This window comes from Leptodactylus fuscus, chromosome 3 (genome assembly GCF_031893055.1).
Source record: "Leptodactylus fuscus isolate aLepFus1 chromosome 3, aLepFus1.hap2, whole genome shotgun sequence".
In the NCBI taxonomy this organism is placed as follows: domain Eukaryota; kingdom Metazoa; phylum Chordata; class Amphibia; order Anura; family Leptodactylidae; genus Leptodactylus; species Leptodactylus fuscus.
The window spans coordinates 21,396,659-21,540,837 of NC_134267.1; the positions used below are offsets into that span (position 1 = coordinate 21,396,659).

The 144,179-nt window shown below is 42.4% G+C and overlaps 3 protein-coding genes and 1 pseudogene across 4 annotated transcripts in view; 2 read left to right on the forward strand and 2 right to left on the reverse strand.

Moving 5' to 3' along the window:
* Window positions 1–27,953: 27,953 nt before the first annotated feature.
* LIN9 (lin-9 DREAM MuvB core complex component) lies at window positions 27,954–51,853 on the reverse strand. 2 transcript variants are annotated; one of them, XM_075267192.1, is made up of 15 exons: window positions 51,639–51,853; window positions 46,151–46,183; window positions 44,274–44,362; window positions 43,448–43,552; window positions 41,556–41,689; window positions 41,231–41,356; window positions 39,387–39,544; window positions 38,896–39,029; window positions 38,004–38,123; window positions 37,674–37,775; window positions 37,183–37,263; window positions 36,726–36,851; window positions 35,570–35,749; window positions 35,385–35,482; window positions 27,954–29,910 (listed from the first exon to the last, which is right to left on the reverse strand). In XM_075267192.1, the coding sequence occupies exons 1-15, from the start codon at window positions 51,733–51,735 to the stop codon at window positions 29,805–29,807; spliced, it is 1,689 nt and encodes a 562-aa protein (XP_075123293.1). In that variant the 5' UTR covers window positions 51,736–51,853; the 3' UTR covers window positions 27,954–29,804. The 2 variants fall into 2 exon arrangements, with proteins under 2 accessions (XP_075123293.1, XP_075123294.1); XM_075267193.1 differs by lacking the exon at window positions 43,448–43,552.
* A 2,920-nt stretch (window positions 51,854–54,773) lies between these two features.
* Window positions 54,774–72,117, reverse strand: PARP1 (poly(ADP-ribose) polymerase 1). Its single transcript, XM_075267194.1, has 23 exons — window positions 71,902–72,117; window positions 69,665–69,827; window positions 69,335–69,450; window positions 68,003–68,220; window positions 63,667–63,763; window positions 63,239–63,355; window positions 62,934–63,110; window positions 61,839–61,974; window positions 61,601–61,741; window positions 61,179–61,406; window positions 60,780–60,848; window positions 60,429–60,561; window positions 60,141–60,336; window positions 59,890–60,018; window positions 59,240–59,323; window positions 58,993–59,115; window positions 58,781–58,909; window positions 58,395–58,493; window positions 56,998–57,150; window positions 56,725–56,852; window positions 56,464–56,525; window positions 56,072–56,186; window positions 54,774–55,521 (listed from the first exon to the last, which is right to left on the reverse strand). Exons 1-23 carry the CDS (start codon window positions 72,019–72,021, stop codon window positions 55,437–55,439), a joined length of 3,018 nt encoding a protein of 1,005 aa, XP_075123295.1. The 5' UTR covers window positions 72,022–72,117; the 3' UTR covers window positions 54,774–55,436.
* On the forward strand, window positions 65,965–66,900 carry LOC142196877 (adenosine receptor A1 pseudogene; annotated as a pseudogene).
* Window positions 72,118–143,008: 70,891 nt separating the features above from the next.
* Window positions 143,009–144,179, forward strand: part of STUM (stum, mechanosensory transduction mediator homolog) — a 34,038-nt gene continuing 32,867 nt past the window's right edge. Inside the window, exon 1 of the mRNA XM_075266505.1 lies at window positions 143,009–143,320. Within this exon, the coding sequence (XP_075122606.1) occupies window positions 143,158–143,320 (163 nt within the window). The 5' untranslated portion in view covers window positions 143,009–143,157. The remainder of the gene's footprint in view (window positions 143,321–144,179) is intronic.

Here is a 144,179-nt window from a genome sequence, read left to right on the forward strand (position 1 = left end):
GGCGGGAGATTATGAGGGCCTGGACAAGCATCTTGGTAGTTTCCTGGGTGAGGAAGGGGCGAATTCGGTGGATGTTCTTGAGCTGGAGGCGGCAGGAGGTGTTGAGGGCTTGAATATGTAGCTTGAAGGATAGGTCAGAGTCCAGGGTTACCCCAAGGCATCGGGCCTGTGGGACAGGGGTATTCATGCAGAGGAACAATTACAATGTTCTGGAATGGCCATCCCAGTCCCCAGACCTGAATATCACTGAACATCTGTGGGATGATTTGAAGCGGGCTGTCCATGCTCGGCCACCATCAAACTGAACTGAACTTGAATTGTTTTGTAAAGAGGAATGGTCCAAAATCCCTTCATCCAGGATCCAGGAACTGATTAAAAGCTACAGGAAGCGACTAGAGGCAAAAGGAGGATCTACTAAATATTAATGTCACTTTTCTGTTGAGGTGCCCAGACTTTTGCACCGGTCAAATTTTGGTTTAATGCATATTGCACTTTTTCTGTTAGTACAATAAACCTCATTTCAATCCTGAAATATTAGTGTGTCCATCAGTTATATGATATATACCAACATGAAATGGCTGCTGCAAACACCAAAATATTTAGAACTAAAAATGATTAAGATTAACAGGGGGGCACAAACTTTTTCATAGGACTGTATATGCAACAGAGGCTGACCAGGCAAACCATAGTCAGAATTCCACACCCAATAGTTAAATTATCTAATATTTCTGCTAATGCCGCTACATATATGTTGAACAAAGTCGCCAGCACATATCCTACAGGTTAGTGTGGCCTTCAGTATTAACCTGTATGCTAGGGATTAACAATCTACAGTCCTGAGTAGATATAGGGATTTTTATGTTTTTATGTCACTGGGTAGAATTTCACATTGAGTGTGTCTGGGATCTCCAGGTATATGTATCTATACACACACAAGTGGGTGGCAAGCACTTACCGTATTTTTCGGACTATAAGACGCACTTTTTTCCCCCCAAATTTCGGAGGAAAATGAGGGTGCGTCTTATAGTCTGAATGTGGGGGGAGGAGCGGATTTACAGCATGGCCGCGCTACTGCCACCGCTGGTTTTCTTCAGCGGCAGGAGCGTGACAATCTGCAGGCCCCGGCAGCTAAGACACTCCCCGGCATCCGCCGGTCTATTACAGCAGATGCCGGGGACTGTCTTAGCTGCCGGGGCCTGCAGATTGCCACGCTCCTGCCGCTGAAGAAAACCAGCGGTGGCAGTAGCGCGGCCATGCTGCAAATCCACTCCTCCTCTGCAGGTCCCGGCAGTCAGCCCCGGGGCCGGTCCCCACCGGCCCCATACCTTTAGTGATGCAGGCCGGCTCCTGCACGGCGAGGCCGCAGGAGCCGACCTGTTCCAATGACAGCTGGGAGCCTAATGAAGGCTCCCAGGCCTGTCATAGATATATATTACTATCGCGGCTGGTCTATGACACTCCGCGATAGTAATGTATAGAATCTCCCATAGACGGCAATACACTTGTATTGCCGTCTATGGGACTTGCAATCAAATGATTGCAGGTTCAAGCCCCCTAGGCGGGGGATAATAAAATAGTAAAAAAAAAAAAAAAAAAAAAAAAAACACTTAAAAAAATATAATAAAAAATAAAATAAATAAAAGTTCACCTCCTTTCCCTAGAATACATATAAAAGTATAACATTACTGTGAAACATACACATTAGGTATCCCTGTGTCTGAAAATGCCCGGTCTACTAATATTTTTATGTACAGTGAACGTCAAAATCAAAAGTGCTAAACCGCCAGGTTTTTCTCTCTGTTTTGCCTCTGAATTAAATAAAAGGTGATCTAAGCAATAAACATTTCCCAAAATGGTATATCTAAAAAGTACAGCTGGCCCCACAAAAAAAACGCCCTATACATCCCCATACAGCTGCAGGGTCACCTGTCAATGTGGTCTTGCAGCTGTTCCAAAACTACAACTCCCATATATTAAATATTTTACCATTTTTTGCCTGAAAATTTTTTTTCCCTATTTTTCTCCTCTAAAACCTGGGTGCGTCTTATAGTCCGAAAAATACGGTAGTTGCTATTTTACTATATATGAAATAAAAGTTATGTTTTTAATTGGACCCACGGGTAATATAGTGTATGCTTTATATATTTCTCATGCCTCTTGTAGCCATTCTTGGCTTTGGCTCAAAAAACCGCAACAAAATCTGCAACAAAAAAACGCTGGGTTTCAGCAACGTGGGGCCTCAGCCTAAAGGGAAATAAGTTATTGTTGAAAATCATTTTTTTTTTTATATTAAACATATATATATATATATATATATATATATATATATATATATATGTGGCTGTTTACGTGAAAAGGGCCCAGATCGTCGATACTAATTATAGAGAAAATAGTCCAAAACATATTTGGGTAAAAAAATCACAATTTTGTTTTATGCAAAAATTTTATTTAAAAATATGTCAATTGTGCTTTCAATAAAATTTTTTTGCTGTTTCGGACAATGTTACACCATAACCGTTACAATGATACCAAGAACTCCATATCGACAATGTGGGCCCTTTTCACATAAACAGCCACATATATTTTAAATCAATTATGTTGTTTTTAATTTTGCATGTTATTATTTGTATTTTAACCCCTTCTCGACATGCGCCGTAATAGTACGGCGCATGTCGGGTCTGTAACTATGGCGACCGCCCGGGAGCCGGGCGGCCGCCATAGCCGCTGGGTGTCTACTGCTTTAAGCAGTAGACAACCGGCTCTAATGCCTCCGATCGGTCCCCGGACCGATCGGAGGCATTAACCCCTCCGGCGCCGCGGTCAAAGGCGCCGGAGGCGCCATTTTCCCGGCGGCACATGGGCGCCGCCATTTTGTCCGGGATCGCCAGCTCCTGGAGCATGCTCCAGGGCTGACGTCATGTTGCCATGACAGCCGGGAGCCTGTACAAGGCTCCCAGGCTTGTCTGCAAATTCTCTCTTTTGCAGGCTGGTCTATGCAGCCTGCAAAAGAGAGGATGATTTTTTGCAATGCATTGCAATGCATTAGCATTGTAATGCATTGCATTAGTGATCAGACCCCCTGGGGTTCAACACCCCTAGGGGGTCTAATAAATGCAAAAAAAAAAATTTTTAAAAAAACAGTAAAAAAAAATATAAAAAAATATAAAAAGTATTAAAAGTTCAAATCACCCCCCTTTCGCTAGAACTCATATAAAAGTAGTTAAAAACTGTGAAACATATACATGTTAGGTATCCCCGCGTCCGAAATCGCCCGCTCTACAAATCTATAAAAATATTTTTCCTGTTCGGTAAACGCCGTAGCGGGAAAAATAGTCAAAAGTGCCAAACTGCCGTTTTTTCACTGTTTTGATTCTGATAAAAATTTGAATAAAAAGTGATCAAAGCAATAACATTTCCCGAAAATGGTAGAACTAAAAAGTACACCCGGCCCCGCAAAAAAAGACGCCCTATGCATCCCAATACACTTACATATAAAAAAAAGTTACAGGCGTCGGAATATGGCGACTTTTAGAAAAAAAAATTTTTAACAGTTTTTTTAAGGGGTCAAAATGTAAATAAAACCATATAAATTTGGTATCCCTGGAACCGTACCGAAACACAGAATACAGGGGACATGTCATTTTGGTTGCACAGTGAACGCCGTAAAACCAAAGCCCGTAAGAAAGTCGCAGAAATGCATTTTTTCTTCAAATCCACCCCATTCTGAATTTTTTTCCTGCTTCCCAGTACATTATATAGAATAATTAATGGTGGCATCATGAAGAAAAATTTGTCCCGCAAAAATTAAGACCTCATATGGCTCTGGGAGTGGAGAAATAAAAAAGTTATGGTGTTTAGAAGGAGGGGAGTCAAAAACGAAAAACGAAATTCAAAAAATGCCATCGGCGGGAAGGGGTTAAAATATCCTTAAAATTCTGCAATTCCAACTCTTGCCACTACGCCTAATATAGTTTATGACTTGATAAAAAGGGTAATTTTCTGACAACCCATTCCCTTTAAATAACAATACCCCAGTAAGGACCGGAGATCGAGATGCTCTATATACATACACTCACCGGCCACTTTATTAGATACACCTGTCCAACTGCTCGTTAACACTTAATTTCTAATCAGCCAATCACATGGCGGCAACTCAGTGCATTTAGGCATGTAGACATGGTCAAGACAATCTCCTGTAGTTCAAACCGAGCATCAGTATGGGGAAGAAAGGTGATTTGAGTGCCTTTGAACGTGGCATGGTTGTTGGTGCCAGAAGGGCTGGTCTGAGTATTTCAGAAACTGCTGATCTACTGGGATTTTCACGCACAACCATCTCTAGGGTTTACAGAGAATGGTCCGAAAAAGAAAAAACATCCAGTGAGCGGCAGTTCTGTGGGCGGAAATGCGTTGTTGATGCCAGAGGTCAGAGGAGAATGGCCAGACTGGTTCGAGCTGATAGAAAGGCAACAGTGACTCAAATAGCCACCCGTTACAACCAAGGTAGCCAGAAGAGCATCTCTGAACGCCGCACAGTACGTCCAACTTTGAGGCAGATGGGCTACAGCAGCAGAAGACCACACCGGGTGCCACTCCTTTCAGCTAAGAACAGGAAACTGAGGCTACAATTTGCACAAGCTCATCGAAATTGGACAATTGAAGATTGGAAGAACGTTGCCTGGTCTGATGAGTCTCGATTTCTGCTGCGACATTCGGATGGTAGGGTCAGAATTTGGCGTCAACAACATGAAAGCATGGATCCATCCTGCCTTGTATCAACGGTTCAGGCTGGTGGTGGTGGTGTCATGGTGTGGGGAATATTTTCTTGGCACTCTTTGGGCCCCTTGGTACCAATTGAGCATCGTTGCAACGCCAAAGCCTACCTGAGTATTGTTGCTGACCATGTCCATCCCTTTATGACCACAATGTACCCAACATCTGATGGCTACTTTCAGCAGGATAATGCAATGCCATGTCATAAAGCTGGAATCATCTCAGACTGGTTTCTTGAACATGACAATGAGTTCACTGTACTCCAATGGCCTCCACAGTCACCAGATCTCAATCCAATAGAGGAGCATCTTTGGGATGTGGTGGAACGGGAGATTCGCATCATGGATGTGCAGCCGACAAATCTGCGGCAACTGTGTGATGCCATCATGTCAATATGGACCAAAATCTCTGAGGAATGCTTCCAGCACCTTGTTGAATCTATGCCACGAAGAATTGAGGCAGTTCTGAAGGTAAAAGGGGGTCCAACCCGTTACTAGCATGGTGTACCTAATAAAGTGGCCGGTGAGTGTACATTACATATTTTTTTTCCTATCAGTATGTCTTTGTAGAATGGGAGGAAATCCACAAAAACCCAGGGAGAACATACAAACTCCTTGCAGATGTTGTTCCTGGCAGGATACAAACCCAGGACTCCAGTGCTGCAAGGCTGCAGTGCTAACCAGTGAGCCTCCATGTTGCCCCAGGGCTTAGCTTTTATGTCATGTTTTTGCCTTTTTTATTTATTTATTTACACTGTATGCCCCTCCTACATGGGGGTCATAACAGACCTTGGGGGACATTTTAAGATTAATTTTGCCTTGCTGATTTCTCCTGTAACTGAGGTTGATACGTTAGTCTAGTCTACAGGACGGAGGCATCATGGCAGCTTCCATAGCTGTATACCTATATACCACAGCCCTACAAATTGGTTAGATATCTCCAGCAGGAAAAAAACCAAATTCTTCCTACAACAATCAAAAATACCCCATTGTGCTGGCCTAATGGCTCTCCTCCCCTCTTCTAATGACATTTAGATAATCCATTTGCTCCCCAGAGATTTTGTGTGGATGATAAATATTGCCTTTGTGTCTTATCTACCATGGTACTAGTGTTAAGGAACCTTCAAAAATGTGTAGACACCCCATGGCCCTTAATGACTCTGATTGAATTACCACCTCCTTTGATTATCTTTGGTAATGTAATAGACCTGTCTACAACCTCCTGGCCCTATTAGCCCTACTAAAAGATATGTGGACCCCTATAGGGTCATGATGGGATTCAAGCCTGTGAATCCACAAATCCACCACTGCTTTCGCTTGGACCAGCCAACTCTGGTTTTGGACATAGGATTCATTTTGTCATTTGTATTACGGTAGTCTTCTCTAGTTTTTCTGCATGTTGAACACCAAGTAGACATTGACCCACAGGGTGAGAGATTACCCGGCCTCAGAAGCCTTTGTTGCCATCCAGAGCTGGGCAGAGACTTGTCTATGGTTGGCAATATCCACAAGATACTCTACCAGTGGTAATGAGCGAACAGTAAAATATTCAATGTTCGTTATTCGTTTCGTATAGCCGCTCAATATTCGACTATTCAAACCCCATTATAGTCTATGGGAGAAAATGCTTCGTTTCAGGGGATCCCACAATTCGACTCAGGAGGGTCACCAAGTCCACTATGACACCTCGAGAAATGATGCCAACACCCTGTAATGCAACTGGAACAGCAGGGGAAGCATGTCTGGGGGCATCTAACACACCAAAGTCACTGTTTTACCCCACTATCACAGCCTAACAACTACACACTTCCCACACTCAAAAATCTATTGGAAAATACCTTTAAAATACAGTGCTTTTGGCCCTTGGAGTGAGTAGAGCCTTTAAAAAGCAGTGTTTTTGGCCCTTGGAGTGAGTAGAGCCTTTAAAATACAGTGTTTTTGGCCCTTGGCGTGAGTACAGCCTTTAAAACGCAGTGTTTTTGGCCCTTGGAGTGAGTAGAGCCTTTAAAAAGCAGTGTTTTTGGCCCTTGGCATGAGTAGAGCCTTTAAAAAGCAGTGTTTTTGGCCCTTGGAGTGACTAGAGCCTTTAAAATACAGTGCTTTTGGCCCTTGGGGTGACTAGAGCCATGCAGAAACAGTGTGTTATTTTTTGGCCCTTGGGGTCACTAGAGCCATGTAGCAGCAGTGTTTTATTTTTTTGGCCCTTGGGGTGACCCCTAAAAAATTAGATTTCAGCCCCTTGGGGGTGAGCCCTAACAAATTATCTTGCAGGCCCTTGGGCTGAAGCCCTAAAAATTGAGTTGCAAGCCCCTGGGGGGGGGTGGTATACTGGAATTTTTTTTTTTTAATAAAAAAAACTAATTTTTTTTTTTTATCACATTCAGGAGTAGGTGCTGGGGTTGGAGGAGGAGGAGGAGGAGTATGAGGAGGAAGAGTAAATTGGGTGCTGGCAGCTTCTCTCCAGTACCTGAACTCTGGAGTGGATACCCAGCTGGATAGCCACGTCCTCGCCCATGTCCCCTGCTGCTGCTGGCAGCCCCTCTCCAGTACCAGGACTGTGGTGTGGATATACAGCTGGGTATCCACATCCTAGTCCACGTTCCCTGCTCATACTGACGAAGGACATTGCTGGCAGCCCCTCTACAGTGGGGCACGTATGCCGGCTCCCATTCAAGTCAATGGGAGCTGCTTTTTACACGCTCATTCTGAATGTGTTTTTACGATCAGAATGAGCGCAGCGTTACATCGTGTGAAGGCTCCCTAAGATAATTGGCCAATGCTTTGAACCTCTCAGAGGCGCTTAAAAAAATCTATTTTTTTCCACACTTCCATTTTACCACTTCAAAGGGCTGTAAATGGGGCCCTTGGATAGAAATCCGCAAATCTATTGAGGCACGTAATATCTGCTCATCTCTGGCACCTGCCAGGAAACATGGTGGCGAGTCCTGTAGAATCTACGAGACCAAATCTGCATATTCGGTGTGACTTACACGTACGTGTGACAAGAAGGGGCCACATAGTAAATGTTTTTGGGTTTAAAGTAGATCAAAAAGATGTAAATTGACTCTGTCGCTTCTCTGCAAAGACAAACATAAGCTCAGCCTCTGAATAGGAAGCATGAGGAAGTGAAGGCCGAAATCTGTCAAGACATACAGTGTTGGCCAAAAGTATTGGCACCCCTGCAGTTCTGTCAGATAACACTCAGTGTCTTCCAGAAAATGATTACAAGCACAAACTCTTTGGTAATATCTTCATTTATTTTGCTTGCAATGAAAAAACACAAAAGAGAATGAAAAAAAGTCAAATCATTGATCATTTTACACATAACTCCAAAACTGGTGCGGACAGAAGTATTGGCGCCCTCAGCCTAATACTTGGTAGCACAACCTTTAGACACAATAACTGCGCACAACCACTTCCGGTAACCAGCAATGAGTTTCTTACAAGGCTCTGCTGGAATCTTAGACCATTCTTCTTTGGCAAACTGCTCCAGGTCCCCCCTGAGATGTGAAGGGGGCCTTCTCCAAACTGCCACCAAGAGATCTCTCCCCCTCCCCCACAGGTGTTCTATGGGATTCAGGGCTGGACTCATTGCTGCCACTTTACAAGTCTCCAGGGCTTTCTCTCACCACCATTTTCTAGTGCTGACCTGAAGTGTGTTTTGGGTCATTGTCCTGCTGGAAGACCCCTGACCTCTGAGGGAGACCCCGCTTTCTCACACTGGGCCCTACATGATGCTGCACAATGTGTTGGTTGTCTTCAGACTTCATAATGCCATGCAGACGGTCAAGCAGTCCAGTGCCAGAGGCAGCAAAGCAACCCCAAAACATCAGGGACCCTCCGCCATGTCTGACTGTAGGGACTGTGTTCTTTTCTTTGAAGGCCTCTTTTTTCCTGCAAACTCTTTGTTGATGCCTTTTCCTACTTTTGTCTCATCTGACCAGAGAACATTCTTCCAAAACGTTTTTGGCTTTCTCAGGTAAGTTTTGGCAAACTCCAGCCTGGCTTTTTTATGTCTCTGGGTAAGAAGTGGGGTCTTCCATGGTCTCCTACCATACAGTCCCTTCTCATTCAGACGCTGACGCTGGATAGTACGGGGTGACACTGTTGTACCCTCGGACTGCAGGGCGGCTTGAACTTGTTTGGATGTTAGTCGAGGTTCTTTATCCACCATCCGCACAATCTTGCGTTGAAATCTCTCGTCAATTTTTCTTTTCCGTCCACATCTAGGGAGGTTAGCCACAGTGCCATGGGCTTTACACTTCTTGATGACACTGCGCACGGTAGACACAGGAACATTCAGGTCTTTGGAGATGGACTTGTAGCCTTGAGATTGCTCATGCTTCCTCACAATTTTGCATCTCAAGTCCTCAGACAGTTCTTTGGTCTTCTTTCTTTTCTTCATGCTCAATGTGGTCACACAAGGACACAGGACAGAGGTTGAGTCAACTTTAATCCATTTCAACTGGCTACAAGTGTGATTTAGTTATTGCCACTACCTGTTAGGTGCCTCAGGTAAGTAACAAGTGCTGTTAATTACACAAATTAGAGAAGCATCACATGATTTTTCCAACAGTGCCAATACTTTTGTCCACCCCTTTTTTTATGTTTGGTGTGGAATTATATCCAATTTGGCTTTTTGACAATTCTTTTTGTGGTTTTCCATTGAAGACAAATTAAATGAAGATAATAATACCAAAGAGTTTGGGATTGCAATCATTTTCTGGAAGAACATGAGTATTATCTGACAGAATTGCAGGAGTGCCAATACTTTTGGCCAACACTGTAGGTGTGGAGATCTTCACACCAGGGAATGGTCTACCTGTGTTGTCTAATGACAATCTGAACACATCTTACGATCAAGGATCAGATCTCTCCATCATTTGTGGTTGGACCATAAGTTTAGAACTCTCAGTACAGTACTACCTTGTGGTCCTTAAAGGATACGTTCATTTTTGTAATATTTTGTCACAATACATCTACTATGTTAAGACTCCTCAACCTTTTTTCATATTTTCTGTAATTTTTCCAAAATTTTGAACTTTTTTATACCCCTATCAACATTGCCATAGGGGGGGCTATTCTGTTAGTTGGCACCGTTTTGGGGTACATATAATGTTTTAATTTACGTTTTTTTTTGGCGTACAAGTTTTTAATCACTTTTTATTGCTTTTTTTTGGGGGGGGGGAGGTGGAGTGACCAAAATACAATAATTTCAACATTGTGTTTTTTTTTTTTTTTTTTTTTTGTTGTCATCACATTCAACTTTGTACAGAACAAAGTATTCAATGAGAATATTTCATTCATTCAGATCTAGGAGGTGTCATTGGAGGGTTCCATTTATTTTTTTGGGCAGTGTATATACTTGTACAGACTTGGGTGAGGGCTGTTATGTCTCCTTGTGTACTTGTTTAGTTACTCCTGCTGGGCAGTCTTAAGTGACTCCAGGCTGGTTGGGGTCCATCTTGTATAAGAGGCCTCTTGTGTAGATGATGTGTCACCCCAGGGGGCATTAATACTGAGACAATAGAGATGAGGAAAGTTGTGTGTTTATTACAGGCACTAATGACAATGACACTTTGTACAAAACACACTGCATGCAGGCACTTGTTTGAGTACAGGTGTATCCTATATCTATCTATCTATCTATCTATCTATCTATCTATCTATCTATCTATCTATCTTATATCTATCTACAGTGTTGGCCAAAAGTATTGGCACCCCTGCAATTCTGTCAGATAATACTCATTTTATTCCAGAAAATGATTGCAATCAGAAATTCTTTGGTATTATTATCTTCATTTAATTTGTCTTCAATGGAAAACCACAAAAAGAATTGTCAAAAAGCCAAATTGGATATAATTCCACACCAAACATAAAAAAAGGGTGGACAAAAGTATTGGCACTGTTGGAAAAATCATGTGATGCTTCTCTAATTTGTGTAATTAACAGCACCTGTTACTTACCTGAGGCACCTAACAGGTGGTGGCAATAACTAAATCACACTTGCAGCCAGTTGAAATGGATTAAAGTTGACTCATCCTCTGCCCTGTGTCCTTGTGTGTACCACATTGAGCATAAAGAAAAGAAAGAAGACCAAAGAACTGTCTGAGGACTTGAGAAGCAAAATTGTGAGGAAGCATGAGCAATCTCAAGGCTACAAGTCCATCTCCAAAGACCTGAATGTTCCTGTGTCTACCGTACGCAGTGTCATCAAGAAGTGTAAAGCCCATGGCACTGTGGCTAACCTCCCTAGATGTGGACGGAAAAGAAAAATTGACGAGAGATTTCAACGCAAGATTGTGCGGATGGTGGATAAAGAACTTCGAAGTTCAAGCTGCCCTGCAGTCCGAGGGTACAACAGTAGCAAAAAAGTCAATGGTACCGCACACTCTAAAATTATATGTGGTGCTAGCGAAAAAAGGTCCTTCGACCCAAATATACTAGTGAAAATAGATTTTGCTGCACACACTGTTTTGTGATCAAAGGAATATAGAGATTTATTTTACAATATAGTTAACGCCTTTTGACACAATGCAAAATATTGGCATAGAAAGACAGGCTAGATCAATTGGATATGACGTTTCGGCATCTTGCCTTGACACTTATACTGATCCTGCTACCACACTAAATCGCGTCTGATGAAGGTCTAAGGACCGAAGCGTCATATCGAATTGATCTAGCCTGTCTTTCTATGCCAATATTTTGCATTGTGTCAAAAGGCGTTAACTATATTGTAAAATAAATCTCTATATTCCTTTGATCACAAAACAGTGTGTGCAGCAAAATCTATTTTCACGAGGGTACAACAGTGTCACCCCGTACTATCCAGCGTCAGCGTCTGAATGAGAAGGGACTGTATGGTAGGAGACCCAGGAAGACCCCACTTCTTACCCAGAGACATAAAAAAGCCAGGCTGGAGTTTGCCAAAACTTACCTGAGAAAGCCAAAAACGTTTTGGAAGAATGTTCTCTGGTCAGATGAGACAAAAGTAGGAAAAGGCCTCAACATAGAGTTTACAGGAAAAAAAGAGGCCTTCAAAGAAAAGAAGACGCCCCCTACAGTCAGACATGGCGGAGGGTCCCTGATGTTTTGGGGTTGCTTTGCTGCCTCTGGCACTGGACGGCTTGACCGTGTGCATGGCATTATGAAGTCTGAAGACGACCAACACATTGTGCAGCATAATGTAGGGCCCAGTGTGAGAAAGCTGGGTCTCCCTCAGAGGTCATGGGTCTTCCAGCAGGACAATGACCCAAAACACACTTCAGGTCAGCACTAGAAAATGGTGGTGAGAGAAAGCCCTGGAGACTTGTAAAGTGGCAGCAATGAGTCCAGCCCTGAATCCCATAGAACACCTGTGGGGGAGGGGGAGAGATCTCTTGATGGCAGTTTGGAGAAGGCCCCCTTCACATCTCAGGGGGACCTGGAGCAGTTTGCCAAAGAAGAAGGGTCTAAGATTCCAGCAGAGCCTTGTAAGAAACTCATTGCTGGTTACCGGAAGCGGTTGTGCGCAGTTATTGTGTCTAAAGGTTGTGCTACCAAGTATTAGGCTGAGGGGGCCAATACTTCTGTCCGGCCCATTTTTGGAGTTTTGTGTAAAATGAGCAATGATTTGACTTTTTTTCATTCTCTTTTGGCCAACACTGTATCTATCTCCTATCTATCTATCTATCTATCTATCTATCTATCTATCTATCTATCTATCTATCTTTTGAAGTCCATGCAATCAAACTTTTCCGCTCACTTTCCTTACCTGTAGCCATGATCTACCGTTCACCTGGCTCACCCTCCCAATTTTCACTTTCTCTTGGCTCTTGGCTTCCCCTCTTTTTATCCAGTGTCATTCCTACTCTCATCATGAGTGACTTTAACATCCCTATTGACACCCCTCTCTGCCCCGCTGCCTCACAGTTTCTCTCACTAACCACTTCTTTTGGTCTCTCACAATGTTCCTCTTCCACCACACATGTAGATGGCAACACGATTGATCTTGTCTTCCATCGACTCCTCACAGTTTCCAGATTTCCTAACTCTACTCTGTCGCTCTCTGAACATAACCTTCTCTCTCTCCATATCAGTGTTTTCTCCAATTCACAGGATACACCTACCCATCATACTATCGACTCGCCTCTAACCTCCCCTTCATCTCCAAAATCTTGGAACGCCTGGTCTATTCTCGTTTAATCCGCTATCTCTCTGCTAACTCTCTGCTTGACCCCTTACAATCTGGCTTCCGCGCTCTGCACTCTACTGAAACGGCTCTCACAAAAGTCTCCAATGATCTCCTAATGGCTAAATCCAATGGCGACTTCTCTCTTCTTATTCTTCTGGACCTCTCTGCAGCTTTTGACACTGTTGACCATCATCTCCTCCTCACTATGCTCCGCTCAGTCGGCCTCATGGACACTGCGCTCTCCTGGTTCTCCTCTTATCTCTCAGACCGCACCTTCAGTGTATCATTCGTGGGCTCTGTTTCTTCCCCTCTTTCCCTTGCTGTTGGGGTTCCTCAGGGCTCGGTCCTAGGCCCCTTGCTCTTCTCTCTCTACACAGCCCCCATTGGACAAACCATTGCCAGATTTGGCTTCAGGTACCATCTTTATGCTGATGACACGCAATTATACACATCTTCCCGTGACATCACCCCTGCACTCATACAGAACACCGGTGACTGTCTCTCTGCTGTCTCTAATATCATGTCCTCACTCTATCTGAAACTAAATCTCTCCAAGACTGAACTACTACTGTTTCCACCATCTAATAGATCTGTCCCTGATATATCCATTGCAGTCTCAGGCTTTACTATAACTCCTAGGCAGCATGCCTGCTGCCTCGGGGTTGTGTTTACTCATACCTTTCCTTCCCCCTCAAATCCAATCGCTCACACATTCATGTCACCTCCACCTCAAAAACATCTCCAGAATACACCCTTTCCTCACTAGAGGTACACTAAAGACACTTATTGTCTCTCTGATTCATTCTCACCTTGACTATTGTAACTCCTTACTAATTGGTCTTCCCCTCACTAAACTCTCCCCTCTACAATCTATTCTGAATGCAGCGGCCAGGCTCATCTATCAGGCTAGAAGCTACAGCGCTGCCTCTGGTCTGTGCCAGTCACTACACTGGCTGCCTATTCATTCTAGAATAAAGTTATCACCCTCCTCCACAAGGCTCTCCATAATGCCGCACCTCCATACATTTCCTCTTATCTCTGTCTACCGCCCAACCCGTGCTCTCCATTCACTCAATGACCTGAGACTTACATCTTCTAATATCAGCTCGTATACAAGACTTCTCCTGAGCTGCACCACTTCTCTGGAATGCTCTACCCCAGACAATCAGATTAACTCCCAATTTCTACAGCTTCCACTGCAAACTAAAGACACATCTTTCCAGACAGGCCTATCACAATTCCTAATGTAAACCCTTCCGTTCCACAATTAGAATCTCTAAATGAACCCTCCTCTGTTCCTGCTCTCACATGACCCCACACGATGTATATTCTATATGTCCAGGCACAATCTGCATGTTAAAGGACACGACTGGTGACGGCTCATACAATTTTATGTTTGTGTAATGAGAGTCACCTCTATTACAATATTGTCTGACCTCTGTATAAGCAATGCCGCCCCTTCTATCTCTTGTGTCACCCCCTCTACCTCATAGATTGTAAGCTCTTGTGAGCAGGTTCCTCAGTCCCATTGAAGCCTACAATTTGTACAGTGCTGCAGAATATGTTGGTGCTATATAAATAAAATGTATGATCAATATCTATCTCCTATCTATCTATCTATCTATCTATCTATCTATCTATCTATCTATCTATCTATCTATCTATCTATCTATCTATCTATCTCATATCTCATATCTCTATCTATCTATCTATCTATCTATCTATCTATCTATCTATCTATCTATCTATCTATCTATCTATCTATCTATCTATCTATCTATCTATCCATCCATCATCACACATCTCCTTCCTGTCCTGAAATGTAACAATGTAACAGATTTTTTTGGAAAACATTTATTTTTTTATGAGTTATCATAGAAAATATTTTGCCAGTTTTAACAACTAACCTCATTTTTTCTCTCTTCATTAATCTATGTGACACACAGATAGGAGATAGATAAGTAGATATATCTATAGGGTGCATTATATGTTTCTATCGTATTTGAATTAAAAAAAAAAAAAAGGAAACTCTCTATTCTTAGTGATAATTTGCTGTCCATGACGTGCTGAGCTTCTACCTGTACAAGAGTTGACAAGATGTGACAGGAGGTGACAAGAGGTGTGTAGTGTGTAGTGCTGGAGCTTTCATCTTCAGAGGAGGAAGGAAAACACCTTGTAATGTAAATCTCCATCCCAGTTGCATTTCACAGCAGCTGAGGAGCAACTATCAGAGCAAGTGCCAAATGTATGAACCACTGTAAATGGGTCAATGACCAAACTTTCACCCATGTTGTGGTGTGATCCTACATAGACGTGTAACACTAGATATGGATGGATGGATAGATGGATGGATAGATGGATAGATAGATAGGAGATAGATAGATAGATAGGAGATAGATAGATAGATAGATAGATAGATAGATAGATAGATAGATAGATAGATAGATAGTGATACTGAAGACTTGTGTCCTTTGTCACTTGTCACTGTGTATTCTTGGTCTCAGCCCATCCTGGATTCTCACACAGGCCATTAGTGACCACACTTTCCATTGTCCCACAATACACCTCTCACCTGGATGTCCATTGATGTGCAGTAACATGGTGTGAACAAAGAGCTCACTAAGTGTCACAAATAGACTCTCAGTCCCTTCCTGTTTCCTGCAACAACTGTCTGTATAGAACAGGAAAAGAACGGGCAGGAAAAAAAATTGCAAACTTTTGTGAACTGGAGAATTTGGAATAGCTGAGATGTCTGTGGTAGTCTGGGATACACCCCTTAAGTATCCGGCAACCCCAAACAGCTATTTACCATCTTCAACTCCCTTCTCCATCCTCCTGTGCCCCCCCTGACATCACTTATCTCATCTGATGACTTTATTTATATAGCATCATTAATTCCATGGTGCTGTACATTATTGTATTAATTCCATGCTGCTGTACATTATTGTATTAATTCCATGCTGCTGTACATTATTGTATTAATTCCATGCTGCTGTACATTATTATATCAATTCCATGGTGCTGTAAATTATTATATTCATTCCATGGAGCTGTACATTATTGTATTTATTCCATGGTGCTGTACATTATTATATCAATTCCATGGTGCTGTAAATTATTATATTAATTCCATGGTGCTGTACATTATTATATTAATTCCATGGTGCTGTACATTATTATATCAATTCCATGGTGCTGTACATTATTATATTCATTCCATGGAGCTGTACATTATTATATCAATTCCATGGTGCTGTAAATTATTATATTCATTCCATGGAGCTGTACATTATTGTATTTATTCCATGGTGCTGTACATTATTATATCAATTCCATGGTGCTGTAAATTATTATATTAATTCCATGGTGTTGTACATTATTATATTCATTCCATGGTGCTGTACATTATTGTATTAATTCCATGGTGCTGTACATTATTATATCAATTCCATGGTGCTGTACATTATTGTATTAATTCCATGGTGCTGTACATTATTATATTAATTCCATGGTGCTGTACATTATTGTATTAATTCCATGGTGCTGTACATTATTGTATTAATTTCATGGTGCTGTACATTATTATATTAATTCCATGGTGCTGTACATTATTGTATTAATTCCATGGTGCTGTACATTATTGTATTAATTTCATGGTGCTGTACATTATTATATTAATTCCATGGTGCTGTACATTATTGTATTAATTCCATGGTGCTGTACATTTTTGTATTAATTCCATGGTGATGTACATTATTGTATTAATTCCATGGTGCTGTACATTATTGTATTAATGCCATGGTGCTGTACATTTTTGTATTAATTCCATGGTGCTGTACATTATTGTATTAATTCCATGGTGATGTACATTATTGTATTAATGCCATGGTGCTGTACATTATTGTATTAATGCCATGGTGCTGTACATTTTTGTATTAATTCCATGGTTCTGTACATTATTATATTAATTCCATGGTGCTGTACATTATTATAATAATTCCATGGTGCTGTACATTATTATATTTATTCCATGGTGCTGTACATTTTTGTATTAATTCCATGGTGCTGTACATTTGAGGGTTTACATACGGTACACAAAATATACAAATATAGTACTAACAATGACCAACCTGCACAGTGGGGTAGAGGGCCCTGCCCGCAAGGACTTACAGTCTATGAACCCAACTGCTCAGTGCTCTTCATCTTTAACCTGTTTCTCTACCGTAACTGATGAAAAGCTCTCCATCCTAATTTCTAAATCCCACCTCACCTTCTGCGCACTTGACCCGATCCAGTCATATCTCATCCCCAAACTCACTGAAGTCATTACTCCGGCCCTAACCCATGCCTTCAACCTATCCCTAACCAATGGATTCTTCCCTTCAGCCTTCAAACACGCCACCGTCACTCCTATACTTAAGAAACCGTCGCTTGACCCGTCCTCTCCGACCAACTATCGTCCCATCTCACTGCCCCCGTACGCCTCAAAACTGCTTGAGCAGCATGTCGATTCCGGACTATCCTATTGTCTCTCGTGCAACTTACTCTTTCATTGTCAGGCTTCAGACCCCTCAAAAACTGTCCTAACCAAAGTCACTAATGACCTAACCGCCAAAGCCAAGCGCCATTACTCTGTCCTCCTCCTCCTCCTCTCTGCCTTTGACACAGTTGACCATTCCCTCTTGTTACAAACGCTCTCATCCCTTGACATCTTAGACCTGGCCCTTTCCTCGATCTCCTCATACCTCACCGACCGCACATTCAGCGTCTTCCACTCGCACGCCACCTCCTCACCTCGCCCTCTTTCTGTAGGTTTCCCCCAAGGCTCCGTCCTAGGACCCCTCCTGTTCTGCATCTACACCCTTGGCCTGGGCCGACTCATAGAATCTCATGGTTTTCATTTCCATTGCTATGCTGGTGTCACTCAAATATACATCCCTGGACCAGACATTACCTCTCTGTTGGCAAGAGTACCAGAGTGTCTAGTGGTCGTAGCCTCCTTTCTCTCCTGCTGCTTTCTCAAACTCAACATGGAGAAAACAGAGTTCATCATCTTTGCCCCACCTCGTACGGCCCCTCTACTTGACCCATCTAAAAAAGTTAATGGAACCACACCTACCCTTTCCCATGGGTCTGCTGCCTTGGGATAACCCTGGACTCCGACCAGAAAGTGCAGATGTCCATCTCTAGCCGCTGGCCTTCCTCTATCCTTAAAGTTGCACATACAAACCCTCAACACTTCCTGCCGCCTCCAACTGAAGAACTTCCATCGAATCTGCTCCTTCCTCACCCCAGAAACTGCCAAGATGCTCGTCCAGGCCCTCATAATCTCCCGCTTAGACTACTGTAACACCATGGACTCCCAGTGAACACTCTCGGCCCCCCTCCAGTCCACCTTAAACTTTGCTCTCGCTTAATACACCTCTCCCCCTGTTCTTCATCGGCTGCTCCCCTCTGCCAGTCCCTTTAGTAAGAACAGCGAGACTATGGAGCACTCTGCCCCAGGAAGTGGTGATGGTGGATTCATTAAAGGGATCCTATCATTCAACCACGTTTTTTTTTTATCATTAACACGTTGGAATAGCCTTAAGAAAGGCTATTCTTCTCCTAACTTTCATTGTCTTCTCTGTGCCGCCGTTTGCCTAAAATCCCGATTTTTGTCGGTATGTAAATGAGTTCTCTCACAGCACTGGGGGAGGGCCCCAGAGTTCAAACAGCACTGGAGATGTCCCCAATACTGCCAGAGAACTCTCCAGCGCCGCCTCCATGTTCTTCTGGAACGAGGTCTTCACCGCGTCTTCTTCCGGCAGTGGCTTCTAACTTCTAGGCCTCGGGCCTAGGGCAAAGCCGACTGCGCATACCTGCTGGCCACGAGAAAATGGCCGCTTACAAAACTATGTAAGCAGCCATTTTTCTTGTGGCCGCGAGCATGCGCAGTTGGCTTTGCCCTAGGCCTAGAAGTTAGAAGCCACTGCCAGAAAAAGACGCGGTGAAGACCTCGTTCCAGAAGAAGAGGAGGCGGCGCTGAAGAGTTCTCTGGAAGCATTGGGGACGCCCCCAGTGCTGTTTGAGCTCTGGGGCCCTCCCCCAGTGCTGTGAGAGAACTCATTTACATACCGACAAAAAACGGGATTTTAGGTGAATGGCAGCGCGGAGAAGACAACGAAAGGTAGGAGAAGAAAAGACTTTCTTAAGGCTATTCTGACGTGTTAATGATAAAAAAAAAAAGTGATTGAATGATAGGATCCCTTTAAACAAGTTCTAAGAGGGCCTGGTGCCTTTCTTGAAGAGAAAAATATAACAGGTTATGGACTCTAGATTTCAAGGACATGTTGATCCAGGGTTTTTATACTGACTGCCAAATTGGAGTCAGTTTCCCCTGCAATTGGCATGAGCCTCATGCCTTTTTTTTTTTTTTTTGCCTTCAACACTGTAGGGGATTGTAGGGTTAAAGGTCGGACTTCATGGACTGATGTCTTTATCCAATCTCATCTATGTAACTGGCTACCCATTTCCCAGCAAATAGAGTTCAAGTAACTAACATTAGCATACAAAGCCATCCACAACCTGGCCCCTCCATATATCTCCGACCTAATCTCCCACTGCCCACACGTAACCTCAGATGCTCCAATGACCTCCTACTCAGCTCTGCTCTCATCCGCTCCTCACACAACCGTCTCCAAGATTTCTCCTGTGCATCCCCCATACTCTGGAACTCCTTACCAAGACACATAAGACAATCACAGGCTTCAAGAAGACTCATCTATTCAGGAAGTCCTACAACCCCCAATAACACTACTGTCACCACATTACCATCTGAACAGTCTCTACACTCACTTTCTATCTCTATCCCTCCCCCTTATAGACTGTAAGCCTTGCGGGCAGGGCCCTCCATCCCAGTGTACCAGTCGGTCATTGTTAGTATTATATCTGTTTGTACATTTTGTGTACTGTAGGTAAACTCTCAAATGTAAAGCACCAGGGAATTAATATAATAATGTACAGCACATGGAATTAATATAATAATGTCCAGCACATGGAATTAATATAATAATGTACAGCACTATGGAATTAATATAATAATGTACAGCACATGGAATTAATATAATAATGTACAGCAGTATGGAATTAATATAATAATGTACAGCACCATGGAATTAATATAATAATGTACAGCACCATGGAATTAATATAATAATGTACAGCACATGGAATTAATATAATAATGTACAGCACATGGAATTAATATAATAATGTCCAGCACATGGAATTAATATAATAATGTACAGCAACATGGAATTACTATAATAATGTACAGCACATGGAATTAATATAATAATGTACAGCACCAGGGAATTAATATAATAATGTACAGCACTATGGAATTAATATAATAATGTACAGCACATGGAATTAATATAATAATGTACAGCACCATGGAATTAATATAATAATGTACAGCACATGGAATTAATATAATAATGTACAGTACATGGAATTAATATAATAATGTCCAGCACATGGAATTAATATAATAATGTACAGCAACATGGAATTACTATAATAATGTACAGCACATGGAATTAATATAATAATGTACAGCACTATGGAATTAATATAATAATGTACAGCACATGGAATTAATATAATAATGTACAGCACCATGGAATTAATATAATAATGTACAGCACCATGGAATTAATATAATAATGTACAGCACATGGAATTAATACAATAATGTACAGCACCAGGGAATTAATATAATAATGTACAGCACCATGGAATTAATATAATAATGTACAGCACATGGAATTAATGGTGCTATATAAATAAACAATAATAATATTAATAATAATAAGTGTTGGCCATCTTGTCCTGATTCATTTCTATACAGTGGTTAAAGCTTTTCTCCTGATACAGAGCTCCAAATTCTCTGCATGGGAACAGAGTTACATGATAAACCCCCACCTACCTGCATAAAGGGGCGCTCCGGGACTTACCGTATAGTCCAATCAACTCTCTTCATCTAATATATTACAGAAGGTCTCAGCCTTCCACATGACTTGGACATGGACATCATAGATTACAGGTGACGATTCTCTCTCACACCTGCGGCCTGCGCTATGATGAGATCCTCAGGAGGAGGTCACAGGAAGCTTCTAGATATTATTTACTCAGGTGGTGACTGTAACGCATGGCCCTGGTGTGGAGGTGAAACGCCGCACCAAATGTGTTAGAATCAATTCACAGAAACTTCTGGAGTCCGGCAGATTCTTTATTACATGAGTGCAGCCTGCAGAGATGTTACCTGCTGTGACTATCTAATATCTGAGTAGATGTATCTAATCTCATGTCTATGTATCTAATATCTCTGTCTCCCTCTGTATGCAGTGAGCGCCCCCTAGTGGTGGGTGTATTCTGTCCCAGAGTCATACATTGTCAGTCTGTGAATGGATTTTGCTGTACACGGACACTTCTATGATGGTTGTAGATATTTCCATCTATAATATAATGTCTCCGATCTGTCCTCTAGTACTGGTGACTTTCCCGGTGTTCACACTAGTAAGGGCGGGTTCACATCTGTGGCTCTGTCCTAGGACCCCTCCTGTTCTCCATCTACACCCTCGGCCTGGGCCAACTCATAGAATCTCATGGTTTTCATTACCACTGCTATGCCGATGACACCCAAATCTACATCTCTGGACCAGACATTACCTCCCTGCTGACCAGAATTCCAGATTGCTTAGCGGCCGTAACCTCTTTCCTCTCCTCCCACTTTCTCAAACTCAACACAGAGAAAACAGAGTCCATCATCTTTGCCCCACTCCATGTGGCCCCTCTACCTGACCCATCTATTACAGTTAAAGGAACCCCACCTACCCCTGTCCCATGGGTCCACTGCCTTGGGATAACCTTGGACTCTGACCTATCCTTCAAGTCGCACATACAAATCCTCAACACTTCCTTCCACCTCCAACTGAAGAACATCCACCGAATCCGCTCCTTCCTCACCCCTGAAACTACCAAGATGCTCGTCCATGTCCTCATAATCTCCCGCCTAGACTACTGCAACACCCTTCTGCATGGACTCCCAGCTAACACCCTCGCCCCCCTCCAGTCCACCCTAAACTGCGCTGCTCGCTTAATCCACCTCACCCCCCGATCTTCACCGGCTGCTCCCCTCTGCCAGTCCCTCCACTGGTTACCCATAGCCCAGCGAATTGAGTTCAAGCTACTAACGCTAACATACAAAGCCATCCACACCCTGTCCCCTACATATATCTCTGACCTAATCTCTCGCTACCGGCCCACACGTAACCTCAGATCCTCCAATGACCTCCTACTCCGCTCTGCTCTCATCCGCTCCTCACACAACCGTCTCCAAGATTTCTCCCGTGCATCCCCCATACTGTGGAATGCCTTACCAAGACACATAAGACTGACCCCCACAATCACAGGCTTCAAGAAGGCCCTGAAGACTCATCTATTCAGGAAGGCCTACAACCCCCAATAACACTATCACCGCACCGCCATCTGTACAGTCTCCCCCTCTCCTTCTGTCTCTACCCCCCTTCCCTCATAGATTGTAAGCCCTCGTGGGCAGGGCCCTCTACCCCAATGTCATTGTTAGTATTATATATGTTTGTATATTTTGTGTACTGTATGCAAACCCTCAAATGTATAACACCATGGAATTAATATAATCATGTACAGCACCATGGAATGAATATAATAATGTAAAGCACATGGATATAATGGTGCTATATAAATAAACAATAATAATATTATTGATAAGTGTCCTGATTCATTTCTATACAGTGGTTAAAGCTTAATTTCTCCTGATACAGAGCTCCAAATCCTCTGCATGGGAATAGAGTTACATGATAAACCTCCACCTACCTGCATAAAGGAGTGCTCCGAGACTTACCGTATAGTCCAATCAATATCATTCTAGAGATTATAACATGAACTTTCTTCATATAATATAGTTTTCGACCTTCTATCTGACTTCCAGGACAGGTAACCAAAATTTAAAGGGGAACTCCACTTTTTGTAAATATAGTTGAAATTCAGATACGTGCAAATGTAGATTTTTTTATTTTCATTTTTTTTTTCATTTTTTCATTCTGTGCCTTGAAAAATCCATAACTTATCACATTTTCTTTTCCAAGAGCTGTTTCAGGGCTTATTTTTTTCAGGACAAATTGCACTTCATATCGGTATTGCAGAATATTCTGTACATTGTACTGAGAAGTTGGGAAAAAATTCAGAATGGGGTAGAATTTTGTTTTTATGGCATTCACACCAATGTCAAACTTATATGGTTGCTGTTATCTTTTAACACCTTTAACCCCTTCTCGACATCCGCTGTAACAGTAAGGCAGACGTCGTGTATAGATACTGTGTCTGTGAATAGAGCTTTGTAGGGCGTCCTTTTTGGGGGGCCCAAGATGTAGTTTTTATTTATACCTTTTTAGGGACTGTCCAATGTTTCATCACTTTATTCAAATTTTTTTGGGAGGCTAAAGGAAACGATAAATCGGCCATTTAGATTTTTGTTATCGCTGTGGTGTTCACTACATATAAATAATTAGATATTTTTATATTTTGGGCATTTTCGGACACAGGGTTACCTCATATGTTAATGATTACTTTTTTTTCTAGGGGGCACTTTGAAATTTTATATATTTTTAAAAATATTTTTAAAATCTTTTTTTTTTTTTTTTTTTTAAGCCTCCCCATATGGGGCTTGAACCTGCGATCATTAGATTGCCTGTGTCATAGACTACTGCTGTATTGCAGTCTTTGGTAAAATTCCTGTATGACTATTGAAGCCCTTAGAATGCTCCATTTGTCATAGTAATTGGACTGTTTCACCAAGCAGGAGCCACGCCAGTATGGGATCGGTTCGGACGGGAGAAACAGGCTACGAATGAAGGGTTAATGTTGTGATCAGATGTCTCTGCTGGTTCTGCATAAAATAGTGGAGACCTGGTGGTGATGGCGCCTGCTGACCTTCTGAGCGGGCGCCATTACTAGAGACCTGCCATTCACCGTACTGTTTACCTGTATCACTCGCAGTACCACTTTTCACCACTTTACCGTTCATAGATGAAAATGAAACAGCGCCACCATCTATGAGAATGTGATACAAATTGGCTTTGCCCCCCCCCCCCCTCTATTTTCCCCTGAGATAAAAGAACCATTACATAATAAGATGACTATGCTGGAATGAGTTTGGTTGGTCGCCAATCAAAATGTCCCCTACCATAGGCCGCCATATTGGACCACTCCCTTAGGCCACCACCAGCTTGTCCATTAAAGATGGCCGTCGTGGGGATTATTCATCGGGTATTCTTGACGTGGTGTGAGGATTGGACAACTCTTCCTGTCGGAGGTTCCCATCAGAACAGGTCGGGTCAGTGAAACGTTGCATGGACAGTGTCATGGCGGTGACCAGGAACAGCAACCAGAGTAACAATCCATATGGGGTGTAATGAGGAGTCAATGTTACCACCGGCCTAATGGCCTCTCAGGTCTCTTGATCAAAGGGGAGGTGGGGGTACAAAGTGCTGAAAGGTGTGAACAAACACCTAACGGACTAACCGGTCTGTGTGTACATAGAAGGCCTGAAATGACCAAGAGGGCACTAGAGAGGATTCTGTTCCTTAAAGGGTCCTCGTCTGAATATCAGATAATGTTCTATGCAGTCCTCACTATATACAGATAATAGTCTATACAGTCCTCACTATATACAGATAATGTTCTACAGTCCTCACTATATACAGATCATACACATGACGTATAACCATTGCTCAGTGGTCGCACGTCGCCCCCTCCTGGACATCATAGATTACAGGTGACGATTCTCTCTCACACCTGCGGCCTGCGCTATGATGAGATCCTCAGGAGGAGGTCACAGGAAGCTTCTAGATATTATTTACACAGGTGGTGACTGTAACGCATGGCCCTGGTGTGGAGATGAAACGCCGCACCAAATGTGTCAGAATCAATTCACAGAAACCTCTGGAGTCCGGCAGATTCTTTATTACATGAGTGCAGCCTGCAGAGATGTTACCTGCTGTGAATATCTAATATCTGAGTAGATGTATCTAATATTATATCTATCATGTCTATGTATCTAATATCTGTCTCCGTCTGTATGCAGTGAGCGCCCCCTAGTGGTGCGTGTATTCTGTAATAGAGTCATACATTGTCAGTCTGTGAATGGATTTTGCTGTACACAGACACTTCTATGATGGTTGTAGATATTTCCATCTTGTATATAATGACTCCAATCTGTCCTCTAGTACTGGTGACTTTCCCAGTGTTCACACTAGTAATAGTGATCCTATATCTGCAGTGTATGACACCACCAGGAACTATAGTGGCCACGGGGAGGGGGCTCCGGAGTCCACAGAAGGTAAAGGCTGCCACAAATGCCATTAGTAGCCGTCGGCCATCTTATATAGGTGATGGACTTTATAGCAGCCGCACTTGTAGGATCTGCCTACCGTGTCCGCTGAGGGTTGTAGTCTTCGGTTACATCATGTGGTGACTTCTCTCTTCTTATTCTTCTGGACCTCTCTGCAGCTTTTGACACTGTTGACCATCATCTCCTCCTCACTATGCTCCGCTCAGTCGGCCTCAATGACACTGCGCTCTCCTGGTTCTCCTCTTATCTCTCAGACCTCACCTTCAGTGTATCATTTGCAGGCTCTGTTTCTTCCCCTCTTTCCCTTGCTGTTGGGGTTCCTCAGGGCTCGGTCCTCGGCCCCCTGCTCTTTTCTCTCTACACAGCCCCCATTGGACAAACCATTGCCAGATTTGGCTTCAGGTACCATCTTTATGCTGATGACACCCAATTATACACATCTTCCCGTGACATCACCCCTGCACTCATACAGAACACCAGTGACTGTCTCTCTGCTGTCTCTAATATCATGTCCTCGCTCTATCTGAAACTAAATCTCTCTAAGACTGAACTACTACTGTTTCCACCATCTAACAGATCTGTCCCTGATATATCCATTGCAGTCTCAGGCCTTACTATAACTCCTAGGCAGCAGGCCCGCTGCCTCGGGGTCATGTTTGACGCAGACCTTTCCTTCACCCCTCATATTGAATCACTCACACGTTCATGTCACCTCCACCTCAAAAACATCTCCAGAATACGCCCTCTCCTTACCAGAGACACACTAAAGACACTTATTGTCTCTCTGATTCATTCTCGCCTTGACTACTGTAACTCCTTACTAATCCGTCTTCCCCTCACTAAACTCTCCCCTCTACAATCTATTCTGAATGCAGCGGCCAGGCTCATCTATCAGGCTAGACGCTACAGCGATGCTTCTGGTCTGTGCCGGTCACTACACTGGCTGCCTATTCAATATAGAATAAAATATAAAGTTATCCCCCTCCCCCACAAGGCTTTCCATAATGCCGCACCTCCCTACATTTCCTCCCTCATCTCTGTCCACCGCCCAACCCGTGCTCTCCGCTCACTCAATGACCTAACACTTACATCCTCTATTATCAGAACCTCCCACGCTCGTATACAAGACTTCTCCCGAGCTGCACCACTTCTCTGGAATGCTCTACCCTGGGCAATCAGATTAACTCCCAATTTCTAGTTTCAAACTCCAACCAAAGGCGCATCTTATCAGACAGGCCTATCACAATTTCTAACGTAAACCCTTCTGTACTGTAATTAGAATCCCCCAAATCTAACCCTCCTCTGTCCCCGCTCCCACATTTCCCCACATGATATGATGTCATCTCAGGCTAACTTTATAGGTCCAAGCGCCATCCACATGTTACAGGACACGACTAGTGATGGCTCATACAGTTTTATGTTTGTGTAATGACAGTCACCTCTATTACAAAATTGTCTGACCCCTGTATAAGCAATGCCGCCCCTGCTTCCTCTTGTGTCACCCCCTCTACCTCATAGATTGTAAGCTCTTGCGAGCAGAGCCCTCAGTCCCATTGTGTGAAATGACTTTCTTTTTATGTATCTGTCTGTATTTGAATCCTACAAATTGTACAGCGCTGCGGAATATGTTGGCACTATATAAATAAAAATTATTTTTATTATTAATATGTGGACAGACAGGTATGTAGTTGTTGGGGAAAGGGGGCGGGGTGTCACCTGGGGAGGAGCTTGCTTTGGAGTGTCATAGGAAGAAGGCAAGGGGATCAATCAGGGTAATGCCCCCTACCATAGGAACATGACAAAGAGGAGTGTGATGTGCTGAAGAAACAAATCTAATCCATGGAGACTGCACCAAGCAACTTACTGGACCTGCTGCTGCTATCTTGTTACCAGATACCACCAGCAGAGGTCAGGTCTCAATGGGACAGAATGGGAGAAAAACAGATACAAAGGATTCTGCTCCACCTACTGGAACAATGCAGAACTGCACGCAAAGTCATAGCACAGCTCTGGAGTATAATACAGGATAAGTAATGTAATGTATGTACACAGTGACTGCACCAGCAGAATAGTGAGCGCAGCTCTGGAGTATAATACAGGATAAGTAATGTAATGTATGTACACAGTGACTGTACCAGCAGAATAGTGAGCGCAGCTCTGGAGTATAATACAGGATAAGTAATGTAATGTATGTACACAGTGACTGCACCAGCAGAATAGTGAGCGCAGCTCTGGAGTATAATACAGGATGTAACTCAGGATCAGTAATGTAATGTATGTACACAGTGACTGCACCAGCAGAATAGTGAGCGCAGCTCTGGAGTATATATCCCTGAACCTGAGTTATATCCTGTGAATACACAGTGACTACTTTTCACGTCCATTATTTCTACGTATAAAAAGCACACCCTGGAAACAATCGCACACCGCGCAGTGTGTACTGTGTCTCTCTAACCATACACTGCTTTATTAAAATAAAAAACCTCTCGTAACAAGTCCACACATACACATGACATGTCCGCCCTCAGGTAGTGACCGTGCAGTAAATAAAATGACATACAACGTACACCAGAACTCTTAGAATATTTTTCTTTTTAAACTATACAAGCTCCACAGGGCGAGGACCCCGGGGCGTCTCTGCTCTGTACAATACCATAAAATACTTCATTATCTGTGGGCTCTAAAATATCGGGGAACATTTACCTACGTCTAACGCTTAAAACAAACGTGAAATGTTTTACCATCGTCCAACTCCTGAAAACACCTCAATACCCAAGTCTGTACACAATAAACATCTGGGGGGGAGGGGAAACGCTCTGCAGGGGCTCCCCAATGGCCGCACCCAGTAACATGGTGTGACCACTGCTGTGACATGGCCGGGGTCTTAGCTGTAAATATGGACTAGAATCTATGAAGGAACTCCGTAGATTGTAGATCTTAAAGGGGCTCTCCACACTATGCTTAATAAGACATGGATTCAGGTGACTAACTGATCTATCTGCAGGGCTGGGGGATATGTTAGGTTGTGGTGACAATCCCTTTAATATCCTGGCTGCCTATGGCCACCACTAGGGGGAGCTTACTGCATACAGATATAGACAGCTCTCCGCAGTCTTCGGTAAATTACACAGCGCCCCCTAGTGGGACCAGAAGCTCAGTGATGATCCAAGTCTGAGGTGGACATTAAAGTATAAGGAAATTTTCAACAAACAGATCTGAAGTTTTGACCAGGGAGGGTCCGGGTGCCGAGACCCCCACGTCTGCTAACACAATAGGGAAGAGGCTGCCATGAAGAAATGGTTTGGTTCCCCCCTCTTTGGAGTGGTGTAAGGGGTTTCCAGGCTTATGAATCGGGTGCACCCTCTTCACAACAAACCAAGCACAGCGCCACACGTTGTATAGTGGCTGTACTTGGTACTGCAGCACAGCCCCTCGTACTTAAATGGGACTGAGCTGTAAAGAGGTCACATGACTGATGAATGTGAAATCACCCAGTCACGGGGGTTGCAGGTGTTAGACCCCCGCTGATCGAGTCTAAGGATAGGTCATCTATTGATAAAGCCTGGAAAACCTTTTTAATAGAAAGGGTACAAATCTGTACCCCACTTACTGCCAAAGAGGCACAGCACTCAATCGACCTTTCATTTTAGCAATCGGTGAGGTCTCAGAAGCCCGGCCCCTGACCAAACCTCCTGACACTTCAAGCTTTGCATTCCAAAAACTTCTGCAACTTTTTATATATTTCACATTTCAACTTCTCACCAAGTCAAGATCCCTACTTGCTGTCAGTGAATGAGAAGACTAGTGCAGCTGACAATGGACCGCCATCACTGGAGAGAACACAGGACGCCCTCATCTGTCAGAAGGAGTACGTCCGCACGGCCCTTTATTTGCCCCCCGGAGCAGCAAGCAGAGATCTTGAAATTGTTAGGAAGTGAAATCTGAACTTTTCATGGTGTGAGGATTAGGCTCTAAGTACATCGGAAGTGGAAAACCCCTTTAAGTGAACGAAATAAGAACAAAAATAAAAGGGTAAAAACAAGATCCTTGGAGTGTGCGCCGCCCTTGTGGCAGGATTCTGGATTTCTTGTGCGTTTCCTTCATGGAGAATCAGTCCTTAAAGCTACACAGCCGCCAAAATATCCGAGAGACTGAAGCCGGAGAATACGGGCAAGAGGTTGGCGGGCTGTCTGCAGGGATCGGTGAGCGTTCCGTTTTTTTGTTTGTGTCTTGGCGATACCATCAGCTACCCCGCGCAGTCGCGTATCCATAGGACAAAGTAAATAAAATAGGTGAGGTCCGTAATGCTGGTTCACTTTCTCTTTTTTTTTGTAATTTTCTTTTTTTTTTTCTTTTAATACAAACAAAAGTTTCTTATCCGCAAATTATAGACAAGTCTGGCCGGAAGGAAAACGGGGGCGGATTATCAGTCCCTGTTTGTGTTATTGGCGGAGAAGGCGTGGAGGTTTCCCATCTGACTCAGTCCGCTCTGAATGTGCGCCACGTGGATCTCAACGTTGTTCTGAAAACAGCTGCAAGGGGAGACAAACACAGTGATGTAAGCGTCCGCAACGGCTCCATTCACTGACAGCAAGCACTGAGCTCATACATGGGAGAAAGCGAGGAAACAAAGAGTGTTAGCAAGTGGCAGGAAAATCAAAAGCCTCAGCCTGAATGTCACATGGGCGGAGTCACTGGATAAATCTGTGGGGTGAGAGAAACTTACCGAATTATCTACAAGGTTAGGAGACCAAACAAAGCATAAGGACTACACCAGCAGTATAGTGAGCGCAGCTCTGGAGTATAATACAGGATAAGTAATGTAATGTATGTACACAGTGACTGTACCAGCAGAATAGTGAGCACAGCTCTGGAGTATAATACAGGATAAGTAATGTAATGTATGTACACAGTGACTGTACCAGCAGAATAGTGAGCGCAGCTCTGGAGTATAATACAGGATAAGTAATGTAATGTATGTACACAGTGACTGTACCAGCAGAATAGTGAGCGCAGCTCTGGCGTATAATACAGGATAAGTAATGTATGTGCACAGTGACTGTACCAGCAGAATAGTGAGCGCAGCTCTGGAGTATAATACAGGATAAGTAATGTAATGTATGTACACAGTGACTGCACCAGCAGAATAGTGAGCGCAGCTCTGGAGTATAATACAGGATGTAACTCAGGATCAGTACAGGATAAGTAATGTAATGTATGTACACAGTGACTGCACCAGCAGAATAGTGAGTGCAGCTCTGGAGTATAATACAGGATAAGTAATGTAATGTACGTACACAGTGACTGCACCAGCAGAATAGTGAGCGCAGCTCTGGAGTATAATACAGGATAAGTAATGTAATGTACGTACACAGTGACTGCACCAGCAGAATAGTGAGCGCAGCTCTGGAGTATAATACAGGATAAGTAATGTAATGTACGTACACAGTGACTGCACCAGCAGAATAGTGAGCGCAGCTCTGGAGTATAATACAGGATAAGTAATGTAATGTACGTACACAGTGACTGCACCAGCAGAATAGTGAGCGCAGCTCTGGCGTATAATACAGGAGAAGTAATGTAATGTATGTACACAGTGACTGTACCCAGCAGAATAGTGAGCGCAGCTCTGGTGTATAATACAGGAGAAGTAATGTAATGTATGTACACAGTGACTGCACCAGCAGAATAGTGAGCACAGCTCTGGAGTATAATACAGGATGTAACTCAGGATCAGTTTTCTCAAATCTGCTGTGGGTCAGTACACATCTCTGTATTTGAGCGACTTTACTTTCATGGCTGCTTCACAGGGAGTTCTGCACAATATGAGTTCTAGTTGCACAATCTTTCTCCAGATTCTCTTCTGTGTATTGCACTCTTATATGGGTGCCTGGACCCCAGAAATAAGAGAAGAATCTAATGGAGGTGAGGAACTTTAGGGTGAAGAATGAAGGGTTGTCTGTAGTGTCATCTGTTCAATGATGCTGACAACTTTCTGTGTGAGGCTATTACTATAGCTGCAGAGTGTCGGAGGGCAGCAGAAGGCTGAGGGAGCCCATGTCAGATAGGACTTGGGTGGACGTCAACCACTGCCTGTAACTCAGGATGTGGCGCAGAGCAGAAATTTCTAACCACTATTTAGACTGAGTGTCAGATCTCAACAGTCCTAATATACACGACTGACAAACTGCACCACTTGTATATCACATATGGGAAAGCTGCTGAAATCATTATCCTGGGCCTAGACTCTCGCAGACAAGGTTGTACCTCCAGATTTTGAGTGTGATCTTGGCTATACGCATGCACTCAGAAGTACACACTCGGGCACAGTGGGCAGCCATGACTTGCAATGAACAACCCCTTCTTGGTCTCTCACCAGGAGCCCTGGCGCACATCAGACGCTCCTCCGAATGGACTATAGCCATGGTCAGAACGACAGCTGTGGAAGCCCCATGGCACAGCTGGGTTACCCTCCTCTCAATGCATTGGTCCCCTCATTGTACCCCTTCCTTATAACCTGCTACCATAGAAGAGTGACTGCCAACTGCTCCCAAATGTCACACAGGAACCCCCCAGAACCAGGGTCCAAAATGACAAATATATGGCACAATAATAAAAACATCCATCAGGGTAAGATGTGAATTTTTATTATTTCAGGGGGTTCAATTTCTAAAGGGCATGTTAGTTGTGCATAGTACAAAAAATGGGGGCTGGGGTAAATAAACTCTATTGGGCGGTGTGATAAATTCTAAAGCAGTCCTTCATACACAGTCCAGGTTTTACGGGGCAGGTGTCACATTGGTAGATGGTGTCCTTTCTTATCCCTTTTTTGGAGCACACTCTGCATCTCTTTTGGGACCGACCCCTCTTTCCAGTTTGGGGAACTTCACAGGGAAAATGTTGCCCTGGTACAATACGGTTGGCTTTGCTTCCTGTGGACGTGCTCGGGCCTTCCCCTTCCTGGTCCCCAAATATTGGGGAGGTGTGGTAAATCCGAAAGCACTCCTTCATACACAGTCCTGGCTTTACGGGGCAGGTGTCGCACTGGTAAATGGTTTCCTTCCGAATTCCCTTCTTGGAGCACACCCTGCACCTTTTCTGGCTCCTTCCCTTCTTTCTAGTTTGGGGGACTTCACAGGGAAAATGTTGCCCTGGCACAATTCGGCTGACGTCGCTTCCGGAAGACGTGCTTGGGCGCTCCCGTTTCAGGTTCCCAAATATTAGTGTTTTGATCACCACTTCTTGGAACTCGTGGAAGGTGCCCCCGTGGCCTGCACATCGGGATAGCACGTAGGCATTGTACAAGGCCATCTGTACGATGTGCACGGCCAGACTCTTGTACCACACCCACGACTGCCACGAGGCGACGTACGGCTGCAGCACTAGATCTGACAGATCGGGCCCTCTCATGTACTTGTCGTACTCCTGGACACATACAGGTTTGGGGGTCTCTGTACTGGCGGTGCTGTCATTGCCATGTATGGTTGTCAGTACATGAACATCCCGCCTGTCCTTATATGTGACGCACAATACGTTCTCACTGCGCAGTGCCTTGCTCTCCCCCTTATTGAGCGTCTGTCCTAACAGCGCTTTCGGCAGGCGTTTCTTTTTCCGTACAGTGCCGCACACCGCCGTACGTCTAGCAGCCAGGCACTTAAGTAGTGGGATGCTGGTATAATAATGGTGCAGGTAGAGGTGGTAACCCTGGTCCAGTAGTGGGTGCACCAAATCCCACACAATCTTCCCACTAGTTCCCAGGGAGGGCGGACATTCTGCGGGTTCAGTCCGGGAGCCCTTCGCTTCATAAACCTTGAACCTGTGGATATACCCTGACGTACTCTCGCACAGCTTATACATCTTGAGCCCATACCTTACCCTATTACTGGGCAGGCACAGGCAGGACTGAAGCTTCCCATTAAAATGTACCAGGGACTCTCCGACTGATATACATTTCTCAGGGGTGTAGGCCTGGGCAAATTTGGCACTGAAATGCTCAACGAGGGGTCGAATTTTAAATAAAGAGTCATAACTGGGGTCGTCCGGAGGTGGGCACTGCTCGTTATCGATAAAATGCAGGAATTTAAGGATGGCCTCAAAACGTGTCCTAGACATGGTCATGCGGAACATCAACGTGTGATACAAGATGTCTGCGCTCCAACAGGCCTTGATGGAAGGCTTCTTCAACAAGCCCAAATTCAACAACAGGCCCCAGAATTTCACCATCTCTGCAGCGTTTATGGGGGTCCACTTGGATTTGGGGTTTTTGGTGAGAAACCGCTGGGCGTACAGGTTGGTCTGGGCCACCATTAAGTCAACAAAATCGTGAGTGAAATAGATCTTGAAAAAGTCTATCTTTCGGAAGCCTGAGGTGTCAAACTTGATCCCTGAGCTGCCCGTAAACTTAGGGATCTGAGGTTCATAATTCTTGGGTGGGGGAGTCCACTTGGGGGCTGCCTTTGTGGTGGTCCTGGAGTGCCTTCTCGGGGGTTCCTCCTCCTCCTCCTCGCTGGATGAGGAGGACAACAGGATGAATGGGGTGTCATCCTCACTTGCTGACTCCATGTCGGAGGCAAGAAATTCATATGCCTCTTCAGCAGAAAATGACCTGTGGGACATTTTCATTACATGTATGTTGTGCTACAACACGTGGACGATTTGTACTCATGTACAAACAATATAATAAAATAAAAAAACAAAAAGGTACGAAAATTAGAATTTCGTACAGATATATCTGTATATGAAAACTATATCAGACAATATAGACTTTTACTTCCGTCTAAGCTATTACCCAACCACTAGAGCAATACCTAGGACTGAACCCAAGATGGAGCAGATTTATTTTCGGCTTTTTATAATTTTATGCCACAGTAAAAAAAATAACCCTGAAGACTGATCACAAACGTGGGATGACAGAAGGGGAAAAATAAAAAATTCTCAGCTTTCGCGCTCCAACAACCAACCCTCTCTGAAGGAGTCCGACAGAGATCCTGGGAAAACTGACGTCTGACCAGTCTGTGCTCTTATAGTAATGTCTTACTGTAGTGATGGTAGACACAGGACCAAGGCAAATGAGTTGTGACAGACACCACAACTATCAGGATATGTTACTAAGCGTGTCCAGAAATTATATTTTATTATGGCCTTTGCTTAGGAAAGACCATAAATACCTGATTAGTTTGGGGATGTACATGGGGGGTAAATGTGGTCTGTGTGCTATACAAAGCATGGAGTCAGAAGTAGTCAGCCCCAACCTGACTAGTGACTGGGTAACAGTACTGCAGCTGAGCTCTCATTGACTTCCATGGGGGGTGAGCTGCAGTACCGCTGTCTGGCCACTATATGGGTCAAGGGGCCAACTGCTTCCTACCCCATGTTGTGTAAAGTAGAGTTGCAGTCCCATACAGCTGATCCATGTAGAGCCACCTCTTGACCCCCCAAGATGAGATATTTATGGCCTATCCTAAGGTTAGGCCACAAAACCAATAATACCTGTACAGCCCATTTGGCTACAACACAATAGGGTGGGGGAAGGGGTTGCCCAGAAATACCATACTGAGCTCTATTTTCTCTTCTCAGGCCACAGACATCATGTCTATTGGTTAGCAGGCCATGCTGCAGCTCAGTCCCATTTAAATAAAAGGGGCTGAGCTGCAAAACTAAGCATGACCACTATACAACGGACGGCGCTGTGCTTGGTAAGTAGTGACGAGGCCACAGCGATCAATGTTATAGTTCTGGACAATCCCTTTAAAAGTCTAGGAAATAAGTAGAAATCAATCCAGTGCACTTGTCTGCTTCTCTATAATAAAGGAGAGTGACTACATGGGTGCAGTGATAGGACCAACCATCTCAGGGTTAGTCTGAACTTGCCCCAATCGCACATTTCCATATACAAAAGTTATAAATATGAGTTATGAGACCCCAAGAGGATTCTGCTCATTATCCAGTTGTGGCACAAAAGCCATATTTAATGTTGGATGTGCATTGTGTGTAAGAAGCCACTTACCTGATATTAGACGGGTTTATTGAATTCTTTATGTCATTAATCGAATCCGTTAAAGACTTAAACTCAAAAGAATTCAGGTCTCCTCCTTCCGCGAGACACTACAAGAGAAAGGATGACACGCTGGTTACAAACACCTGGAACTACGCAACGCGGCGGTCAGATCTGAGGGTCGGTGTGCGCCGTACTTTTATCTGTAGGAGGATGGCGGTGAGCCTGGATATCAGCTCTGTCAAGCTCTCGTTCTGCACACATGGCTGCCCGCTGGACGTGTTTGCCTGGCGGACCATCTCCTGAGCCTCGTCCTCGCAGCGCCGTCTCATGTCGGTTGGCTGGTTCGCTGGCTGAAGTCCCTGATCCTGAGCGAGCTGCAGAAATACAGAGAGGAGAAAATAAACCGGCTGAGCATAGAAACCAAACAGCCTGGTGCGATAGAGGGAGCAAGAATAATGAGGTATCGAGTTACATTATGTTACATTACCGTGGACAGGAGAGTGGGGGCACAGACTCTCCCCTTTACCTAAATTTTTACATTACACAGGTAGCAAAATATCCTACGGGGGCGGCTGATCTGTTCTGCACGACGCTGGCAACAACAAAGTCTGTGCTACATAGAGAAGGTATGGCTACCGAGCAAATCCATAGCTAGCAATACAGTGGCACAAGGAGGACTCTTAAAGGGAATGTGTCACTTTTTTTTATCAATGAAAATTTAATATAATTTTTTCCTTTTTTCTTTACATGTTCGCAAATATTGAAAGTTATAATATTGGCCAGTAGAGGGAGCATCACCTATGTGTAATATCTATGCACCACACAGTACATAGAGAGGTCCCAGTTGCTTGAGGACCTTGGTTGACATCTAAGTTCCTTTCCTTTAATTGGTAATTTATAAGCTATACTTAAATATCTGATGTATTCTTGCACCATAGCTGTGGCACTTTGCTAGTTCTGCGCCTCACTCATCACAATGTACTACAGTGGACAGAGCCAGGACGACTCGACCCAACAAAATTTACCGGTACTGGTACGAGTTATATCTGAAACCTTAACCAGTTCCTGCCCGGCATAGACTTCAATTCTGGTGCACAAGAGTATCCCTGAATTATTGAAAGGATGAGGCTGTCTCCATTGTAACAGACTACAAACAGACCCTACTTAGTCGGAGCCTTTAGTCACGTTTTACTCCAACTCCTCCTATCTCTAGTTTAGCCCCACAGAGGGTGCAGGGTGAGCCCTTGTCCAGGTAACACCCACATCCGATGCTGAACTTACTGACGTTCCAAAAACATCTCAAAACTACTTACAATCTATCAGAAAAGCCAATAAAAAAGGGTTTATTACCTCATAACAAAACTGCTGAACTTTATGAAGAACTTTATTAAGATCCTTGTTGAGCTGCTCCAGTTCTAGGACAATGGTGGCGTATCGCCTCTGGAACTCTATGCTGATCGGGGCGGAGTAGGATTTCTGTAAAAAACAAAAACCACAACAAAAACCCCATTCATTATTAGGAGAGAGGAAATAGACGCCACCAGGCACATAATAAAGTCATATTATACATCAACATAATGAAGTTCCAGGCCTCACCACAGGTTAAAGAGCATGTATCGCCAGAAAGAATGAAAATTAAAGAAGCCTATTTGTTTAAAAATTCCTAAAAACCCTGCAGTTCTGACTCTGGCCACTAAGCCAAATAATATGAGAAGACTGCCTAAATTCTGTAAGCGCATGATGTTTAAGGTGGAGGCTCTGTATAGACCGGGAATTAAAAGATATGTCTCAATCTAAAAAGTCTCACCAGCTTTTCGGCTTCTGTATTCATGTCTTTTAGTTTTTTGATTTGTTCTTTCTTGATCATCAAGATTTTTGATAATCGGGTCTGAAAAGTAAAAAAACAAACAATTGAAGCTGTGAATTCTGTCATGGAAAACCCAAGAATAATCTTTGGTAAGAACAGAGGATATACATTATACACTGCTGCACAGTATTGAGGGCTAGGTCTATAGGTATCAGTACCAAATTCTGCCCTGAATTTGCCCCCTATGGTTTACAATGGGGGCAGAGATCGAAGCAGGACGCTGATAAAATAAGTGGCCTACATGATCTTCCCGCTGAATAGTCCATTCATCTGAGCCTAGTCAGCAAGTAAAAGCCATGGGGAAAAGATGGAGGGAACAGACCCCAAGGACATGATGCATCTCCCCCTCCCTCCCCTGGCCGGACACTTTACCTGTGGCCATTTCTGTGCATTTTACTCATCTCACCCTCTTTTTATTTTTTCCTACTTACCACCTGAACAAGGAATTCAACAGGAAACCCCCCGATTGTGTCACTGTCCGTACTGGAAGATTTCGTTTTCCAAGATGATTGTGCCAACAAGGGATCCATTTCCTTAGATTGGAAATAAAAGATGCCAAAATTGTTTAGAAATTTAGACTCAGAATACGGCACAGCTGGCACAGGGGATATAAAGAGGGCTGTTAAATACACCGGTCTTGATGAATCTTTCCCCATATTACCCTTTTGCTCCCCCCCATGTATGTTTTTATTTATTGGTATGAATTTTTTTTACCTACTTGTGCACATGATTTATTGTATACATAGTATAGGAGCACTCACCAGGATGGGTGACTGGACGTGAGACTGATGATGTAACCGTGGAGGAGTCATGTACATTCGGGAAGGCCGCTGTTTTTGACCAAAGGCAGCAATGGGCATCGTCTCGTGGGGCTCATTACTCTGTAAGACAGATCAGATAGATCAGATCCACCATCAGCAGCGCTCACATGTGACACCTTTACTGGCTCCTCACTGGGGGTGAGAATATAGTAGGACATAAAGCCGTACAGGAAGATCTCATAGCCTGAATATAACGAGAATCTACATTGTACAGACCTAGAATAAAAGTCCCAATACACATTAGCACAAAGTCAACCAACCACATTGATTTTGGCAAGACCAGCTCCTGATTCTTCACAAACAGAATATCAGGGTGAAAATGGTGAAATGAGGAAACTCAAACACTAATGATTTCCCCCCCCAGAGGTGTCTGGTAGCAGCTTATTGCAATTTACCTATTGAAAACACACAGATGCAACACTAAACCGAGCCTGCATGTGTATGGGAAGGGAATAGCTATAGAAGATGTATACTGATGGTCTATCTTTAGGACTGGTCATCAATATGTGATTAGTGGGAGCTCCGATGCCCAGGACCCATATGGATCATCTGGTTAAAAGCAGTGAGCACTACAGCCTCTTAATGCCAATCTACTGCCATCTACTAATACCTCTACAGCTGTCTAAAACCGTGTTCACACATTGAGGAGTCACACTGTAAATCCTGACAGAACGCGCTGACATTCCCTCTGGCAAGGCTTGTGAATGGGGCATTATATATCCCAATCCTATGCTCTGGACAGATATCAGATATATAACGTACGTGTTTTAGCGTCACTGAATTACAATGGGCTGGATACCTGTGCGGGTTCTCTGGTCACGCCGATACTTACCAGGACTTCATAATCGGGGATAGTATGAGTGCCAAGGCCATTTCTATCAAAGGTGACCCTGTAAGTGGAATTCTGGGTATCTACGGCGTCTATCTGCCCTGTGAATAAGCCGTCATGCATACCACGCAACCGAGCTGTGGGAAAACACAAGAGAGAGATTGACTAGTGGATTAGAAAGCCTGTCCTGAGAACTTATTACATGAATTCATTGAAAAACACAGTAATGGCCGCTTAAAAAGAGCTTTGAGATTTATCCTATGGATTTAATTTATGGAGTTTGTTGTCATGGATGAGAATTTTACATTTAATTTCCATTTCATGAAAGCCATCTTGGATGAACATCTGTATGGAAACAATGACTTTGGTCACCGCAAACAGCTGACATAACAGATGATCTCCATGTATGTGCGAAGCAATGTACACACTGCCCATATACAGCCAACCCCAGGCATAAGAAAGCAAGGGTAACAACTCCTAATGGATAACCCTACCTGTAACTTTTGTTCCTATAACTAAAGAGAGCGGGATTTCATCTGGGAGATCTTTGAACTGTGAAACATCTGCAACCTTCCTCTGCTGCAGCAGTCGGATCTTCTGTCGTTTCTGTTCTAGAGCCGACCTCTCCTCCTCAAAGAAAGCAGCAGAGCATCTACAGATTGTACAGAACACAGAAGATTAATACAGAGGCTACTATCCACAGACACAGCAAGACGTTATGCATCAGAAAGTAATAGGGAACATTATTACATAAGAAGCAAGGAATCCTATAATACTGCCACTCATGTACAAGAATATAACTACTATAATACTACTCCTATATACAAGAATATAACTACTATAATACTGCTCCTATGTACAAGAATATAACTACTATAATACTGCTCCTATGTACAAGAATATAACTACTATAATACTACTCCTATGTACAAGAATATAACTACTATAATACTACTCCTATGTACAAGAATATAACTACTATAATACTACTCCTATGTACAAGAATATAACTACTATAATACTACTCCTATGTACAAGAATATAACTAGTATAATACTGCTCCTATGTACAAGAATATAACTACTATAATACTACTCCTATGTACAAGAATATAACTAGTATAATACTGCTCCTATGTACAAGAATATAACTACTATAATACTACTCCTATGTACAAGAATATAACTACTATAATACTGCTCCTATGTACAAGAATATAACTACTATAATACTACTCCTATGTACAAGAATATAACTACTATAATACTGCTCCTATGTACAAGAATATAACTACTATAATACTGCTCCTATGTACAAGAATATAACTACTATAATACTACTCCTATGTACAAGAATATAACTACTATAATACTGCTCCTATGTACAAGAATATAACTACTATAATACTACCTCCTATGTACAAGAATATAACTACTATAATACTACTCCTATGTACAAGAATATAACTAGTATAATACTACTCCTATGTACAAGAATATAACTACTATAATACTACTCCTATGTACAAGAATATAACTAGTATAATACTACTCCTATGTACAAGAATATAACTACTATAATACTGCCTCCTATATACAAGAATATAACTACTATAATACTACTCCTATGTACAAGAATATAACTACTATAATACTGCTCCTATGTACAAGAATATAACTACTATAATACTGCTCCTATGTACAAGAATATAACTACTATAATACTACTCCTATGTACAAGAATATAACTACTATAATACTGCTCCTATGTACAACAGTATAACCACTATAATACTACTCCTATGTACAAGAATATAACTACTATAATACTACCACCTATGTACAAGAATATAACTACTATAATACTACCTCCTATGTACAAGAATATAACTACTATAATACTACTCCTATGTACAAGAATATAACTACTATAATACTGCTCCTATGTAAAAGAATATAACTACTATAATACTGCTCCTATGTACAAGAATATAACTACTATAATACTACCTCCTATGTACAAGAATATAACTACTATAATACTACCTCCTATGTACAAGAATATAACTACTATAATACTGCTCCTATGTACAAGGATATAACTACTATAATACTGCCCCTATGTAGAAGAATATAACTACTATAATACTACTCCTATGTACAAGAATATAACTATTATAATACTACCTCCTATGTACAAGAATATAACTACTATAATACTACCTCCTATGTACAAGAATATAACTACTATAATACTGCTCCTATGTACAAGAATATAACTACTATAATACTACTCCGAGGTAAGTCAGTGAAGAGATGCCAAGCCCTTCGTGCATTACCTTCGAGGTTTACCCATCAGCCGTCGAATTTTTCCCCATTCCACTCTGGTTAGTTTTCTTGTTTTAAGATTTGGAAAAGATTCTTTTAGACAAACACAGAAATCATTATCACCTTCAAAAAGAGGCCTGAAAAGAAAAAGACAGATATATATTTAGTATAACACCGCTGAGATAAAACCTCTTGCTTTAATAAAATATATTACAAAAATGGTCAAACCACACTCCCCAACACAATAGCGGAAAAAAATAAAGAGTTACAGAAATTTTGGCTTGTGATAAAAAGTCAACGCTGAGAATGAGTAATTAGGTTTCGGTTGGTACTCACTTGTCAATATTGGAATAAAACCACTCGTATATACACCATTTATGAGCCTTGGGCAGTTTTAGGAGATTTCGGAGCCTGTAGCCTATTTTCTGTGATGACTTTTTCACGGGGGTGGTTGTGGTAGTTGTAAGCTTCTGAAACAAAAAAATAAGGTAGGGGGAACTTTTCATTTGGAGAAACCTCCAGGAACAAACTAAAGCTAAGTGGATAAATGAATGGGACAGGCTACATGTAGTACCAGACACAGCCAATACGTGGTGCTGTGCCAGGTAAATAAACACTTGTGCAAATGCTGCAGCCCCTTCAAACTGGTTGGTGAGGGTGGAACGTGCCCCAAAATTAAAGGGGAATTCTGGCCCTGAATGGATTTTTAGGATAGGTCCTCAGTATGTGGGGCTGTTCTGACCGCTCTAGGCACCAGAAGCTGCAGCAGTGGACCGGGAGCGAGTGCAGACTCTCCTATTCAAGTAATAAGAGGAAAGCTGCAGTCCGGTCCACTGTATAGCAGCTTCCAGGGAATTACTGCCGCTCCTCGTACTACAAGCCTGTACACACTGCCCGTCCACTACAGCAGCTTCAAAGCACCTGGTGGCTGCTAGAACAGCAGTCTGCTATCTCCGGTTATCAGAGGCGACCATCGCTCCATTAAGGTGGGGTTACAAGGAACCCTTGTTCTCATGATCATTGGGGGGGTCCCAGTGGTGGGACCTCTATTGATCTACAAGAAAAAGTGAATCTGTCATGGCGGTTTGGAACACTAAACCCCTCACAGGTCTGTATAGACTGGGGGATTAGTATGAAGCCTGTTGTAAAGCCATCTGTGCCTGCACTTATACAAAAACTGAACCTTTATGTTTACCTAGAGAGTCCAATAAGTCTCATCCCAGTGCCTGCGCAGTCCTCCAGCACCTCGGCTTCACGACTCAAGGTGTCCTCCTCTGATATCAGCGAAGAACTTCCCCACGTGAGGAGTACAGGGCCGGGTTAATATAAGGCTCTTAATGTTAGTGCAAGCACATACGGCTTTACAACAGGGCTTGGACCATGAGGACCTGTGGGTGCTTTAGTGTCCCAAAACACCCCGACAGGTTCCTTTAACTTTGCATTTGAAGGCAATCCCTGATGAGATCCTGGGAGAACCCTTAAAAGGGATCCTATCATTAAAATCACATTTTTTTCTCGATCACATGTAGGAATAGCCTTAAGAAAGCCTATTCTTCTCCAACCTTTAGATGTCTTCTCTGCGCTGCCGTTCGGTAGAAATCCCGTTTTTCGTCTGTATGTAAATTAGTTCTTTCGCAGCACTGGGGGAGGTCCCCAAGGCTGCGAGGGAAATCTCCAGCGACGCCTCCATCTTCTGCAGGAACGGCCTCTCCCTGTGTCTTCTTCCGGAGCTGAGTTTCAATGTTCTAGGCCTTGGGCAGAGCCGACTGCACATGCCCGCGGCCACGAGAAAAATGGCCGCTTACACAGTAAGCGGTCATTTTTCTTGTGGCAACGGGCATGCGCAGTCTGCTCTGCCCGAGGCCTAGAAAATTGAAACCCAGCTCCGGAAAAAGACTCGCAAAGACTCCGGTTACTGAAGAAGATGGAGGCGTCACTGGAGAGTTCTCTTGCAGCATTGGGGACACCCCCAGTGCTGCAAGAGAACTGATTTGCATACAGACGAAAACCGGGATTTCTACCAAAACGGCGGCGCGGAGAAGAGATCTAAAGGTAGGAGAAGAATAGCCTTTCTTAAGGCTATTCCTACATGTGATCGAGAAAAAATATGATTTTAATGATAGGATCCCTTGGTACACAGAGAATACACTGTGTAGGGCAAAGGGGAAGGATCAGAAATTTAGCCCAAACCTCTGAGTTAGGACTGTCTACATGTGGGTGTGAGTTACCTGTGGGGTCATGGTAGTCTTCTGGTTCCTTTTTGGTGATCTGGTATTTATCTGGCGATCCTCTTCATCACTTATAAGTCTGCTCCTTTTAGAACTGCGATGCGGCTACAGACATGACAGCACATCAGATGTGACAGCAGTAAAAACCAGATTGAAAGGGATTTTCTGCGCTTATATGGCTGATGATCTAACCTTAGGACAGGTCAAAGATCAGCAGGTTCAACACTTTAGACCCTCACAGATCAGATGGTTGAAGGGTCAGTGGTGCTCCAAAGAGTACTGCTGCTTCTTCTTCACAGGCCAGAGGACGTCACATTCAAGGCTCACATGGCTTGTGTGCAGCTCAGTCCTATTCAAGCAAATGGGGCTGAGCTGCATAACCAAGCACAGCCACTAACAATGTATGACGCTTCATTGGTTTACAGTGAAGAGGCCGCAGTGCTCAAACAAACAACATGGTTTTTGCAAACAGCTGATCAGCAGGGGTTCCGGGTATCAGACTCCAGCAGATTTTCGATAACAGGTGTCTGACTCCCGGGACTCGTCAAAGAATAGGTCATCAGGCTGGAAAACCTAAAGTCATATCAGAAGTTGCACTTGGGTTGGGGTACTGCATGCTGAGATCTCCATCTATACCTAGAACAAAGGGGCACCGGGTGCTCTCCTAAGAGCCCCACCACGCAGCGTTAACCCAAATCCTGTTGCCCGCTATTAATGGTTGATGAAAATTGTCAGGTTGTTATAGACACAAAGTCCCAGCTCTTAGACAGTTTTCATAAATGAATGTCAAGATTTCATTTCCAGGGGTAGGATTTCAGCTACTCACCAGCTCAGCCACCGGGCTGTTCCCTCCTTTCCAGCTCAGGGTTTTTTGAGGAGAGAACTTTTCATTCCACGTACTCGATAGACTTCCTTCTGTAGAAGAATAAGCCGAGCTGTGGGTTCATTTTATATGAGATTCATTACGTAAATAACATTGGTGTATGTGTGCACGGGCCCATGCTTTATACTGCAGCGCTGGACATCAGTTTACAATGTAAGGGAGCATTCACACGGCGTAACGTCCCGCGAGATTTGGCACGTGTACGCCGCGTGACCCTTTGCGTGCCGTACACGCTCCCATTCATTTTAATGGGAGCGGGGAGCGTATGCGCCGCGCTAGTTTGCGGCCGTGCATTTATTCACGGCCGCAAACTAGCGCGGCGCATACGCTCCCCGCTCCCATTGAAATGAATGGGAGCGTGTACGGCACGCAAAGGGTCACGCGGCGTACACGTGCCAAATCTCGCGGGACGTTACGCCGTGTGAATGCTCCCTAAATGTAATCTTACAATATTTCCGAGGTCAAATGTAGAAAATCCTAAACAATCGCTGATGTGCCACAAGTGTACTGAACTCTTAGGCTAACGGATCAATCGCAACATGTTGCAAATTGAACAGGTTTTTTTTAACCTATGCAAGCAAACCTGCCTTATATGCCTCATTCTCAAGTCACACCAAAAGCAGCAGTCACCATTCTGTTGGTTTCCATTTAAAGGGATTCTACTATTAAAATGCAATTTTTTCTGGGTACCATGTAGGAATAGCCTTAAGAAAGGCTATTCTTCTCCTACCTTTAGATGTCTTCTCCGCTCCGCCGTTCGGTATAAATCCCGGTTTTCGTCTGTATGCAAATGAGCTCTCGCAGCACTGGGGGCGACCCAATGCTGCGAGAGAACTCTCCAGCACTGCCTCCATCTTCTTTAGGAACGGCCTCTCTTCGCATCTTCTTCCGGCGCTGGCTTCAAACTTCTAGGCCTCGGGCAGCCGACTGCGCATGACCACAGGCCACAAGAAAATGGCAGCTTACTTAATGTGTAAGCGGCCATTTTCTTGTGGCCGGCGGGCATGCACAGTCGGCTTTGCCCTAGGCCTGAGGCCTAGAAGTTTGAAATCAGCGCTGGAAGAAGACGCGAAGAGAGGCCGTTCCTAAAGAAGATGGAGGCGGCGCTGGAGAGGTGTCTCGCAGCATTGGGGATGCCCCTAGTGCTGTGAGAGAACTTATTTGCATACAGACGAAAACCGGGATTTATACCGAATGGCGGAGCGGAGAAGACATCTAAAGGTAGGAGAAGAATAGGCTTTCTTAAGGCTATTCCTACATGGTACCCAGAAAAAAATTGCATTTTAATGATAGAATCCCTTTAACTAGGGTTAAGTAAAGGTGTATTCTGATGACCCTCTATCCCAAGGATGGTAAGGATGGTGGAGTGGTGTAACCACAGGGACGGTCATCTGACCACACGGTCCCACATTGATCATGTGAACTAGGCTGCTTTGCACTCCAGATTTGAATGGAGTGGGCGGTCGGACAGCACACGCCACTCAATTTCAATGGGACTCTTGGAGATAACAGCTATCTTTAGCAATAAACAAGCCTGTGTTGACCAAACTATCATTCAGTTCAAATCAGGGCTACAAAGCAGCACGTTTCTTCTTCTGATCAGAGGGGGTCTTGCCCTTTGGACGTCTGATCAAATACTTACCACATATAGGGGGGTAACTGTGTCACTGGAATACAACACATACTGGATGAAAGCAAAATTTCCCCCATTACCAAGCACAGAGAAAATCATTCCTAGCACAGGAAATATCTATCTGTCCCTTACAAGGCATTGTGGGAGATTTCTGCAGGAGCAGCTGGGTGTGTACGGAGGGTCTTACCTTTTAGACTGACCAGCGCCTTCGCTGAAGAATCTAAGGAGGAAAAAAAAGAGGCAAATCAGAATAAATGCAAGGGAGAGAAATCTGGATGAGGCTACACACAGGGTTATGCTATAAAGTGGGCGGTCATCAATATCAGATTGGTGGGGGGCTGACTCCGAGCACCCCCGCAGATCTGCTGACTGAAGGCGCTGCGGCCTCTTCCTGGAGATTCAGGTCACCTCACAGCATCAGGTGACCTCAGATGTGGGATTTATTACCGGTGATTCCATTGCTGGGGAGCGTGGAGAAGGGAGGGGGCACAGAGTGAGAGCAGGCAGATGAATCATGGGAAATGTAGTTTGTCCACAGATTCACTGCATGTAAATAACAGGGATACAAGGAGCAGCAAGTAATATAAAGCCGAGCAAAGGTGGCACAAGGGAGCGGTGAGGATTTAGCACTGCTGTGGAGGGATGTGCAGATAACTTTTGGAAGCTAGATAACGGCAGAACAGCTCTGTGACTGTCACGGTCACTCCTGAGCACTCCGGCCTCATCCATAAACTGGACTCATTGTGATAATGATGATCCATATGATGATAATATAAAAGTCTCAGAATATCCAGGGAGCGATGCTGAACACCACGTCACGTCCTCTTCTCAGGCCAGTGATATTACGTCCATCACTCACATGGCCAAAGAATCAGACTGAGCTGCATTACCAAGAACAGCCACTATACAATGTGTGGCACTGCTGGGCAGGGCTGTGGAGTCGGTAGGCGAGAACAAGAACTCCAACACCCCTAATTCATGAAAAATCTAACAATGGATTCCTATGAAATTAACTATTGAACAATCAATTATTTTATTTCGAAGCAGAAGTTTTTTTTGGGGGGGGGGTTGTATATATATATATATATATATATATATATATATATATATATATATATTTATTTTTTTTTTTTACCAACTCCGACACCACAGCCCTGGTACTTTGTCAGTAGTGAAGAGGCCACAGCTATCAATATCATAGACCCGGAAACACATGACCCTGTTTTCAGAAAACACTATCCAGTAGTAAAACCAATTGGTATTAAAATGACAGCCAGCAATAAATAATGTGGGATCTGGACAGAATCAGTCTCCTCCCCCTTCTGGCCTACAGAAGGGTCTCCTCAGCCATTGGGCACAGTCTCTGCTCCTCTCCTGACACGCAGGGCAGTAAGCTACGTCTATTGGCCGCCATGCCCCGACCAGAGGATCACAGAGACCTGGGTGACTGAGCATGTGTGTCCACCAGCACTGAGCTCTGTAAGAGGACACGCACATACGGGGCATACTGTGAACACCAGGTGGCGCTATATTATGTAAGTAAATGTCAGAATGTTTCACGGGAGCATTTTTTGACAGCAAGTAAATGGAAATACTGCGTAATATATATATGAACAACGTGAAGGTTTTGCCTCACACACACAGGGTTTTGTGAACGATTAGTTTTTTCCGTACAAGGTGCAGGAGCGGGTACAGAGCTGGGATTACGTCTCATTGGCATCAGGTCATTCCAGGGCTGCCAAAAGTGCGTGCTGGTAAGACTAATACCACAGGAGGAATAAGGAGAAGACAAAGAAGGTCACAAGGGTAAAGACTCTTCAAGAAATGATAAGAATCTGACAATCTGTACTGGATCTCCCATCATAGACAGCAAAAGACTTATTTAAACATTTTTTACTTTTATCTTTTGAGACACTATATATTCTAAAAAAATAAATAAATAAAGCACTACTTTCTTCAAATTCATTCTGACCACTAAGCCTAACAATAGACGGACTTTAGCCAATTCGTTAAAGAGTTTTCTTTGCAGCAGTCACATCATTTACATCACATCCAGGATTATAATAGAAGATAACACCTTTACAGATAATACCACTGACCCATCATTACATAACTGAATGGACCCATTATTATTATTATTATAATTTCATACACCACCATCTTGTGTTTTTTTTTTGGTGCAGCAATGTGGAGCGTAAACCTAGAACGGTGTGATCAAGGAAAAACATCCAACAAGATGCAAACCATCTCAGAAGAAGTCAGGAATCGCTCTGTGCACAACCTAGAAAACCGTAGCCGAATAAAATACCAGTGTCCAACAGCACAACTCGCCACATGGACGGGCTAGAACCGCAGATGACCAATGCAAGCCCCATTACTAGGGGAAACAAAGACAAGACCCCAGGGGGCAAATCCCATATCAATAAGCAGTAAGAAAACATGGCCAGGTCAGATGGATCCAGATTTTGGTGGCGCCATGATGATGGGTGGATTAGAATTTGGGGCAAGTGTCAGGAATCGATGAAGTCTTGCTGTCAGGAGTCAGTAGTTCGGCCTTCCTTGGTCACCCTGGGTCCTTTGAAATAAGTGAATCCCTGCCATGAAGATCCCACAAGCTATTAGATAGGGGGGGGGATCCCTAATACCACAGACACTGTGGACAATGATCCGTTTTTAGGAAAACCCCATCAGGGCTATGGACTCAAACCAAACCCCTAATATTGGTTTTACACAACCGTAGTTTAAGACCGCAAATGGTCCGCAATTGAGGGTTTTCAAATTGCGGACACATTATACTCAATGTGGCCTCTTACACCACCGGATATTTTATCCGAGGTGTGGCCGGGGCGCAACAGAGGGCCGTAATTCACGGCACTGCACGGACTTGCCCATAGAACTCTATGGGTGAGTGCGGCAGTTTACGGGCATCTGCGGAGTCTATGTTGATGATCAGCAACTTGCGGACCGTAAAAGCATTACAGTCGTGTAAGACCAGCCTAATATCCCACAGTCTGACAGCTGAGGTCAGACAGGAGCAGTAAAGCTCCTCTAAAGCAAGTGACCAATTCCAAAATCTGTACCAATTTATACATCTAATTATACAATATTAAGATAAAATTCTTCATTTTATTTTAAAGCCAGAACTCGATATCTTTTTACTGGCACAACCCAAAACTAGTCCCAGCTCTGACCCCGACTCCACCATCCTGAACCCCATTAAGGAGGACAGCTTTAATAGTAACACTGCAGGGGTCACCAAAATGACCCTCCCCCCATCCCATGCATAATAGTCATAAAAGGATTAGTCACAAGAAAGAATGGAGCTGTGCTGTAAATCTGAGGGAACCCTGGAGCCAGCATAAAAGATAACAGCAGGGGCGGTGAATGGAGGAGTGCAGCCTGATAGTGCTGAAAGGACAGCAACACAATAGAACAAACCACACAGGGGAGGATGTAACTGACCCCTCTATGCCAGTCTGGGGTACATGGGGTGCATCTTTGGCGCATGGTCCTTTCTTGTGCCACACTGGTCCTTCAGGGGGCGCTCACCCCTATTTACAAAAGCAGCTAAATGTATCTCAGCCCGACAAATTTATTATAACTCACAACAGAAAGCTGAGATACGTCATACCTAAAATTGACAACGTCCCCCCAATGTCTCCAAACCTAACCAAATCTGCAGCACTAAACGGTCCATGGGCCACTCTCAGGGCTCAGTGCGACCCCCTGCACAAACCCAAACAAAAGCAATAGTCTAGGACTACTGACAGCGGCGGTGACAATGACAGCCCCTCTGACTGCAGGGAGGGATATTTTAGGTTCAGCAGATGGGAGCGGGAGGGATATTCATTCCAGGGGAGGGGGGGGGGGGGGAACAGCTGAGGAAAGGGACAGAGAAAAGGGGGAGGGGGTGTAGACCCCGGGATCGACAACTCAGCCTCATGTGCTGGGAATGACAGCTCCAGGGGCTGAGGGGCTACAACTCTGAACATCTCATAGGATGAGGGGGACGGTATTACTCATTGTTATGGCGGTGACTCCTCTGTTTAAACATCAGATCAATTTCAATGATGACGGTGGTGACTCACAAGCGCTGTGGAATAGGTTGGCGCTATATATTGGATAAAAATGACCAATATATTTGAGATGCCCCCTATAGGCGTGCGATGTCCCACCCACCATGTTAGAGGATGGCGGTGTAATAAGTGGTAAGATAACGTACCAATCTGCACTTATATAGGGGAGAGGGGATGATAGTACTTGTATGGGGTCCCCAGGCCGACCCCTCTGATTTACACTGCAAGCAGCTCCTTTGTGGAGATCGGAAGGGATGTTCCTCTTTGTGGGCGCCATCCGCCACGTATGCACCGCAGACCCTGGTACAACCCCAATAAAAATGTTCTCATGTGATAAAACTGGATTACAGAGTTCACAAAAATTTGGCCAAAAAAAAAAATAATCCCCTGCTGCAGGGATTCCCGCAGAGATGACATCACGTCACCAACGCTCATATCAGCAGCGGTCACATGACTGAAGAATGTGATGTCATCATTGTCATTTCATCTCCCCAGTGACAGGTGCACCAGTATGGCCCAATATGTGGGTGCAGGGGCTTTCCAGGGGACCAGGGTGTGTACACATAACACACATGGGGAGGGGGAGTAGGATTCGTAGGGGGTAGAGGAGGAGGGTCTATATACAAAGGAGGGGCTAAGGCTTTGAGTCCCCTTTTCCATGACATCAGTTTAATACTGGGTCTATGTGCATAGAGGGGGTGCAGGGTGTAATCTGGGGGTCCGTGTTTATAGCAACAGAAAACCTGAAGGATTACAGTAATTACTGGGGTGTAGCAAACCGAGATGGGAGGGGGCTAGTGTGTGACCAATAATGGGGTCTACTTTTCATAACACTGGTTGTATACTGGGTTTATGTGCCTTTAGGGGGTACACAATCTAATCAGGGGGTCCTGGTCACCTAAAACACTAGGAAAGCTTCAGGGCTACAGCAATTACTGGGGTGCAAGACCCCTAAATTGGGGGTGTAGAATATATACTATATATGAGGAGGATCCAGTGTACGACCATTAATGGGGTTCCCCATTCACAACGCCAGTTGAATACTGGGTTAATATGCATTTGGGGGGGGGGTGTATGGTCTAATGTGGGGGTCCCGTCATCTACAACACTAGAAATCCAAGACCACTACAGTAATGGCGGCCATATTTGTTGCCACCCAGCTTTCCCAGTTACTGATATAACTTAGGACCAAGTGAATATGATTTTAGCACAGTCTGATATCTGGCAGGGGCGCAGATAAATTGGGGGTGTCAGTTTTATGTTTTGGGGGCTGCTCTAGAAGGGATTGGAGGGTTCAGCCATTGTTTACATAGACACAAAGTGCCTCCAGGTCCCTGTGGGGGGCGCAGCTCCCGCTACACAGACACAATGGGCTGTTATGGGGGGCCCCTGAGGTAAGTCAGTCAGGTATTGGGGTGCAGGACCCCCCACTGTCCTCAGGCATTGTTCCTGTCTGCTGCGCCCCCTACTGGCGGGAGTTGTTGTCGCTGAGGTGACAGACCCATCATAGTACCGTGGGCCCCGGTGTGTCAGTGACAGAAGCCGGGTCCGACCCTCCCGGGCGGCGGCGGCTGTGGCTCCGGCTTCTCCGCCGCTTACCCTCTACGTCCGCCAGATCCGGGCCCTGCACGTCATCATCGTCGTCCCCCTCAGCTCCGGTAGCCGCGGGGGCCTTGGCCGTCTTCATCCGCTTCATGTTGCCGAGTCACGGGCAGGACGAGCCTCCGTTGGGTTTGAACTCCCCTCTCTGCGCCGCCATTCGCGATCCCGCTCGCGTTGCTGGGCGAGAATGTGACGTCACCACAAACACACGACGCGGCGTACGTGCGCGCCGGGGATTGGGGGAAAAGAGGCGCGCTCGTGGAAAGCAGCCGGGCGCGCGGATGGAAAGCAAGCGTGTGCGCCTGCGCGTCGGGCTAGGGGAACCTGAGAGCGCAACTGTTTGCAGGGCGACCTCTGTGGCTATAGAGGGGAATTACAGCTCAGTAAAAATCCTGTTCAGTCTTTATACCATAAAATTGATTGACCAGGAGAAGCCATGGTTCTATTTTTTTTTTTTTTTTTTTTTTTAGTAAACCATGAAGCACACCTTAAAATAGTAATACCAACCCACAAACCAATACCCTCATAAACACACCAGAAACCAGGTCTGTCTCAAAGTTTCCAAAAATCTCAGGTGTGGCCAAATGTGAGAGGTTTGGCGTTTACTGCCCACAAACCATTGTTAGGGGGACATTCACACAGCAGAGTTTGATGCAGATTTCTTCGGCTTCATCCAAGTCGACGCTAAGTGACGAAACTCAACGAGCAGGAAAATAAAATCCGTTATGACCTCCCATCGTAAAGACAGTGTGGCGAATTCCACCTCAAAATCCTAAGGGTATCTATACAAGCCCAAGGTGTCGGATTCCCATGTCATCTACCCCCGCACCAAGGATTTCCTTCTCAATTACAGTAATTTATAGGTGACAATTTTGTGTTGCGTCAAGTTATTAAGATGCTTGAATACCTAAACGACGTTAGTTTCCCATAGCAGCCAATCATCAGCACCGCTATCATGTTGTAATCTGAAAAATGAAAGATGCTCCGGGGTCGGTTGCTATGACCAACTAAGGCCCGCTTCACATCTGCATTCATCGAGTCAGTTTGGGGATTCCCCCCCCCCCCCTAACGGAAACCTAACTGTATAAAATCAGCGATTACCAAAGGACCCGGGGCAACACGGTATTCAGTGATTAGCACTGCAGCCTTGCAGCTCTATAGTCCTGGGTTCAAATCCCACCAGGAACAACATCTGGAAGGAGTTTGTATGTTCTCCCCGTGTTTGCGTGGATTTCCTCCCATACTGATTGAAGAAAAAAAAAAAAAAAAAGTACATTGCGAGTATCCTTATATAGGGATCATAATCTACATTAGAAGAAGAAAGAAGATCCGCCATGGACCCCATGGACTATAATGGGGTCCGTGTGATTTCCACTCAAAAAAATGCAAGATTTTTCTCTCTTGATGTGGATAAGACGAACGGAATAGCCCAAATGCAGTTGTGAATCGGGCCTTAGACAGTTTTGCTTTTAAACCATCTTAGCCCATTCCCGGCATCTGCTGTACTATTATGGTCAGTTACTTAAATATGGTAGCCGCTCAGCTAGCCGCCGGGTTTCTGCTGTATTACAAAGCAAAGACCTGGTGCAATCATTAAAGCCCCACCACCTCAGTTAAAGTTAAATGAGGCCTCATTTTCCCATGTACTGTCTTTTTAAGGGTGCCTTCACACGGCGGTAGCATGTCGCTCCTTTAGACACGTATACACATGTCCAAGTGCAGCGCTTCAAAACAGAGCCCATTGATTTCAATGGGTGCCAATATACGCGCGCTACCCATTGACATCAATCGGAGGTTTTTTTTTACCTATTGATTTCAATGGGTAGCGCACATATATCGGCACCCATTGAGATCAATGGGCTCTAGAGATGAGCTAACACTGTTCGGATCAGCCGATCCGAACAGCACGCACCCATAGAAATGAATGGAAGCACCTGTGACGCTGACTTTGCTGGCAGCCGGCCGGCGTCACAGGTGTTTCCATTCATTTCTATGGGAGCGTGCTGTTCGGATCGGCTGATCCGAACAGTGTTCGCTCATCTCTAATGGGCTCTGTTTAGAAGCGCCGTGCTCGGACACGTGAATATGTGTCTAAAGGAGCGGCGCACTACGCTGTGTGAAGGCACCCTTAGGAAAATCTCTAGCCCTCAGAACAAGAAACAGGGCTGCTGATCCACAGCCATACAGTCGGAAGCGCTATCAATTGTGGCCCTTCACCTCATATAGGAGTCGAACCCTCCACCAGGCCGTGCAACTGGTAGAGCCAATGGCCTTGCCCTCTGGAGCAGGCTCAGCTTTGAACAGGCAGGGGCAATATGGTGATGAATTAATACTTCAGAACGTCACACTGCCTACACCAGCACCTTCTTCCTATTGCGCCCCCTGGTGTCATCTCCTCCCCAGATACCTGACACACACCTGGGTGTTCACAAGATGCAACATCAAACCAGGCACTATTCTCCATTTTTGATATCGTCAGTGCTCAAACAGCACTGAGGGCATCCCCAATACTGTGGGAGAACTCTCCAGCGCCGCCTCTTTCTTCTTCTGGAACGGCCTCTATCTGCGTCTTCTTCCAGCACTGGCTTCAAACTTTTACGTATGCGCAGTCGGCTTTGCCATCGGGCAGAGCCGACTGCACATCCAGCCTGGTGTAAGCGGCCATTTTCTTGTGGCCGCTTATCTCAGCTTACTATGTAAGCAGCCAAAAGAAAATGGCAGCTTACACCAGGCGGGTATGTGCAGTCAGCTCTGCTCAAAGCCTAGAAGTTTGAAGCCAGCGCCGGAAGAAGATATGGGGAGAGGCCATTCCTGAAGAAGATGGAGGCGTCACTAGAGAGTTCTTTTGCAGCATTGGAGACGCCCCCAGTGCTGTTTGAGTGCTGGGGCCCACCTCTAGTGCTGTGAGATTACTCATTTGCATACCAAAGAAAACCAGGATGGCGGCGCAGAGTAGACATCTAAAGGTAGGAGAAGAATAGCCTTTCTTAAAGCTATTCCTATGTGTTATTGAGAAAAAAAAATATTTTAATGATAGGATCCCTTTAATATTTCCTGCCTTGAATATTTTGGTGTATCCAATTGTCGTAAACCCTCAGCGACAAACAGGACAGAGAAGCGCTTTGAGGTGGGAGTGGCTTTATTTTACGTCCACCCTGGACGATACACAGTAGAAGCAGCTTCAGGAAGCAAAATCACTAAAACATCAGCGATGATATAAAATACTGTTCATCCTTACAAAAAAAAAAAAAAGTAACCAAAGTGTGTTTTTTTTTGTTTGTTTTTTTAATACTTTTTTTTTTCCGGAACTGAAAATGAACAAAAATGTGTAACAAAAAAACAAAACAGAAGTTTAGAAAAAGAGAAAAAATAAAAATCTGGAAGATCGAGTCCAACAAGAACAGATACCCCACTATCCCCTGCCCCCAGGGAATGAGCGTGCTCTCCATTACCCCCCTTCACTAGTCTCTAGGCAGGAACCAAAAACTCCCTCCACCTGCAAATACAAAGAACAGGAACCCTTATCCAACTGGGACTTGTAGGTTGCACCTGGGCGGCCTACCTCTCAGTACTGGAAGCTTCCCCATGATGGAGTAACTGGTCCAACTATAAAAACAACCTGAAGACAGGGAGCAGGCGGGAATAGCAATGTATCAGTGCATATTTGTTATCGCCCCCTGCTGGACAGTAGCAAAGTGAGTAATCTGTGTAAGAGGACCCTTTAAGTGTCAGTACTAGGTCAAGTCTAAGGTTTAGAACATCTACAAAGGACGGAGGGGGATACGGGCAGCGGGATCACCACATCATCCCTCCTTTATAGTTGAACTTCAGCTTCAGGAGATACTTCAGATTGACTTGGGCAATGTCGTAAACAATATATCTGAAAGGGGGAGAGTTAAGGCAAAAAAAGACAAGAGCTGGACAGAAATAACGAGCTTCATCATCAGAGAACTTCACCCCCTCGCTCCCAAAACTTTAAAGGGTATGTCACCATGGTAGAATTTGGTGTTGATTTTGCTGCAGAATTCGCAATGTGAACTACTCTGCTTATTAGACCCATCTAGGCAAAAGCGGCAGCAAAAAGCCAGCGGGGTGGAAGTGGAAGAGGCATTTGAAGTGGAAGCCCTCTTGCAATTCTGCCATGTTAATGTACCCAAAGCCTTCAACATGTTTAATACACCCCCCACACACACCAGCGATGGAGAAGCGACCTACTCATACGTACACGTTACCTGGGCCTGATGAGGTCACGAGATTACAGACAGCTATGAAAATTCTGTCACCCTGCAGTGGCCTCTAGGGGGAGCTCACTGGATAAAAGTATACACAGCTGACAATCACGACAAGTTTGCTATGTATAATTCTGCACCCAAGAGTCAGGGACTCTCCTCTTATTGTATCTGTAGCTCAAAGCTATCTTATAAGGATACTCATTATACAGCAGACTGGTGTCACTGATGTTGGTGGAAGCGCCCTTCCCCAATGGAACGTCCACTCCGTCCAGTGTTACAGTAGCAGCAGGATCAGGGGCCGTTCTACCCAAACCTACAAAGAGAAGATGAAATGAACCAATTGGTAAGACACGGAAGGGGAGAATGATGGGGTTAACATTGCTGAAAATGTATAGCCACTTTAATGGAGACCCCCGCCCTGACCGGTTTTCTTTGTCCTCAGATACCTGTGGGTGATACCTATATATGCCGCCATCTAAATCTGCATGTTCTGAAGGCCAAGGGAGTCCAACCCTCTACTAGGTGGGGGTCTCTAATAAAGTGGCCATTCAGTGTACATGTAGGTTACTGGTGTCTAGCAGGGCACTTACCTTTCACACTGTGTTTACCCTTAGGCAGTTTTGTTATGTGAGCAGCAGCCTTTAGTTCATGCCTGGAAATGAAGATCTGAAGGTTAGTGGATAGAAAAGGTCATGGTAGGGCATAAGGACAGGGGATGTACCCACAGCATGGTCGACATTTAGGGCTACATGGTGAATTTGGTCATGACAATGCAACCATGTCTGCAATGCATCCAAGAACAGGCACAAAGTTGCACCACAAGATGGTTGCAAAATACCGCTATTACTTACATGTTTCCGAGAGCGACCTCTCCGAGCAGGATCAGGCCTATCGGATTGCTAGGCATTGTATGACAGTAGTTTGCACTTTTAGATACCATGTCGGCAAAATAGATACCTTTACCGAACATGTAACCGGTCTGTGAAGAGACAAAAAGGTTATCAGGGGAGGATTAGGACACCCCCTGCACATTAAATAGTGTGGTGTTCCTGCTAAAACTAGTGGGTTCAGCCATGTGCGTGGTAGCACTATGCATTATAAATTGACATTTGCAGTGTACTCACAACGGGGGCTTCAGGCGGAGCGATTCTGAGACCCTGGGAGAGGATTCCAGCAAAATTTGTAGTACGGGATCCGTGCCACAGCAGCTGGCGGTTGTGGAGCTGCTTGAAGGGCTTGTACCGCTGACCCTCTCCTTCTCGCTCAATCTTGAAAATCTGTTGTAAAACAGTAAAGGAAAAGAATTAGAAATCGGAGACCAATTCACTATCCTGCAAAGTGTCCTCACCCCCTGGCCTCCATTTCTATGCAGGAGGATTACACAAATCTACGGACGTCACCTGCACACCACAACCACTGTAACTGCTGGGCATTGTAGTGAACAGGATACTATACAATTCTGATCATACAATGGGGCTGCAACTATGCACTTCTTAAAAGGGATATTTCCATCTTGGCACAAGCCAAAAGTATCCCAGAGGTGGAACCTGCAACTCTCCTGAAAGCGGGGCCTTGAGCAAGTGAATGCGTGAGGTCTGCGCATGCGCAAGTCTTTCCATTCTCTTTTATGGGATTACAAGCAAATGGAAAAACGTGCGCAAGCGCAGCCCTCCCTTGTTCACTTAAGGCAAACAATGGGAACCATTCTTGATATAGAATGTCCACACGTGGGTCAGGCATTTTTGGCATGTCCTATGGATATAGAGAAAACCCTTTCAAAGGGAACCTGTCAGAATGATTTGGGGCACTAAATCAGCCACAAGTCCTACAGTATCATCCACGCCCACGCCTGACATCTCACCACCTGTACAGTTCTTCAGTGAACTTTTGTTTTTTCTTGTAACAGTGTGGCAACAAGGCAATAGAGGACACCAAATCCCCTGCACATGGTGCACCAGTTTGGCCTCAGCTTCATTCACTTCTATTCACTATCCCTATCGAAGTGAATGCAGCAATGTCCACACATCGTCACCATGACTTCTCCAAGAAGCATGCACTGTACACCCAGTTGATCTGTTGAATGGAGGCGATCCAGATTACCCATAGGTGCCGTTAAAGGGGATGATCAGCAATATTTATATACAGCCTGTCTTTAGGATAGACCACAACGGGGCCCAAATGGATGAGCTATTTGGATCCACGTTCAATGACCGTACTATATACTGCATTGAGCCTGAAGCAAACAGTTCAGCGTCCTATACAATGGATGGCAGCAGCACCCCAGCTCAGTTCCTATTGATGTTAATGGGAGCTGGCACCCGGCCACTATATAAGAACTGCGGCTATTTGTTTCTGGCTCCATGCTGTATACATATACCCATGTTTATATATACACAGTATGTAGTGCTGAATAGATGATCTGTGCGAGGTTTTATGACTTTTCCTAAAAACAGGCCAGAAATAAATTACTGGGCAAACCTTTAATTTAAGATCTGTCGGTAAACATCAATAAAACACTCACATCAAGAATCTCCAAGTCGTACGCATTGTGGGTCTCGGCGTGGGTGTTCTTGACATATTGATGTATTATCTTGGCTTCTTCCGAACCTTTCTCAACCACCTGCAAAGACAAGAAGAAATCTCAAAGATTGCCAAACTTTATGCCTTCAATAAGCTCCTGGCTATAAGGGCAACCAGTCACATTCTGGGGGTTGAAATCGTTGGCACAGGCCATTTAGAGTCTGCGATTGCATTCGAATACGGCATCTAATAGGTTAACATTTATTATACAGACAGTAGCCGTTGTGGATGGAGAGGGCCTTTTCCAAACAACCCCTTGCGACCAGAGACCTACGTGAACGCCACAGATCGTTGAGGGGTTAATAAAATATTTTCGACTTGCATTACCTTAATGTCAGTCTTGATCTTTTCGTACTTCACGTCGATTGGATCTTTCTCGGAGTCCTCCGTGCCGCCTCTTAAGAGACTGTAAGCTACTTCAATGTCCAGCAGATTGTCCAGCATCTGCACCTTGGCCTGGAACACAGGGATGCATTGTGTGAACTGTACGCCCAGCGCCCGTATACAGCAGGTGCAGAGGGGGAGATGTACCCACTTACCTGGATATAGTCCACATTATCTAGCAGAGGCGGCTTCTTCATTCCAAAGTCATGGGGTATTAATGTATAAAAGCGATTGGACAGATCGAGCAGCCGAGCTTCTGTGGCACTGTCAGATACAGCCTAGAATAAGACAACAGTGCCCCCTAGTGTTAGAACCATTAGCAACACACAATGGCCAGGCATACACAAATAGTGACTTCCCTATTCCTGGACATAAGGAGTAGACGGTATATCCAGAACGCACCTGCTGTACTTCGTTCAGTATCGAATAGGCGCTCTGAATCTGTCGCTTGCTCAGTTTGCCCAATGGCATCTTCTGGAGATCAATCTGCAATTAGAAAAACGGGACAAAAATTAAATACATTGGATGATCGGACAGTGAGAGTCACATCCTACTGGCTTCTGTAGAAAACACCTACACTCAGTACAGACTGTGCATCGCCAGCTGTTACAAAACTACAACTCCCAGCATGCCCCAACAGTCTGTGTTTAGATATTGCAATGTTAGATTTGCTATGGAGCTTCCCTCGAAATTTTAGCCCCCCCTAAAGTCAACTTGTGAATGGAGCGTTGGTGCACTTGCTCAGTAGTCACAGTAGCCCCATAGAAGTGAATGGCGCAATGGTCACACAAGTGCACTGACACTCCATTCACAAGGATTTGGGGGGGGGGGGGGAGACTTTCAGTCCTCCTGATCACCGAGGCATCTGACGTTTGGGCCTCCAGCAATCGGACACTTATCCCCTCTCCTGTGTATAGGGTTTGTTGGATCAGGGGTCTCCAAAATAAAACAAAATAGCTGCTTGGGGGAGGGGGGAGGTTACCAAACAAGTAAAACACTACCACTAGGGGGCACAAAACAATACTCTTTATTTAAGCCCAAGTGCAAAATACCTCAAACTCTACCATGGCCTTCTTCATGCTCTCCACATCGAATATCATCTTGATGAGCTCCTGTACAGGCTTAGGGAGTTTAGATTTGGTACCGGACCCTTCCGAGAGCTTCTTCACCACATCCTCCTCCTGCAAAACACAAGGAAGATTCATTTCTCCATAAACTTCCCTCCTCCTCCATGTGCAGGTTCCTATATAATAATTCACATACAAGTCTCCGGAGACATTCACGAATCCCCACAATCGCATACCTGCCCGTAGTCTATCTCCAGGGGGTAGAACTTGTTGGGGTACTTGGTGAAGTTTGTGGAGTGCCAGGCATTGCCCGTCTTTTCTTGGTACAGGTTCAAGAAATGGTCAATGGCTTCTTCCTTGGAGGACATTTCTTCCAGTTTATTACTGCCGATGACTGTTCCCACGCGGCCCCAGGAACGGAAGACCCAGTACCTGCGGAAGGAGAGGCTGGTTACGAGGCATCCTATACCTATACTACACGTCCCAGATAGATGACACCATCTACTGCCACCAATGTCACTCACCTGGAGTCCCGGTCATGTTCTATCAGCTGCAGCTTGTAGTACGAGTTGGTTCCTCGGGTTATATCGACCAGGCCTAGAGTAGCGCTGAAGATCTTACCGCTCTTCTCCAGCACGTGACATGAATTTTCCAAACCTGGAACAAGATAACATTTTAGGAGAAGCCCCAATGACTTTGGCCTGACCTTGGTTGTGCCACTCCATAATGTATTGGGGTATAGTCACAGTCAGCAGATTTGTTGGAGAAGTATATAAATGGGGTGCTTGCAGATATTCATGCTCATTCAGATGAAGGGGACAGTTATAACCAATCCGCATTGTGTGAATACGACCTGAAGACACATATCTGCTTACCAGAATCAGGGTCCACAGCGGCTCCTCCTTTAACAGTTAACTTCATTTTCTTCTCGGATTTGCTTCCTCCTGAAATAATATATAAATCAGTGCAATGTGAGATAAGGAGGAGGAATCATCATCTATACAGGGAGTTAGAGACTGGCATATGCAAGGGGCACAGACTGCCCAGCCCCAATGACAGGGGACTTCCGGCTGCCAGAATTTTCTGAGGATGATGTCCAAGTGTCTCCCGTCCACCAATGACGTTAAGGAGGGGTTCCGATGTCACGGAGCATCATACGACCTGTTCTATAATCAGAACTGAGCATCGGATGGCCCTTTGGATCCTGTGTGTCAGACCCTACTTATAAGATGACAAATCACAGACTTCTCCCTCACACTTTTGCTCCTCCTCACCCTGCTCCTCCTTCACTTTTCCGCCGCTCTTCCCCACATTGGACTTCTGTTTTGGTTTGGCTTCCACCTCCATCTTGACTTCTGCTCCCCATGTAGATATCCCGTGCTGGGTCAGTAGTTCCTGGACGCTCTTCCCAGACTGCAGCTCCTTCAAGAAGTCCTCACTCACCACCCGAACATTGGCTGCTTTTACTTCTTCCATCTTCTTATTCATCTTCTCCACCTCCTCTGTTCATGATCAAAACACAAAAAGGTTACCCCAAAATATACTCATCAGATCAGAAGAGTTTCTGAAACTGAAAGTAAAGGGAATAGAATGGAGGGTGCCGATGGTGCTGGGGACCAGAGAAGGCAAGGAGAGGGCCAAGACTCAAGTAAAGTCTAATTGATGGGATGGGTGAAGATGGAGTGACTGTACTTACTCGTGGTGCTTACGCAAACCGTGGCCTTATTTACAGATCCGGTCGTCTTCCCGCCCAACTCTTCAATCAAAGCCTTTGTCTCCTCTTTATTTTTAGACAGTTTTCCAAGTACCAGAACCACCATTTTGGTCAATGGTTTCCCTATTAACGAAAGCAGAAAACACATTTACCACGTGGCGTCATTATACTAACACTACAGAAGAGCAAAACCGTAATCTGAAGGGACGCGGCCAATCACCTTCAGGTAACGGCTCCTCCTTAACAGCTGGAGCAGTGGTGACCGGAGAAGTGACAGGTGAGGGGGCGACTGGAGGGAAAGCGCGGTCCTGTCTTTTAAATTTGAACTTCTTTAGATACGGAACCTCGTGAAACTCCTGAATATAGAGAAAGAAGAAAGGAGCAGTATTATAGTAGTTATATTCTTGTATATAGGAGCAGTATTATAGTAGTTATATTCTTGTATATAGGAGCAGTATTATAGTAGTTATATTCTTGTACATAGGAGTAGTATTATAGTAGTTATATTCTTGTAAATAGGAGCAGTATTATAGTAGTTATATTCTTGTACATAGGAGTAGTATTATAGTAGTTATATTCTTGTACATAGAGGCAGTATTATAGTAGTTATATTCTTGTACATAGGAGCAGTATTATAGTAGTTATATTCTTGTATATAGGAGCAGTATTATAGTAGTTATATTCTTGTACATAGGAGGTAGTATTATAGTAGTTATATTCTTGTACATAGGAGTAGTATTATAGTAGTCATATTCTTGTAAATAGGAGCAGTATTATAGTAGTTATATTCTTGTACATAGGAGTAGTATTATAGTAGTTATATTCTTGTATATAGGAGCAGTATTATAGTAGTTATATTCTTGTATATAGGAGTAGTATTATAGTAGTTATATTCTTGTAAATAGGAGCAGTATTATAGTAGTTATATTCTTGTACATAGGAGTAGTATTATAGTAGTTATATTCTTGTACATAGGAGCAGTATTATAGTAGTTATATTCTTGTACATAGGGGACAGTATTATAGTAGTTATATTCTTGTACATAGGAGTAGTATTATAGTAGTTATATTCTTGTACATAGGAGTAGTATTATAGTAGTTATATTCTTGTACATAGGAGTAGTATTATAGTAGTTATATTCTTGTATATAGGAGCAGTATTATAGTAGTTATATTCTTGTACATAGGAGCAGTATTATAGTAGTTATATTCTTGTACATAGAGGCAGTATTATATACTTCACTTATTTCCGCCACATACAACACAGTGCTGATAAAAGGGCTAAATAACCTACAGATAGGCATACAGCACTTTACCTTTGGTGTAACCCAGTCCTTCCTGTTAGGGGTCTGTGTTTTAGCAACACATTTCGTCCAGGCGCTGATGTCTCCCGTACAATAATAAGCATCAGTCTTGAACACAAACTGTCCCTCACATTCCTCACATGGGAGCAGAGCACCAAATGCCATGCCATCTGACACCCGATCCAGGATCTGAAGTAACACAGGGGAAAAGGAATGAACATCAATGAGGTAATAGGTCCTAATTCTGGTACCCAGAGGATACCTGGGATGTCAGGTTGTTATGTGTCCACACTCCTGGTCACGTGACTAACACTTACATTCGTCTCCCCGGATGGGACTTGCTGTTTGTTGGCTATAAGCAACTCCTTCAGGTCATTGGTGCTACAAACCTTCTTCAGCTCATCCTTTATGCTCCAGATCAGCTCCGACTGTTCCTGTAGGGAGAGTGACATATTACACAATGTATAGAGAGCTGTGCGCAATAAGACCCATAACCAGACCTGCCCGCTATTACAACCGGTCTAAGTATATACATGTATTCTGCATTATATATTAGTGGTGTGCTATTCTTCTATCACTACTCCTCGAAATACATGACTATATTCCCCTTGGTCAGTGGGAAATGGACCTACACACGGTACACTTCATACTGATGGAGAAGACTGAGCAAAGACACACAATTGACCAGTGAATTGTAAGACATCTGCAAATATAGTAATACACATTACATGCCCCTTTAACAAACCTTGAGCAATTTCTCAAGCTTTGATTCCTTTTCCTTCTCCTTCTTTAATTTCTTTTTGGAAACAGAAGATCCGTCCACTTCATCACCTTTTCTCTTCCTAGATGAATCCAAAAGAAAGATGTTAAGATGGATGTGAAGATACGAGAAATTGAGAAGATTTTTAGCCGTCTAACAGAAAAGTCCCAAAAATACAGAATATAAACTGATCCTGAGTTACATCCTGTATTATACTCCAGAGCTGCGCTCACTATTCTGCTGGTACAGTCACTGTGTACATACATTACATTACTTATCCTGTACTGATCCGGAGTTACATCCTGTATTATCCTCCAGAGCTTCGCTCACTATTCTGCTGGTACAGTCACTGTGTACATACATTACATTACTTATCCTATACTGATCCTGAGTTACATCCTGAATTATACTCCAGAGCTGCGCTCACTATTCTGCAGGTGCAGTCACTGTGTACATACATTACATTACTTATCCTGTACTGATCCTGAGTTACATCCTGTATTATACTCCAGAGCTGCGCTCACTATTCTGCTGGTGCAATCACTCTAAAAGAGAACTTTTCAGAATTTTGACGTCAAAATGACATCCACCCACAAAAAAAAATTGGGCAAAAGGTTGAATATGATTTATGGAATCGATTTTTGAAGTCAGTCTTCCGTGATCAGTATTAAGGAGTTCTGAGCTCCCCATGGTGGGGTTAGTGCCGGGTGACGCTGCTCTCCCTAATTAGGACTCCTTCCTGACAAGGTGTGACTGCCATATACCAGGACAGGGACGCTGCTGTATCCTCCCGGGTGGGACATGAGAGCCTCAGTGCATAATTAATGAACTAATTAATCAAATCAAGGCTCAACACCTTCACTAATGATGGAGCGGAACATATGGTGTAAGGAGGAGGCGCACTGATAAATGGGGGACTAGAGACCCACCCGGAATAAGGGAAGTATCAGATCATACTGGGACATCTGAGACACCGCACATGGAACAGCCATGTAAGTCTTATGTAGTAAGTAGGAAATCCAGATAGAGCATGAGATCAGTGTGACGTAGTATAGGAAAGGTAGTTGTGGTCATGATTATGTGGGGAGGGGGGCACTTCCAATACTCTGATGACACGGAACAGCTTAGAGCAGGTCATCAGAACAGACTGAAAGACCCCATAGACGTGAAAGCATCGCAGAATGGACTTGGATGTGACTCAGAATATCAACTGAATGCGTTCTGCTGTGTATGGGGCCTAAGATAAGATAATCCGTTAATAGTCCACCATGGGGAAAAATCGATGTGTTATAGCAGCATAGATAATACAATAATAATACAAAAGCTCAATGGTAGAGGCATTAAAATGACAGCAGATAAAGATAAAAAGATAAAGGTAAAGAAGATCGTAGAAGGGATATCACAAACTTAAGGATCTTTTAGTTCTCTCTACGGAATGATCTCCGCTTACCCCGGTATTGGTTGTACAACCTAACTGCAGCGGGGAAGAAAGACTTCCGATAGCTCCTTGGGGTGAAGCAGTCGGTCACTGACAGTACTGGCCAGTGCCGTCACAGTCTCATACATAGGAAGAGTTATTCTCCAGCATGGAGCTCACCACGGACAGTATCCTTCAGTCACCCACCACCTGTACTGGGTCCAGGGACTCCCAGGATGGAGCTGGCCCTTCTAATCAGCTTGTCTAACTCAAGATCCGTACAGGATAAGTAATGTAATGTATGTACACAGTGACTGTACCAGCAGAATAGTGAGCGCAGCTCTGGAGTATAATACAGGATAAGTAATGTAATGTATGTACACAGTGACTGTACCAGCAGAATAGTGAGCGCAGCTCTGCAGTATAATACAGGATGTAACTCAGGATCAGTACAGGATAAGTAATGTAATGTATGTACACAGTGTCTATACCAGAGAATAGGAGACATTTTGCCCCATGCTACCATCACCCTTCAGTATAGTAATACAGTCCCATTTATGGTAGGTATGTTCAGATAACTTTAGCAGTGTACTCCGGTTCCAGGCCACAAGGACTAGATACAAGTCATGAATAGGGTTGTGTGCATGTCCTTAGTCTCTGTTCACACTCAGTAAGTAGGTCTGTTACCAGAACCCAGACAGGATGTCAGACGGCCCCTGTTAAATTCTACACAAGGCATCAACACATTTGCCAGTATATGTCCGTAGCATTGAGGTGGCTCCATTATAACCTTGTCATGATGCTAGTGTGAACAGACCCCATGTACATCATGTAACCCCGTTGCTTTCTTCCAGTATAACCACACAATGAACGTCAGTATCGCCGCAGTCACAGACCTCACATTCACACTGAACGTTCCTTACACGGTTGGAGAGATCATAATCGCCGTCACCGCCGCTCTAGGAAACATCCTGGTGTGTATTGCAGTCACACAAGATCGGAAGCTGTGGACAGTGACCAACTACTTCCTGGTGTCGCTGTCGGTGGCCGATGTGTGCGTGGGGGCATTTGCCATCCCATGGGCCGTCCTGACATCCATAGGTATCCCCCGATACAACCTGGAGCTCTGCCTGCTGATGCTTTGCACCCTGATCATGCTGACCACCTGTTCCACCTTCAGCCTCCTGGCCATCTCCGTGGACCGCTACATTGCCATTCTTAACCCTCTGCGGTACAAGAGCATCATGACCCCCAGCAACACCATCATCCTCATCGTCACAGCCTGGATTGTTGCCTTTCTTGCCGGACTGCTGCCCCTCATGGGCTGGCACAAGCCCCCGCCCGCGGATGGCTACTGCCTCTTTGTCAATGTCATTGACATGACTTATCTGGTGTACTACTTCTCCTTATTCTGCTTCTACTTACCTCTAATAGTGATGCTTGTGATCTACACCCAGATATACTCTGCAGTAAGAAAGCAGCTGCATGGCAAAGTAGCGGGCATGCAACAAGGCAACGCGGGCAAACACGAAGCAGGGATGAAGGAGTTTAAGACCGCCACATCCCTCTTTACTATCATTTTCTTCTTCATGTTATGCTGGGCTCCTCTACATGTCATGAACGGTGTCAGCCTGTTCTGCCCAAAGTGCTACATCCCCCCCGTCATCCTGGATATTGGTATAATCCTGACCCATGCCAATTCCGCCCTCAACCCCATCATGTATGTGTACAAGCTCAAGTCCTTCAGAAATACCTTCAAGAAAGTCTTCCTGTGCAGGAACGATGCGGTCAGCCCAACCTAATGCAATGATCAGAGCGCCATAGCACCATAAGATAAGTATACACAGGGCTAAAAGGGATTTTGTCCCTTTAAGAACTGTTAAAGGCGATGTCTAGTTTGCCACAAATAAAATTATAGGACTCCATCAAGCTGCTTATATAATCTACCTCACAAAGTCTCCACAAACAAGTCTATAGAAGTCTAAAAAGCAGTCTGTGTGTATATAGTGATATGTAATGTGTGAACAGGCACTTACTGCATTTGAGCAAAAATCTTACTATTGTTATGTTTTATAAAGACCAATTCATTCCAAAATAATGAAAAAAATCTCATACAATAAACAATACTTCATTCAATTGTGAATTGTCACCCAAATGTCAGAAACCTTATTATTTATCCTTTACTGAACCTGTATTATACTCCAGAGCTGCGCTCACTATTCTGCTGGTACAGTCACTGTGTACATACATTACATTACTTATCCTGTACTGATGCTCAGTTATATCCTGTATTATACTCCAGAGCTGCGCTCACTATTCTGCTGGTGCAGTCACTGTGTACATACATTACATTACTTATCCTGTACTGATCCTGAGTTACATCCTGTATTATACTCCAGAGCTGCGCTCACTATTTTGCTGGTGCAGTCACTGTGTACATACATTACATTACTTATCCTGTACTGATACTGAGTTACATCCTGTATTATACTCCAGAGCTGCGCTCACTATTCTGCTGGTGCAGTCACTGTGTACATACATTACTTATCCTGTACTGATCCTGAGTTACATCCTGTATTATACACCAGAGCTGCGCTCACTATTCTGCTGGTACAGTCACTGTGTACATACATTACATTACTTATCCTGTACTGATGCTCAGTTATATCCTGTATTATACTCCAGAGCTGCGCTCACTATTCTGCTGGTGCAGTCACTGTGTACATACATTACATTACTTATCCTGTACTGATCCTGAGTTACATCCTGTATTATACTCCAGAGCTGCGCTCATTATTCTGCTGGTACAGTCACTGTGTACATACATTACATTACTTATCCTGTACTGTATCCGTAACTATTTGCAGACCATGTATACCTACGACATGCTGTGCATATACATACCCAGTCTCACTCTTCACTGCAGGCAGTTTGGCTTTCAGGGTCTCCTTGTCTTCTGCATTGAGCAGGATGAAGCCCTTCATCTGGCTGGCACTATAGATGGGCAGGAATCCAAGCTCTTCCCTGCGGCTCACAAAACAATCTGGGTGATACCATCGGTCGATCATTCCTAGCTGAGGCCGCTCCACATCCAGGCTCTTCTTAGATAATCTGACCTGACCCTGCAAAGACAACGTGCACAGGTCAGTAGACATAGAGACTAACATGTTCTCTTACATGGGAGAAGTTTGGGACTTTGCCCTATATTCCCCTCGGCTCCTTAGAGTGCCCCAGGAACAGGATCTATATACAGAAAAAAAAAAAACTCTAAGGGCGCCTGCACACGGAGTTAGGCTCCGCTCATTCGGAACGTAAAATTCGTTCAGAATGAGCGCGTAAAAACCAGCTCCTATTGACTTGAATGGGTGCCGACATACGAGCGCTCCCCAGTGAAATGAATGGGCTGCTTTTTTCCCTATTGCTTTCAATGTGATACGCACATTGAAAGCCTCCCATTGATTTCAATGGGTAGCGCACGTATGCTGGCACCCATAGAAAGCAATGGGAGCTGGTTTTTACGCGCTCATTCTGAACAAATTTTATGTTCAGAATGGGCGGAGCATAACTCCGTGTGCAGGCTGCCTAAATGAATCCAGCACACAGATCAACCAAGCCCAAACCCATAAACACCCTCATGCAACTTTTGTTAGTCTACACCCATTAGCATTTACTTGCAATCTTTGTCAGAGGTTACAAGAGGGGGTGCTGGTGGATTTAGACTGGGAAAGGTTGCAAATTCGTGTTAATGGATATAGGCCCGGCTCACATTTGCATGAAAAATGTGGAGAGAAAAGTCCTGCAAGCAGCACTTCCCTCTCTGCATTTTTCGTGCAGTAATCGAGTGGAAACCACATGGACCCCAGTATAGTCTATGGCGTCTGCGGGTTTTCTAAGGTAACCGCTTTTTCATCTGGATTAGGTTTCCATTCCATCTGAACAGAAACCCATGCGCCGATGTGAACTGGTCCTTAGATTGGCAAAAGTTGCAAGAAGGTGCCAAGGACTTTAGATTGTCAGTTTGGTTTTGATCAGCACAGATTGCAAGAGGGTGTCCGTGGCTTTAGACTGGCAGAGGTTGCAATAGGGTGCTGGTAGGTTTAGATTGGCATCAGCACCATCTTACTACTTCTCCTGGTTTAAACCTCTCACTGCCCTCTTGCAACCTTTGCCAGTTTAAATCCATGGACACCCTCCTGCAAACTTAACTTATCTAATAACACAATTACAGTTTATTACCTTCTCGATCTTTTCCTCGCAGCCTTTGCAGGTGCTTCTGTTGGACTTTGCATATTCAGCAGCAAAATCATTCAGGGTCATATCTGCTTTACCGCCTTTAGCGTCACCTCCAGGTCCTGCAGAGGGAAGGAGAGACAGCAAGTCATCAGCTGCAACCCAGCTTTCCTGGGAATCTATTCATGGAGCTATGTATGAACAGCTGATGCAGGTGCAGGGCTTGTTACAGTGTTTCAGGTTGTCTCAGTATGGGGAGAAACTCTAAGTGTTTCCAGCTTTCTCTAAAAATTTGAATTTAAGGTAAAAATTTACCACCCCTCCCCCCCAACTTACCGCCTGTCGCTCCCCCAGTTTCAATGGCCTTCTTGATCTTCTCCTGGTCCTCCCAGCGCAGCTCGGTGATGCCATCGATTTCCCCCTGTGATAAAACTCGTGCCCGCTTCCAGAAACAGGAATAGTGGTGCCAGTGCGGGACCTTACCATCAAACATGGGAGACTGCGGGAAGGAACACACAAAGACAGTGACATTAGTTCTGTAGGTTAAAAAGAGGTTAAAGAAGACCTCCGACCACCTGCACCTCTTTTCATCCCTGATTCTGGCACAGTTGGAATTTTTTCTGTAACCCCCACCATTCCTGAACAATCAGTTATTAGTTTTGATGACTGATATGATAACTAGACTCCCTAATGTCAAGTGGGTGACACCATCCACTTGGCATTAGGGAGTCAATCTATAGACTGTCAATCATAGAGCCTAGTCCAGAATTGCATGGTGTCCCATACAATGCACAATTGATTACGTTTCGCATTTTATGGTCAGGACATTTGCTTTGATCGCATAAGTCTGTGCACCCTTTCACTTTATCCTTATACACCACCAATCCAGTGGGAATCCACAGAAAATTAACTCTTTAATTAACAGGACAAAAAGGAGATAAAGAGAAGCAAGATGGAGACAAAGGTCTACAGAGTGGTCAATAAACTAGCGGGGGAGGGACAGGGGTCAGAGGGTATTTAGAAGCATTCCAGAAGTGACTGAGGAGCCTGGTGTCCCACTGGTAAGATCACCCTGGGGAAGGTCCCAAATACCCCTCCTCCTCTCACAGGACCACTCACTGATACTCCTGAAGACCCCCTTTAAGCACATAGGACAGAAGTTTTAAACTGCTCTCTCTGATCCAATTTCTATACCCCAGTGCATTAGTATACACGCCCATACAGTAGTCCTGTGGTGATAAACAGCGGTACTAACACCCCTGAAACTCCCCTATAAGAACACATTTTCAAGATACCAATGCATAAATTTACACGCCCCTGTCCATCTAATGATCCAATGGATTAGCTCCGTACTTTATATTGTACATCATTGAACCTACAATTTTTTTTGTATCCCTTAATCTTGAGCATACTGCAAAAGTCAAATTTTGTAAATTTGCAAAAGTCTTTGCACCCATAAAGGATGAATCTGCATCCCCAATTCAGCACCTCTGATAGGTCCTGAAGGTTCAGTGTAACTGTGATCTGCAAGAATACACTGATAGGTGAACGAGTTGAGTATGATATAGTATGGACCCCTGTGCATAAGTTTACATACCCCTAAATAGTCCTGTAGGAATAAGTTACATACAATTCTTTTCGGAAACCCTAGAGTGCTTATTACTTTAGTAACAAACTGTTCTCTCTGACCCACTGTTTACGTGCCGATGCGTTAGTTTACACGCCCATAGTAATCCCGTTCACACACTGTAAACTACGCCAAGATTTGTAGGCTACACCTAGAACATAGAAATTACACTCCACATTATTTCCATAACCTCCAGCCTTAACTGATTATGAAGTGGCGGAAGTCTACCCCCCCCCCCCCCCCAGTGCCTTAGACATTGGAATATAATTGTATTAGTAATACAGAAAACAGTTAACATGTATATGCAGGGATCAGTATGTGGGCATCTTTGCAAACCAGAACATTGAACCTGTGCTGTTCACTGCACTTGGAGCCCCTCTTTAAGTATGCAGTGATGGGCCCTGATTGTGCACGACCAGGGTTGCAAAAATGTTAGCGCCCTCTTACATGTGCACCGTCTTGGATGCTTTGCACTCTACTAAATGTCACCCAGTTATGTTGATGGCAGATAAACCATTACTGGGGTCGTTATAGATCTAACAGAGCAGAAATCTATGGAAAAAGCAGCATATAGATGTCTGTGCGTTACTTTACACACCCCTGGTCCACCCACTGAAGCTGTAAACAACAGGCTACTGTTTATAGCACCTGGAGTTCCCCTTTAAGTGCTTGGGAACATCTAACTGGATGGCTACTTGGGTTACAAAAGTTTCAGCACCCCCTTACATTTGCATAATGTTGGATGTTTTGCATTGCATTAGATGCAATGGGAGGTGTGTGTAGGGGGGGGGGGGTTATATAATTTCTTAAAGGGCCAGCTGTGTATTTAATATAGAAAGTCAGCCCCCTGCCCCTGGCACACAGCCCCCCCATCATACGCCTGCACCCCCTCCCATACCTGTCTCTATCCCCCTCCCCCAGCCACATGACGATGCCGCAGCATTACCTGCACCATGATGGCGAGCCGCAGCGACTGCTTGGCGATGTTATCCCCACATTTCTTACAGGAGGCCCGGCCGCTCTTGGCGTACTCGGCCCGGTAGAGTTTCTCGGTGGCTTCGGCCATGGCTGCAGGAAGGGAGCGGAGATGACCGGGCAGAACACAACACTCACAGCACGGGCAGGGGAGCAGCGGCGTGGAGCCAGAAGCCCGCCACACAACAAACCAGGCCGGAGAAGATGAAAGCCGAGCGTTCCCCCCGCCTCACACAGTCGTCTGCAGATCGGCACTCGGCTACTTCCCCCTGCCGAGAAGAAGAGGCTAGAAAGAGGATATAACGGGGCTGGGACAGGGGAGTCACGTGGTCTGCACCACTTGGGGCTGTTTATTTTTTTCCTCCCCTTGAACCACGTGACTTGTCCTGGTCCTTTGCTGTTTGAAGGGTCCAGTGGATTCTAGTACTAAATGGAAAATAAGTGAACCCTCAGGGACATCAAACATGGTGGCCTGTGTAGTGCCTTACATAGATTTCCCATGTGCCTCTACCTCATATTAAAGGGGTATCCCAGTCAGAACAAGTGACCCCCTATCGCCGGCAGCCCCCATTCAAATGAATGGAGCGGCACATGCTGGGCAACCAGGCGCTAGTTGGAATTGGGATACATTGTGATCAATGGGGTCCTAGTGGTGAGACACCCACCGATCGGCAAGATACCCCCTATTCTTTGGTAACTGGAGTACCCCTTTAAGAAGCAAAAACTGAAAAACCCAGGGGCAGGCTAAGGGTAGACTAAAAAAAGGAAACGATACTTACCCCATGTCCTCCATTTTGGCTTCGGGGTTCCCCGTTCCATTCTGTGTGTGTACTCCTGGGTAGGTCTGGTTCATATCTGTGTTCGTTATTCCATTCGGGGAGTCTGCTTGGGGAACGGAATACCGAACGCATTGACAAGCGGTGAGCAATGAAAGCACACGGACCCCATAGACTATATTGGGATCCGTGTGTTTTCCGCACATGTCATGCGGAGAGGAAAGTAGTTCATGAAATACTTTTTCTCCGCATGTTCCGTGCGGAAAACACACGGACCCTATTATAGCCTATGGGGTCCACATGCTTTCGTAAGCTTACCGCTTGTCAATGTGTTCGGTATTCCTTTTGGGGGGTCCCCAAGCGGAGTTCCTGAACGGAATACCGAACACAGATGTGAACCAGGCCTAAGGAAGTGAAGAGTCTCAGGTGACCTCTGCAACCAATCACAGGCCTCTGCAGTCACATGTTGGGTACCAGTGAAATCACCTGAAAATTTCTGGTTGCGAGCAGAGTTGCAGTACCTCAATATGGCCACTCCACAGTGTGGCGCTTTCTGCTTCTAGCTCTGTATACTATGTCAGGCCGCATACTAATCTGATATTGATAACATATCCTAAGGCACATAACATAAAACATGACACAACTATTCAATAGGTGGCAAATATTTCCTGTTTTGTTTCTGTAGCTGGTATGCAGACCTATACATCTACATGGTAACAGACTACAAGGAAACTCTGTGTAGTCTGACCCTGCAGTCGTATTCTATGCTATCTGCCCTCTACCAAGTGTTAGGTTAGCACAATGGAATACAGCATACGACTATAGGACTACAGTAGGCAGAACAGAACCACCTCCCGCCTGGACACATCCCTGTTGGCTTCATGGGGCACACGCCACACTCTCACATGCCCGTTGGCTCTGTACAACTTGAACTGTGATTCATCAGACCATGCCACATGCCGCCACTGTTCCATGGTCCAATGACGATGGTCGTGGGCCCATGCCAGCCTTTGAGCTCTGTGTTGTGGCGTCAGTAAAGGGACACGGGTCGGGAATCGAGTTTTGAAGCCTATGCGGTGCAGTTCTTGGTGTACAGTCCTGGAGGAAATGGAGTCCTGGCGCCCACATTCAAATCAGTGGCGATTTGACCCACAGTAGACCGTCGAGAGCCCCGTACGCATACGTATGCATGTGCAGTACACTCCTGTAGTTCTATGGAGTGTCGTCTTTACTAACAGGCAGCTAAACTGAAAGGAAGTGTGACAAAAAACCTGCTGACTGTTTCCAATGGTTGCAGCTCCTGGAGTATAATACAGGATGTAACTCAGGATCAGTACAGGATAAGTAATGTAATGTATGTACACAGTGACTGCACCAGCAGAATAGTGAGCGCAGCTCTGGAGTATAATACAGGATGTAACTCAGGATCAGTACAGGATAAGTAATGTAATGTATGTACACAGTGACTGTACCAGCAGAATAGTGAGCGCAGCTCTGGAGTATAATACAGGATGTAACTCAGGATCAGTACAGGATAAGTAATGTAATGTATGTACACAGTGACTGCACCAGGAGAATAGTGAGCGCAGCTCTGGAGTATAATACAGGATAAGTAATGTAATGTATGTACACAGTGACTGCACCAGCAGAATAGTGAGTGCAGCTCTGGAGTATAATACAGGATAAGTAATGTAATGTATGTACACAGTGACTGCACCAGCAGAATAGTGAGTGCAGCTCTGGAGTATAATACAGGATGTAACTCAGGATCAGTACAGGATAAGTAATGTAATGTATGTACACAGTGACTGTACCAGCAGAATAGTGAGCGCAGCTCTGGAGTATAATACAGGATGTAACTCAGGATCAGTACAGGATAAGTAATGTAATGTATGTACACAGTGACTGTACCAGCAGAATAGTGAGTGCAGCTCTGGAGTATAATACAGGATGTAACTCAGGATCAGTACAGGATAAGTAATGTATGTACACAGTGACTGTACCAGCAGAATAGTGAGCGCAGCTCTGGAGTATAATACAGGATGTAACTCAGGATCAGTACAGGATAAGTAATGTAATGTATGTACACAGTGACTGCACCAGCAGAATAGTGATCGCAGCTCTGGAGTATAATACAGGATAAGTAATGTAATGTATGTACACAGTGACTGTACCAGCAGAATAGTGAGCGCAGCTCTGGAGTATAATACAGGATAAGTAATGTAATGTATGTACACAGTGACTGTACCAGCAGAATAGTGAGCGCAGCTCTGGAGTATAATACAGGATATAACTCAGAATCAGTACAGGATAAGTAATGTAATGTATGTACACAGTGACTGTACCAGCAGAATAGTGAGTGAACAATTGTCTAAGAAATGTAATATATTTTATAACCACTAGCTGGCACTGTAATAAAGTACATTGCTATTACATAGCAAATGCTTATATAAAAAAACAAAAAACTTGAGAGCCTTCAGTAGATGATACTTTTTTAATAGCTAACTCATATTGATGACAGATTACAACGTTTCAAAGCTCTTTGGCTTCTTCTTCAGATATAACTAAGAACAATTTCTGCAGGCTGCATATTTATGTACAACAGGACACATAGGGATAGGATTTCAGGAGGGAGGGGGATGAGAAGAGGATAATTTTGTGGCGGCAAAATTACAGGCGCAAAATAACGCGGCGTATACGCTCATAACTCCCATTGAAATCAATGGGATCTTTTTGAGCGCGCAAAATGCTGACACGCGTATACGTGCCAGCTTGCGCTCCATTTTGCATCATGTGAACGCACCCTTAAATAGGGCCATGCTCTTGTATTCATGAATCAATCACTGTTTCCTTCATTTAAAATTCCCTCTTAAAATCAAAATTTTCATGTCATTGGTGATATATTATGATCTTCATTGCAGAAATGTTGTGACACGGGAAGGTCCATTCTCTGTTCTCTAATTGTTTGGCGATGCGCGTTGATTCTCATTCTGAGCTTCTGACCGGTCTTTCCAACATACACATTTTCAGTGGAACATTTGGTGCACATTATCAAATACACTACATTGGGTGTGTTACAGGCGAACGTACCTGGGATTTGATATTCCCTGTTAGAGTTTGGTATCTCTATCCTGTCAGTGGTCAGTATGTGCGGGCAAGTTTTGCACCTTTTCTGTCCGCATGAAAATGTTCCTGTGTTAGTTGTAGGTGACAGTGAGCTGCTAATCACCATATTCCTGAGGTTTGGTGGCTGTCTGTAGCACAGGAGAGGGGGGTCTGGAAATATGAATTTTAGACGGTGGTCTTTTTGCAGCAGTGGATGTAATTTGCGTGTGATTCCTGGTGATTTGGTTTTCACCAGGGCCACCAGAATACCGGAAAACAATCGGGTGCCCCTGGTCGTCACATATAACCCACACCTGGAGACGCTGAGAACCATGCTGCTATATGTTTTGTATTTGTTACCTGTACCCTGGGGTTGTCTTGTGTTTCTTGTCTGTGTATGTGTACAATATGTCTGCCATTTTACTGTCCATACGCACTTATCTTTGCACTTTCTTGCTGTTTGAATGATGCATACTACCTCTTGACCAATCCCAGGATACTGGCCGGGTTCTAGGAAAGGGTTCTAGGAAAGGGTTCATATTCTCTAGCAGCTGTAGTAAACTTAGTGCAGTGGTTGGAAAGTCAAGCGGTACAGAAACATAGAAGTTCAGATCTTCTTGCACCGATCCAGCACCAGACACCTTGCTGAGTGAGACAGCGGGAGAACTCATCCTAGAAGCTAAAGATAAAAGCCATCTTATTCCAAGGTTCAACAGGAGGCTGCCCCAGAGTTAGTGAGAGAACTTTGGGGGCTCCCGAGAGACATTGGTGTCTGTGCCATTAGGAGCTACAGAGGTACCTTACAGGAATGTTCCGTATCGGCCCCTTACAGTCCTCTATCTGCGGAGTTGGGGAGTGGTATGAGAGGAGGAGAGGAGAACAGTACGTCAAGTACTACAGTGTCTATATTACCATGGCTAAACTATTAAGTCTTGGACTTTGTGCAATGAACTGTATGCTGTAACCATCTTGCAAAGCTGCTGGAGTATCTGTTGTCGTTGTTCAATAAAGGTTATTTGGTTTACCCCAACAACTGCCTGGACTCCTGAGTCGCCTGCATCACCATCAGGGCCTTCTGAACAACATCCACATGGCTCAGTAGCGAGAGGTCCCCTCTCCTACAAGGAGTGCCCCGGGGAGAGATAGGAACTGCAGGTACCCCCATTTTCTGCACAGCCTTGTGGAGGATTCAGAGTGTGTGAGTGAGTACATTTACCACAGATGTTACACCTGTAGTCTGGATACAAGATGAGATACGGCAGGACATGGAGGTATATACAGGCTCTGTATGGTATATAGCAGTACATTTACCACAGATGTTACACCTGTAGTCTGGATACAAGATGAGATACGGCAGGACATGGAGGTATATACAGGCTCTGTATGGTATATAGCAGTACATTTACCACAGATGTTACACCTGTAGTCTGGATACAAGATGAGATACGGCAGGACATGGAGGTATATACAGGCTCTGTATGGTATATAGCAGTACATTTACCACAGATGTTACAGGCCTGTAGTCTGGATACAAGATGAGATACGGCAGGACATGGAGGTATATACAGGCTCTGTATGGTATATAGCAGTACATTTACCACAGATGTTACACCTGTAGTCGGGATACAAGATGAGATATGGCAGGACATGGAGGTATATACAGGCTCTGTATGGTATATAGCAGTACATTTACCACAGATGTTACACCTGTAGTCGGGATACAAGATGAGGTATATACAGGCTCTGTATGGTATATAGCAGTACATTTACCACAGATGTTACACCTGTAGTCGGGATACAAGATGAGATACGGCAGGACATGGAGGTATATACAGGCTCTGTATGGTATATAGCAGTACATTTACCACAGATGTTACACCTGTAATCTGGATACAAGATGAGATACGGCAGGTCATAGAGGTATATACAGGCTCTGTATGGTATATAGCAGTACATTTATCACAGATGTTACACCTGTAGTCTGGATACAAGATGAGATACGGCAGGACATGGAGGTATATACAGGCTCTGTATGGTATATAGCAGTACATTTACCACAGATGTTACACCTGTAGTCTGGATACAAGATGAGATACGGCAGGACATGGAGGTATATACAGGCTCTGTATGGTATATAGCAGTACATTTACCACAGATGTTACAGCCGGGCCTGTAGTCTGGATACAAGATGAGATACGGCAGGACATGGAGGTATATACAGGCTCTGTATGGTATATAGCAGTACATTTACCACAGATGTTACAGCCGGGCCTGTAGTCTGGATACAAATTACTGCAATAACAAACAATTCTTTTTTTATTTTTTTATTTATTTTTTTTTTAATTTATACACATCCACTTTAAAATTTACTTTAAAAAAAAAAAAAAAAAATTATGATGTTTTATTTACAGAATATCTGCTGTCAGGTCCTTCCAATAGTCCTAATTTTAGTAGATTATATCATATTGTGTTGCATACTGAAAAATCATATCTTTATGTCAGTACTTTTATGGATTTTTGAACATTTCAGCTTCAATTTCTTCATGACAAGACGTCATACCTAGAGTTATGAAATATACATATTATGTATTCTTCTGGAGATCTCGTAAAGAAAGTACAGACCACCGCCTGCGGGACAGAAGAGAATCTCATTTCCCTCAAGGCTGTTTATGCTTCTGTCATTCCCAAAATTTGACAGCTTATCAGAGACCCTCAAACATCTCGTCTCCAGCTGCCTCCTCATTATTCAGTATAGGCTTCGAGGACTTGCCAAACTCTTAGTGACTCATAGTCCATCTGCTTGTGAAGTGTTTTCAAGCCAGGAAGATTCACATAAGAGGCCGACACATTTCTCTCCATGATCACTTTCTATTTTTTTTACACTGGGTATAAATTATGTAGGAAACCAGAAATGTTCTATCTCCTATCTATCTATCTATCTATCTATCTATCTATCTATCTCCTATCTATCTATCTATCTATCTATCTATCTATCTATCTATCTATCTATCTATCTCCCTCCTATCTATCTATCATCTATCTATCTATCTATCTATCTATCTATCTATCTATCTATCTATCTCCTATCTATCTATCTATCTCCTATCTATCTATCTATTTATCTCTCCCTCTATCTATCTATCTCCCTCCTATCTATCTATCCCCTATCTATCTATCTATCTATCTATCTATCTATCTATCTATCTATCTATCTCCTATCTATCATCTATCTATCTATCTATCTATCTATCTATCTATCTATCTCCTATCTATCTATCTATCTATCTATCTATCTATCTATCTATCTATCTATCACACATCTCCTTCCTGTCCTGAAATGTAACAATGTAACAGGTTTTTTTTTAAAACATTCATTTATTTTATGAGTTGTCATAGAAAATATTTTGCCAGTTTTAACTAACCTCATTTTTTCTCTCTTCATTAATCTATGTGACACACAGATAGGAGATAGATAAGTAGATATATCTATAGGGTGCATTACATGTTTCTATCGTATTTGTATGAAAAAAAAAGAAAAGAAAAGGAAACTCTCTATTCTTAGTGATAATTTGCTGTCCATGACGTGCTGAGCTTCTACCTGTACAAGCGGTGACAGGAGGTGACAAGAGGTGACAAGAGGTGTGTAGTGTGTAGTGCTGGAGCTTTCATCTTCAGAGGAGGAAGGAAAACACCTTGTAATGTAAATCTCCATCCCAGTTGCATTTCACAGCAGCTGAGGAGCAACTATCAGAGCAAGTGCCAAATGTATGAACCACTGTAAATGGGTCAATGACCAAACTTTCACCCATGTTGGGTGTGATTCTACATAGACGTGTAACACTAGATATGGATGGATGGATGGATGGATAGATGGATGGATGGATAGATAGATAGATAGATAGATAGATAGATAGATAGATAGATAGGAGATAGATAGATAGATAGATAGATAGATAGATAGATAGATAGAAGTTAGATAGATAGATAGGAAATAGATAGATAGATAGTGATACTGAAGACTTGTGTCCTTTGTCACTTGTCACTGTGTATTCTTGGTCTCAGCCCATCCTGGATTCTCACACAGGCCATTAGTGACCACACTTTCCATTGTCCCACAATACACCTCTCACCTGGATGTCCATTGATGTGCGGTAACATGGTGTGAACAAAGAGCTCACTAAGTGTCACAAATAGACTCTCAGTCCCTTCCTGTTTCCTGCAACAACTGTCTGTATAGAACAGGAAAAGAACGGGCAGGAAAAAAAATTGCAAACTTTTGTGAACTGGAGAATTTGGAATAGCTGAGATGTCTGTGGTAGTCTGGGATACACCCCTTAAGTATCCGGCAACCCCAAACAGCTATTTACCATCTTCAACTCCCTTCTCCATCCTCCTGTGCCCCCCCTGACATCACTTATCTCATCTGATGACTTTATTTATATAGCACCATTAATTCCATGGCGCATGGATATCTATCTATCTATCTATCTATCTATCTATCTATCTATCTATCTTCTTCAGGCTTTTAACTTCACAAGTATTATTATACTGCCCAAATAACTATTAAAATACTGACTCATATTTCAGTATTTACAGTTATGAAGTGCTCCTATGTATATAACTACTATAATACTACCTCCTATGTACAAGAATATAACTACTATAATACTGCTCTTATGTACAAGAATATAACTACTATAATACTACCTCCTATGTACAAGAATATAACTACTATAATACTACCTCCTATGTACAAGAATATAACTACTATAATACTGCTCTTATGTACAAGAATATAACTACTATAATACTACCTCCTATGTACAAGAATATAACTACTATAATACTACCTCCTATGTACAAGAATATAACTACTATAATACTGCTCTTATGTACAAGAATATAACTACTACAATACTACTCCTATGTACAAGAATATAACTACTATAATACTGCTCCTATGTACAAGAATATAACTACTATAATACTACTCCTATATACAAGAATATAACTACTATAATACTGCTCCTATGTACAAGAATATAACTACTATAATACTACCTCCTATGTACAAGAATATAACTACTATAATACTGCTCCTATGTACAAGAATATAACTACTATAATACCGCCTCCTATATACAAGAATATAACTACTATAATACTGCTCCTATGTACAAGAATATAACTACTATAATACTACCTCCTATATACAAGAATATAACTACTATAATACTACTCCTATGTACAAGGATATAACTACTATAATACTGCTCCTATGTATAAGAATATAACTACTATAATACTACTCCTATGTACAAGAATAACTACTATAATACTGCTCCTATGTACAAGAATATATCTACTATAATACTACTCCTATGTACAAGAATATAACTACTATAATACTACTCCTATGTACAAGAATATAACTACTATAATACCGCCTCCTATATACAAGAATATAACTACTATAATACTGCTCCTATGTACAAGAATATAACTACTATAATACCGCCTCCTATATACAAGAATATAACTACTATAATACTACTCCTATGTACAAGAATATAACTACTATAATACCGCCTCCTATATACAAGAATATAACTACTATAATACTACTCCTATGTACAAGAATATAACTACTATAATACTACTCCTATGTACAAGAATATAACTACTATAATACCGCCTCCTATATACAAGAATATAACTACTATAATACTGCTCCTATGTACAAGAATATAACTACTATAATACCGCCTCCTATATACAAGAATATAACTACTATAATACTACTCCTATGTACAAGAATATAACTACTATAATACCGCCTCCTATATACAAGAATATAACTACTATAATACTACTCCTATGTACAAGAATATAACTACTATAATACTACCTCCTATATACAAGAATATAACTACTATAATACTGCTCCTATGTATAAGAATATAACTACTATAATACTGCTCCTGTATACAAGAATATAACTACTATAATACTGCTCCTATGTATAAGAATATAACTACTATAATACTGCTCCTATGTACAAGAATATAACTACTATAATACTGCCTCCTATGTACTAGAATATAACACTATAATACTATTCCTATGTACCAGAATATAACTACTATAACATACCTCCCAACTTTTGAAGAACCGAAAGAGGGACAAAATGTGCTACGCGCGCTGCGACAAATTTAGCCCTGCCTACTTTTGTGTTGACTCCGCCCATTCTCATTAATTTTTCAAGTGCCCGCACACAGTATCATCCTCCTACAGTCACCCGTAAATTATATGTCCCCCCTCTATCTCTCCCCCAGTTTCATATACAGCCTTCATCTGCCCCCAGTTTCATGTCCCCATCTCTGCCCCCAGATTCATGTCCCCCCATCTCTGCCCCCAGATTCATGTCCCCCCATCTCTGCCCCCAGATTCATGTCCCCCCATCTCTGCCCCTAGTTTCATGTCCCCATCTCTTCCCCCAGATTCATGTCCCCTCCATCTCTGCCCCCAGATTCATGTCCCCTCCATCTCTGCCCCAGTTTCATGTCCCCCCCATCTCTGCCCCCAGATTCATGTCCCCCATCTCTGCCCCCAGATTCATGTCCCCACATCTCTGCCCCCAGATTCATATCCCCCATCTCTGCCCCCAGATTCATGTCCCCACATCTCTGCCCCCAGATTCATGTCCCCCCATCTCTGCCTCCAGATTCATGCCCCCCCATCTCTGCCCCCAGATTCATGTCCCCCCATGTCTGCCCCCAGATTCATGTCCCCACATCTCTGCCCCCAGATTCATGTCCCCTCCATCTCTGCCCCCAGATTCATGTCTCCACATCTCTGCCCCCAGATTCATGTCCTCTCCATCACTGCCCCCAGATTCATGTCTCCACATCTCTGCCCCCAGTGTCATGCCGTCCTCTCCTTCATCTGCCCCCAGTTTCACGTTCCACCTCCACATTAAACTTACCTTCTCCTCGCTCCCCCGCTGCACTCTGCGCGCCTCTCTCTCTGTCACTGGCGCACAGTTGTAGATGCGATGTGACGTCATCACATCGCGTCTACAAGCCAGTAGCCGGCAGCATCGGCAAAGCAGGGAGCTGACCTGTGTCAGCTCCTTGCTTCAGCCGCGTATGTGTTCAACTCAGATCTGCGTCCTCTGGACGAAGATCTGAGTTGAAATCTGGACATACCTCCCTCCAACCGGGACCGCGGGACATGTCACTAGAATCGTGAATGTCCCGCGGAAATCGGGACGGTTGGGAGGTATGCTATAATACTACCTCTTATGTACAAGAATATACTGTAACTACCACCTAGTGGTGGCTGCAGGAAATGCAGTGAATTAGTGCCAGGAAGATGGAAAAGAACATGTGTTGGGCCCCCAACCCCCATGGACCCTATAGCAGTGGCATGGTCTTCCTACATGGCAGATACACTTTTGTATTCAGTTTACTTATTACCATTTGTATTGATGACAAATCTCCTATAACAGCAGCTCAGACAAGATGGCCGCCCCATTAAGATGTTCTGAAAATAGAATAATAGAGCCAAAAAAAATCTACAATCAGAAAGTTAAAACAGATTAGAAAGAAGTAATATGTGTCTGTGGACGGTTTTAAAGTAATACATTCCCTTTAATGGACGTGATCACCATTGATTGTCGCAGTCAGAGACAGAGATCAGAGGGATTCTCTGATCTCCGCTGTCACAGTGAGCCAGCGTCAGTATTAAAGCGATGGCCTGCTCCTGGTCACATGGGCATACGAGGATGATTACCATGTGGCGGTGCTTGTTAAAGGAAAACGCAAAAAATCATCATTGTCATACGGTTTATACTGTATAAAGTCCTTTCTATTTACTAATTCACATCTTTAAACCTTACCGCCATGATGGATCTCAGGTCCGGCCGCATTGGCGATTCAAGGAATTATAATGGCCGCCTTATCTTCCTATGAACACCACTTAAGCCGGATTTTGGGAAGTCAAAAAAAGGCTTCTCTGTTATCTGCGCAGACCACACAGGAGTCGGGAGAGACCGCAGCAAGTGCCGAGACCTCACACAGCCAGCGTTATCTCTGCCCATGTATCCAATCTTTATTCTGCTACTTCCATGTCTGTACCAGAGAGACGCGCGCTCTCCAATAGGGTGAAAAATTAGATTTGCCTGCTTGTTTCTTAAGAGAGTCTTAAGAATAAAGGATGCAAGTGGCTAATATTCTTCATTCATTGGCACTATAGAGATATTGAATGGGATTTTAGTTCTTAAAGGGATCCAGTCACCAGAACCCAGCCCTGCAGATAGATAGGTTAGTGTCACCAGAACCAGCATATCACCCCAGTCCTGCAGATAGATAGGTTATAATAATAATATAATAATAATAAATTTTATTTATATAGCGCTAACATATTCCGCAGCGCTGTACAATTTGTAGGATTCAAATACAGACAGATACATAACAAAGAACGTCATTTCACACAATGGGACTGAGGGCCCTGCTCGCAAGAGCTTACAATCTATGAGGTAGAGGGGGTGACATGAGAGGTAGCAGGGGCGGCATTGCTTATACAGAGGTCAGACACTTTTGTAATAGAGGTGACTGTCATTACACAAACAAAACTTTATGAGCCGTCACTAGTGGTGTCCTGTAACATGTGGATGGAGCTTGGACCTATAACGTTATCCTGAGATGACATCATATCATGTGGGGTAATGTGGGAGCGGGGACAGAGGAGGGTTAAATTTTGGGGATACTAATTATAGTACGGAAGAGTTTACATTAGAAATTGTGATAGGCCTGTCTGATAAGATGCGCCTTTAGTTTGCGTTTGAAACTGTAGAAATTGGGAGTTAATCTGATTGTAGAGCATTCCAGAGAAGTGGTGCAGCTCGGGAGAAGTCTTGTATACGAGCGTGGGAGGTTCTTATAATAGAGGATGTAAGTGTTATGTCATTGAGCGGAGAGCACGGGTTGGTCGGTAGACAGAGATGAGGGAGGAAATGTATGGGGGTGCAGCATTATGGAGAGCCTTGTGGATGAGTGTGATAACTTTATATTGTATTCTATAATGAATAGGCAGCCAATGTAGTGACAGGCACAGACCCAAGGCCTCGCTGCAGCGTCTAGCCTGATAGATGAGCCTGGCCGCTGCATTCAGAATAGATTGTAGAGGGGAGAGTTTAGTGAGGGGAAGACCGAATAGTAAGGAGTTACAGTAGTCAAGGCGAGAATGAATCAGAGAGACAATAAGTGTCTTTAATGTATCTCTGGTAAGGAAAGGACGTATTCTGGAGATGTTTTTGAGGTGGAGGTGACATGAACGTGCGGGTGATTCAATATGAGGGGTGAAAGAAAGGTCTGCGTCAAACATGACCCCACTTAGGTCTTGTCTCTGACCTTTTTGAGATATTGGTTTAGATACATGGGACAATCTCAACCAAGTATCTATGAGTGACCAATAGCTAGTATCCACTGGTGTTCAGAATAATTTTTTAGAAACATGATTGACTAGTTCTTTTATTTTTAATTATATTTAATAAAAGTCAAGTTTTATTATCTCTATCTTCTAGCTATAAATACAGTGAATCTTAATCCATTTCAACTGGCTGCAAGTGTGATTCAGTTATTGCCTCCACCTGTTAGGTGCCTCAGGTAAGTAACAGGTGCTGTTAATTATACAAATTAGATAAGCATCACATGATTTTTCACACAGTGCCAATACTTTTGTCCACCGCCTTTTTTATGTTTGGTGTGGAATTATATCCAATTTGGCTTTTTGACAATTCTTTTTGTGATTTTCCATTGAAGACAAATTAAATGAAGATAATACCAAAGAATTGTGATTGCAATCTGGAAGAAAACGAGTATTATCTGACAGAATTGCAGGGATGCCAATACTTTTGGCCAACACTGTAGGTTAGTGTCACCAGAACCAGCATATCACCCCAGCCCTGCAGACAGATAGGTTAGTGTCACCAGAACCAGCAGAACCAGCATATCACCCCAGCCCTGCAGATAGATAGGTTACTGTCATCAGAACCAGCATATCACCCTAGCCCTGCAGATAGATAGGTTAGTGTCATCAGAACCAGTATATCACCGCAGTCTTGAAGATAGATAGGTTATTGTCTCCAGACCCAGCATATCACCCCAGCCCTGCAGGTAGATAGGTTAGTGTCACCAGACCTGAGAATATCACCCCAGTCCTGCAGATAGATAGGTTAGTGTCGCTAGAACCAGCATATCACCCCAACCCTGCAGATAGATAGGTTATTGTCACCAGAACCAGCATATCACCCCAACCCTGCAGATAGATAGGTTACTGTCACCAGAACCAGCATAGCACCCCAGCCCTGCAGATAGATAGGTTAGTGTCATCAGTACCAGCATATCACCCCAGCCCTGCAGATAGATAGGTTACTGTCACCAGACCCAGCATATCACCCTAGTCCTGCAGATAGATAGGTTAGTGTCACCAGAACCAGCATATCACCCCAGCCCTGCAGATACATAGGTTATTGTCTCCAGACCCAGCATATCACCCCAGCCCTGGAGATAGGTTAGTGTCACCAGAACCAGCATATCACCCCAGCCCTGCAGATAGATAGGTTAGTGTCACCAGAACCAGTATATCACCCCAGTCTTGAAGATAGATAGGTTATTGTCTCCAGACCCAGCATATCACCCCAGCCCTGCAGGTAGATAGGTTAGTGTCACCAGACCTGAGAATATCACCCCAGTCCTGCAGATAGATAGGTTAGTGTGGCTAGAACCAGCATATCACCCCAACCCTGCAGATAGATAGGTTACTGTCACCAGAACCAGCATAGCACCCCAGCCCTGCAGATAGATAGGTTACTGTCACCAGACCCAGCATATCACCCTAGTCCTGCAGATAGATAGGTTAGTGTCACCAGAACCAGCATATCACCCCAGCCCTGCAGATACATAGGTTATTGTCTCCAGACCCAGCATATCACCCCAGCCCTGGAGATAGGTTAGTGTCATCAGAACCAGCATATCACCCTAGCCCTGCAGATAGATAGGTTAGTGTCACCAGAACCAGTATATCACCCCAGTCTTGAAGATAGATAGGTTATTGTCTCCAGACCCAGCATATCACCCCAGCCCTGCAGGTAGATAGGTTAGTGTCACCAGACCTGAGAATATCACCCCAGTCCTGCAGATAGATAGGTTAGTGTGGCTAGAACCAGCATATCACCCCAACCCTGCAGATAGATAGGTTACTGTCACCAGAACCAGCATAGCACCCCAGCCCTGCAGATAGATAGGTTAGTGTCACCAGTACCAGCATATCACCCCATCCCTGCAGATAGGTTACTGTCACCAGACCCAGCATATCACCCCAGTCCTGCAGATAGATAGGTTAGTGTCACCAGAACCAGCATATCACCCCAGCCCTGCAGATAGATAGGTTACTGTCACCAGAACCAGCATATCACCCCAGCCCTGCAGATAGATAGGTTATTGTCTCCAGACCCAGCATATCATCCCAGGTCTGCAGATAGGTTACTGTCACCAGAACCAGCATATCACCCCAACCCTGGAGATTGATAGGTTACTGTCACCAGTACCAGCATATCACGCCAGCCCTGCAGATAGATAGGTTAGATTCACCAGAACCAGCTGCTGCTGAGATAAGCTGCTGCAAGAGCAGTGTAATATAGTACGTGAACATAAATTCAAAACGGTCATGAAGCCATGTCATTTACCGGAATAAAAAGTAGCTCATGTGTTAACCAAGGTTACAAACTATCTATGAGCCAAATTTCATTCCAATCCTTTCAGCCGTTTTTGCATGATTGACTAACAAACACACAAACATCCAAACACACAAACTTTTACATTTATAATATTAGCAGGATATCTCAGCTTTTACATGTGTACCTGATGTAACTGATACCAGATTCTCTTCAAAGATAATTCTTCTGTGAGTTTGTGGTATGACCTGTAGAGGTCACTATTACAACATGTATCAATGAGGATGGTTAGCCAGAATATATAGCTTTTTATATTCTTGCTGCTGGTATGTGTGTGTGTGTGTGGTTAATAATATAATAATAATAATACATTTTATTTATATAGCGCCAACATATTCCGCAGCGCTGTACAATTTGTAGGGTTCAAATACAGACAGATACATTACAAAGAGAATCATTTCACACAATGGGACTGAGGGCCCTGCTCGCAAGAGCTTACAATCTATGAGGTAGAGGGGGTGACACAAGAGGTAGCAGGGGCAGCATTGCTTATACAGAGGTCAGACACTTCTGTAATAGAGGTGACTGTCATTACACAAACATAAGACTTTATAAGCCGTCACCAGTCGTGTCCTGTAACATGTGGATGGTGCTTGGACGTATAAAGTTATCCTGAGATGACATCATATCATGTGGGGTAATGTGGGAGCGGGGACAGAGGACGGTTAAGGGTTTACGTTTGACATTGTGATAGGCCTGTCTGAAAAGATGCGTCTTTAGTTTGCGTTTGAAACTGTAGAAATTGGGAGTTAATCTGATTGTCCGGGGTAGAGCATTCCAGAGAAGTGGTGCAGCTCGGGAGAAGTCTTGTATACGAGCGTGGGAGGTTCTGATAATAGAGGATGTAAGTGTTAGGTCATTGAGTGAGCGGAGAACACGGGTTGGGCGGTAGACAGAGATGAGGGAGGAAATCTATGGAGTTGCGGCATTATGGAGAGCCTTGTGGATGAGTGTGATAACTTTATATTTTATTCTATATTGAATAGGCAGCCAATGTAACGACTGGCACAGACCAGAGGCATCGCTGTAGCGTCTAGCCTGATAGATGAGCCTGGCCGCTGCATTCAGAATAGATTGTAGAGGGGAGAGTTTAGTAAGGGGAAGACCGATTAGTAAGGAGTTACAGTAGTCAAGGCGAGAATGAATCAGAGAGACAATAAGTGTCTTTAGTGTATCTCTGGTGAGGAAAGGGCGTATGCTGGAGATGTTTTTGACGTGGAGGTGACATGAACGTGCGAGTGATTCAACATGAGGGGTGAAGGAGAGGTCTGCGTCAAACATGACCCCAAGGCAGTGGGCCTGCTGCCTAGGAGTTATAGTAAGGCCTGAGACTGCAATGGATATATCAGGGACAGATCTATTAGATGGTGGAAACAGTAGTAGATCAGTCTTGGAGAGATTTAGTTTCAGATGTGTTGGGTTTATTTAGATTTAGTTTCAGGTGTGGTTGGGGGGATTTAGCTATAGGGGGTGCAGTGATATCAGTCACACCCACACCTTGGTTCCGTAGGGGCCCTGCACTAGGCATAGCACAACCTATCACTTTTGCCCAGACTGTTCCTTTAAGTCTTCCACATCCTATTAAGCACTCTCTGTTATCTCTATTACTAGATATAGTTGTAATTGCGTCTCCGGTCGAGATCTTGAATTCCGTCTCACGTCTTGAGATGATTGAGTCGCCTCCACTTGCCCCATTTCTATTATTCATAATGCGTGAACTTCGATGCTTCAGCAGAATTTGCATTTTGATTTGGTGGTTGCGACTTCCATAAGAGCCGTGAGCGGTTTAATATCTCAACGACTGATGCGAAAGCCGATTATTAATTACTTAATTTTAGGAAATCATTTAAGGCTCAATTAGTCTACTCAGTAGGAAACGACTTCAGACGCGGCCTGGCGATAAAATGTCACTCACTCCCTGCAGAGACTATGGCGCCATTACATTGCAATATATTTACTCCTATTATATGTGCTGTATTAATGGTTTCTCCTTAACGGGTAACTCCACTATTCTCACTGGTCGCACTTTAGTTCTAAAAATTCAATTTTTTGTGATGATCTACAAATCTGATCCAGTATGTTGGCAGTATATGATGAGTACTACATGGTGGTATTATTGAGATATCATGTGACACTGCCACTTAGAGTCAGTATATTATTTGGGCACTGTATGTTAGTATTATATAAACGTTATAGGGAGGTATTGTATGGGTTTTCTGCATAGACACAGTGTATTGTTTGCGCAGTGTATGGTGGTGTTATTTGAACACTAAATGGAAGTATCATGTGGTAATGCTTTTTTTACACAGTATATTATTTGCGCACTGTATGGTGTTATTATTTTATGGCGGTATTGTGTGGCACTACTTAGACACATTATATTATTTGAGCACTTTTTGGTGGTATTGTTTGACCACTATATAGTGGCATTGTTTGGGAGGTGTTGTTGGCTCTGGTCCTTAGATGTAGTATTATATTTGAGCACTATTTGGTGGTTTTCGTTGAACACTATATGGAGGGCTTGTGTGACACTACTACTTAGAAACAATATTGTATTTGAGTACTGTAGGGTGGTATTATTTGAGTACTATATGGAGGTATTGTATGCAGTGGCATAACTAGGAATGGCGGGGCCCCGTGGTGAACTTTTGATATGCCCCCTCCCCCCGACCGACACTGACACCGAAGACCTCGACCGACCCCTCCTACACATTTCTGCGCGTTCTATTATGCCCTATAGTGGCCCCTGCACACAGTATTATCCCCCATAGTGGCCCCTGCACACAGCATTATGTCCCTTAGTGGCCCCTGCACACAGTATTATCCCCCATAGTGGCCCCTGCACACAGTATTATGTCCCTTAGTGGCCCCTGCACACAGTATTATCCCCCTTAGTGGCCCCTGCACACAGTATTATGTCCCACTGTGGACACCCATAAACAATTATTATACTCTAGGGTCTTTTCAGACCCCAGAGTATAATAATCGGAGACCCGGGGGAATAAAAACATAAAAAACTACTGTTACTTACCTGTCCCCCGGCTCCTACGTGGTCTTCTCCGCTGCTGTCCTTGTTCAATGACGTCGGACATCACATGACCCGGGAAGCAGGCCGGGTTCATGTGACGTCAGAGACGTCAGGAAGGAGGCCTGGCAGGATCGTGGAGAGGTAAGTAACATGTTTTTTATGTTTCTTACCTCTCCCGGTCCACCGATCATTATATTCAGTGGTCCGAAAATGTCCCGGGCCCTGTGGCAGCTGCCTCCGCTGCTATGGCGGTAGTTACGCCACTGATTGTATGGTATTGTTCCTTAGACCCAGTATTATATTTGACTACTGTATAATGATATTATTTCAACAGTACATGGAGGTTTGTGTGACATTGATATTTAGAATATTGTGTTCGACTAAGGATATGGTGGTATTATTTATTATTGGAGCAATGTGGGCGTTTCCACGTACCTCTTTGGTTTCTCTGGGGCCCCACAGGCCAGAAAAGCCGAGATTTGCCCACAGCGGAAATGTCGTGGGGAAGTAGCCTATCGTTCAATCCTGCCTAGGAACTATGTTTTGTGAAAATTTGGCGCAAATCGGTTGAGTAGTTTTTGCGTGATTGAGGAACAAACATCCAAACACACAAACACACACGCTTTCACCTTTATAATATTATTACTGATTGTTGCTGCCTTTGCTTTATTACATGTAATATAATATCCAGCGAGGGGCAGCGTTGCGCTGATCTGTCGCACATCCACCTCCACATTAATAAGCTGATATTCTTCCCCATGCCCCGGCGCTCTTTAATGTTTCGTGGAGCGCTGTGTATGAAGTTCTGCCGTTCGCCGCTCGCCGAGCTCCTAATTACATGCTTAATTAAAGCTATAGTTAAGGCTACAGCGATTCTTCGGGGAGTTAATCTCCTTTTAAATAGGCGCTGCTTGTCGTATGCTAATATTTCACGATTTTATCGTTACTAAAACACCGTATCAGCTATTTGCTCTTTTTCTGCTTAAAGAAATGTGGATTTAATCAGTTGTTCGGGCGCGAGCAGCCATTTTACCGCTGGGATCTGAATTTAACCATTAAATGTCTCAGGGTGTCTTAAAGGGGTTGTGTAGGATTACAAGAACCCGACTATCTTTCTCAGTCCGTTGTTTGTATCTGGTGTTATACTCCGTTGCAGTGTCCGTTACCCGCAATAAGGTCCATTAGGCTCTGTTGATTTAGCCGTCCATGTGTCCATTGTTCTGATCCTCTTATGGACCAGGACATAAGACATCTTGACGTTGGTGTGAATCTGGTATCAGCCCATTGACTTTAATGAGGGTAAATTAGAACTCCCACTATCTTCACAATGGTGGCTGTTTATTCCCGTCAGGTCCTCGGCTGTGTCAATTTGCAGGCTGTATGCCCTGTTCACTTCCTGGTTTTCTCTGTAAATTGGTGGGCAGGTTTTCACTTGCTGTCTTACAGACAAAGCCAGCACTGCTAGATCTCTTCATAGCAGTAGATGTTTGCAGTCCGTAATGAGGGATGGTTGTAAATAAATTAGCACAGTATCACTGGAAGATACAAAATATGAAGCTGATGTAGCAGAGCAGGATTTGTTAGGTGATGAGAATCCCAAACATACATGCTACAGGACCAGCTTACAATATACTCACTTTTAGGTCTGTGTTTACATACAGAAGTAACAGACTCCCTATCTCAGCCCTTATCAGCAAAATTCAATTAGCCGACTGATAACTAGAAGAGCTGGAAATAAGCAGCTCAGAAATACAAGCTGCTCTGAGCACTCACCTCCGTCTCCCCTCCTGATTGCAGGGAGCTACGTCACTTGTCCTGGGTGGAGAGTTAAAGAGCTCAGAAATACAAGCACCGAACACTCAGCTCCCCCTCCCCTCCTGTGAGCAGGGAACTACGTCACTTGTCCTGTGCTGAGAGTTAAAGGGCTCAGAAATACAAGCACCGAACACTCAGCTCCCCCTCCCCTCCTGAGAGTAGGGAGCTACATCACTTGTCCTGGGCGGAGAGATAAGACTATCCCCAGATCCGTGGTTATGGAAATGCAGTGCAGCCAATGACGTGAATAATCTGAAATTAGTTTTGTTTAAGCAATGTATTTAGGAAAAGTCTTAAATCCACATAAGCTAGCAGTATAGATAGGATCCTTGAGATGGGACAACCCCTTTAACACATTCACTTCCATGCACCACCTGAAATGTTAATATTAAACACATTCCATCCCAGGAACCACCAAGTCTTTTATCATTAACCCCTTTACTATCGTTGACCACCAGGGATGTTATCATTAACTCCTTTACAGCACTAGCCCACCAGGGTTGTTACCATTGACTCTATCACTCCCCTAGACCACCATGGATGCTGTTATTAACACATTCTCTTCCATAGCCCACAAAGGATGTTATCTTTAACTTCTTTACAACACTAGCCCTCCAGGGTTGTTACCATAAACGCTATCACTACCCTAGACCACCATGGTTGCTATAAATTAATGCATTCTCTTCCATAGCCCACTAGGGATTTTATCTGTAACTCCTTTACAGCACTAGCTCACTAGGGTTGTTACCATTGACTCTATCACTACCCTAGACCACCATGGATGCTGTTATTAACACATTCTCTTCCATAGCCCACTAGGGATTTTATCTGTAACTCCTTTACAGCACTAGCCCACCACGGTTGTTACCGTTGACTCTATCACTACCATAGACCACCAGGGATGCTATCATTAATAAATTCTCCTCCATAGCCCCCAGGGATGTTATCTTTAACTCTTTTACAGCACTGGATTTATAAAGACGTCATCTCACCATCTCCGGTGAAGGGTACGCCTCATATAAGCTCAGGCACACACCTTGTCATAAATGAGGTGCACCCTCTGCTGGGTGTAGATTTAGGGCATCATTTACACCAGATTTATGCCCCCCCCCCATACCCTTTCCAAGACACTGTTAGTTGGAGATTGCTGGTCACAGGATAAAGCTGAGGACCAGAAGAGAATAAACACATTCACCATTAGGTACATGGATTTGTCACGTAACTTTTTGGGATTCCCGTAGTTTTACACTTTTTCCCTATAGGGTTTTTTATGACTTCTGCCTCTGTCTGCCGCATTGTGTTTGTATAGTGGTTTTGTCGGGTGAATCTCGGGGGAGCCGCCGCTCAGGGCACATAAACTGTTGTCAAGATGAAATTGACATTTCCTCTAAAATGTGGAGTTTCTCGCCCCCGGCCGGTCTAAATATCCAATTTTGGAATGTTAATTGAATTAAGTCTGTCTTGAACTTTTATTGCGGGGCTCGTCTCCTTCTGTCTTAATTTTTTATTCTTTGAAAAATCCGGAATTATCCATTTAGCTGCGAGCGAAGTCATCACTTATCTGGGTAATGTGAGCACTTAGCGCCGAATTAAAGGGACGTAAATATATTCTGATTATTCTTCCCTCCATCTCATTAATTAATCATGTAAATGATGTTTCGGGAGGTCGCGGCTGTGCCAGACGGGCATTGGCAGCTTCTACAGAGTCTTGGTTTGGCCATTTAAAGGTTAGTGGTGTTGCCCTTGTGATAGGTAAATACACTTTGTGGAGCCATAAGCTGCATTATAGGTGAAGGGATCATCAATCTTACTTGGCACCAACACCAACAGCTCTGCTCACATCAAGCCAAGTGAAGTAGTTGAGACGGATTTGTTGTGATGTGCCGGGCATGTGCCAAGTGTGCACTGAGCTGTCAGGTATTTGGACACTACGCAAGGCCACGTTGCCCATAGATGGGAAGATTTTCAGGGACTGTAGTGTTCATTGGCCTTTAATATGTGATTAGTGGATATTAGCATTAACCCCTTTACTACCCTAGACCACCAGGGATCTTATCATCAACCCCCTTTACTACCCTAGACCATCAGAGATGTTATTTTTGACCTCTTTACTATCCTGACCACCAGGGATATTATCAATAACCCCTTTATTACTCTAGACCACCAGGGATGTTATCATTAACCCCTTCACTACCCTAGACAACCAAGGATGTTATCATTAACACCTTTACTACCCTAGATCACCAGGGGTGTTACCATTAACCCCTCCATTGCAATAGAACCACCAAGAATTACATAATTTACCATGTTTACTCTTACCTTAGATTATCAGGGATATTATCATTCATATTTTAACTTCCACAGACCACTTGAAATTGTAACATTGACCACTTTAGTGCCCTAGACCACCAGAAATGTTATCTTCTTTACAGTACTAACCCACCAGGGATGTCACCTTTAACTTTATCATTAACCTACTGTAAAGAGATGTTATCATTAACCTGCACCTGCATTAATGCCGCACCTCCCTACATTTCCTCCCTCATCTCTGTCTACCGCCCAACCCGTGCTCTCCGCTCACTCAATGACCTAACACTTACATCCTCTATTATCAGAACCTCCCATGCTCGTATACAAGACTTCTCCCGAGTTGCACCACTTCTCTGGAATGCTCTACCCCGGACAATCAGAGTAACTCCCAATTTCTACAGTTTCAAGCGCAAATTAAAGACACATCTTATCAGACAGGCCTATCGCAATTTCTAATGTAAACCCTTCCATACTATAATTAGAATCCCCAAAATTTAACCCTCCTCTGTCCCCGCTCCCACATTACCCCACATGATATGATGCCATTTCAGGCTAACTCTATAGGTCCAAGCTCCATCCACATGATAAAGGACACGACTAGTGACAGCTCATAAAGTTTTATGTTTGTGTAATGACAGTAACCTCTATAACAAAAGTGTCTGACCTCTGTATAAGCAATACCGCCCCTGCTACCTCTTGTGTCACCCCCTCTACCTCATAGATTGTAAGCTCTTGCGAGCAGAGCCCTCAGTCCCATTGTGTGAAATGACTTTCTTTATAATGTATCTTTCTGTCTGTATTTGAACCCTACAAATTGTACAGCGCTGCGGAATATGTTGGCGCTATATAAATAAAATGTATTATTATTATTATTTATTAGATTATTAACCCTTTACTACCCTTGATCACCTAGGATTTTATCATTAACTCCTTTATAGTACTAGCTCACCAGGGATATTACCATTTATTACACCACAAGTCAAGCCTACAGAGATGCTATCATTAGCGTTGAGCGAATAGTATTCGTTGAATACCTCGCTCCCATAGGAATGCGTGTAAGCGGCCATCAACTATTCGCTGCGCTTAACCCCTTGGTGTTCGGCTGCTTACACGCATTCCTATGAGAGCGAGGTATTCGACGAATACTATTCGCTCAACACTAGTTATCATTAATCTTTTACTACCCTTGACCACCAAGGATATCTTTCACTACTTTACAACACTAGCCCACCAGGGATATTACTATTAACTCTATCACTACCATAGCCTTCAGAGTTCTTATTAGTTATTACTATAGATCACCAGTGATGTTATCTTTTACAGCACTTAGCCCACCAGGGATAATACTATTGGCTACATCACTAGCTTAGGCTGCAAAGATATTATCATTAACCGCTTTACTACCCTAGACCGTGGGGGATCTTTAACTTCTTTACAGGATGAGCCAACAGGACTATGAGAATTTACTCCACCACTAGTCTAGTCTACAGACATGTTATTATTAACCTCTTTACTACCCAGGACCACCAGGGACATATTTTTAATTTCTTTATAGCACTAGCTCAACAGGGATATTACCATTAAATGTGTCACTACCCTAGCCTGCATAGAGATTATCATCAACCCCTTCACTTCCTGAGACCACCGGGGATATTATCTTTAATTTCTTTGCAGCACTAACCCACCCTTGTGTTTCCGCCTTAGGATCCTGGATGGTTTGCGTCCGCTTCTCTATGATCGCCCCCCCCTAGCGCCAATCTCGGCCTCATTTATCATTGACTCCATTAACCCAATTACAAATGGGGGTAATTCATTCTTAGGGACAATAGAAACAGATTTAAAGCAACGGCAGAGATTTTTTTTTTTTAAAAAAGGGATTTTCTGTGGAGCTATGTGTGTGCAGCGGCAGAGGGAAACTTGTAGATTTATCCATAAGTACGATGGTACCTGGCATCTTGTTATCATGACAACCGCCCTGTGGGTACGAGAATAGGAATGTGAAAATAATGCACCAGTTGTCTGACCCTGGTATATAAGATTGTAAGGGGAGACTATACGGGGGCCATGAAATATCCCTCACAGGTGTCATACAAAATATCTCCAGGATCTGAAGAAGAATATCAGGGTTAGAAATCCATAAATAATCCACAGCAAAGAGGTCACAGCATAATAATGGGGCTTATAAAGAGGGGCTATAATGCAAAAATACTCAGCGCACGGCGATTTATCATAAGGACAGCAGAGGAAAAATATTCCGGGAATAATATCATAAATCATCCACATGGCCTGAAACTGCCCCAATATATCCGGCCTGACAATGCTCATGTTCTATATATATTACTGATGTTATACATGATGTGAATGATGTATAGAGGATAAAAATAACGTACAAGTGCAGAGATATATTCTTATTAATAGAGGCAGTATTATAGTAGTTATATTCTTGTACATAGGAGCAGTATTATAGTAGTTATATTCTTGTACATAGGAGCAGTATTATAGTAGTTATATTCTTGTACATAGGAGTAGTATTATAGTAGTCATATTCTTGTACATAGGAGCAGTATTATAGTAGTTTTATTCTTGTACATAGGAGTAGTATTATAGTAGTTATATTCTTGTACATAGGAGCAGTATTATAGTAGTTATATTCTTGTACATAGGAGCAGTATTATAGTAGTTATATTCTTGTACATAGGAGCAGTATTATAGTAGTTATATTCTTGTACATAGGAGCAGTATTATAGTAGTTATATTCTTGTACATAGGAGAAGTATTATAGTAGTTATATTCTTGTACATAGGAGTAGTATTATTGTAGTCATATTCTTGTATATAGGAGCAGTATTATAGTAGTTTTATTCTTGTACATAGGAGTAGTATTATTGTAGTTATATTCTTGTACATAGGAGTAGTATTATAGTAGTTATATTCTTGTACATAGGAGCAGTATTATAGTAGTTATATTCTTGTACATAGGGGTAGTATTATAGTAGTTATATTCTTGTACATAGGGGCAGTATTATAGTAGTTATATTCTTGTACATAGGAGCAGTATTATAGTAGTTATATTCTTGTACATAGGAGAAGTATTATAGTAGTTATATTCTTGTACATAGGAGTAGTATTATTGTAGTCATATTCTTGTACATAGGAGCAGTATTATAGTAGTTTTATTCTTGTACATAGGAGTAGTATTATAGTAGTTATATTCTTGTATATAGGAGCAGTATTATAGTAGTTTTATTCTTGTACATAGGAGTAGTATTATTGTAGTTATATTCTTGTACATAGGAGTAGTATTATAGTAGATATATTCTTGTACATAGGAGCAGTATTATAGTAGTTATATTCTTGTACATAGGAGCAGTATTATAGTAGTTATATTCTTGTACATAGGGGTAGTATTATAGTAGTTATATTCTTGTACATAGGGGCAGTATTATAGTAGTTATATTCTTGTACATAGGAGCAGTATTATAGTAGTTATATTCTTGTACATAGGAGAAGTATTATAGTAGTTATATTCTTGTACATAGGAGTAGTATTATTGTAGTCATATTCTTGTACATAGGAGCAGTATTATAGTAGTTTTATTCTTGTACATAGGAGTAGTATTATTGTAGTTATATTCTTGTACATAGGAGTAGTATTATAGCAGATATATTCTTGTACATAGGAGGTAGTATTATAGTAGTTATATTCTTGTACATAGGAGCAGTATTATAGTAGTTATATTCTTGTACATAGGAGTAGTATTATAGTAGTTATATTCTTGTACATAGGAGTAGTATTATAGTAGTTATATTCTTGTGCGTAGAAGCAGTATTATAGTAGTTATATTCTTGTACATAGGAGCAGTATTATAGTAGTTATATTCTTGTACATAGGAGTAGTATTATAGTAGTTATATTCTTGTACATAGGAGAAGTATTATAGTAGTTATATTCTTGTACATAGGAGTAGTATTATTGTAGTCATATTCTTGTACATAGGAGCAGTATTATAGTAGTTTTATTCTTGTACATAGGAGTAGTATTATTGTAGTTATATTCTTGTACATAGGAGTAGTATTATAGTAGATATATTCTTGTACATAGGAGCAGTATTATAGTAGTTATATTCTTTTTACATAGGAGCAGTATTATAGTAGTTATATTCTTGTACATAGGGGTAGTATTATAGTAGTTATATTCTTGTACATAGGAGCAGTATTATAGTAGTTATATTCTTGTACATAGGAGTAGTATTATAGTAGATATATTCTTGTACATAGGAGCAGTATTATAGTAGTTATATTCTTGTACATAGGAGTAGTATTATAGTAGTTATATTCTTGTACATAGGAGCAGTATTATAGTAGTTATATTCTTGTACATAGGAGCAGTATTATAGTAGTTATATTCTTGTACATAGGAGTAGTATTATAGTAGATATATTCTTGTACATAGGAGGTAGTATTATAGTAGTTATATTCTTGTACATAGGAGCAGTATTATAGTAGTTATATTCTTGTACATAGGAGCAGTATTATAGTAGTTTTATTCTTGTACATAGGAGTAGTATTATAGTAGTTATATTCTTGTACATAGGAGTAGTATTATAGTAGATATATTCTTGTACATAGGAGCAGTATTATAGTAGTTTTATTCTTGTACATAGGAGTAGTATTATTGTAGTTATATTCTTGTACATAGGGGCAGTATTATAGTAGTTATATTCTTGTACATAGGAGCAGTATTATAGTAGTTATATTCTTGTACATAGGAGCAGTATTATAGTAGTTATATTCTTGTACATAGGAGTAGTATTATTGTAGTTATATTCTTGTACATAGTAGTATTATAGTAGATATATTCTTGTACATAGGAGTAGTATTATTGTAGTTATATTCTTGTACATAGGAGTAGTATTATAGTAGATATATTCTTGTACATAGGAGTAGTATTATAGTAGTTATATTCTTGTACATAGGAGTAGTATTATAGTAGTTATATTCTTGTACATAGGAGCAGTATTATAGTAGTTATATTCTTGTACATAGGAGCAGTATTATAGTAGTTTTATTCTTGTACATAGGAGTAGTATTATAGTAGTTATATTCTTGTACATAGGAGCGGTATTATAGTAGTTATATTCTTGTACATAGGAGTAGTATTATAGTAGTTATATTCTTGTACATAGGAGCAGTATTATAGTAGTTATATTCTTGTACATAGGAGCGGTATTATAGTAGTTATATTCTTGTACATAGGAGTAGTATTATAGTAGATATATTCTTGTACATAGGAGCAGTATTATAGTAGTTATATTCTTGTACATAGGAGCGGTATTATAGTAGTTATATTCTTGTACATAGGAGTAGTATTATAGTAGTTATATTCTTGTACATAGGAGCAGTATTATAGTAGTTATATTCTTGTACATAGGAGTAGTATTATAGTAGTTATATTCTTGTACATAGGAGTAGTATTATAGTAGTTATATTCTTGTACATAGGAGTAGTATTATAGTAGATATATTCTTGTACATAGGAGCAGTATTATAGTAGTTATATTCTTGTACATAGGAGCAGTATTATAGTAGTTATATTCTTGTACATAGGAGCAGTATTATAGTAGTTATATTCTTGTACATAGGAGTAGTATTATAGTAGATATATTCTTGTACATAGGAGGTAGTATTATAGTAGTTATATTCTTGTACATAGGAGCAGTATTATAGTAGTTATATTCTTGTACATAGGAGCAGTATTATAGTAGTTTTATTCTTGTACATAGGAGTAGTATTATAGTAGTTATATTCTTGTACATAGGAGTAGTATTATAGTAGATATATTCTTGTACATAGGAGCAGTATTATAGTAGTTTTATTCTTGTACATAGGAGTAGTATTATTGTAGTTATATTCTTGTACATAGGGGCAGTATTATAGTAGTTATATTCTTGTACATAGGAGCAGTATTATAGTAGTTATATTCTTGTACATAGGAGCAGTATTATAGTAGTTATATTCTTGTACATAGGAGTAGTATTATTGTAGTTATATTCTTGTACATAGTAGTATTATAGTAGATATATTCTTGTACATAGGAGTAGTATTATTGTAGTTATATTCTTGTACATAGGAGTAGTATTATAGTAGATATATTCTTGTACATAGGAGGTAGTATTATAGTAGTTATATTCTTGTACATAGGAGCAGTATTATAGTAGTTATATTCTTGTACATAGGAGCAGTATTATAGTAGTTTTATTCTTGTACATAGGAGTAGTATTATAGTAGTTATATTCTTGTACATAGGAGCGGTATTATAGTAGTTATATTCTTGTACATAGGAGTAGTATTATAGTAGTTATATTCTTGTACATAGGAGCAGTATTATAGTAGTTATATTCTTGTACATAGGAGCGGTATTATAGTAGTTATATTCTTGTACATAGGAGTAGTATTATAGTAGATATATTCTTGTACATAGGAGCAGTATTATAGTAGTTATATTCTTGTACATAGGAGCGGTATTATAGTAGTTATATTCTTGTACATAGGAGTAGTATTATAGTAGTTATATTCTTGTACATAGGAGCAGTATTATAGTAGTTATATTCTTGTACATAGGAGTAGTATTATAGTAGTTATATTCTTGTACATAGGAGTAGTATTATAGTAGTTATATTTTTGTACATAGGAGTAGTATTATAGTAGTTATATTCTTGTACATAGGAGTAGTATTATAGTAGTTATATTCTTGTACATAGGAGTAGTATTATAGTAGTTATATTCTTGTACATAGGAGTAGTATTATAGTAGTTATATTCTTGTACATAGGAGCAGTATTATAGTAGTTATATTCTTGTACATAGGAGTAGTATTATAGTAGTTATATTCTTGTACATAGGAGCAGTATTATAGTAGTTATATTCTTGTACATAGGAGTAGTATTATAGTAGTTATATTCTTGTACATAGGAGGTAGTATTATAGTAGTTATATTCTTGTACATAGGAGCAGTATTATAGTAGTTATATTCTTGTACATAGGAGGTAGTATTATAGTAGTTATATTCTTGTACATAGGAGCAGTATTATAGTAGTTAAAGTCTTGTACATAGGAGGTAGTATTATATGAGTTATATTCCTGTATCCGGCGGGCAGTATATTTAGTGGTAATATAGGCTGTCTAAACTTATTGTAAAAATCTTCCTATTTCCATTGATGTTGACTGGTTTAGACTGACTAGATGTGGATTTGTGATACGTGTAGTGTTATTCCCATAAGCGGTTGTTATTTCTGATAGACAGGTTGATTAAACCACATGACAAGCACAAGTGTGATTTTCCTGCCACCTTCTGTAGATTGATGCTTATTGTAAGATTCCTTGTGTTCTGCTGCAGACGCCCAAGTAGTCACATTTTAATAAGTTCACCTGAGGCATTAAATCATCTTTCACATGTAAGACCTCCCTGTTCTCAGAGCCAAAATCTCCAGCGCTTACAAATTCGTTTCATACCCCTTCCCCCGACTCGCAGCTCCTGAGGGACACAACAATCAAATGCTCATGGAAAATTCACCCTTTTATGTCCAATAACTTTGCTTTGATAAAATATTACACTCCTGGCACTGGTACGCACCCCAATCATTACTATGCAATGTTTATAATGTGCAAGAGCCATAAGATGGATTTATAGTAGAAATGCATTGGGCAGAAACAATTCTGATACATATTCATCTGTACCGAACATTCAGCACAAGTCATTAGGGGAACACTCTCTTTCATGCAGAAAAATATTTTTAGATTGCCATAAAGATTCTGAATGAAGATATAGAAGCAGATAATACATTGGATTCATGGTGAATGTAGAAAGCACTTAAAGGAATAGTAGCAACATCCTATCAGAAGCAAATCCCTATGTTAGTGTCTGGAATCTGATAATCGTATTTGATTCAGATTCTTTGAGAGTTGGCGCTATTACACTAAAGTCTATGATAAAATTGGCCCTTTGTCAAGTGGTGAAAAGTGGTACTGCAACATAGGAAGCAGTATTATCCTATTAATATTATAAATGTGAAAGTTTGTGGGTTTGTGTGTTTGGATGTTTGCATGTTTGGATGTTTGTTCCTCAATCACGGAAAAACCGCTCCACCGATTTGGCTGAAATTTTCCACAAACATAGTCATTACACTCGATTAAACAATAGGCTATTTTCACAACACCGTATCCCAGCTCAAATACAAAGTAACTTCAACACAAAAGTCTCACGTATTCTCTGAATTACAGCAAAAACAAGATACAAAGTTACATTTCATATCCCATACCTTATACACACTATGAAAACCTTACCCGCGCCTGTATATACCCACTTCTACAATCACCGCAGACGAAGTCGCGGGTACCAGCTAGTAGTAGTTATATTCTTGTACATAGGAGTAGTATTATAGTAGTTATATTCTTGTACATAGGAGCAGTATTATAGTAGTTATATTCTTGTACATAGGAGCAGTATTATAGTAGTTATATTCTTGTACATAGGAGCAGTATTATAGTAGTTATATTCTTATACATAGGAGTAGTATTATAGTAGTTATATTCTTGTACATAGGAGCAGTATTATAGTAGTTATATTCTTGTACATAGGAGCAGTATTATAGTAGTTATATTCTTGTACATAGGAGCAGTATTATAGTAGTTCTATTCTTGTACATAGGAGTAGTATTATAGTAGCTATATTCTTGTACATAGGAGCAGTATTATAGTAGTTATATTCTTGTACATAGGAGTAGTATTATAGTAGTTATATTCTTGAATATCGGATCAATATTATAATAGTTATGTGGTTGAGCATAGAGGGTAGTATTATTGGGATATAGGTTGTTGTTGCTTTACTATGGATATTTGTCATTCAGGACTGTAGGAAAGCTTGATATCAAGGTTTCTTGTAGTTATGGTGGCAGTATTAGTTGAGTTGTCATTGGGTTATTTTCTTATTTTTGGGTTGAGGGTCTCTAATGTATAGTTGGGACTCGGTTCCTATGGTCTTTTTGTTACATTACAAAAGCTCAATTCTTTACCTAACCCAGAGCTCAGCCCCACATATCAGGGTCTTTCCATACATTCCTCAGGAGAGGTTTTGTGTGCTGCAAACTCTATCTTTTACAAGTGGAAGTGACAATGGCGGGCGTTGAATGTTGCAGAACTCCAGGCGCTTTCTCTATTTAACGTAACGACTTGACTCTGGAAAATTCTCTCTTTTTCTGTATGAGTATAATAACCTTGCTCCACACAATAATCTAAGTACAATGTAGGGAATGGCCCCCTCTGACCACCCGTTGATCAACTGATTTTTTTTTTTTTTTCATAGAGTCAAATTTGTTCTTCCCACTGTGATAGATAATGTTTCTAGGTGAGAGGTTTTTTTTACAATTTTATTTTTATAGAAAATGAAATAAAAACATCTATTATCTGTAGTGAGCTGCTAGGGGTAAAGTTGTAATACACTAACCTCTTAAAGGGAGTGTTACCAGAATGAGCATATCACCCCAGCCCTGCAGATAGTTTAGTGTCACCAGAACCAGCATATCACCCCAGCCCTGCAGATAGGTTACTGTCACCAGAACCAGCATATCACCCCAGCCCTGCAGATAGATAGGTTACTGTCACCAGAACCAGCATATCACCCCAGTCCTGCAGATAGATAGGTTAGTGTCACCAGAACCAGCATATCACCCCAGCCCTGCAGATAGATAGGTTAGTGTCACCAGACCCAGCATATCACCCCAGCCCTGCAGATAGATAGTTTACTGTCACCAGACCCAGCATATCACCCCAGCCCTGCAGATAGATAGGTTAGTGTCACCAGAACCAGCATATCACCCCAGCCCTGCAGATAGATAGGTTAGTGTCACCAGAACCAGCATATCACCCCAGCCCTGCAGATAGATAGGTTAGTGTCACCAGAACCAGCATATCACCCCAGCCCTGCAGATAGATAGGTTAGTGTCACCAGAACCAGTATATCACCCCAGCCCTGCAGATAGATAGGTTAGTGTCACCAGAACCAGTATATCACCCCAGCCCTGCAGATAGATAGGTTAGTGTCACCAGAACCAGTATATCACCCCAGCCCTGCTGATAGATAGACTAACACACATAAGTAACATAGCCATATAATGCCTCATTATACAGGCATATATAGTGTAAAAGAAACAGTGTCATATAAGACCATATAGTGTACATCAGCCATATATGACCATGTAGTATACAAATAATAGGCCCCCCCAATGGTCCTTCCGCAACATCCAATATAACACTGTCTTAAATGACACAAGATAGAAGTTGGGCCCTATTACCTATTTTGCACTGGCACCCAGGAGATTCAAGTTACACGTCAGTACAGGTACCTAGGAAGTCTATGCTTGTTTGATCCTTGGAGATGACACTGTAATTCTTGTCTCAATGAAATCTCCTCGGATCATTACAAATATGTAATGGCGCTATTACTGTTGCCCTTCATTGACTTCCCCGGTTATTTGTCAATTCCGCCTGACCTGAATTTATTGATGAAGAGATCTCATTACTGCAATTAACAAGGAGAACTAATGTAAAGAAAAATTAAAGGGGAAGTCAACCAATAAGATTTGCCGCCATAGGGTAAAGTTCCAGATAAGGGAATGATGAGGGATGAAACTACTTGCACTGCGGCAGATTTCTGGGTGAGATCGGTTACTTGGCTTGTCTCCATCGTCCCGGCTGTATTGACCACTATGACCAGTTTTGGGGATAACAAAATCTACCTTGGTGTGATAGCGGCTCCAAGAATTTGTGGCTAAAGGGCCCGTATGATAAGGATGAGTACCCGACAACTGTAATAAGGGTTCATGACATACTGACTACCGACCCTCTGTATACAATGCAGAAAGTTCTGTATATCCCTGCCTACCTATAAATAATACTCCATATACTCCACACAAAAGACTTGAGAGAGATCCTGAAGACGAGCATTAAGATCCTCCCACTTATATAGAAATACAAATAGATACATTCTACAATATATACACTATAGACATTCTACAATATATACACTATAGACATTCTACAATATATACACTATAGGCATTCTACAATATATACATTACTAGCCTATGCCCATGACTTTGTCTGCGGGTAGTTGGTGTCGATGATCCGCCTATATTCAGCAAATTGCTGCCGTCGATGGTTTGCCTGCTCCGGTGTTTTGGCAACTCTTAAGCTCTCCTGCTGCTGAACTTGTTCCTCACACCGTGCCTGTGATTGTTCTGGCATCTCAGCAGCTCGCTGGAAGCCATATAATGAGCGTTTTATAGGTGTTGATAATCCACCTGCTCTGGCGTTTCAGCAGCTGTCAAACTGGCCTGCCACTAAACTCATTCCTTGTGATGTGCCTGTGATTGTTTCGGCATCTCAGAAGCTCGCTGGGACGCCATATAATGAGCGTATTGTTGGCGTTGATGATCCGACTGCTCCGGAGTTTCCGGCCGCTGTGAAGCTGGCTTGCCGTTAAACTCTTTCCTTTCACTGTGCCCGTGATTGTTCCAGCATCTCAGCAACTCGTTGGGACACCATACAATGAGCGTGCTGTTGGCGCCGATGATCCCCCTCTGCTCCGCTTGAGGAGAGCTCTGTGACTTCTGGCTACCTTTATAGCTCTCGTTGTTTTAGAATTTTGCGACAAATTAGATTTTCTAGTAAACTGCCAATTTGGATTAAAGGTATTTTCCCATCCAGTGTGTCAGCACTGCCTGGAGCAGATCAGATAATATGCAAATGTGTGTACACAATCCACTGGGGGTTAGCTGAGTGTTTACACCGAGAGATAACAGACCTGGCTTTATCAGAAGCTGCTGCAAGAGCAGTGTGATATAGTATGTGAACATACATTAATAACAGTTGTGAAGCCGGGATAAAAAGTAGCCTATGTTTTAATGCAGGTTACAAACTATCTATGTGCCACATTTCATTCAAATCCGCTCAGCCGTTTTTGCGTGATTGACTAACAAATCTCCAAACACACAATCACATTTAGAATATTAGTAGGATTAGTAGGATATAGGATAGCCATTCTACAATATATACATTACAGTCACACACTACATACTGTATATTCTACAAACATTATATACATTATATGCTATAGACATCATACATTATGCACACTGTACACATTACACAGTACACACACTGCAACACTACTGTATATATCTTATACATACATTTCTATACTGCACCTTCCTGATGCAGATCATCTCTCGCCGTCTGCCCTCTCTGTCCGCTGAACTCCCAGTGATCTCTTGTCTTAATGTGTTATCACCAGGATCACGGGGTGGAAGTAATCCCAAAAAATACACAGGCCAAATGTCTGGTAGCAATGGCAAGAGGGAAAACCATTCCGCCATCTCTGAGGGATTTACCTACAACACCTCCCGCAGCTCCAACCTGTAGCTCTACAGCTGTAGAAGTTGTCAGGACTTGCTGGGACTTGTAGTTGATTCAATTTTAATCTTTAAGTAACTTTGAGCAATTCTGATATATTAAAAAGAGGCAACCAGCAGAAATCTGACTGCAGCTTTGGAAGTGATTAGAGTATAACTGTGTTATACCCCAAACCACCCACCCCACCCCACCTCCCCATATAACGGTCACCAACTAAGAGGAAGATGAGACTCCACGGACTGTTATACCCCAAATCAACCACCCCACCCCCCCATACCCACCATTCACCCGCCCTCCGACTCCAACTCCCCCCCCACACACACACTTTACTAGCAATGCCAAATATCTATTCGGACGTGCCAATAAAGCTTGTTTGATTTGATTTGTGCAGCAAAAGACAACTACTAGTGGTCACTTCTACAAGATTTCCCTCAGTTCACTCTTTTGCCCATCACTCTTTGAACACTGTATAAGAGTATTATATAGACACTGTATGGGAGTATTATATGGGAATTGCATTGTTTTAATATCTGAAAACTATATAGCAGTATTATTTGGGTTCTGTAAGGCTGTATTATTTAGTTATCTTATAGGTTATGTATTATGTGAACACTATACGGTAGTTTATATACATATTGTATGATATTAGTATTTGGAAATTGAATTGTAGTATTACATGGCCACTATATGGCAGCATTATGTGTGCTCTGACTGCTGTACACTCATCCCCATGAGCATCCAGACTGTAAAGTAGAAAAAGTTCCATTACTACCTATTGTTGCAACGCAAAGTGTATAGCGGTATTTGGAATTAAATGATTAGCGGTATTATTTGGGGATTGACATATTATCTTGGCACTGTATGTAGGCTGTATATGTATTAATATGTGAACATTGCATCATATGGGCAATTTATGGCGGTCTTATTTTCATACTAAACTGAAATTATATTTAGACACTGTATGGCGGTGTGGACATGGCTATTATTCACTTTGCTTATTGTCCAGTAATGAAATCTGCTGGGAGTTGTGGTTCCACATCATTTGTACAGTAACAACTTGTCAACCTTTTCTGCCTGTGGGGTGGAAATGTATAATGTGTATTTCATGACCCTAAAATGCCGTCATATTACGCCTCGTGCCTCGCTGATCGACTTATGAATGGTTCTGTCAGAGCTGAAACGTCTCATCGCATCCGCCACCATGGGTGAAGGGCCCCGGCTCTGCTTCAATCGCTGTCATAGCAATTGTACTGAGAGACTTACTGAAGTATTATCCTATCTCCAGTCATGAGTGGCTAATGTTATATATATGCAAATGTATGGAATTAATTCCTGATCGCTAATGTCAGCCAGAAACGAGACGCACAATTATATACCCGTGCGGCGAAGCAGGAGGAGCCTAATGATCCGAAACCTGCGCAATAATAGAGAGATCATCACATATACCACATTACTGGGAGATGCAGAAGAACAATGTATTCTTGTACATAGAGAGCAGTATTATAGTAGTTATATTCTTATACATAGGAGCAGTATTATAGTAGCTATATTCTTGTACATAGGGGGCAGTATTATAGTAGTTATATTCTTGTACATAGGAGTAGTATTATAGTAGTTATATTCTTGTACATAGGAGTAGTATTATGGCAGTAATATTCTTGTACATAGGAGGTAGTATTATAGTAGTTATATTCTTGTACATAGGAGGTAGTATTATAGTAGTTATATTCTTATACATAGGAGCAGTATTATAGTAGTTATATTCTTGTACATAGGAGGTAGTATTATAGTAGTTATATTCTTGTACATAGGAGTAGTGTTATAGTAGTTATATTCTTGTACATAGGAGTAGTATTATAGTAGTTATATTCTTGTACATAGGAGGTAGTATTATAGTAATTATATTCTTGTACATAGGAGGCAGTATTATAATAGTTATATTCTTGTTCATAGGAGCAGTATTATAGTAGTTATATTCTTGTACATAGGAGTAGTATTATAGTAGTTATAGTTTTGTACATAGGAGGTAGTATTATAGTAGTTAGATTCTTGTACATAGTAGTAGTATTATAGTAGTTATATTCTTGTACATAGGAGCAGTATTATAGTAGTTAGATTCTTGTACATAGGAGCAGTATTATAGTAGTTATATTCTTGTACATAGGAGCAGTATTATAGTAGTTATATTCTTGTACATAGGAGCAGTATTATAGTAGTTATATTCTTGTACATAGGAGCAGTATTATAGTAGTTATATTCTTGTACATAGGAGCAGTATTATAGTAGTTATATTTTTGTACATAGGAGTAGTATTATAGTAGTTATATTCTTGTACATAGGAGGTAGTATTATAGTAGTTATATTCTTGTACATAGGAGCAGTATTATAGTAGTTATTTTTTATACATAAGGCGCAGTATTATACTTGTGTATTCTTGAAGTATGACAATCATTTCTCCAGTATAGATTTATGCTTGCTCTATATACAATTCTGTTTCTGGACTGAATAATCAATACTCCTATCGTCCTCGCCGCAGTCGGTTAACATATAAGTGTTTATTGTTTTCCCATCATCTAATAATAACATCAGAAGAAAATGTCATTTTTCCTGCAGCTCAGACCAGTCAATGAGAACACCAGGAGCGAGGAGGATGATGGCGTGTCAGGATCTGTGAAGTTATATTTAATGCATTAGGGTTCAGATTTCTGGGGGCGTCTGCTAAGATTTCAATGTCTTATGTGAAGATTAGGATGAAGGGTCAGGTTTGTGGTGAAGTCTTACTGACAACATCATATACAGGTCTCAGACCAAGCTTCTGTAATATACGTTGTGTGGATGATGTGATATGGATGCTTGTGTCAGTGATCACATCCTCCTTGGTGCCCCCATAACAATCACAGCAAAATGACCCAAAAATATTACCAGCCACAGTGGCCCCATAATAATGTTTACCACAGTGATCTCGGGTAAACAATATGCAAATCTATTCTCCAGGATGTAATTAGGAGAACAGTGCCTCTGTATGCTGCCCTCTAGTGACAGCCCCCTTAACATCATGCATGACTCAGTTAACAAGCCTAGTGACATGATGCGAAGTTTATCACCAAATTAGTATTTCTATTCCAAAAGGAACAGATTCCCAGCTATGGACAGTGCTGTTTCGGTCTTTTGGACCTCCTCAGCATAGCGCAGGGATACTGATTTGGCAGAGTGAGAGACTATACACATTAGGGAGAGTGGGTGCCTACATAGGCATACGAAGACTTACAAGTCATTCCTGCAACGCTAGGGATTCTGGGTAACAAAATATGCAAATCTATTCTCCAGGATGTAATTAGGAGAACAGTGCCTCAGTATGCTGCCCTTTAGGCTATGCTGAGGAGGTCCAAAAGACCGAAACAGTGCTGTCCATAGCTGGGAATCTGTTCCTTTTGGAATAGAAATACTAATTTGGCAATAAACTCCGTATCATGTCACTAGGCTTATTAACTGAGTCTTGCATGATGTTAAGGGGGCTGTCCCTAGAGGGCAGCATACAGAGGCACTGTTCTCCTAATTACATCCTGGAGAATAGATTTGCATATTTTTTACCCAGAATCCCTAGCAGAGCAGGAATGACTTGTAGGTCTCCGTACGCCTATGTACGCACACACTCTCCCCACAGTGATCTCATAAGTTACAGGCATAGTGTATTTATAGTAACCAGAATACCTCCTTACCAGTGTCATTCACAGTGCCCAAATAACAGAGCCAGATACTGCCAACATAATGCCAGCCATAGGGCACACATACCGCAGAACCAGATTCTACCTCCTCTGCCGCCCATGAATCCCTCCTGTAAGCGAAACAACTGCCAAGGTGTGTGATACATACAGTCCTATGAAAAAGTTTGGGCACCCCTATTAATCTTAATCATTTTTAGTTCTAAATATTTTGGTGTTTGCAGCAGCCATTTCAGTTTGATATATCTAATAACTGATGGACACAGTAATATTTCAGGATTGAAATGAGGTTTATTGTACTAACAGAAAATGCGCAATATGCATTAAACCAAAATTTGACCGGTGCAAAAATATGGGCACCTCAACAGAAAAGTGACATTAATATTTAGTACATCCTCCTTTTGCAAAGATAACAGCCTCTAGTCGCTTCCTGTAGCTTTTAATCAGTTCCTGGATCCTGGATGAAGGTATTTTGGACCATTTCTTTCTACAAAACAATTCAAGTTCAGTTAAGTTTGATGGTCGCCGAACATGGACAGCCCGCTCTCAAATTATCTGAAAACAAAGATTGTTCAACATAGTTGTTCAGGGGAAGGATACAAAACGTTGTCTCAGAGATTTAACCTGTCAGTTTCCACTGTGAGGAACATAGTAAGGAAATGGAAGACCACAGGGACAGTTCTTGTTAAGCCCAGAAGTGGCAGGCCAAGAAAAATATCAGAAAGGCAGAGAAGAAGAATGGTGAGAACAGTCAAGGACAATCCACAGACCACCTTCAAAGAGCTGCAGCATCATCTTGCTGCAGATGGTGTCACTGTGCATCGGTCAACTATACAGCGCACTTTGCACAAGGAGAAGCTGTATGGGAGAGTGATGAGAAAGAAGCCGTTTCTGCAAGCACGCCACAAACAGAGTCGCCTGAGGTATGCAAAAGCACATTTGGAGAAGCCAACTTCATTTTGGAAACAAAGATTGAGTTGTTTGGTTATAAAAAAAAAAAGGCGTTATGCATGGCGTCCAAAAAGAAACAGCATTCCAAGAAAAACACTTGCTACCCACTGTAAAATTTGGTGGAGGTTCCATCATGCTTTGGGGCTGTGTGGCCAATGCCGGCACCGGGAATCTTGGTAAAGTTGAGAGTCGCATGGATTCCACTCAGTATCAGCTGATTCTTGAGAATAATGTTCAAGAATCAGTGACGAAGTTGAAGTTACGCCGGGGATGGATATTTCAGCAAGACAATGATCCAAAACACCGCTCCAAATCCTCAGGCATTCATGCAGAGGAACAATTACAATGTTCTGGAATGGCCATCCCAGTCCCCAGACCTGAATATCATTGAACATCTGTGGGATGATTGGAAGCGGGCTGTCCATGCTCGGCGACCATCTAACTTAACTGAACTTGAATTGTTTGTCCAAAATACCTTCATCCAGGATCCAGGAACTGATTAAAAGCTACAGGAAGCGACTAGAGGCTGTTATCTTTGCAAAAGGAGGATCTACTAAATATTAATGTCACTTTTCTGTTGAGGTGCCCATACTTTTGCACCGGTCAAATATTGGTTTAATGCATATTGCACATTTTCTGTTAGTACAATAAACCTCATTTCAATCCTGAAATATTACTGTGTCCATCAGTTATTAGATATATCAAACTGAAATGGCTGTTGCAAATACCAAAATATTTAGAACTAAAAATGATTAAGATTAATAGGGGTGCCCAAACTTTTTCATAGGACTGTAACTAGTCAGATTTACCATTCAGGAGTCAGGGCTCGGTGGGTAAGCACACTATCAGATACTTAATCACCCAGCTTTTCCAGAAACAGATATAACTGAGAAACAACTGAATGTCCAACTCTTACACAATGGCGGTTACATGAGGCTAAGTGTGATGACACATCCGCCCGCCAGACTTCTACCAACGTCTCATAGAAGCGGTGAACATGGAGGATGTGTGTAATACCAAGAAGGATATTTCTCTGGAAATCCTCTTTGTGTGGCTGTAATTCCAGGTCAGTTATCTCCGCTCATGGCCGACACTCCAGAGTCACCGCAACCCGCGCACTGTCATAACAGCTATAAGAGCACAGAGACTAAGAACACTAGACATATGTAATATGCCCCGAGTGCAGGAACGTCCTGACATCAGAACATGCACCGACTCCAGTCACAGAATTATCCTATTAGGAATAGAAGGTGGCAGAGAATATCTGAAAATCTATCTATCTATCTATCTATCTATCTATCTATCTATCTATCTATCTATCTATCTCCTATCTATCTATCTATCTATCTATCTCCTATCTATCTATCTATCTATCTATCTATCTCCTATCTATCTATCTATCTATCTATCTATCTATCTATCTAGCTATCTATCTCTTATCTATCTATCTATCTCCTATCTATCTATCTATCTATCTATCTATCTATCTCCTATCTATCTATCTATCTCCTATCTATCTATCTATCTATCTATCTATCTATCTATCTATGTCCTATCTATCATCTATCTATCTATCTATCTATCTATCTCCTATCTATCTATCTATCTATCTATCTATCTATCTATCTATCTATCTATCAATCTATCTCATATTTATTGTGTAGAAGGTAGTTTGGTAGCAACAATGGTGCGGACCCAACCAGTCAGAGACAGGCACAAAATATCTGGTGCAAACAGGCTAATTCGAGAAAATAGCAAAAATAAAAACCTTCACTTCAGGTACAAAAACGTCAAATAAAGACCTGCTTGTCCGAGCACTAACTAAACAGGACAAAACCAACTATACATACCAAAAAAATCCCTAACTATACGTGTAGCTTACTACCAGCCACACCAACAAACTGATAGCACAGTACGGTCTCACCAGTCTCTTAGTATTGCAGGTCAGACCCAGGCGCCTCCCCTTGCTTCCAGGATCTGCCCTGAAGTGCAGGCTCTGCAATCTTTTATGGCCCAGTAATGAGCCCAGGACTCACACCTGGGGCTGAGGCCTACTCAAGACCCACCCTAGACCACACATATGTCTGAAACCTGGGGCTGATATATTGGGAGTCCAGCACTCTGCCTAATATCTATCTATCTATCTATCTATCTATCTATCTATCTCAATCTCCACATTTTACCAACTCTCTATTCTACAGCCTTTTCCATGCGGTGTTCTTCCTTACATTTCAACCACTACGGGCGTCCATACCAAATAATACATAAAGGCCAAATACTCCCAACATCTGTGCGCGGCAGCCGGAACATGACTCAAACATTAAGTGACAACAGAGAAGATATTTTTGTATCTCCTCCACATTCCGTCTCTGTACCTAATGCCTTGTGATGTGTTCAGTGTTTTCCCTACACATCTGTCACTTCACATTACGTCTGCGGAGAAGCTTCACCCACCCGTAGATGGGAAGGTGTGCAGGAATCGTGTCCCCACGTCAATTCTTCTAGTTTAAGAGTCAAAACTTTGTAAAGAAAGAAGTTGAAAAAGTTGTCTAAGTTCATCGCTCAAGTCATTGTTAGAAGTTATTTGGAGTTTGGAAGTTTTATGAATCTTATACTCAAGTTGCATCCAAAGCTGCATTCAGAATCCTATGAGTCAGAAGTAAATGAGTTACCGAAGGATCTGTTATGGGAAATGTCTAACTAGACAGCTGCATTCTGTTTGTAAGAGCAACATGCAAAATGTGACTGCAGCTCTGGATGTGAATAGAGGAATATAGACACAACTGCTTTATATTTTAGTTTCAATGAATGTAAACCTTCTTGCTTTATCCAGCTCACACAGCCTCGGGTGCTTCAGTCTAGGTATTCCTATATGAACCTGATGAGACTGATACACTGTAACAAACCATGCCTGGGTGAAAGTCGGCAAGCAAGTACAATGTATCTTTATATATTTGGCGGAATGTTCCGGACTGTTGCTTAGCAACACTGGATGATGACTGTATCGACTGTAGATAATATTAGGCTACTTCCAACCAATCTTCTGTGTCCTTCCCTGCAGTGGGTGGAGTTTGCACAATGCTTGTGACATGCTGTTGCACAGCGCGCGGTCCTGGGCATTAAGTCTGTATCTGTTGCCAGTGGCGTAACTACCGCGGAAGTAGCGGAGGCAGCTGCCACAGGGCCCGGGACATTAGGGGCCCGGTGACAACCGCTACTGTTTTTTTTCTCTTTTCTTAATAGGCTGTTACCGGCTGGAGTTATTGCAACCGGTAACGGGCCCTATTTACTTACCGATCCTGGCTGGGCCGGGATTGGTGACACAGCGGGCCCCACAAAAGGCTATTATTATACTTGGGGGTCTTTGCAGACCCCTATGTATAATGATCGGAGGCCCGGGAGACGTAAGAAACATAAAAAAAACTGTGTTACTTAACTCTCCAGGCTCTGGGCAGGCTTCAGCCTAGTTGTCTGACGTCAGGTCATATAACGTCCAACGTCATTGAAGAAGGCCAACAGCGGAGGACTGCAGCGGAGCTGGGGGACAGGTAACAGTGGGTTTTTTTTATGTTTTTATCCCCCTGGGTCTCTGATTATTATACTATGGGGTCTGAAAAGACCCCAGAGTATAATAATTGTTTATGGGTGTCCACAGTGGGACATAATACTGTGTGCAGGGGCCACAATGGGGCATAATACTGTGTGTAGGGGCCACTATGGGGCATAATACCATGTGCAGGGGACACTATGGGGGATAATACTGTGTGCAGGGGCCACTGAGGGACATAATACTGTGTGCAGGGGCCACTATGGGGGATAATACTGTGTGCAGGGGCCACAATGGGGCATAATACTGTGTGCAGGGGCCACTGAGGGACATAATACTGTGTGCAGGGGCCACTATGGGGGATAATACTGTGTGCAGGAGCCACTATGGGACATAATACTGTGTGCAGGGGCCACTATGGGGGATAATACTGTGTGCAGGGGCCAGTATGGGGGATAATACTGTGTGCAGGGGCCACTATGGGATATAATACTGTGTGCAGGGGCCACTATGGGGGATAATACTGTGTGCAGGGGACACTATGGGGGATAATACTGTGTGCAGGGGCCACTGAGGGACATAATACTGTGTGCAGGGGCCACTATGGGGGATAATACTGTGTGCAGGGGCCACAATGGGGCATAATACTGTGTACAGGGGCCACTATGGGGCATAATACTGTGTGCAGGGGCCACTGAGGGGCATAATACTGTGTGCAGGGGCCACTATGGGGCATAATACTGTGTGCAGGGGTCACTATGGGAGATAATACTTTGTGCAGGGGCCACTATGGGGGATAATACTGTAAGCAGGGGCCACTATGGGGGATAATACTGTGTGCAGGGGCCACTATGAGACATAATACTGTGCGCAAGGGCCACTATGGGGCATAATACTGTGTGCAGGGGTCACTATGGGAGATAATACTGTGTGCAGGGGTCACTATGGGGGATAATACTGTAAGCAGGGGCCACTATGAGACATAATACTGTGCACAAGGGCCACTATGGGGCATAATACTGTGTGCAGGGGCCACTGAGGGGCATAATACTGTGTGCAGGGGCCACTATGGGGCATAATACTGTAAGCAGGGGCCACTATGGGACATAATACTGTGTGTAGGGGCCACTAAGGGACATATTAGAGCGTGCAGGAATGCGGAGGAGGGGGCTGGTCGAAGTTTTCGGCGTCAGTCGGGGGGGCATGTCGAAAGTTCGCCACGGGGCCCCGCCATTCCTAGTTACGCCACTGTCTGTTGCTCTTCAGAGGTTGGAGGAAAGTATATAACTATAAAGTCTGATGATCTGACCACGACTGCCTGCATACAGTGAATTCATCTTCTATAGGGGGGAAGACAGTCGCCCCTTTTACCCAGAGGTCTTATAAGGACATTGATACCAGGGGCAGCTGCGGGGAATATAATATAATATAATATAATATCCTGAATCTATTCGACTTGTTCTCTGCTCAGATCACTTATGACAGAACATCACCAGACACAATATTAGTAAATTGCACCAAAAGGAATATCCAATAAGTTCTCTTAGATGTAAAAAAGGAAACTCACACTAGCACCACCTTATGGAAGGGAACTCCCTATAGATCAATACCTGGTTTTCTAGGAATCCTAGTGACATTGTCTGGGAATAAAGCCAAACGGAACATCTCATCCATAATGAAGAGAGACCCAACTGTTTTGGGGTTATTGCCAAAGCAGGGCACTGATTTTGGCTGGGTGAGAGGTGACAGACATGGGTCAGAAGAGGTGCCATGTCTGCTTAGGGTAACGTCGCCATTGAGGTCACCTCCACAGACAGCCCTAATAGATTACTGTGCGCACCTCCATTCCTTTAGTAACCAAACCGTTAACAATGTGACATTTCTCGCCAATCTGTAGTCAAAAAAGTTTCCTCCTACTCAGAAGTGACAGGAGTTTTAAGAACCTGACAGCAGTATAATTTCCGTAGTCATGTGACCTGTTACTAGAACGGAATGATAGTACGCTGAGGGTGGATAGGGGGTGGATTTTTATTCGGGAAATAAAACAAGATTTTAAGACGTTTCATTAAAGGAGTGGGAGACGAGTGATACCCAAGAGTACAGCAGAGCTCTGGTCCCACCGTCAGTTCCCAATGTTGCGAGCCTGAGCACTAATATTGGTGTCTGGTACGTCAGGGGAGGAGAAGGGTGTGAACGGGGCTGGGGTCAGTACGAATACTGATGTGTGGTCTAAATGGATAGATACAGTACTAAGAATGCTTTCAGAAATAGAAGGGTTAATAGTTTATTTTTGTCAATGGACAAAATGAAGTGAATGAAGAAAAGAGAAATGTAAATCCCATCAATATTTGGAGTGACCTTTTCCCTTTTTCTTCTTCTCGGTATTTGCAGACAGTTTTTGGCAAGACTCGGCAGGGAGGTTGTTCCTGCCGCCATCTTGGAGAAGTAAGCACAGATCTTCTGTGGATGTAGGCTTGTTCCAATCCGTCTGTCTCTTCATGTCACCCCAGACGGACTGGATGATGATGAGATCAGGGCTAGATCATCACTTCCAGGACTCCTCCTCCAAAAGGGTAAAGGTCACACCAAATATTGATGGGATTTACATTTCTCTTTTATACATTTGCTTAATTTTGTTCATTGACAAGCATAAACTATTACATATTAGATAAGATGTATGAACCTCTAAACTACCCTAGACCACCAGGGATAATAAACATTAACTCATACATTACCCTACAATCCCTCGATAATATATAGTAACCCCTAAACTACCATAGAGCATCTGGAATAATATATAATAATTCCTTAACTGACTCAGACTGTCAAAAACCATGTATAAAATCCTAAACTACCCTAGACCACCAGGGATAATATGTATAAGCTCCTACATTATGTAAGATCACCAACGTTACTACCGTATCTATAATATCTTAAACTACCCTAGACCACCAGGACTGATGATTACAAATCTGTAAACTATTGTATGTATTAGCAAGATTATATGTAATTTCTTCACTTTCCCCCTTGTTGTAGGCCACCAAGGATAATATTAATAAACTCCTTTACTACCCTAGACCACCAGGGATGATATCTATAAAGCCCTGAATTACTATAGAGCCCTGTAGATAACAATAAACTAACCATTAAACTCCTGCAATCTACCAAGAATTATAAGAATTATTCCCTATATTACTCTTGATCACCAGGGATAATATGGATAAACTTCTAAACTATGCTAGACCACCAGGGTTACTATGTGTAATAGCCTAAAGAACTGTAGACCACCAAGGTTACTATGTATAATAACCTAAATAATTGTAGACCACCAAGAATAATACATATATACCTCCTAATCTACTGTAATCAAGCAAGGATAATATAAATGAGTCCCTTTACTACCCTAGACCACCAGGGATAATATATATAATAGTCTAAAGTTTTCTAGACCACCCAAACCCTATTTATCTAATCTATCAAACCATTACTCCAAATCCCCTGTACAGTCACAGACTTCAATGATAGAATACTAACCACCTGCGGCCACCACTAGAGGGAGCTTACTGTATACTGTGCATACATCAAATGCAACAATAATCCAGTATGTTGTAATGCTTTGGATCCCCCTAGTGGTGGCTGCAGAATAGTATTATTTTACTTGATGTCTATGCAGGGAATTTGGATCTTTTCATCAAATAACTGGAACTCCGGTAGGAATTGATCAGTCTGATGTTTTAGATAAGAATCGTAAACTGGTGACCAGCTGCGGACCTCCCCTCTAAGGCTTCCCTGTAGCGGGTGTTACATCTACGTGCGGCTGGATTATTGCGGTGTGGATTGTTTGTCGCTCCGGGTGGTTGCGCTCTCCCCACTCTTGTTATTTTTATATTGCCTCAGCTGTGCTATTACTCCATAAGGTGGATATTATCTTGTCACCAGTAAAGGAGAATCCTATCATAGCAGAGAGCTCGTGGCTAAATGACTCCATTTATCTACGCCTCATCGCTATATGGGCCTCACGCCGACATATACAGTAAATGGATAAAAGACATCAACAATTCCGGGAACCCTGCACAAGTCCTCCATCTCTACGCTACTCTAGCAGAGCTAATATGGTTGCACTTCTCTGGTTTTATCTACATCAGAGGTTTAGTTCTCCAACCTTCTAATAGACGTCTTAATGTATCACCTTATTGTAGATCTCTGCCGCTGTCGTAGACTCAAGGCGCCATTCAGAGACCGTAACCCTGTATATAGCTAGTCCTGCTCTCAGCTGAGAAGTGGAGAAAATTGTGTCCTGACTAGACAATGCTCTGTGAGTCTGGACTCCTGACTGATACATTGTAGCAAACTAGTAGAGAGATTTGTGCATCTGATGATGTACTGAACTCACAGAGCATTGTCTAGGCTGGATACAATTATAACACACCCTAAGGTGACAAGTGGTAACAGTTGTGTCCAGTATATACAATGCTCTGTGAGCTAAATAGTCTCAACTCAAGACTGATACATTGTAGCAAACTTGCATAGAGATCTGTGTAGCTGCTGCTTTGTTTAGCTCCGAGAGTATTGTCTACACTGGATACAGTTTTAACACACTTTCAGCTAAGAAGTGGAGACAATTCTGTCCAGTCTAGACAATGCTCTGTGAGCGCTACAACATGAACACCAGTCTGATACATTGTAACAAACTAGTAGATTGATTTCTGTAGCTGAGGCTGATGTGCTGAGCTCACAGAGCACTGTCTAGACTGGATACAATTGTCTCCACTTCTTTGTATCTAGTGTAGGCAATGATCTTTAGACTAAGTCCCCTCGGTACATCCCACAGCAAAAAAGCGTTGCAGGAAAAACCGTGGCGGCAATGCATTGTGCTTCTTCCTGCAGCGCTTTAGACAGAAAGTTTGCAAAGGTTTCCGCTGGTGTTTCCGTAAGTAAATTTGACATGCTGCGATTTCCAATACGGCGCCGGTTGCAAAGATGGCTAGGTTGGTGTTATCAGTAGAGGTTTTATCTTCTATTGTAATACTGTCTGTGTTGTAACTGAGGTGACTGCTGCAAAGGAAACCCATACAGAATTGGCAAGTGTCCATCCATTATTAGTCTTAGAGCCAATGACACAGAGCGTCACCCAAGCACATCCTGCTGTATAATCGGCTGCCCTCTGAGTGAATATTGCAGAATTTACTGCTTTTTTCAATATTGATAAAAAAATATAAAAAATTCTTTAAAACTATATTTGCAGAGAGGCTCCCATTTGAGTGCTGACTACCTATTGGGCTAGTGTGGACTGTCTCTTTAAGTCCGGGCTCTCCTGTTACATCCCATTTCCACTGAGCACCGGTATTAGTCAGATAACTTATAACGCCGTCCCTTAGGGCCACAAAGCAAATAACGCCATTCCCTGCAGGGCCGGAGGTGCCGGGGTCAGCAGAGTTCGATAACGGGGACAACGTTTTGCAGCGCTGATGTCGGTTTCCAGCTGACTGACCTTTCAGGAAACCTTTCTTCCAGCTGTATGGTTGTATGGTTATTACAAATCATAAAAAATACCTCGTGCCCCGGAGAGCGAGCGCCGCGGTTATTTCCAGAATAAATCCACAGAGACAGAAGAATCTTTCTACAAGTTCATTTGTATCTGAGCAACTTGTCAGCTGTGAACCCCCTCCCCCACCCGTCATGTAAAAAGTGCAGACACGTACTGTATATACCTTCTGTTCCCCTGCACAGTCTACAGTGAGCCCAGGGAATGGGGTAGAGGAAGGTATACAGGAACATTCTTCATCTTATTGCCCCTTTTAACAATCACAACCTGGTACTGTCATCTACCCCCTGTACAGCACCCAGTGACGCCAGGGGATGGGGGTAAAGTGGCGTATAGTGGGTCTTGTTACCACCTGTACAGCCTCCAATGAGGGGTATAAAGCAGGTATACAAAGCGTTATCATTGGCGTAACTGCCAGGGTAGCAGCAGTAGCAGCTGTCACAGGGGCTGGGATATTAGGGGGCCCGGCAGGAGGTGCAACCACTGCAGATTTTTAGTTTTTTATAGGCCGTTACCTGCTGGAGTAACTCCAACAGGTAAGGGGCCCGATTTACTTACCAATCCTGACTCCTGCTCACGGATGGTGGCGGTTCCCCTTCTGCAGACGCAGCTGTGAGCAGGAGCCGGGATCTGTAAATGAGGCCACAGGTTCGTGAACCCCACAAACACCGCTATCATTATACTCCTAGGGATGGTGAGGGAACATAAAAAACACAGTTACTTACCTCTCCTTGTCTTCGGCAGGCTTCGGGCCTGCTTGATGACGTCACAGATGTTACATGAGCAGGGCTTGTGTCCTTATGCGTCGCGACGCAAGCACGGCTCAAGTGACATCCTGTACATCATTGAAGATATCAGGAATTTTTCTTACAATGTTTCATAAACACTAGAGATGAGTGAGTAGTATTCGATCGAGTAGGTATTCGATCGAATACTACGGTATTCTAAATACTCGTACTCGATCGAGTACCACTCGCTATTCGAATGGAAAAGGCAGAACCAGCATTGATTGGCCGAATGCTATACAGTCGGCCAATCAACACTGGTTCTTCTCCTACCTTTAGAAGTCTTCTCCGTGCAGCTTCCCCGCGGCGTCTTCCGGCTCCGAATTCACTCTGCCAGGCATCGGGCCTGGGCAGAGCCGACCGCGCATGTTCGCTTGTAGTGCAGACATGTGCAGTCGGCTCTGCCCAGGCCCGATGCCTGGCAGAGTGAATTCAGAGCCGGAAGATGCCGCGGGGACGCTGCACGGAGAAGACTTCTCGGAGGATCCAGCCCGACCCTCACTCATGGACTTGGTAAGTATAATTTGATCGAACATTGCCTACCCCTGAAACGAGCATTTTCCCCCCATAGACTATAATAGGGTTCGATATTCGATTCGAGTAGTCGAATATTGAGGGGCTACTCGAAACGAATATCGAATCTCGAACATTTTACTGTTCGCTCATCTCTAATAGACACGTTTGAGGTCCTTCTTTAGTCTTCTGGAATTTTCTTCTCCTCTTATCCGTTGTCTTCGGACTCTCTGCTGTCAGTAGGATCTCGGACTGACGGGCGGATGTTCTAATATATCTTCCCGGCATTTCAGGGGTTCGGGATGTTCTCTGATACGTCCTCAGGGACCTTTCCTTCCCAGCATGAAAAATAATATAATGTAGTCTTCCCCCTGAGCAGACCTGACGGACTCTCTTACCGTGTATTTATTGCAGAATCTATTCCCGCACACCGCTTGCCGCCGCCATCGCTGTTTATATGACTATTTTTAGAACTTTCTAAACTTCTGAAGGTTGTAAGACCTGAGGAGAGAAGGAGCGAGGTCACTTGGGGGAGTAAACACTTTACTCTTCACTAACCTGCATGTCTTCGCGGCATCTGGGTATTAACAAAGATTTTATCCAGGCGACCGTAAAAGTGGCGATATTTATTCTAAAAGGATTTTCTGGTTTTAGGTGAATAAAGTTTAATCTTTGTGTAACTTGTAACTGTCTGATATACCTGGAGGATTCTAGAACATGGAGAGCCCGACCCAATAACTGCGTAGGATGGAATAAAGTCTATGAAAAAGCTGCAGAACTTTGTATTATAGAACTATATAAAGCGGATCAGTCCGTCTCATATCTGGACTGGTATCCCTGCTGTATGATAGGCCATAGTATATAAATACATCCATATAGTGTCATATATTATGTAGTCATGTGAGGACTGAAGAAGAAAGAGTCAGATCCTGTTCTGTGTCCATCATGTAGCCGCATATAACCACTTAGAGGGTGAATATTACAGCGTAGGCTTTGTGTCTCTTTATTATTGCTCACGGAATTAATTTATATACCAAGAAGCGTGAAATAATTTTACATCTCCCGTCATTAGGTCACTTAGTGCACGCTCCAGTATGTAATGTCTGCGCTGCAAATCTGAAGGTTGAAACCTTTCCCAAAACTGTAAACTGAGCAAATGTCAATAGAATTCCCCATAGACGAGTCTCTGTCCTAAGCCAGCTGTGTACCAGCCTAGTATCAGGGGATGTGGCTGTCTGCATTACTTATAGAGCCGAGTCACCGTGCACATACACTACATAACATATCCTGTATTATACTCCAGAGCTGTGCTCACTATTCTGCTGGTGCAGTCACTGTGTACATACATTACATTACTTATCCTGTATTATACTCCAGAGCAGCGCTCACTATTCTGCTGGTGCAGTCACTGTGTACATACATTACATTACTTATCCTGTACTGATCCTGAGTTACATCCTGTATTATACTCCAGAGCTGCGCTCACTATTCTGCTGGTACAGTTACTGTGTACATACATTACATTACTTATCCTGTACTGATCCTGAGTTACATCCTGTATTATACTCCAGAGCTGCGCTCACTATTCTGCTGGTGCAGTCACTGTGTACATACATTACATTACTTATCCTGTACTGATCCTGAGTTACATCCTGTATTATACTCCAGAGCTGCACTCACTATTCTGCTGGTACAGTCACTGTGTACATACATTACATTACTTATCCTGTACTGATCCTGAGTTACATCCTGTATTATACTCCAGAGCTGCGTTCACTATTCTGCTGGTACAGTCACTGTGTACATACATTACATTACTTATCCTGTACTGATCCTGAGTTACACCCTGTATTATACTCCAGAGCTGCGCTCACTATTCTCTTGGTGCAGTCACTGTGTACATACATTACATTACTTATCCTGTACTGATCCTGAGTTACATCCTGTATTATACTCCAGAGCTGCGCTCACTATTCTGCTGGTGCAGTCACTATGTACATACATTACATTACTTATCCTGTACTGATCCTGAGTTACATCCTGTATTATACTCCAGAGCTGAGCTCACTATTCTGCTGGTACAGTTACTGTGTACATACATTACATTACTTATCCTGTACTGATCCTGAGTTACATCCTGTATTATACTCCAGAGCTGCGCTCACTATTCTGCTGGTGCAGTCACTGTGTACATACATTACATTACTTATCCTGTACTGATCCTGAGTTACATCCTGTATTATACTCCAGAGCTGCACTCACTATTCTGCTGGTACAGTCACTGTGTACATACATTACAATACTTATCCTGTACTGATCCTGAGTTACATCCTGTATTATACTCCAGAGCTGCGCTCACTATTCTGCTGGTACAGTCACTGTGTACATACATTACATTACTTATCCTGTACTGATCCTGAGTTACATCCTGTATTATACTCCAGAGCTGCGCTCACTATCCTGCTGGTACAGTCACTGTGTACATACATTACATTACTTATCCTGTACCGATCCTGAGTTACATCCTGTATTATACTCCAGAGCTGCGCTCACTATTCTGCTGGTGCAGTCACTGTGTACATACATTACATTACTTATTCTGTACTGGGCTTCTCTCTCAACGTTCCGGCTTTGCTTCAATATTATTTCATACATTGTTCTTTCTTGAGTCCGCTGTTTCTGTAGTTGCAGTCAGGAGTTGGCTGCCGTGTCACCGTATCCATGAAATATGGAAGCGTTTCTCTATGACCGCGCTCCATCTGCGGTAATGTGTACGGGGGAAGGTTGTCCGTAGGTGACACGCGCCACATATACTAAATGACTCTCATTAACTCTACAAGATACAGCAAATTATTGTGCATCAGAAACCTCAGAAGAATCCACAACATTGTCGGCCGCTTCATTTCATGACTGTATAGGCAGCTTTTAGCCCCTGTCTCCGGAGGGGCTCATTATGTAGCGGCAGAATTTATGACGACTCCTTGAAAGGAATGCCGTAGATTATTCTTATCTTCCAGAATTCGCTGTAATATCCAATGATTCCTCCATACACTGATATATTGTAAGACTATCAGCTTGATGCACCTGTGCAGAGAAATTTTGGCTCCTCTATGTGTGCGCTAAATTTAACTACATAGCGCTAAAATGTTGGGATAAGTGCGGCTCACTTGACGTTTGGCTTCCAAAACTCGAAAATATAAAATAGTAGACAAGGAAATAGGAAATTAGACATTGTAAAATTGGACACTTTGAGTAAATGCGCCTCACTTCACTTTACCGCAATGTGAATGCCGTAAAAAAAAAAAAAACCTGCATGAACATGGCGCAAATGTAACTTTTCTGGACTTCCATCCGATTGAATTTTTTTTGTCCGACGTCCCAGTAAATTGGATGGAAGATTAGTCAGTCCCTGAATGAAGTAGAGTCTGTCCCACAAAAAATAAGCCCTCAGATCGTGACGGCCCTCTAACGGCAAAATAAAAAGTATGAGGAACTGAGAGGCGGCGAGTACAAACTGAAAAAAATGGCTGCAGCGGGAAATGGTTAGAGGAATAAGACATGGGGGTTATGATGAACAGGTGGAGCAGATTTGTGGTAGTATGATGTATACAGGGCGGTATTATATATACCGTATATTTCCCACATAGCGCACAACATCAGGACAGCCGTTACTCTATGTCTTCTGCTACAATATGAGATGTTGCTAAGAGACTCAAACTGACAAATCTTCCTTCCAAAGATAAAATTATCCATGTTCATTAACCACCATCAACTGAATAATACACCCATACAGTGGTTAAAAAAAAATCTTCCATAAATACCGCCACATGGTGAATAATATCACCATATAGTGACCAAACAATACTATCATCCAAAGACTGAACAATACTATCACCTAGTGACTACATACAGTGGCTAAATAATATCTTCATATGAAGCCTGAATAATACCGCCAGACAGTAACTGATTAATACTACTAGAGAGTGACCTCATAATACCATCATTATAATAATAATACCACTGCATAGTGACTGGATAATAACGCCATACAGTGATTGAATAATACTACTATAAATATCACCACATGATGAATGAATAATACTGCCGCACACTATTATCATACATACACATAATGTGTATGCATATTCATATCACATAGTGACTAAATAATACTACCATAAAGTGGCTAAATAATGGCGCCATATAGTATCAGAATAATACCACCAAACAGTAATTGAATAAAACTACTAGACACTAACTGAATAATATTGAGAATTTGAGATTTCAGACTGTATAGTGCGATTTGTTTATGTCCCCCCACACTTGTAATACTCCCTTCTTGTGGTCCCTCCACTATAATATCCCCTTCTTATGGTTGGGGTGGCAAACAGTTTTTAGGGGGTCCTTGAGGATAAGACACAAAATAATATCCCCACTATATGGTGGTATGAGCACTATATGGTGGGTTGCTTTTGCATTGGTCATTGCGGTATTCTGCGGGAACCATATGGCAGTATTATATGTAGACTAAATGGTGGTATAATGTCCTGTATATAATGGATCCTGTGTGGCGGGGGTGATCAGTATTTGGGGCACAGGAGGGGCGGTATGTCTACAGCAGATTGTGTTCTATTTATTACTAGCATTTAACATTCATTCCCATGTATTTTGGATGCTAAAACATGACAATATCGCGCTGGCAGCGGCCCCAGAATAGCGGAGTGGGCCATTGTCGCTGCCAGCAGGCCTCTAAGCATTTGGAAATGTCTCCCCCACATCTGAGCTATTCCCACTCACAGGGACGATGCCTAGGGTGTATGTAGCATTAGGGCGATATGTATTATCATCCTGGGTGTCAGTACAGTAACCTGAGGAGGGCGCCGTGTCAGAGATTTTCCATTTACAGAAACCTAATCGCGTGTGACCGGCCTGGCATGGCGACTTTCCAGCCGTGTATTTATAGACGTCCAATTTCCCAGTCATTTATAGCTAATAAAAAGTTTACTATAGATCATTGCTGGAAGGAGCGACATTACCCGAGGCGGCTGTAGATCGGAAGGGGTCTGATCTATGGGGGGAGGTCATATAGTGTAGATTGCAAGGGGACTGCCAGGGGACTAATGTATGGGGGTCTTATAGTGTAGATCAGATAGGGTCCACCAGAGGTCTGGTGTATGGGGGTCTTATAGTGTAGATCAGAAGGGGTCCACCAGGGGTCTGATGTATGGGGGGGGGGTCATATAGTGTGGATCCCAATGGAACCGCCAGGGGAATAATGTATGGGAGTCTTATAGTGTAGATCAGAAGGGGTCCACCAGGGGTCTGATGTATGGCAGGGTCATATAGTGTAGATTGTCAGGGGTCTCATGTATGGGGGGTCTTATAGTGTAGATCAGAAGGGGTCCACCAGGGGTCTGATGTATTGAGGGGGGGGTCATATAGTGTGGATCCCAAGGGAACTGCCAGGAGAATAATGTATGGGGGTCTTATAGTGTAGATCAGAAGGGGTCCACCAGGGGTCTGATGTATGGAGGAGTCATATAGTGTAGATTGTCAGGGGTCTCATGTATGGGGGGTCTTATAGTGTCGGTCAGAAGGGGTCAACCAGGGGTCTGATGTATGGGGGTCTTATAGTGTAGATCAGAAGGGGTCCACCAGGGGTCTGATGTATGGAGGAGTCATATAGTGTAGATTGTCAGGGGTCTCATGTATGGGGGGTCTTATAGTGTCGGTCAGAAGGGGTCAACCAGGGGTCTGATGTATGGGGGAGTCTTATAATGTAGATCAGAAGGGGTCCACCAGGGGTCTGATGTATGGGGGTCTTATAGTGTAGATCAGAAGGGGTCTGCCAGGGGGCTGATGTATGGGGGGTCTTATAGTGTAGATCAGAAGGGGTCCACCAGGGGGCTGATGTATGGGGGGGGTCTTATATTTTAAATCGTCAGGGGTCTGCAGGGGAATAATGTATGGGGGTCTTATAGCGTAGATCAGAAGGGGTCCACCAGGGAGAGTCATATAGTGTAGATCATCAGGAGCCCGCCAGGGGTCTGATTTATGGGGGGGTCTTATAGCGTAGATCAGATAGGGTCCGCCAGGTGTCTGATATATGGAGGGTTTTATAATGTAGATCAGGAGGGGTCCACCCGGGGTCTGAAGTATGGGAGGTCTTATAATGTAGATCGGAAGGGTCCGTCATAAACCATTGACAGTCAGGTTGATAATAACTGCATTTCTTGTTTGGGATTTTTTGATTTTCAGTATTAGCCTTTGAGAAGACCCTCCCTAGAGGAACACTTCGTCTCATGAAGTTTCACTTCACAGCTATTTGGTCCCATCTGCAGGTTCTGCCATTATTTGCTGAAGGCCTCATGCACACAACCATGTCGTTCATGGCTAACACATGGACTGATCCATTTACCTCTATGGCCCCACAAATGACCGTGTATTTTTAATTGCCCGTGTAGCAGCAGTGGGACAGGGGCGAAGCTCAGGACATCTCCTATTCCTTTCCTATACCATGGCCCTATTCCTGTCCATTTGGCAGCCATACACAATGACATCAGTGAATGCTGCTCATGGAGACTTAGGCGGCACACACATTACCCTTGTGTTGACGCACACGCACACGGTCATATGGGCGTTGAACTGAGGTTCCTTGGGCCCACCAGATAAAATGTTTCACCTTCCACCGCTTAGGAAATAGACCATCGTTCCCTTCATATTTCGGTTACAGTCTGGGCCCACCGGAGGATCCTCTGGTACCCGCTGGGCCAGTATCTTGAGTGTATCCAAGCCTGTTGTTGCTAAGTCACCCATGCCCTTGTATCTCCTCTATGGTCGCCCTTAGTACTTATGGGGCACTGATCCTGAATTCCACCATCTGCTTCTTGTGTCTTTTCCCCTTGGGTGCACCGCGCTGACATCTGTTTTCGCGCTCGCACACACGCCATATAGTCTTCATGTCGTCCTCACTACCTTGGAGAGCTAAAAAGCTCCAGAAATGAAGGGGTTACACATCCCTAGTAATTTTTTAGCGCTTCGGTTCCTATGTGTACAATACATCTCCCTAGCAACCAGCTCCTGCGTGTAATTCAGGCGCGACTCTCGGTTGCTAAGGGATAATTGTTCATTTTACTGTCTAAGAAACATCTTGGGAAAAAAAATACGTCCCAATGTTGTTCCCATCGCGTCCCTGCCCTAAATCCATCCCTTAACCCTTATTTGACATTTTTTTGCTTTCACTGCAGTTTTTGAAATTTTGGGGAAATTTTCCTTTGTTTTAATTTATTTTACTTTATTTCATATTTCATTAAAAATCCATTTGATAAAAAAAAAATCCATTACTAGAATCTGCAATCTATACCCAATAAAATCCATCAAATTTCCAATTTTCATCCATTATAAATTTCAAAAAATTTATAAGTATCAACAAAACTTTATTAATACACGACATAACGGACACACAAATGAAATCAATGGAGCTTGCAACGGCTCCAAAATATTCGGTACAGTACGCATAGTCCCAATCCCACGCCATGTTACTTTTTGTCCAGGTTTCTGTAATATTTTATGACGTAATATTTTTATTCAGAAATTTTTGTAGATTTGAGATTTTGTTTTATATTTAATTTTTTTTTTTTTTAATGATGTGTAAATCCGCACCGCCTGAGCCTAAATCCAGATTATCAATCTCCTTTTCTATGTTTCGCAGCGAATACAACAAACACGACCTATACATATAATACATGTATTATTTATTATATTTTTTATTTTCCACTTATTTATTATATATTTTATTTTATACTTATTTATATTTTTTTAATTTTTTTTTTTATAGATCTGTATTTTTTTTTATTTGCTAATAATAAATGTTACTGCAGGTGGTTGTGGAATAAATTCAGATTATACAAGGTCTTCAATTCTAATTTTTTTTAAGGTTTTTATTAGTTTATTTTTTTAGATATTTTATGTATTTTTTTTAATTACATTTTTTAGTAGTTAATATTTTATTTCAGCTCCTCCGTCCTGAGTTTCATTCGGCTGCCCCCCATCATACACATACACAATAATGTCATACACATAATAGTAAAGGTGCCTGCAGTAATGATTGTCACACATAGTGGCCATTATAAAGTGTCCCCTATAATAATAGTGATCTTGTGATATGTCCTATCAATGACAATGCCCCCTATACTGATCATTCTCTCCCTGTGTGCCCCATTAGTAATGATATCCTTTGTAATGCTCCAAATAGTAATAATGCTCCCCCAGTGTGCCCCATTAGTAATAATGCCCCCATCGTACCCTCCATTCAGGCCAGAGCTGATGCTGCCTGCGGCTCTGGGGCCTACAGAGCGCTGAGCCCAAGAGCGCAACAGAGGCGGAGCCTGCAGGAAACTCTGTGCAAATAGAATTAGCCTTCTGAAGGCATGTGAATAAGAAAGGAGAGGACCGAGAAGAACAGGGAGTGGCAGCGGATCTGTGCAGGTAAGTTGAGCGATTGGAATTCCGTTCCCAATCTTTTTTAGGCAGGATCAGAACCCAATCACGCTTGGGAAATTTACTCGATCGCCGATTGGGATACGATCTTTTTCGACCAATCGCTCAACCCTATCCTTGGCTCATTACTGGGCCAGGAAAGGCTGCAGCTCCTGCATTGCAGGGCAGATCCATGAAGTGAAAGGAGGTGTATGGTTCTGTCCTGTAACCCTGAGTCCTTTGAGACAATATTGCACTTATTTTGTTCATGTGGCTGGAAGTAAGGGCTCGTTCACATCTGCGCCCGTACTCCGTTCTGCAGGTTTCCGTTTCCTGCACAAAACAGGGGCCAACTTGCTCATGTGTTGAATTTTGGAAGTAGACACAGTGAAGAGGCCTGTCCTGAAGAAGATGGAGGCGGTGCTGGAGAGGTTTCTCTCACAGCATTGGGGACGCCCCCAGTGCTGTTTGAGCGCTGAGGCCCACCCCTAGTGCTGCGAGAGAACTCATTTGCAAAGTGACAAAAACCGAGATTTCAAGGGAACGGTGACGCGGAGATGACATCTAACAGTAGGAGAAGAATAGCCTTTCTTAAGGCTATTCCGACATGTTAGGGACAAAAAAATGAGTTTGAATGATAGGATCCCTTTAATGTTTTAGGTTTTTTTTATATTTCCCTTTTGTATTTCTTTACTTTTACTGTTTTAGATTTTATTATATTTTTCTTTTGAATTTATTATTTAGTATTTTTTTACTCTTAATATTTTAGGTTTTATTATATTTTTATTTTATTCTTTCCCATTTTTAATTTTTTTTTTACATAAAATATGTGACTGCAGACAGCTTTGGAATAAATCCAGATTTTAGAACGACAGCTTTATATTACGCTTCATGGTGAATGTAAGTGACGCGATTTATAAGGAATTATTTTTTTTGTACCCGGCAGGATTTGGAACATCTGTTGTCTGTCGGCTTTTCTATTTTAATCACTGTTCCAGGGGTTATAAATCAGATTTCTAGTGATATATTTATTTGTAGTTATTTATAAAGCAGCAGCTACATGTTCACCTCTTACGGGAAGTTCTGCCCATTCTGGGACTTGGTGCAAACTCCAATTTCTGTTTTTACCAAGTTTTTCAATTATCTCTCCCTTGGGGAAGAGGCGATGAAGGACTTCACGTGCAATTGGACTTGATGTGATTTCACAGAGGAGAGGTTGGATCTCTATGTGGGGCTGAACCTGCAATGAATAATGTTAGATAATTGGGCATTGTCCACACCAGCCTGAGATTACACAAGTGACCAGTACTAACACAGGAGACCATTACAAGCCACAGCTAAAATAGTCCACACCCCATAAAGAGAGGCAAAAGAGAAGCAAGTTGGTATATTACACACAGTGATGTCACAGTACAGGATAATACACACAGTGATGTCACAGTACAGAGATAATACACACAGTGATGTCACAGTACAGAGATAATACACACAGTGATGTCACAGTACAGAGATAATACACACAGTGATGTCACAGTACAGGGATAATACACACAGTGATGTCACAGTACAGGATAATACACACAGTGATGTCACAGTACAGGGATAATACACACAGTGATGTCACAGTACAGAGATAATACACACAGTGATGTCACAGTACAGGGATAATACACACAGTGATGTCATAGTACAGGGATAATACACACAGTGATGTCAAGGTACAGAGATAATACACACAGTGATGTCACAGTACAGGGATAATACACACAGTGATGTCACAGAACAGGGATAATACACACAGTGATGTCACAGTACAGGGATAATACACACAGTGATGTCAAGGTACAGAGATAATACACACAGTGATGTCACAGTACAGGGATAATACACACAGTGATGTCACAGAACAGGGATAATACACACAGTGATGTCACAGTACAGTGATAATACACACAGTGATGTCACAGTACAGGGATAATACACACAGTGATGTCACAGTACAGGGATAATACACACAGTGATGTCACAGTACAGTGATAATACACACAGTGATGTCACAGTACAGGGATAATACACACAGTGATGTCACAGTACAGGATAATACACACAGTGATGTCACAGTACAGGGATAATACACACAGTGATGTCACAGTACAGGGATAATACACACAGTGATGTCACAGTACAGGATAATACACACAGTGATGTCACAGTACAGGATAATACACACAGTGATGTCACAGTACAGGGATAATACACACAGTGATGTCACAGTACAGGATAATACACACAGTGATGTCACAGTACAGGGATAATACACACAGTGATGTCACAGTACAGGGATAATACACACAGTGATGTCACAGTACAGGGATAATACACACAGTGATGTCACAGTACAGGGATAATACACACAGTGCTGTCATAGTACAGGGATAATACAGACAGTGATGTCACAGTACAGAGATAATACACACAGTGATGTCACAGTATAATACTGGCACTATTATTATTATTTGTTATATAGGCAATCACTATTATTCCACCACATGGTAGGGCTCTTATAGCGGCACAGTGTTGGGCACTATTCTGTACGGTGCTGGCTGCTTATTACGTTTTTCTTTTCTGTATACTTGCAGTCCTGTATGACACAGTATATAATCACCCCGGGCTCCCTGTATACACAGCCTCAGTACCAGGCAGCCGCTCTTTGCTCTCGCCCTTTCATCACAGATCTGGGACTTGGATCCTCTTTGAAGACAAAAATATCCTGTGAGTTTTCTGCTCATTATATTTTTATTTGCTAAATATTTACAGGCGACCAAGAAACACAATTATTGGGCAACATGGGAAGACGCCCCCGACCACTGGCACTGAGGTCTCAGGGTGATTGTTTGAGGGAAATTCACCAATATGGAAGCAATACCAAATTAATAAAAAAAAATGTAAAAAATATTTTGGTCTGATTTTATACAGGGAGAGAAACGCCATCGAGATATGATCTTTAATAGGGGGGTTAGAAATATATATATTTTCTTTAAATCTGCAAATCAGATCATGAAAGCAGCGGCAAATAACCGGAGGGAGCGAATCCTCCTCCAACTCAGATAGATAGATAGATAGATAGATAGATAGATAGATGATAGATAGATAGATATCAGATAGATAGATAGATAGATAGATGATAGATAGATAGATAGATAGATAGATAGATAGATAGATAGGAGATAGATAGATAGATAGATAGATAGATAGATAGATAGATAGATAGGAGAGAGATAGATAGATAGATAGATAGATAGATAGATAGATAGGAGAGAGATAGATAGATAGATAGATAGATAGATAGATAGATAGATAGATAGTAAATAGAGAGAGAGATAGATAGATAGATAGATAGGAGATAGATAGATAGATAGATAGATAGATAGATAGATAGAAGATAGATAGATAGATAGATAGAAGATAGATAGCTAGATAGATAGATAGATAGATAGATAGATAGGTAGATAGTAAATAGAGAGAGATAGATAGATAGATAGATAGATAGATAGATAGATAGATAGATAGATAGATAGATAGGAGATAGATAGATAAATAGGAGCTAGATAGATAGATAGATAGATAGATAGATAGATAGATAGATAGATAGATAGGAGATAGATAGATAGATAGATAGATAGAGATAGATAGATAGATAGATAGATATGGATAGATAGATAGATAGATAGATATGGATAGATAGATAGATAGATAGATAGATAGATATGGATAGATAGATAGATATGGATAGATAGATAGATAGATAGATAGATAGGAGATAGATAGATATGGATAGATAGATAGATAGATAGAGAGAGATAGATAGATAGATAGATAGATATGGATAGATAGATAGATAGATAGATAGATAGATAGATAGATAGGAGAGATAGATAGATAGGAGATAGATAGATAGATAGATAGATAGATAGGAGATAGATAGATAGATAGATAGATAGATAGATAGATATGGATAGATAGATAGATAGATAGATAGATAGATATGGATAGATAGATAGATAGATAGATAGATAGGAGATAGATAGATAGATATGGATAGATAGATAGATAGATAGATAGATAGATATGGATAGATAGATAGATATGGATAGATAGATAGATAGATAGATAGATAGATAGGAGATAGATAGATAGATAGATAGATAGATAGATAGATAGATAGATAGGAGATAGATAGATAGATAGATAGATAGGAGATAGATAGATAGATAGATAGATAGATAGATAGGAGATAGATAGATAGATAGATAGATAGATAGATAGATAGGAGATAGATAGATAGATAGATAGATAGATAGATAGATAGATAGATAGATCGATCTCTGGATCTTACTTCCCCTGTGTTCACACTGCAGACTCATACTTGGGTCCAGGAGAGGTATTAGTGTAGGGTCCTACCTTAATGAGGTCGCCTTGTTGGGGCAGGTACAGGGCTTCCTACTGTTTGATCAAATATGTACAACGAAGAACCTCAAATTTATTTCTATATTTAGTTTATAGTATTTTTATAGCTGTAATGCAGTTTTTCTTTGTTCCTTATAGCCTTTGTGCTGTGTCGGAGTGCTGCTATATTTTTTTGTTTTTAGATAGACAGATAAGATTATATATTAGTATCTATAGGATATGATCATTTCAGGCTGTCGTTCTGAGGTCGGGGAGGTTAATGCGTCGCCTTCTCCTCATCCTCACTGCGGCCGTGTGTCTGGGCTACATTATAATATTATTAACCCGGCTCATTGATGAGGTCAAGATGAAGCTGAAATATTCACATACAGTATAATTGTAAAGGAGATGAAGGACGGAAATAAAACATATGACCAAGATAAATAACAACTGCTCCATAGTCTAATTCCTGTCCCCAATGCTACAAATAAGGTTTCTAGATATGTGGCTTCATGAGAGAATAATAGATAGATGATAGATAGATAGATAGATAGATAGATAGATAGATAGATAGATAGATAGGAGACAGATAGGAGATAGATAGATTAGATAGATAGATAGATATGAGATAGATAGATAGATAGATAGATAGATAGATAGATATGAGATAGATAGATAGATAGATAGATAGATAGATAGATAGATAGATAGATAGATAGATATGAGATAGATAGATAGATAGATAGACCCAACTAGTCTATCACCGAAGACCAGGCCTTACTCCGAGTCGCTCTGATCACTTGATTTTCCCATAGATATAGGGCAGGTTAGCAGCCACAGATTACTTGGTTTATTATGGCGGTGATACAGAAAGAGATGATGGGATATACTGGAAAATAATCCATAAGGAAATGAGCAAACTGGGATGGAAGTGATAGTGAGAATGGCGTATTGAGTAGATGTCAGAAATGTAAAATAAGAGGCAAAAGGTCTCAATAATATATCAGCAAAAAATGACATTTACCTGACAAGTGACTGAAAGACAGAACATCACCTCGACACGACCAGAGAGAGATCGATTAGTAAAGAAGTGACATACACTGCTCAAATAAAGGGAACCCTCCAATAACACCGCCTAGGTCTGAATGAATGAAATATTCTCATTGAATACTTTGTTCTATACAAAGTTGAATGTGATGACAACAAAATCACACAAAAATCATCAATGGAAATCAAATTTATTAACCAATGGAGGCCTGGATTTGAAGTCACCCCCAAAATTAAAGTGGAAAAACACACTACAGGCTGATCCAACTTTGATGTAATGTCCTTACAGCATGTCAGTATGAGGCTGAGTAGTGTGTGTGGCCTCCACGTGCCTGTATGACCTCCCTACAACGCCTGGGCATGCTCCTGATGAGGTTGCGGATGTCTCCTGAGGGATCTCCTCCAAGACCTGGACTAAAGAATCTTCCAACTCCTGGACAGTCTGTGGTGCAACGTGACGTTGGTGGATGGAGCGAGACATGATGTCCTAGATGTGCTCAATCGGATTCAGGTCTGGGGAACAGCTGGGCCAGTCCATAGCTTCAATGCCTTCATCTTGCAGGAACTGCTGACACACTCCAGCCACATGAGGTCTGGCATTGTCCTGCATTAGGAGGAACTCCGGGCCAACTGCACCAGCATATGGTCTCACAAGGGGTCTAAGGATTTCATCTCGGCACCTCATGGCAGTCAGGCTACCTCTGGTGAGCACATGGAGGCCTGTGCGACCCTCCAAAGAAATGCCACCTCACACCATTACTGGCCCACTGCCAAACCGGTCATGCTGAAGGATGTTGCAGGCAGCAAATCGCTCTCCACGGCGTCTCCAGACTCTGTCACATCTATCACATGTGCTCAGTGTGAACCTGCTTTCCTCTGTGAAGAGCACAGGGTGCCAGTGGGGAAGTTGCCAATCCTGTTCTGTGGCAAATGACAAGCGTCCTGCACAGTATTGGGCTGTGAACACAACCACCATCTGTGGACATTGGGCTCTCATACCATCCTCATGGAGTTGGTTTCTAACCATTTGGGCACACACATGCACATTTGTGGCCTGCTGGAGGTCATTTTGCAGGGCTCTGGCAGTGCTCCTCCTGTTCCTCCTTGCACAAAGGCTGAGGTAGCGGTCCTGCTGCTGGGTTGTTACCCTCCTACGGCCCCCTCCACGTCTCCTGGTGTACTGGCCTGTCTCCTGGTGTACTGGCCTGTCTCCTGGTAGCATCATCAGCCATTGGACACTACGATGACAGACACAGCAAACCTTCTTGCCACAGCTCGCATTGATGTGCCATCCTGGATGAGCTGCACTACCTGAGCGGCTTGTGTGGGTTGTAGAGTCCGTCGCATGCTACCACGAGTGTGAAAACACAACCAACATTCAAAAGTGACCAAAAAATCAGCCAGAAAGCATTGGTACTGAAATGTGGTCTGTGGTCCCCACCTGCAGAACCCTCCTTTATTGTGTGTGTCCCGGTAATTGCCAATAATTTCCATCTGTTGTCTATTCCATTTACACAACAGCAGGTGAAATTGATTGTGAGTCAGTGTTGCTTGGAGTTACATTGTGTTGCTTAAGTGTTCCCTTTAGTTTTTGAGCAGTCAGTCTATCTATCTATATCACCTATATATTCTACTAGCTGGTACCCGCGACTTCGTCTGCGGTGATTGTAGAAGTGGGTATATACAGGTGCGGGTAAGGTTTTCGTACTGTGTATAAGGTATGGGATATAAAATGTAACTTTGTATCTTGTTGTTGCTGTAATTCTGAGAGCACATGAGACTTTTGTGTTGAATGTCATTTGTATTTCAGCCGCTATACGGTGTTGGTATAAACTGTACATAGTGTCTTTGGGACAGAAGTATTTCAGGTTAATATACTTTGATATACGACATTGTATGAGTTGTTATTTTGCGCCAGTACATGTAAGTTTTGGGCAGAGGATACTCTTGAGCAAGCAACATAAAGTCTGGCCCTGTGCATGACAGTTTAGTAACTCCATGCGCCTCTTATTAATAGCAATTAACCCCATCATGTCCCTCACATTAACCCCAGTGTAAGAGTTACTGATAGAGATGAGCGAGTACTGTTGGGATCAGCCGATCCGAACAGCACGCTCGCATAGAAATGAATGGACGTAGCCGGCACGCGGGGGGTTAAGCGCGCTGGCTACGTCCAAGCGGAAGTACCAGGTGCATCCATTCATTTCTATGGAGCGTGCTGTTCGGATCGGCTGATCCCAACAGTACTCGCTCATCTCTAGTTACTGATATGTGAGAGACTTGGAGGTAATAATTAAGTATCTTCATTACTGAGGTCTTTTATTAGTCCCTCCATATGTCTCACATATTAGTAACCTTTATATGGGGCACACAGGGGTTAATATGAGGGACATGATGGGGGTTATTCCTATTAATGTGAGGCACACAGGGGTTAATATGAGGGACATGATGGGGTTTATTCCTATTAATGTGAGGCACACAGGGGTTAATATGAGGGACATGATGGGGGTTATTCCTATTAATGTGAGGGACATGGAGTTACTAACACTAAACTAATAACCCCATGCCTGACATTAATGAGAATAGGAAGTAAAGGAAGGGAGCTGTGTGTTTCTTACTTTCAGTTTGCTAGCAGCTTCGGCAGGAGCTATCACTATAGCAGGCAGAGACCTGAGCGATTAAGCTCCACCCCCTGGGTTTCCTGCACCCCTCGCAAAGGGGAGTGTCCTTATGCCTCAGCTCTAGCAGAGACTTCATTTAACTCTTGCAGGTCCTGTGCTGCTGGTGTGCCAGTGAAATATGGCAGGAGTGCCACTCTTGGCACGTGTGCCAGGGGTTGATGACCTCTGCTGTAGGGGGTAATATGAATTTTGTGGCTTGCTATGGTCCAAAGTGTGTGAGATTGCAGAAATAGTGATGTGAGTTTGGGTTTTGTGGGGGTCCTGGGAAAAACGTATGTGCGCTATTGTGACGAAAAGTAGCCTATTGCGCAATCGAGTGTAGGGACTATGTTTGTGGAAAATTTCAGCCAAAATCGGTGGAGCGGTTTTTGCGTGATTGACCGCCAAACATCCGAACATCCAAAGGGTCCTGGGAAAAACGTATGTGTGCTATTGTGACGAAAAGTAGCCTATTGCGTAATCCAGTGTAGGGACTATGTTTGTGGAAAATTTCAGCCAAATCGGGGTCCAAAGTGTGTGAGATTGCAGAGATAGTGATGTGAGTTTGGATTTTGTGGGGGTCCTGGGAAAAACATATGTGTGCTATTGTGACAAAAAGTAGCCTATTGCGCAATCGAGTGTAGGGACTATGTTTGTGGAAAATTTCAGCCAAATCGGTGGAGCGTTTTTTGCGTGATTGACCGCCAAACATCCGAACATCCAAAGTCACAAACCCACAAACATTTCACATTTATAATATTAATAGGATACTCAAATCATCAAAGTATAAGACATCTAATTAAGAGCAATAACAGCCAAATCTATATCATTATTAAATACTGCCCCTATGTTGAAGAATACAACTACTATAATACTGCTCCTATGTACAAGAATATAACTACTATAATACTGCTCCTATGTACAAGAATATAACTACTATAATACTGCTCCTATGTACAAGAATATTACTACTATAATACTTCCCCTATGTACAGGAATATAACTACTATAATACTGCTCCTATGTACAAGAATATAACTACTATAACACTGCTCCTATGTACAAGAATATAACTACTATAATACTACCTCCTATGTACAAGAATATAACTACTATAATACTGCTCCTATGTACAAGAATATAACTACTATAATACTGCTCCTATGTACAAGAATATAACTACTATAACACTGCTCCTATGTACAAGAATATAACTACTATAATACTGCTCCTATGTACAAGAATATAACTACTATAATACTACTCCTATGTACAAGAATATAACTACTATAATACTGCTCCTATGTACAAGAATATAACTACTATAATACTACCTCCTATGTACAAGAATATAACTACTATAATACTACTCCTATGTACAAGAATATAACTACTATAATACTGCTCCTATGTACAAGAATATAACTACTATAATACTACTCCTATGTACAAGAATATAACTACTATAATACTACTCCTATGTACAAGAATATAACTACTATAATACTGCTTCTATGTACAAGAATATAACTACTATAATACTACCTCCTATGTACAAGAATATAACTACTATAATACTACTCCTATGTACAAGAATATAACTACTATAATACTGCTCCTATGTACAAGACTATAACTACTATAATACTGCCCCTATGTACAAGAATATAACTACTATAATACTGCTCCTACATATAATGTAGGAGGCAGTATTATAGTAGCTATATTCTTGTATATAGGAGTAGTATTATATTAGTTATATTCTTGTACATAGCAGTAGTATTATAGTAGTTATATTCTTGTACATAGGGGGGCAGTATTATAGTAGTTATATTCTTGTACATAGGAGTAGTATTATAGTAGTTATATTCTTGCTAGAGCTAGATAGCTAGAGCTATCAGAATGTGGTTTTAATCACCATTTTTCTTCTTTTTTGTCATTTCACATCTATTTTCTTTTGTGTGTTTTTTAACCATGTCGGATTAAAAGTTATTTTTTAACTTACCTGGTCGAGCGGATCCTACTATCCTTTTCTATATAGTTATATTCTTGTAGATAGAAGCAGTATTATAGTAGTTATATTCTTGTACATAGGAGGTAGTATTATAGTAGTTATATTCTTGTACATAGGAGCAGTATTATAGTAGTTATATTCTTGTACATAGTAGTATTATAGTAGATATATTCTTGTACATAGGAGCAGTATTATAGTAGTTATATTCTTGTACATAGGAGGTAGTATTATAGTAGTTATATTCTTGTAGATAGAAGCAGTATTATAGTAGTTATATTCTTGTACATAGGAGGTAGTATTATAGTAGTTATATTCTTGTAGATAGAAGCAGTATTATAGTAGTTATATTCTTGTACATAGGAGGTAGTATTATAGTAGTTATATTCTTGTAGATAGAAGCAGTATTATAGTAGTTATATTCTTGTACATAGGAGGTAGTATTATAGTAGTTATATTCTTGTACATAGGAGCAGTATTATAGTAGTTATATTCTTGTACATAGGAGTAGTATTATAGTAGTTATATTCTTGTACATAGGAGCAGTATTATAGTAGTTATATTCTTATACATAGGAGTAGTATTATAGTAGTTATATTCTTGTACATAGGAGTAGTATTATAGCAGTTATATTCTTGTAGATAGAAGCAGTATTATAGTAGTTATATTCTTGTACATAGGAGTAGTATTATAGTAGTTATATTCTTGTACATAGGAGCGGTATTATAGTAGTTATATTCTTGTACATAGGAGTAGTATTATAGTAGTTATATTCTTGTACATAGGAGTAGTATTATAGTAGTTATATTCTTGTAATAGTGAGTGCAGCTCTGGAGTATAATACAGGATGTATCTCAGGATCAGTACAGGATAAGTAATGTAATGTATGTACACAGTGACTGTACCAGCAGAATAGTGAGAGCAGCTCTGGAGTATAATACAGGATGTATCTCAGGATCAGTACAGGATAAGTAATGTAATGTATGTACACAGTGACTGTACCAGCAGAATAGTGAGCGCAGCTCTGGAGTATAATACAGGATGTATCTCAGGATCAGTACAGGATAAGTAATGTAATGTATGTACACAGTGACTGCACCAGCAGAATAGTGAGCGCAGCTCTGGAGTATAACACAGGATGAATCTCTGGATATATCTATACATAGTGACTTAACTATTATAGATCCTTTTACAGATTGTATAATCTATGAAACTACATTATATATATATATATATATATATATATATATATATATATATATATATATTTATAGTTCCTTGAGATTTCCTTTTTATTCTCTGTAGTTATTCTACTCCCAGTTATGACAGTCTTATTGTTGGCCATACAAGCTTCTCAGCCCATAAATCCCCTTCTTCATACCCCTCCTCGGCTCTGGAGCTCATTCAGACATTACAGTTCATTCCTCCCTGTTGCTTTATGTAGTGAGATGAGGCGGAGAAGCTTCTAATTTCTTCTTTCTGGAAGGGAATTGACAAGTATTATCAGCACAGTCAATAAAGGCTCTGACAATCTCCAACTGGGATTACTGGTCAGGTCACTACAGACAGACATATAACTGGTGTGTATAAAATAGAAATTCAGCGCTGACTTGTTTTACTACAGATATATAGAGAGAGAGATTCTGGATAGAAAAATATATGTATGACATGGATAAATATGAGATAGAAAAATAGAAGAAGATAAAGGTAGAAAGCGATAGATAGATAGATAGATAGATAGATAGATAGATAGATAGATAGATAGGAGATAGATAGATAGATAGATAGATAGATAGATAGATTCGATAGATAGATAGATAGATAGATAGATAGATAGATAGATAGATAGATAGATAGATAGATAGATAGATAGATTCGATAGATAGATAGATAGATAGATAGATAGATAGATAGATAGATAGATAGATGGCTGAATGGCTGGAGCCATAGTTTCCATCTGCTGCAGATGATCTCGGCTGTACAGGTGTATGTCCAGGTTATTCGGAGTAACAGAGCGATGTAGTCTTACTGTGCACAGCTCTGTAGTCAGCCTGTTGTCAGAGCCAGGAATGAGGGAGGAGGAGGAGGGAGAACAGAGGCAGCAGGAGGAGGAGGAGGAAGGAGAGAGGCAGGAGAGAGTCTTCCCTGCACTCTGTCGCCATCTGACCCCACAACCCTCCAGTAACTTCCAGGACTCACATCTCATCCGACTACAGCTGAGGGACAGCATGGATATCAAGGAAGGGGACACAATAGAGAAGGGGACCTCAGCCAGTGGGGTGGTAGTACAAGTCAGAGAGAAGAAAGGACCCCTGAGAGCCGCCATCCCCTACATGCCTTTCCCTGTGGCTGTCATCTGCCTCTTCCTCAATACTTTTGTACCAGGGCTGGGTAAGTGTCATGTCTCTTCCATCCTGGAGGGTAATGTGGGGTAATGCCCGGCTGTGGTCTCGCCATGTGCTGCTCTACTTGTCTCTCACACTTTTCCACCTGTTCACTGGAAAGTTAGGTTTCAGCTGTTACCGGGTTTATTCCAGGGATGAAAAATGTTACACAGGTGTTACTGATTTCACTGACACTATGTAACACACTGAGACAATGTAACACACTCAGCCATACAATGTAACACACTGATACGATGTAACACTCTCAGACATACAATGTAACACACTGATACAATATAACACACTCAGGCATACAATATAATACACTGATACTATGTAACACACTGATACAATGAAACACACTCAGACATACAATGTGACACACTGATACGATGTAACACACTCAGGCATACAATGTAACACACTGATACGATGTAACACACTCAGGCATACAATTTAACACACTGATACAATATAACACACTCAGGCATACAATGTAATACACTGATACAATGTAACACACTCGGGCATACAATGTAACACAATGATACAATGTCGCATACTCAGGCATACAGTGTAACACACTCATACAATGTAACACACTGGGGCATACAATGTAACACACTGATACAATGTAATACACTGACTGAATATAACAAACTCAGACATACAACGTAACACACTGATACAATGTAGCATACCCAGGGATACAATGTAATACACTGCTACAATGTAACACACCCAGGGATACAAACTAACATATTGAGTCAATATAAAACATTCAGGCATACACTTATGTAGTATAATAATACAATACAACACACCAAGAGATACAATGTAATACACTGATACAATGTAACACACTC

Coding starts and splice junctions, on each gene's coding strand:
- LIN9 (XM_075267192.1), bottom strand. CDS start 51,735: ATGAAGCGGATGAAGACGGCCAAGGCCCCCGCGGCTACCGGAGCTGAG. Junction 39,545..41,230: donor CTGATGGGTAAACCTCGAAG/GTAATGCACGAA, acceptor TACAATCTGTAG/ATGCTCTGCTGCTTTCTTTG. Junction 35,750..36,725: donor TTCAGCAGTTTTGTTATGAG/GTAATAAACCCT, acceptor GTATTTCTGCAG/CTCGCTCAGGATCAGGGACT.
- PARP1 (XM_075267194.1), bottom strand. CDS start 72,021: ATGGCCGAAGCCACCGAGAAACTCTACCGGGCCGAGTACGCCAAGAGC. Junction 58,494..58,780: donor AGATCAAGACTGACATTAAG/GTAATGCAAGTC, acceptor TTGTCTTTGCAG/GTGGTTGAGAAAGGTTCGGA. Junction 56,187..56,463: donor GGGTAAACACAGTGTGAAAG/GTAAGTGCCCTG, acceptor TTCTCTTTGTAG/GTTTGGGTAGAACGGCCCCT.